This window comes from Amblyomma maculatum, chromosome 1, assembly GCF_055883805.1.
Source record: "Amblyomma maculatum isolate TAMU_Amacu chromosome 1, ASM5588380v1, whole genome shotgun sequence".
Lineage (NCBI taxonomy): Eukaryota > Metazoa > Arthropoda > Arachnida > Ixodida > Ixodidae > Amblyomma > Amblyomma maculatum.
Window position 1 is genome coordinate 397,686,853 of NC_139344.1, and position 144,179 is coordinate 397,831,031.

Here is a 144,179-nt window from a genome sequence, read left to right on the forward strand (position 1 = left end):
TTTTTCCTTTTTCTGTTGTTTAGTTCAGTTTTGTAAGCATTTATTTTCTTATTTTTAGCAATAGCATTTTATTAAATGCTCACTTCTTACTCCTGCTCAGACCTTTGAACCCAAAGCAAGAGCACAGGAAACTACGATTAAAAGGTTGGTTGGTTGGTTTGTGGAGTTTAACGTCCCAAAACGACTCGGGCTATGAGAGGCGCCGTAGTGGAAGACTCCGGAAATTTCGACCCCCTGGGGTTCTTTAACGTGCACTGACATTGCACAGCACACGGGCATTTTGCTTTTCGCCTCCATTGAAAAGCGGCCGCCGAGGCCGCTTTTCGATGGAGGCGAAAAGCAAGGTGCCCGTGAGCTGTGCGATGTCAGTGTCACAAACCACCACGGCTTGACTGGCTGTGGTGTGTAGATTCACGTAATGGCTTGCCCGGCTTTCACAGGTTGTCTGCTACTCTCTGCTTTGGCAATGGTCCAAAGCAGCCGCATTTCTCTACTTCGGCAGATGCTGGTTTTGCGGCGCAAGTGGGATGTCGGTAGTAAACTTGCACTATTGATGGCAGTCTAGACATACATATATTGACTGAGCAACTTGACACGCTGCCATGTTCGCTGAGGGAGCCAGCGGTGCTCCACATTCTAGCACCATGCCGATCAGTGCTGCGGGCGATGCCTATGCTGACGGAGCTTAATTGAGGAAAGGAACGAGCTAGAACAAGCTAACATCCTAAAATGTGTTTTAACGAAATAGGCACTGTGCCTGGTTCACATGCATAGTGAGAAATGGGACGGGGGTATTAGTGGGGAGGGGCATCAAGATGCAGCTCACGGAATGCCTGGGATCTGCAGAACGCAATTTGAAAACATCTGCTGTTGGCTAACGAGCCCACATTACATTTAAACAATGTTTCAGACTACCGTTAAGCATGGAAAATCCTTGTGCAACAGAAACACAAACGCAGAGAGCACTTTCTCCATGTAAGCATTGTGTGAGCTAGAGTAAGGTACGATAGTGGATACAGGACCTCTGGTTTAATTTTACAAGACATATTAGAAAGCCACCGATATGTATAGAAGCAATTTTTTCAGGTGCAGCCTCACCATATGTCACTGGCTTGCCTACCGCTCACAGCTCATCGATGGAGCCCCGAGCTTTTGTGCCCAAACCAATGTTTGGCGGGAGTTTCATGACCACTAGGAAGTATTGAACGACTCTGGCTCTGCTATGGAAAGTATTGACCCTCCCACATCTAGCTACATTCAATCATTACAGCCTTCATCACCGCTGCCATCGCACCTTTCGGTCTCATCAATGGCACATGCACTGTCATGGCCACTTAGGCCATCATAGTCGCGGCCAGCCAGAGAATAGCTGCAACTGGCACGACCACCACTTCCGTGGCTACTGCCTCCATAACAGCTGGGTTCTTCATCACTGCTACAGCGGCGAATGTCAGACAACTGCTCACCGGGAGGGTCGAATGTGCTGGAATCTGGGCTGTCACATTTGAGTTGACGAGTCTTTCTGTGCTTCCGAAACCTTGCGGCGAAACCATTCGCTTCCTTTGGGAGGAAGGTGGTGCAGCAGAAGTAGATAAAGAACAGCGCAGCGCCTATCCCGATAGCCAAATACATGATGGTATCTATAGTTGATACCATGGTGCCACTGTGCTCTGACCTAAAGGAAATGGGACAAGGGCAGGCAGTTAAATAAAAGTGCCCTTTACATGCATCATGACATATAGCTGAGTTTCTGCTTCTGAAAGAATAAATCATACGGGCCTTTAAAATTGTTGTGACAGATGATTGCACATGAAGAGCAACTGCCAGAAAAAGAGTACTTTAACCGTAAGCAAATGCTAAGACATTTTAATAAGCTAAAATCAAGCTTGAAACCACATAATCCACTGAACATAAAAATTGGGCTAAAGGCTTCAACAGAGCTTTTTACCCAAAAGACAAGTTGCTTACAATGTCAGGATTACGAAATGTATTGTTAACTAAAGTATAAAATCCAGGAAATGTCAGCTCGACGAAACAATACAGGCAAAAAAATAACTGAAAGGCGAGCAGGAACATTAAAAATAACAGTGCATCGGCCAGGCAATACAGACACAAGTGAATCAAATCAACAAAAAATATATCATGCTCAAAAAACAAACAGAAGAAGCAGTTTCTTGTTGCATATTTGCAGAACTACACACATGCATTTTAACGAGCATGCAATGCAAGTACAGAAAGAAAAAACAAAGCCTACCACCAAATCTTTCATCTCACAGCACCGTTCTTATGACTGCCTGAGTCACGGTATCTGTGATGGCAGCTACCGGCACAGTGGTACCCAGTCGTGAGCGCCGGCATGCGCACCAAAGAAGGCCAAATAGGGCCACAAGCAGCAGGAACACACAGGATGCAATCAACGCTGCTTGCTCGCCAATCTTCATGGAGAGTCTGATGCATGTCAGCCAATGGCGAGCCTTGAAGCAATGCAACAATGGCAGAATCAGGCTTTTGGCATGAATTTGCAGTTGGAAATTCAATATCTGGTACCTATGAACCCCTCATTCCCCTATATTAACATTACAGTGTTGAAAGCCCCACTTGGCAGAAAATGCTCTATTGTTGGCATTTTCAGCATAAAATCATGAGCATGACTCCGGCAGGTGGTAGTTGGCAGGTGGCATGACCAAGTACTGCTTGATTTTTTGGGCCGTACGTCACAGCACTACCTGACGTGGCGGGAACTGCCATCTCAAGATTCTCCCTTGAGTACGAGGGTGAGATGAGAATCAAACCCAAAGGAAACCTTGGGTTCTTAGTAAGACGCACTACTCTCAGGCTACGTAGGCATCTGCATACCTTTGTGGGGCTTTATCCATGTTGGGTGGCCTTTCACATAATGGGGAGATTACGGCCGTATGCTAGTGAGTGTGTGTGTGAGTTAATATAGGCACAAACCAAGGGATTACAGACCAAGCTCGAAGTATCAAAGTGGATGTGCATGAACGAGGTTCTGCAAGGGGAACTGCAAGTGGGTGCCATTAACACTATCGCGTCATAATCTTACGGGTGGGTTTTTCGTTTGCTGAATGTCTGGTACAGTTACCCAATACATCACCTCGAAATGTTGGCGACTGCACTTGAGTTCTGTGTTGTCAGCCCCAGCCACTAACAATTACGCTTGGAGATTAGCTTATATAGGTGTTGCTAAATCCCCATTCCTTTGATACAATATAGTTTAGCAAATGCAGTCTTACAACTAGAGCCAAGAGAGCAAACTATTACAAAAATTGGGACCATTAATTTATGAGGAAATGCAATCTGCATCACATGCATGTGGCCAAAAAGTATAACGCGCATTCTTTTTCCGCTACCACATTGTCGACAACCTTAGTTCTAGGCGCGGTTCTAGGTACTATGCAGGAAAAATACCTTTCGCGGCTGTTAAACAAAAGACCGAGGCTTTTCGGAAATTTCGCCCTTGAAACGAAAGTAAACGCTGTCGTATCAGTTAGCACAAACATGAAGGTATACATAATACACTTCCTCCATTCCTGAACAAAATGCAAAATGCAAGCAATAGGGTGCGCATGCGTGAACCTTGTGAACATAATCACTAAACTATGAACTGAGTACATACTTTCTTTTATGCATTCAAACAGCCAAATGAGGCATGCGCGCGGTGGAAACGATCCACAGCATGACAGAAAACCATTGGAAGTTTCTTGACAGACTCACCAAAGAAAGATGATGCTGAAAAACGGAGAAAGGATCCCGTGGACTTCTTCGGCGGCACGAAAGTTTGACACAAGCGCTTATCGAGTTTCAGCAGATCGGAACATAATGTTCATCGTCTGAAAAAGAGAGAAAAAAAAAAAAAAATTATCTATGGCAAACGACAGACAACAGCGTGGCTTGGGACGGTTTCCCCATATCAGACAGAGGGTAGTTGTTCGTACCTCCCTCCTTCCCTCTCATAAACTCGCAGCTCTACACTGGCTGCAGCAACAAGAACTTTTAAGCCCTTCGCAGTGCTAGCAGTGCTATCAAGGAGTGCTATTTCGCTACCGTACTCCCAACCTTCCTACGAATATCGAGACTTTTAAATGGAAGCGGTTTTCAACAGCCGGTTAAAGTACAACAATGGCAGCAGTAAAAATTCTACCAATTCGCTAAAAGTCACAGCTGTACACCAGCCAGACTGCAACATTCGTGACACCGTACACGTGAAACGCGAGAAAAGTTTGGCTGCGCTTGGTTTGTGATGAGTAGACAATCTCTGAGGCCATGAAGTCGCACGAATAAGTCAACGTTTGGGGCGGCAGATGGCAGCACGTTTTTAGACTCCGCGAAGCCGCAAAGTTGTACAGTTAATCACTAGGAGGCTACCAAAAGTAAAACAACCGGAAGTAACAAACCGAAAGTCAGCGCAAGATTTTTCAGTTCCAGTTTCTGGTTTACACTTAGCATGACATCTTTTCGTCGTTCTTCTGTTTTTCTACAAATATATCTACATGCTGCGCATCTCCATGTGCTGCGCCATAAGCTGCATGAGAGTACCACATATTTTCCAAGAAAAAAGTTTCAGGAAAAAACAAACAGTCATATGCATGGTCTTGTGCAGCGCAATGGGACGACGCCAGCAAAAGACAGAACCTGTTTTCCTTTCTTTTTTTTTTCTTTGTATAAACAAAAAAGCGCATGCCCCATATCTTGCTTGTCTGGTCTTTTTAGCGTTGTTTCTACGAGAAATGACCTTACAAATCGATAGGGCATGTCATCACACATGACATATCTGCTCTACTGTACGTCATCAAATTGCTATAGCGTCGCCGAGCTGGACTTCATGCCGATGAAAGTTCCCATGCTCTAAGCCCAGGTGATATCAATAGCGGGTAGGTGGAATCCTTCTCCAGGCAGCCGACCGCTGTATCGAGTTGCATTTCGACTGCGCCGGGCCAAGGACAAAGCTAAGTAGGTAATAATAAGTATATAACTTTATTGAAATGCCGGCAATTTCGACGGTAGATGATGATGATGATGATGATGATGATGATTTTTCACCGATTTAGGAGGCCCCGTACTCCCAGCCCCCGGCAAGCAGGCCTAGGAGACGTGGGCTGGGACCCCCGTTCTGGTGGAAAATAAAGTTGTCACTCACTCACTCACTCACTCACTCACTCACTCACTCACTCACTCACTCACTCACTCACTCACTCACTCACTCACTCACTCACTCACGCACGCACGCACGCACGCACGCACGCACGCACGCACAACCGCACCACACGGCATACAGAAGCAGACGCAGAACAGCAGGCATCAGCGGCGTTTCAAATTGGTTTACAGGAAAAAACAAGCGAAGTATCTGTCATAATTCTCCGCGTACACCTGAACCGAGCCGTAAGGAAAAGGAGGTAGATGGGAGCGAAAGAACAAAGAGGTGCCGTAATGGAGGGCAACGGACCATCGCGCTATAAAAACTTTCGCCTCATCGCCCTTTAGTGGTCCAAGTTAAAAGTTAAGTTAAATTGGTTCACAGGAAGGGAAAGGCGCAGTAACTGTCACACTTGCTCTGTGGACACCCGAACCGCGCCGTAAGGGAAGGGAGGAAGGCGGGAATGAAAGTGGAAAGAGAGAAAGAGGAGCCGTAGTGGAGGGCTACGGAGTAATTTCGACCACCTGGGGATCTTTAACGTGCGCTGACATCGCACAGCACACGGACGCCACTTCGTTTCGCCTCCATCGAAACGCAGCCGCCGCGGTCGGGTTCGAATCCGGGAACTCCGGCACAGTAGTCGGGCGTCTTACCACTGCACCACCCCGGCGGGGCTGGTCCAAAGTGCCCGTAGAATTTTTATTGATTCATTTAAGCAACTACAGTATTTTAACAAATGTTCAAATACCGTTCCGCACGTATCAAAAAAGTACTATAACTGAATGGGCTTTTATTCGTCAAGTCTGGTGCAGTGGAGTTAGACCATTGTTTTCTCTTTACTGCCTTCTTTAAAAAATAAATAAATAATCGGCCCATTAAATTTTCTCATTGAAATGAATTGATCAAAAATCAATTGTGTTCGTATACCTATTGAGCTGAACCATTTAAGTTGAAATGGTGCTTCCAACTGGAGATAACTGGCCACTTATCAAGACTAAAGAGCTAATCCACATTTGTACAAGAGGACTAAAATTACGAGTATTACAAGTTTTATCGGAATCAAGAGAGTCAAGCGTGCACCACATATATGAGCAACTCACATAGGTTCAATATATACCATTAGGCTTTTGCACCGGCTTAAATACTCCATTTGTGGGAACGCTCCTGCTAGGGCCAGTGACACTTCTTCATTATTCGAAGTTATTTAATATGTCCGCATCAACGACGGACACAAATAATGAATTAGGAACATTAGGCTCCAAACACCTTTTACAAAGATTTTGCCACTGTTACCTTTCATAGACATCTATATCTATGCAGATTCCCATCTGGGAATGTTTCATTTGGACATGTTGGAACCAGAGCATGGTTGTTTCCAACGGTTTTCCTGGTTCCAACTGAAAGGTGCAGCATGGTTCCAAATTGTCCAATTAGGCAATCTGTAACTGGCAGTGGTGAATCCTTTATGAACTTAAAAACCAGTTGGTTTTTCCCATTTGAATGGAATAACTAATTGGAATGCATAACTGGAATCGGGGACCAAATGGACTACCCAATTGAATTATGAGCCCAACTGGCTGACCTATTTAGTCAACTGGCTCCCATTGGATTCAGATGGAGTGTCCTCTTGGACCCATTGGTAATTTTGATGGGATTGGTTTCTTCAATTCCAATGGGGGAGGCCCGTTTGGTTTTTGCATACCTAACTGGGACCTTAAAAACCATTTAGTTTTCCCAATCGAGAAGTCTGAAACTAACTGGCCTTCCTAACTGGGAACGAATAAACCAACTGGACTTCCCCATTCGGAGTGAAGAAATCAGTTGGGTTGGCCGATACCCATTGGAAAAACCATTTTGGATCGGGAGAACTAATTCGGGAATGCAGTATGATCATAAAAGGACAAAGAAAAAAAAAACAGAACAGTGCATTTCCACCATTCCTCTTTTTAGCGCGAAATAATTATCGCGTGCAATGCTCTTGATGACCAGCCCGAGAATTTTGCGCGCTTCTGTAGTAACAGCTGTGCAAACGTGAATGTGCAGAGCAATAGGAATCGTCATCAACCATCGCCGCAACGAGGGGCCATGGAGGAAGGAAAGCTTAGGAGAGGCCCTGACGTCATTTTTTTGAAGCCGGCGCGGCCGCGCCGCGACCGGACGCTGCAACGTCTCTCCTCCTCCTTTACCCTTTCTCCGCGACGCTCACGTACCTAGGGCCCTTAGCAACGCTGTTGCTAGTGGCCCGAGTTTTCATAGCAACGCGTCGCCGTTGCTAATGGCCCGACTTGGCTAACCCTAAATGTTGACGTCACTTCCGCCACACTTTCTCCAATGCATTGGGAATGGCAAGGGCCTCTCCTAAGTTGTTTCCTTCCTCCATGCGAGGGGCTGTCTACAACTTGCACTGCTGGGGCCGTCCGAGGGGCGGCCATGTGTAGGCTTTTGCAAGTGCTCGCCTTTTCTTCGTCAGACGAAAATCCTGCCTAAGAACTCAGTCCTACTGTCATTTCATTGGTCTTCTTTTACCCTCGCAAGACTAGCATCAGACAAGAACGTACTATAGTTGGGGCATATGTTACGTACTCGTAGCAGTCGCCATTTGAAACCTGCCTGCCTGTTTTCTTCCGTTCCTGTGTAATTACAAGGTTCCCCAAACATTGCTCACGTTTCTATGGCACAGCTTGGTTATTCCTGTGATATAACAGCTGTGAGGGGAGAGTGCAGGCATAAGCGGACTAGTCCAACGAGAGTGAGCATAAGGGTGCGGATCTCGGAGGCCGTGTGGTGTGCGCGTGTAGTGGGGCGGATGTCGGAAACCGAGTGATGTGCGCGTGTGCTGATGCGGATCTCGGAGGAGTGCGGGAAGAAAGGTAGAGCGAGTAGCATGACGGAATTGTGCACATGTCGTTGAGCGTCACACAGCCGACGTTTTAGAAGAGCATGCATAGGACAACATATTAAACACTGATAACTAAAAGGACGAAATTCCTTACATTTGCATTGAATACACCGCAGAAACCCAACTTCAAGGATGGGCCGTTCACTTAAAGAGACCATGAAAAGCTATTTAGTGAAACTAGAAAATAGGCATAAGCAATAGGTATCCCATCAACCGTCTCCGCAGCGCAAACTTCTTAAGCTACCTAGCCAACTTTCATTAGCACCGAATACACGGGAGACCAAAAACGATACTCCTCCTCTCCCCCCTCAACTCAACCCACGCCGGCGCACAAGAAAAAAGAAAGAAAAGTCGCGACGATGCCCCACTAGGTCTCACCCCACCCGAATAACTTGGGAGCGTCCAATGAGCTGGTACGCATAGCAAACCACAGGAAAGGTTTGCGCACTGTACACGCGGGGATGTCACCCAAACCAGTTGCAAGTCGCCAGGGGTACATTAAAAAAATATTTGTAAATTGTAGCTCCACTCGAAGCTTTCAAATTTGACTCGAATACTCACAAAGACCATCCCTGCGGATTTCTTACATTAAAATATTACCGCGGGTAGCATTTCAGGGACCCTTTAAGGCCGTTTCACATACTGTGAATTTCGCCTTCCGACGCTGCATTTCAATCGGTCAGCGACGCTCGTCTCAGAAAGCGGGAAAGCGGCTTCCAGCCGCCTAGTGGAGATCAGTGGGCTGCAGCAGCTGAACCTTGTGGTATCTGAACTATGAATGATATATATGTAAACTTCTGTCGTTGCTCCCGCCCACTTCCCGCTCTGTTTAATCACAGCCGTCGTTCACAGCCGTCTCAGCATGACGCCTCTATAGTTGTTCATGACAGCTTAGCGGCGTATCATGAGTAAATGAGCTAACTTGTATAACAATGGTTCACATGCATGACATCGGTACTCAGACGATTGAAAGTTATTGTAGCTTTTTATGCTTTGCACAAATCGCAGAAAGAAACATTTTCATTCATGCAATACGCAAACCAGTGGGGTGAATTGGCTAAGAAACTTGGCATTGTGCAGCATGAAACCATAAAAGGAAAGGGTCATCACTTAAGTCCTTTACACTCTTTATGCATTTTTCAACAGATGTGCACTCAAAGTGCGGAAAACGAAACATCTGGATGGGGCAGTATAGATATTGCTCTCCTCACTGTCCATATTAACGCGACAAAAATACATGGGCCCCAATGGGTTCTGTGCATTTCCGCTTTCCATTCTCCAGACAGCGAGTAAGCTAATGAGGTGAAAATACATTGAAATAGTTAGAAAACTGAAAAAAGTGCCCACATTTCGAGTCATCAGTATCAAGTGTGTGTGTGGGGGGGGGGTTCGTATAGCAAGTAAGCAAGACACGACAGCAATTCTATCTTCGGAATTGTCCCTATAGAAGAGTCTGCTCGCCTATTCTAGCTCTATTTGGACCCTCCTACAATTCGTTTGCTTAATGTGGATGTGGTATCGCTCATCCCTTTGATTTCCTCTCTCTCTTCCTTACTATTCATTTACTTCCGCTGCCCAGTTCAGGTGCTTCTGATGATTAGATAGCAGATACCGGGGCTGGCAAACACCTCCTTTTTACTTCTGCTTTTTGTTTATTTTAATAAAACAACACTTGCTGCTACTACGGCTAATGTGGGGTGTTTGAAATTCATGAGCGAGGTCATGTGGCTGTGACGTAATAACTCTGTCGACCAATCAGGAGTGTTTCCCGACCGCCGTCTAAGGAGGCGGCGCCCTTTCGGAGGACCGCGCAAATACTCTGTGCAATGGCACTTATACCGGTTTCCATTGGGCGAACAGGAGCAGTAGCGTTGTGTTGTATTGGCAGAGGAGGCGCGCTTTTGGAGTCCCGAGAGCAGCTGAGAGCAGTCCTCGGTGCTCCGTCGCCAGCGGCGGAGTACAGGGAGAACGGAGGAGGTAACGTGACCGTTTTGACGTCGGCAACGCAAGCGCGGGAAAAGTTTTATCACATGACGCCTGACGTCATGCGCTCCCCCTCGCTACGCTGCTCTACGAGGCGACGCGAGCACGGGAAAAGCGCTCTCCCTCGCCAGGCTGCTCTCCGAGCAGCGTGATCCGTTGGGGAGACGAGAACGCGCGTCCCCAGTGCTCTCGTGCGCTGCTCTGGCTGCTCGTTGCTCTTGCTCCTGTTCGCCCAATGGAAACCGGTATTAGTGAAATTGGGCGCACAAGCGCAAAAATTCCCTGTCAAACTAGCAATACTTTAACGACAAAGCTGTCTACCATCTGAATCACTCGGCACCTATAGGGGTGCCATTGCGCTGCCCGCAGCGACAACTGAGCGCTGCTATATCGAGGCTGCCGGTCCGAAAAAAATCAGCAGTGAAAGCCTTTTGAAGTTCCTATTACAACTCTGCTTAATTTTTATTTTCTACCATCGTGACAAAGATCAGTGAGTGCTAGGCCGCAGCCACATCGTCATCGAACACGCGATGTGAATCAACTTTGTAAAACGTAACTCGAGAACCTTTTCAACGTGCGTCTGCGCATGCTCTGGCATTATGTCTCTCTGGCACGCGCCTTCATACGTATGCACTGCCATGCACTAATACCTCCATGTGAAACACGGGAATATGCAAAACTTTAAAAAATTAGACAGAAGTAGGCAACAAAAGTTTTCAAGTTTCTAAAGTCAGTGACTGTACACATGATAGTCATACTTCGCTGCCTCTTGGCGTTGCGCAGTGTCCTCCACATTTTAGCTTGCGCACATTGATGATACAGTCACCTCATTTTCTTTCTCCACAGTCCGACCCATACTTTTCGGAAAGTGGAAGTTCTTTGCTATTGGTCGAACACTCGCAATGTGGTTAGTATAAGCACTTTCCCCGAGGGGTTGCAGGGCTATGTAACGTTCCAGCTCATAGACGTCACTGTTCATAAATGGGAGCCAGCTTTTGCGTCACGATTCGGTCACTCAGGCAGGCTCGAGCTCCTCTGTTGCTCGATCTTGACAGTCTTCTTCTTGGCGTAAGTCTGATGGGTTTGCGTGCACACAGTGTGCTTCCGTGGTGGCTCTGCCGTAGGGGGAGGTGTGTAATCTATCGGGGGCTCGATGTAGTACGGGTAGTAAGAGTACCCGTTCCGTTGTTGCTGGTCGTTGAAAGACGGAAACGGTAAGGGCTGTGGCTGAGCCTTTGGCTGCGGCTGCGGGTGTGGCTGGGGGAACGGCTGCGGCTGTTCCTCCGGGCGCCATCGTGGGTGCTGCTCGCGAGGGTCCATGGTGGGTGACTGCGGCTGCTGCTGCTCGTCGGCGAAGAGCGGGTGCCTCATCTGGTTGCTGCTGTTGCTGTGGTTACCGAGGTAGGAGCGTACGTTGCAGAGTAGCCAGAGGCCGAATATACCACATGCAGCTATTATTGTGAGCATTATGAACCAAAGTAACAGGTTTTCCATTAACACCGCCGTGGTTGGGCGTGGGCAGGGTCGACCTGCGAGTTAAAAGAAGTTAGAGTTAGCGCGAGAAGAGGCACTTTGATTGACAATATATAGGATTAGTTTCGATATCTTCATAACAGGAAGACAAAGACACATTATCAGGCTTGCAAGATTAAAGTGTACAACTATTTCACACATAAAAAAAAGTCCAGCACTCCGCCTTTTCTCTCGCCATAACGGATAATTTTGCTTGAGCACCGTCAAGATGGCGTGTAACGTTAGCCACATGTCAAGTTGTTCTTCATGCGTAAAGTTGTTTATTACAGTCGTTTTGGTCTTCTTTTTTTACGAAGTATATTAGTTGTTGATGATCCTTCGTGCAGAGCCTTAAATAAAGGCTCGACGTTGTCTTCCATCTGCAAATGCAAATAACTGATTAGCCGCGCAGGTTGCTTGCAATGCACCCGCAGTGTTGCGAATCTCCAGAAGGTTCTGGTTCAATTAACATTCCCCAACGGACATTCACGAATGCAGCAGGAATTCCACTACAAGGCTCAGACGCTTAGCGAACCCAGATTTAAACTTTTGAAAAGTGTGTACATGTAATCAGGTTGCGCTAAACAGCCCGCACGAGCACGTACAAGATACACTGTCAGAGACGCAAACGGCTAGTATCAAGCTTTAGAACAGTGTGAGCGTATCTGTTAATGGATAGGGAAATAGTGGTGCATAAGCCAGTGCGCTTGAGAGAAACACTGACACCGAAAGAACAAAGGGTATGGTTAGGCGAGTTTAGCGTCCCCCTATCTTCTCCGACGCTATATTAAATCTGCCTAATAATTAATTGTCAAATCTAATGAATACTTTTTCATGATCTTTCATTTTCTGCGTCCCTCAGTGCCATATATTCTCTTAAGCCTATGCCACGTGTAAACTAGCTTTATGCCTTCGCTCAACGACTCTCTGTGCTTTGCTGTTAATATAGCAGAGATAAGAAAAATGAAGGGGTAGGCGGAAGGTGCAATGTAAGGCACACGAATGTAGCAAAGTTTCGCGACAAATCTAGCAGGGAGTAAAGAGGAACGTTTACCGTGTCCATGTTAATACTCTTGCCTGCTCAACTACGGAAGTAAATGTCCATTCTTTCTCGTGAACACAGATCGCACGGTCTAGTCGGACCCTTTACTGCGTCATTTTGCCAAGGAAGTACACCTTACATTCTAAGCAGCGAAATGGCCGATAGCTTAATCGCAACACTCTCGACGCACCGACCTACCTGGATAGAAGAATGGTCCACAGGGTGGCAACACTGGTGCCAGCGGTATTGCCTTTGCGCAGCGTAGGGGCGCCCAGAGACATAAAATGCGCGTTGTCCGCTCTTGACGTCTTTTCGGCGGCGGCGGTAGAGGTGCGGCTCGGCGTGACAGCGCAACAGTACGGTGGAATACGCTGTCGGTCTCAGCCGCGGCGTTCTCTTCCGTGCCCGAATAGTCCATGTGGAACGGATGTGAACAACGCTGGTGGCGGATCGAGAATGCGGAGGCGAGGGCGAAAAGGACGCCACCCCTGCAGTGTGGAAGCAGCCATGTCGGAAGGAGGGGGCCCTGCCTTCGTCGCCGCTCTCATTCGGGTTTCCTGACCCCTGATTGCTTGCTTGCTTGTTGGGTTACATGGTGAAGCGTAACGCCTTTTGCACAGTGTGTTTTCCAAAGCTGGGAATGAGGTTTCGTTACCTCTCAGAAGCCTACCGCCTGTCTTATATATATATATATATATATATATATATATATATATATATATATATATATATATATATATATATATATATATATATATATATATATATATATAAAATACACCAAAATGAAATCTTCGCCACGGTCAATTTTATTGACGTTTCGGCTGACGAAGGCTGTTCCACAGCCGAAACGTCAATAAATTGTTTCAGACGTTGGTCTTCATTTTTCACTCACTATATATATATATATATATATATATATATATATATATATATATATATATATATATATATATATATATATATATATATATATATATATATATATATATATATATACGTTTCGACCGGGGTCCGGTCTTTCTCAAGACTCTGTATATATATATATATATATATATATATATATATATATATATATATTGTGAAGGAGAACAAGCAGAGACGCGGCTGTTCTTTCAAACGCCCAGCTTTATTCTATCTTTATCATCGTCTTCTCCTGTTTCGCTCCTGCACACTTCACTTCGTCGTCGGCTAAGCACATCACACTCGGCCACGACTGCGGTCCTTAAATGCATCACCCCACACCGCTGCTGTCGCATCTGTTGCACATGACGGTTTTTCTTTTTCGGGCTGTCTTTTTGCGGAAACATTTGCACATGTCTGGTCCAGTTAGTGGCAAGTTGCTCTCTGGTAGAGATTCTTTTGGTCGTTGCCACTTGGGCGTTCCTCCAAGGCCTTGTTGAGAGTCAAGTACCTCAAAGTTTCTCCTGTGCCAGCTACTTGGTGCTGGCTTGCTCTCCTTTTGCGGTATTCGATGGTTTTTCCTGATCTGTAACTGCACTCGTGATGCATCCGTAGTGCTGACGGAAATGGAGAAAGCTGCACCGAAATGCTTGTTCCTGCTGCGACCGCTTCTTTGCTGCGTACACCAGTAGGCGCGGTCTCGCTCTTTTCCAATGAACTGGCGACGTTTCTGCTCAGACTTTACGTCTAGCACACTGACACTGGCAGCAGTAAGGCCTTTTTCTCCTGGAATCACCTCGTATTGAACCTCCTGACCTTTCCGGATGCGGCGAAGTTTGCGCGAGTGTTGGAACGCGGTGCGGTGGACAAAAATGTCCTCGTCAGGGTCAGCGCGGTTGATGAAGCCGTAGCCGCCGATCACATCAAACCCTTCACTGTCCCACTCATCCTCCATCGGGAAACAGAGGCTTCCTTCTCGTGCTGCACCTTTTCCTGCTGTTGTTGCATGCGATTAGCCTCACCTTCAGGATGCTTGTCCACAGATGGGCTAGAGGCGGTCCGGCATGAGCGGAGCTACACTTCGTCGTTTTGGATTGATAGAGCCATGCATGGACGGACAGCATGCTGAAGTGCTGCGGATGTCCCGGCAGCAGCAAGGACCCCGCGACGACTGGCGGTGTCATGCAAGGCGGCCGCCCGGTGGACAAACATAGAGAGGCTGTCTGTGTCCAGTGTGGACATAATCAATGCGTGGGTGTCATCGTGAAGCCCGTCGACGATGTACTGTTTGGCTGCAGACGTGGGCCACTCGATGTTGCAGGCCTGAAGAAGACGGACCTTTTCATAAATGTAAAGGGCAACGTCTTCACCTGGAGCCTGGCGCCGTGCTCTCATCATCGTGAGTTTGGCGTCGTGCGCACTGGCCAGAGGCGTAAACGCAGCTAGGAGGGCAGAGGTCCAGGCCGACCAAATGGTTTAGCGGCGGCCTTCGTACTGGTGCCAGGCGCGGGCGGCACCACGGAGATGGTCTTCCGCGACGGCGAGCGTGGTGGCTGGGGACCAAGCGAAACGCCGGGCCGCAGCGTCGACAAGTTCAACCCATGCTTCGGCGTCATCAGAGAAGCCACGGAACTCCGGAAGCGGTACCGGTGGTACTGGGCACCCAGAGGGCATCGAGACGCGGCCAAGCGCTGCGGCGAAAGTGGCGGTTACCTCCCGGAGGGTTGAGAGCACTTCGGGAAGGAGGGCCGCCAGAGCCGAATCCGCCGAGGAAGCATGGACGCCGTTCTCTGGTGGAATAGGGGTCCCAGGCGCCGAATGTACTGGCCGTGTGACTGCCCGGCCGCTTCGAAGGAGGAGCGGCGGGTCGTGGAGGTCCGGGTCGGGCCCGACTTTCGTCGACTGCGCCATTGTGAAGGAGAACAAGCAGAGACGCGGCCGTTCTTTCGAACGCCCAGCTTTATTCTATCTTTATCATCGTCTTCTCCTGTTTCGCTCCTGCACACTTCACTTCGTCGTCGGCTAAGCACATCACAATATATATATATATATATATATATATATATATATATATATATATATATATATATATATATATATATATATATATATATATCAGTTCAGTTCAGGCGTTCAGTCGTGTCCGACTCTTCGTGACCCTATGGACCATGTCACGCCACGCTTTCCGGTCTCTCACTATCTTCTTAACATCACATAGCTTCATCTGCAATGCCTCGAGAATGCCATCTAACCATCGCGTTCGCTGCCTACCCCTTCTCCGGCGACCCTCAACCTTTCCCAACATCAAATCTTTCTCCAGCGACTCCTCTCTTCTCATCAGATGACCAAAATAGCTGAGCTTTAACTTTAGAATTTGACCCTCCAATGAGCAGTCAGGGTTTATGGTCGACAATATCGACTGATTTGATCTTCTGGCAGTCCAAGGAACTCTCAAGAGTCTTCGCCAGCACCACAATTCAAACGCGTCAATTCTTCGGCGGTCAGCCTTTTTCACAGTCCAACTCTCGCATCCGTACATCACAACTGGAAAGACCATAGCACGGGTTATACGAATCTTGGTTGGCAGACTAATGTCTCTGCTCTTTACTAGGCGGTCAAGGCTAACCATTGCTCTCTTTCCCAGAAGCAGGCGTCTCCTAATTTCATGGCTGCAGTCTCCTTCAGAGGTAATCTTGGCGCCCAAGAACAGAAAATCTGTCACAGCTTCCACTTCTTGTCCATTAATGCTCCAGGACTTGATAGGGCAAGACGCCATGATCTTCGTCTTTTTAATGTTCAGTTTAAGCCCAAACTTCTCACTCTCTTCTTGTACGCGCATCAGAAGTCTCTTGAGTTCCACTTCACTTTCTGCTATTAACGTGGTATCATCCGCATATCTAAGGTTGTCGATACGTTTTCCAGTAATCTTCACTCCAGCTGAAGACTCGTCCAGACCGGCCTTCCTCATGATGCACTCTGCATATAGGTTAAATAGGCAGGGCGACAGTATGCAGCCTTGCCTCACCCCTTTCTTAATCGGAAACCAATCAGTAAGACCATGCCCAGTTCTGACTGTGGCCTCTTGCCCTTCATAAAGGTTCCTGAGGAGACAGATGAGGTGAATTGGAACTCCCATCTCTTGGAGAGCTTGCCACAATCTGCTGTGATCTACGCTGTCAAACGCTTTCGCATAATCAATAAAGCAGAAGTAAATGGGTTTCTGGAACTCTCTTGCTTTTTCCATGATCCAGCGAAGGTTGGCAATTTGGTCTCTAGTTCCTCTGCCCTTGCGAAACCCAGCTTGCACGTCCGGAAGCTCCCGATCCACATACTGCTGCAGCCTACCTTGCAGGATTTTTAACATCACCTTGCTAGCATGCGAAATAAGCGCGATCGTGCGGTAGTTGGAACAATCTTTGGCACTGCCTTTCTTTGGAATGGGGATGTAAACCGACCTCCTCCAATCCTGTGGCCACTGCAGGGTTGTCCAAATCTTCTGACATAATGTATGCAGAATGTTAACAGCGTCATGGTTGAGGTTTTGAAGCAACTCAGCTGGAATGCCATCAATTCCGCTAGCTTTGTTCTTAGCAAGGCTGGCTAAGGCCCATTCAACTTCACTCTTCAGGATGCCCGGCTCGAGATCAGTAATCACAACCGTCCTATGTTGGGTTTGCACATCCGGGTCCTTCTTGTACAGTTCTTCTGTGTATTCCTGCCACCTCTTCTTTATATCTGAGGCTTCAGTGAGGTCCTTGCCTCGTTTGTCCTTTATCACACCCAGCTTAGCACAGAAGCTTCCTTTGATATCTTTGATTGTCTTATACAGAGCTCTTGTGTTCTTTAATTGGCTGTTGTCCTCAACTGCTTGACACTGTATGTTCAGGAAGGCATTCTTATCTCTCCTTGCTATTTTCTGAAAATCCGCATTGAGAACCTTGTATCTTTCTCTTTCCCCCATACCTTTTGCCATCCTCCTTTCCTCAGCTATTTGCAAAGCCTCATCAGATAACCAGTTTGCTTTTTTGCATTTCTTTTGCTTTGGAACTACCTTAGTAGCAACTTCTTGCATTATGTCACGAACATCAGTCCACATCTCTTCGGGCTCTTTGTCTTCTAGATCTAATTCTTGAAATCGATTCCTCACTTCCACAGCATATTCTAATGGAATCTGATCCAGATCATACCTGAAAGGCCTTCTAGTTTTCTGCGTTTTCCTCAATCGAAGCTTAATTTTGGCAACAAGAAGCTGATGATCGGTGCCACAATCGGCCCCAGGCCTTGTTTTTACTGCTTGTATAGCGCTTCTCCATCTCTGCCGGCAAATAATATAATCGATCTGATTCCTGTACAGACCGTCCGGTGAAATCCATGTGTACAGGCGCCTCTTGTGCTGTTGAAAATGAGTATTCGCTATGGTCAGGTTGTTTTCTTGACAGAACTCTACTAGCCTCTGCCCAGCTTCATTTGGCTCACCAAGACCGAACTTGCCTGTAATTCCGGATATTTCTTCACTCCCGACCTTAGCATTCCAGTCTCCTATGAGAAAAACGACGTCTGATGATGGGGTGCGGTCTAAAAGGCATTGTAGGTCCGCATAAAATCTCTCAACGTCAGCTTCTTCAGCAGCAGCGGTCGGTGCATAGACTTGGATAACTGTTATGTTGAAAGGGTGACCTTGGATCCGAAGTGAAATCATTCGGTCGTTTTTGGGGTTGTACCCTAGCACTGCTTTGCCCATTCTTCTGTTTACTATGAGAGCGACCCCATTCCTTCTCTTGGATTCGTGCCCACAGTAAAAGACATAATGGTCGCCGGAGCTAAATTCTCCCATTCCGGTCCACTTGAGCTCGCTGATACCCAAGATATCAATGTTCAATCTGTCCATTTCTCGCTTGACGATATCCAGTTTACCTTGCGTCATAGATCTTACATTCCATGTTGCTATGTGATATATCTCCTTGCAACATCGGACTTTCCGGTCGCTTCCCGACACATCCACAACTGAGCGTCCTTTTGGCTTTAGCCCAGCCGCTTCATTCGTCCTGAAGCTACTAGGAATCGCCCTTTGTTCATCCCCAGTAACATGTGGGACGCCTTCCAACCTGGGGGGCTCATCTTCCGGCGCCATATCGATAATGGTATTGTGACTGGCCATAGGGTTTTCTTGGCAGGAAATACTGGAGTGGGTTGCCATTACCTTCTCCAGTGAATCACATTTTGTCAGAACTCTCTGCCGTGACCTGTCTATCTTGGGTGGCCCTACACAGCAGAGCTCACGACTTCATCGAGTTTCGCAAGCCCCTCCGCCACGACAAGGCAGTGATCCATGAAGGGGATATATATATATATATATATATATATATATATATATATATATATATATATATATATAATCTTCTTGTCATCACATCCCATCATTTTGCGCCATTTCAGTTACCAGCGTTGAAGGACGCACAGCAAAAAGATGTTAACTATACACATTTTCCGTCTCGGCGACCAATATAGTCTCCGCCCACAGGCCAAGGCCAACATATTGTGCAACTATATTTGAATTGGAGTCATTAACCCAAACCGCGGTGCAGAGTATGTACCATCCTCAGAAACGAATACTAAGTAACTATACAGCTCGATGTGGTTGTATATTCCTGTATATGTATACCTATATAGTATGCTTTTGTAGGTCGCTGCTCCACTGCGGGGGCTCAGCTACGACCCGGCTGCGATTTGGCAGCGTTTCCATGCATGGAGGCGAAACGCAGGGTGTCCGTGTACTGTGCTATGTCAGTATGGTCGTAACTATCCAGAGCCGTCCACTACGGCACCCCTCACACACCTTGAGTCCCTTTGAATAGCCAAACCAGTCATAAACGCATATAGGATTTTGTTCATGTATCTACTCTACAGAAACGCCACCCTACTATGTCACTATCTCATCGCTCCACCCCATCCGCTCACCCCATCCGCTCACTTCATCCACCCAAGGGCTACCCTGCAGACGCGTCACCCACCACCATCCTCCCCCGTCCGCAAGGCCTGAAGGCCATGCAGCAGAGGAGCGCAAAAGAAACGGGGAAAACGAATTCAAGGATACAGTGGGAAATCCAACTCTCCTTCAGAAGCACTTAACCCCCAGCCACCGCCCCACACCCTACCACTTTCCCAGCAAGGGGAGTGCCAACCTCTTGCCTCCACCTCCTGCACAGCTCCGTCCAACTTCAACTTGCAAATAAATTCTATCGCGGGAGGGAAGCGTCGGCTTACATTAAATTCATTAATTTAAAAAAAAGAACATCAAAGTAATCAATAAGGGCAACAATTACTTGCGCAGAATTGCCACATCAAGTGTCTGACCGCCAAGCATTTTTTTTTTTCATTTATTGACAAAAGTGCCCTTTCTCAGGTGTGGTACTCGAGAAAGCATTTGAGATACAAGAGTAGTATGCATTTACTGCAAGGGCTGATGTCGCGTGGCAAAATTTGTGTTGTGATCTGCTGATCTGTTTCTTTCTTTCTTTCTTTCTTTCTTTCTTTCTTTCTTTCTTTCTTTCTTTCTTTCTTTCTTTCTTTCTTTCTTTCTTTCTTTCTTTCTTTCTTTCTTTCTTTCTTTCTTTTCTTTTCTTTTTAAACATGGCGCACTTTATAACAAATGTTGATTTTGTGACCAGCCTGCACTTCATACAACATTTGCTCCTTTAAATGTGACCACTGAAGAGTGTTAGTGTTGTCCTCTTCGGTAACCTTCATAGATGATGAGGGGTGAGTCTCTCTATAGTGTGTCACTGGAGCGCCTCAGGTAGCGTTTAAAGAGGCATGATTCTCGACCCGCCTTACTTCCCTTTGAATTGGTGCGGATACTCCGGAGGAGCAATTTAGTGTGCGGTGCCTCCGTCATGAATTAGTCAGTCATTTACTGCATATCCTATCGTATGTGTTGGTGAAGCCAGCCTAATAACGGAACGTGTGTCTAGGTAAGCCCTTTTCTTCCTCCCATGCATTCCTACCGTAGTGCGTTCCTGTGAAAAAAAAAAAAAAAAAAAAAAAAAGACGTCATCGGTATGACAGCATGAAGAGGAGAAACGCTTAGATTGTGAAAGAAGTGGATAGGGAAATTTTGAAACGACTTGGTCTCTCTCTGTCAAGGAAGAAAAGGGAAGGAACACCAAGACATCCCCCTACGAGAGACTCTTGCAATATAGACATGGATCTACACTGCTCACGAGAAGATCGAAGCAGGGACTCGGAAGTTGATTTTATGCATCTTTAATTACTTCATCTGACTCGATGTCGCTTACGGTACTGCTGCTTGGCTAGTCGCTGGTCGGGTTGCATCGGCGTGGTGTGGCACGGGCTCAGTGAAGGGCTGGTTACCTGCTACGGCCAGGACGGGTGCCTCCTTAATTGCCACTGAGCAAAAATCGTATTTGGCTGGTCGTGCTATTGCTGGCACATCGGGTGTGGGGATGGGGTGGCGGAGGTCGGTCTGGAGTGACGGGGAGACCTCGGGTCGGGCTGTAGCGCGGCCCCGAACTTCTGCCTTGTTTTCGACCGTCTCGTCCACATCACTACCTCTTCGTCACCGCGAGTCCATTTGCATTGGAAATGCGCGCCCCTGGACCAGGGCTCCTGGCTCTGGTCCAGGCTGCGAAGTCCCGTTTCACAACTTGGCTATTCTTTGTTGCCACTTCGCAGAGGTGAGCAAGCTGAGCAGGGGCGCCAAGTGGGAACAGGAGGTAAAATTTCCCTATTGATCGTCAATAACTTAAGCGCTGGAATGTATAGTGTATTTATTGCTTTGAATTTACCTCGTAGACCGTAAATAAATTCATTTGTTCGCTGCGTCTGCTCCACAGCCTTGTTTGCCAGGCGCCGCCAGTGCATCATAACATGAGTGCACAATTTTTGCAGAATTTTTTTTCCTTGCCCGCAGGGGACACGAGAGTCAGCTTACTTCCGAATATTGTGCCAGAGAAACCACTGGGTTGTGATGCATGCACCATCTTTGCCAAAAGTAACCAGACAGCATGGTTCACCGCTTACTTTTACGTTTGAGCATTTACAGCTTCCCTAAACAAGTAAGCATGTTCAGTGGAGACAAGTTGTCTTCTTAGTCCTTACCACAGGAGCTGTAGAGTTTGAAGGGTGTCGGTCACAGAATAGGCGGCATCCATTAGTTTGCAGATGTTGCATTTATACACACCTTGAATTGTTGTTCTGTAAACTCCATATGTTCACGGGACCTGTATATGTGACCGTCGGTCGGGCGCACCTCCAACTTTCTCCATGCTCGAGCAGAAGAGTACGTGCTGCCTGTGTCGTACGTTCCCCACTCGAAGTCACCCCTACTACGCCCAGAGTATAGAGCTTCCTTTGTATATCCGTATATTCTTTTTTCCCTGTCAATGCGATCCCCAGAAGAACCGTACGTGACTGTTGTTTTTGTTGTGCGTTATTTTTTTCAAACCTAAGATGGCATCCATGCAGTGCTAAAGTGTGGTGCGTCTACGTGAGACTTCCTCTGTGAGTGAACTACTATGTGCGCTCTATGTGTCTGTTTTGTTTCGGACTTCGACCTTGCGCATAAGGCATCGTCGACAAGGGTTTAAAAAGGAGCCGCCGAGGCCCCAAAGCAGTCAGCCCAGTTCGCTCCCAAAGAAGGAAACCCGAGCTGCCGCGTGCTCCCGGGGGGTACCCGAGCGCCGCCGCGTTAGACGCCATTGGGGCTCCGGAATAGGAGCTCCACCTAGATTTGTTAGGGCCTGGGCCAATAGGGCCTCGGTACAAACACCTCCTAGTACAAATAAATGTTTGTCACCCCCCCCCCCCCCCCCCCCCCCCACCACCACCACCGCATCCTCAGACTGAAAGCTGCACCGGAAGGATCGTCGCCTTCGAGTGCCGCCCGTCTGCGTCGTCCCAGTGATGGACTGCCGCCGCGTTCCCCGGTAAATTGTATGCTCGAAATTGCTCTGAAAAACCCTTGCTGTTATTTGAACTGTTACTTCCATTCCGGAAAAGCATGACCCTATACACGTAATTAGGAGTATTTAATTCGATTGTTTCTTCACTCGTGTCGTTGCCTTTTAGAATGTTAATTGTCGCCCTCTAAATATTTTGTGTATTCCTCGTTCTGAGCCTATAAACGTCTTCTTATTGTTGTTTCAAGTCAACGCGTCTTCATCTCATTCTCCAAGTTTGCTTACCGGCTACGTCGGGCATCGAACGACCACCCCCCTTTTGTCATGTACCGGTGATGACCTCCGGTGATTACCGAGCGCGTGACAGTGTCGCATGTTCTTAAGCACACGGCTGAGAAGCAAGCCCTGCAGCCTGTTTAATTTTGACATTAATTGCAAGGACCTTGTGGGTAGTTTCACAATTGGTACATCAAGAGCTTGCTTATATTACGTTCTTACTTGCCAACACATGAAAGCTTCAGTTTAGCGGTACACAATGACGCCTACGCCGTTAGACGTCGGCGTCACTGGAAAAAAAAAAAGAAAATTCTAAGGAGGATTACGGTATACTGTCTAATGCGAAATTTGAGCGCAGTTATTTCAGCATTTCTGCGCTATATTGACAAAGGATTTGACAGATCCTTGTATGTATGTATGTATGTATGTATGTATGTATGTATGTATGTATGTATGTATGTATGTATGTATGTATGTATGTATGTATGTATGTATGTATGTATGTATGTATGTATGTATGTATGTATGTATGTATGTATGTATGTATGTATGTATGTATGTATGTGCGCAGTTAAAAAGCCTTCTATTTTTCTCACCAGGGAATTTCTCAGAAGAGGAAGAAGAGCCACAAGCGAGCGGCGCCGAGTTCTTCGTGGTTATTCTTCCTCACCTTTAGAGAAATTCTGTTCGGCTCGTGGCTCTCGCTCGGTTACATCGACAATGGCAACAAAGGCGACGTGACTTGACCGCCGAACGGACGCACAAGAGCTCACTCCTAAATATCAGCAGTTCGTATGTTAGCGGAACAGGCGAGCTAGAAAAAACCTGTCAGACAACATTCAGGTGAGCCATCATGTGATCGGGCTTCTTACCATCATCCTGGAACGCTTTTTAGATTGCGTGTCCCCAAAGTATTAAAAAGGCGGAAGCTTTTCTTGGTTCATGAGTGGCGGCCGAAGGAACGTGTCAAACGAGACAGATCCATATTAAATCCTACAGTAGCCACATCCCAAGCCAACATTGGTTAAACTATCTAAACACTAGGTAATCAATAGACAAAAGCCATAAGGAAAAATAGTAAATGAAAAGATTATAAAATGAAAAACAATAATAAAATGAAAAACAATAACACGAACTAAAGAAAAAAAGCCTAAAATAACAATTACCCATAAATAGGTACCGGTCAAAGGCCTCTTTTCAGAGATCAAAGCAGTTTGAGGGAGAATATGGCGCTCCATTACTTTTCGGTTGTATCTTTCCACGTAGAGCTCCTTCTATATTTGACATTTATTTCGAAAAACAAAAATATGAACTGCAACTACAATGTTGTGAATCAAGTCAGAAGTGTTCATGACTGAAATAATCCAATCGATTAGTCAAGCTTAATTAAGGTACGCGAGATGTTCCGAATATAATTAAGCAAAACATGAAAAGAAATAAGGTACAAAATAACAAGTGGACCACTTTCTCTAAAACTACAATAGGCATTCAATTTTGTTGCATATTTACTTCCCTGAAATGATACAGTTAAGACATTAGTGCTCATGGATAACCATGTGGTATCCTTCTAGGACTGGAAAAAAGTTTATAACCGAATTTATTCTTTTCTGTTGCTTCGGTCTCCCTCTCAGGAACCGAACGTCGCTGGACGTCAAAGATGGTTTTGCCACGAGTGGCAAACACGAATGTTCAGTATAATCGCAAATACGTCATTTGTATCATTCTTACCTTTGAGGCAGGCTGGCATTCACTATAGCGAATTAACACGCTGTCTTAGCGATTATATTGCAGTCTTTCGTCATGACTGACGTGCGTGACACATTGACGTTACAGCCACCGTTCAGTTGTAACTGAAATCCCATGGTTTAGCGGTGGTTTAGCGCAAAAGAAGAGTGGGTGGGGGAGCGGGGGGAGCGGGAGGTGATCGATGCATATTGATATCTAACCCACCATTGCATTCAAGATGACGCCCAAGGAAAAATTTGGTGTCTGTACTTCAATAAACGGTGACTCCAAACATCTGCTGTTGCACACGGGCCCCAAGACAGAAAGATCATTTTGGCTCCGTACGCTTCGTTTTGTGCTCGGAAAGTTTTCTGTGCTTAATATACCGCGTAGTAAAGAAGAAAAAAAAACTAAGAACAATTTTCTTCTATTTTTTGAAGGTTCGCCGCTGTCTGCGTAATTAAGAACTTTTTCTAGCTCCGAGGGATTGCCAACAGCGCTCTCCGCTTTCATATTCACCGTGTGTAGAGCAGAGTTCAGAGGCCAACGTAGCCGTAGCCGATGCCAAGCTGTATACTGCTCGAACAGCAACGTTCGAGCAGTAGATTTCACCTTTTTTATTCGGCACGTGTTCCTACAGGCACAGCTGGTGAAAGAGATGAGAAGTTTGGAGAACGAAAGGAGTGCAGGCAGTTATACTTAAAAAAAAAAAAAATGGAAATCTTTTTGATGAAGCGAAAGGGAGGGGGGGGGGGGGGGGGGGGGGCTTGTTTTCGCAACGAGTGCGGGTGCCCCTAGCGACGCCGCTGCCTGTACTTTCCAGTGATGTAAAGCGTTGTTCAAGTTACTTCGCGAACATCGAAGTCTCAGAGATGCTGCTCATGCCGGCGTCCGCAAAGGCGTATACTAAACATGGCTCTTCAGAGCGCTTAAGCCGAGCAACTGAACCAGTCTCGAGCTCTTCTTCGGAGCCAACTTGCTGCGGTAGAATTGGCATTCCTTTTAAACCGAGGCGGTGGCGAGTCTGACATGTTTAGCAACTTAAAGAGCTCAAAAGGCCTCTTCTATACATTTTATACCTCCCCCAGTTTTACCGTTACGCCAATTCCGTTTATTTTTTATTCCAAAGGAACCCAGGCTATGAGACGCCATATAGTGGAGTGCTCCGGAAATTTGGACAACCAGGGGCTCTCCAACTTGCACTAACATCACATAGCATACGGGTGCCTTGCTTTTCGTCTCAAGCTGCCGTTGCGGCCAGGATACGAACCCGCATTCTTGGAGGAAAAGAAAAGCTTTCTTCTATTTTCCTTGCATTCCTGAGTGCAACCCTCATTCCAAAGTAGCCAAAAAAAAACCACATGCCCTCAGCAGGAGCCGAACCTACGGTATTCGAATTTCACGTCCACAAGTACAATATTATTTCACATTGAACAGCATAAAAAGTTTTGTGTCGCGTCAGTGACTGTATAACAATGGCCTTTTTTTTTTATTTCCTGCATCTTTTTGCTGATAAGCTCAACGAGGGCTTCGAATCTGGTAGCCTTGACGTCATATATATATATATATATATATATATATATATATATATATATATATATATATAGCGTAATGGCGTTATTACACAGCTCCCAACACCACCGTTATGTCACATTCTACGTGACACTTGCGATATCACATGGCTTTCCACTCCTATGGAGGATGGCGTCGGCGAACCCTCAACAATATCTTACATGCAACATGCATACCAAAGAAAATAGAATACTCGAAAGCCGTAGCTGAGCTGATCGGGCACCAGACGCGAAACTCTTAGGTCGGCCTGTTGGACTCGGAGTGGCGACATGTGGTTGTTTTCTTCCACTTTCTAATTAATCGTGCGTACATTATTTCACATCGATCAACACGTGAAGTAACCCTATGCTCTCTTTTTTGTGTCAGATGCTACTTTTGTATATATCTCTACGATGGTCCTTATTTTCCTTACATTTGTTTGCATATTGCAAAAGTGGGCGAAAGAACTATGGATATTCACGAGTGCCTCACCCACAAGCCTCCCATTTGATCCTCGCTCCGCTTTCCCAATCTTTGTATCTGTTGTAAGGAAAAGTGCACGTGCCCTTATTCCCCCGAGGACTTAGGCCCTCCCTCATAACCTAACGAGAAAGGAGGACTCCCTTACAAGGATTAGGGCTGGGGCGGCCCTTACTCCGTCGATGACGTGCCGATGGGGCTCTGAAGAGGATGCAGAGCAGAGCACATGCCCTAAGTGTCCATGGCCATCTGTCGAGGTGGATCTTCGCCACCTTTAATGGAAATGTTCAGGAATGCAACCGTCAAGAATAAGACGACTACAAGAAGTTGGACTGTAGGCTACAAAGGAGGAACATTTGCACTTATGGCTAATAGACAATATTAATAGCCGGAGCTTGCTCCGGTTCCTGGAAGAAAATAGACTGCATTACTTTTTTTAAGTTAAAAGACAGCCTCATTGTATGTCGCATGACAAGCCTTCGAATAATAATAATAAAAAAAAAAACGATAGATGTTTGTATTTGTGAATTGGCAACAAAATTATATATATATATATATATATATATATATATATATATATATATATATATATATATATATATATATATATTTTTTTTTTTTTTTCTTTTTACATTTCGAGTCTAGCCTCCAGGGCTAACGTCTTCGTGATGTGCCTCCGAGGAGAACCCTTGCTCTTACCTTTCTGTCCGAAAAGAAAGCAAAACTTGTGCCAGGATAGAAAGCTGCGTTCCATAGCTGCAGTTTTCACCGCGAACAATGGCCCCCTTCCTCCCGCTTCTCGCTCGTTCTCCATTTCGAGCGCGCCCATCTGTAATGCATTCCTGGCTATTATTTGCACACAAAGGGAGCGGGCATTGTGTTGCAGCGCTCGTCTATCAAGCAATGCACAACCACCAATGCTGGTCGGTCGATGTCGGTGAAATGAATCGGCCTTTATTAGCACCCCAAACGCACACACAAAAACATTGCGCTTGACATGAGTGACAGGGCAAAACGCGTAACGACGCGAACAAGAGCGAACAAACAATAACAAATACAGAATGGCGGGTATTCGACTGACAACACAAGGAAACGTCATATATGCAGACGCACACGGAAGAAGCTCAAACGATGTGCACCAGCTGTAACAATGCAGAGTCAATGGGAACACCACTCATTGAGAGTTCATTCGCTCTTTCCTGCGAAGCTAGGAGCTTAGCTGCAATTTGTGCTCCGTGGAACGAGCATAGAGTTTGCATTTTTAAGCAATTTCGCAAAGATAGACCACTGCGCTGTATCGCAGTTTTTTTTTTTTTTTCGAAGAGATTCAACATTGTGGTCTGTTTTGCATAGCAGAGTGAAAATTTCGTTATAGCGAAATGGAGAAGGAAAATAACCAGAATTGCGAAACCACCTTGGTCACTGTTTCCGAAAATCCGCATTCAGCAAAGCGAGCTTTTCCGCACAGTTTAACTTGCCCAGCACAGCTGGTTGAAATTTGTCCTTCAACATGGTTGTCTTTTCCGTACGCGCTTGTATAACCCTACAAGTAATAATAACTGTACTGTTTAAAGTTCAGTTAAACTTACGAGCTCGCGTTCGAACAAGAACTCGTCCGTACTCGCAGTGCTAACTGCGCGTGCGCAGGAAAGGTCGCCCGCAGAATTTCCATCACTCCTTGATAGCCTACACTCGATACTTATTTTTACACTGGGAACGTAAGTGGCACATACACACACCGCAGACGATTCACCAAAGCCCATCTAGTAAACTCGTCACAGACACAATAGCCGAACTTCCCACGAAACCCCCAAACAAAACAAACAAAAACATTCAAATGTAACAAGTGACGACACACAATGTACACACGAATGTAAAGAAATATCTTTACCCAGATTAACGAGACGTTTTTATTAACGGGTCTGCGATTTCTTTTTCCTGAAAGAAATGCCGCAAACTGAGACCGGACGATGTCTGCACCTTCATTGTCGAGCACAGCTCCAGTTCGCTCCATGTAATAAATCTAGATGGCAGCGTGAAGCTGGCTACAGGCTATACAAAACTAAGCAGCAAAAAAAAAAAAAAAAAAAAAAAGGATAATACATGCCTAAATAGCAAAAATAAAGCAAAGGGTTACAAGATTCGCGAAATTAAAAAAAAAATCATAATAGTAAAATAAAGCGAATGGTTATAAGATTAGCGCGAGCTATGAAGCAAAGGCGATCTTCGCGTGCTTGCCAATAAAAGCTGGCAACGCCACTGCCAAGTATTCGAGACAGAAAAGTGAATTCAACACCACGATCCTTTTCCGTGATCACATGAACATGCCTGTCAAGGCATAAGCGGTGGCAATGAAAGCAGCCATGTTGGCTCGATCTTTAGTACAGCTTTAGCAGGTGTGTATATGCTCTTTCTCCAAAGTTAACGTGTAGCTGCCAGAGTTTCAGTTTATAGTAAGCAAGAACTCGTCCAACTTCGACTTCAGAGCCAGTGCTCATGTGAAATCTGCCATTTCATAGCCCTGAACGAATACGAAATAACTGAGTAATTTTTCATAGTGTAACAGTTGCACGACACTTGTAGTTGAGGGGTCCACGTGCAGAAATTTTGAGTGTGGTATCAAACATATTAAAGTAAACTGTGAAGTCTGTGCCCTGAACTGCGGAAGAAAAATGCAAATGCGCAGAAGCCAGCTTTTATGGTAAAGCAGCAGAGATCTATCACTACTTTCTACGCATGCATGCAACAAAACGTAAGCAACACTACGGCAAAATTTATAGGAATACAAGAAAAAAAAATACGCGTGCAGTGCGAAGCATCTTTGCTCTTTTTTATGGCTAAAACTGTTCAACGACTCGCTTAGACAACGCGTGCGTATATCACGACGTTAAGATAGCGCTAGTATTCAAATTTATAGCTCACGACGCAAAAGCCAAACGTCGTGAGTGCGGTGAGACTTATTGAAATCACGGTTTTATCGCTTATAACAGCCGATAATGAGCTAACTGCTCACGAAATTCGAAACAGAGCTAATTTCGCACTGTTTTCTTCCTTTTTTTTTTTTTTTTTTTCGTACATGACGCGACCGCAGATACGGTAAAGCAATATAAGTAAGTTTAGATATGCAATATTGTATTGTGGCCTTAAGAATGAATTGAACGATACCAGGATTAAGTTGACACTTTTGGGTTTAATAACGAACTAACTGATGAGACTAGCTACCTTTGCTTTGTGCCGTAGCCATAGCAAGGACAACATTACCTGTTAAAGTGGTAAGAAATGAGCTCGAAGTAGAAGCTTTTTTGAAGTCACTGCCATCATTAAGCTTAAAGCGTGCAAACAATAAAAATACTGCACGTTGCCTTTCGCCCCAATCCACAGAACAAACCCTACGGTGATCTCGTGTTTTGCGACCACAGCCTAGTTATATATTTATTTATAAGGAAACAATGCAGGGTTAACAAAGATGCTTCGCATAACTCAGATATGTGCACACATATTCTTGGTACAAATGTGCCTTGCGCGAGAAGCATCAAGGGCACGCGAAAAAAAAAAAAAAAAAAAAAACTACGGTGGTAATAAAACGAGGTTACCTATAGCCACCGTTTTTTAAGGAATTTCGTACACTTCCGACATCAGCTGTCGGCTTAACTACACTAAAAAACATAATCAGAAAATCTATATACATAATCAGAACATCGTATAACCAGCGTATGGAAAACGATTCTGACATTTATGGGATCCTTGCAGGATGAAATGATCTCAACGATCAAGCATTATATAGGGTAAAAAAATCTCACGCAATTCACTTAAGACATGACAATTAACGTTCTACATGCAAACAAGACCACACAAAAACACACCGGGAAACACGCGCCAAACACGTGGCCACGGGATATAAGTGAAATTTCTTCATTTACTAGCTTTCTTAGGGTGGCTCTTCATTAATAAAAAAAAAAAAAAAAACTAGCGCATATAACACAGACACAGATATAGGAGAAGAGGGGTCTTCTCTTATAACTTTGTCTGTGCTATATGCGCTAGTCTCTTTATCAATGGTGACACACCAACTGGCCCAGCTTTCTGCTTTGACAACGGTTGCTCCTTGGAAGCTTAACGGTGGGCAGACAACTCCTGTTGTCATTAAAATATCTCTCTCTCTCTCTTAACAGTCGGAAACAGTTATTGTGCATGATAAATATCGCATTGAGTTTAATCAGCTGCTGTGGTTGGCGCATGTATCGTACAAACAGACACTGCACAAGGACAGCGCACACACACATGTATTTTATATACATACATCTCCGTGTATTCTTGCCATCGTGCCGGGTAACCGGGCGCACGAAAAAAAAAAAAAGCAAAAGAAAGGTGAGCTAAAAAACAATTTTTACATACTGGGGACCTTTGCGAGATTGTAGATCACACAGTGATCTATCTCAACGATTAAAGTATACAAGGTAAAAACCTCACACGCAATTCACTTAGCACAGGACAATTAAGGCTCTACATGCAAAACAAAAACACACAAAAACGCACCAGGAAATAAAGTTGAGTGGCCTCCACGACAAGCACGTGGCAACGGGATTTAAGGGAAACTTCTGCATTCGCTAGCTTTCTTACGGTTACTCCTTGAAAGCTTAACAGTGGGAAACAGGTATGGCGCATGGTAAACGTCGCATTGAGTTTAATCAGTTGCTGTGGTTGACGCATGTATCGTACAAATAGACACTGCACAAAGACAGCACACACATGTATTTCATATATATACAGTCTCTCGTATGCTCTTCCCATCGTGCCGGGTAACCGGGCGCACGAAAAAAAAAAAAAGGAAAAAGAAAGATGAGCAAGTTAGACGATCATGGAAAACGATTCTGACATACTGTGGACCTTCGCGAGATTGCAGTTCGCATGATCTCAACGATTAAGTTACGAGGTAAGGCATCCCACACAAATTCATTTAGTATAGGACAACTAGCGTTCTACATGTGAAACAAGAACACACAACGCACCTAGAAGCAAAACTGAGTGGCCTCCACGCCAAGCACGTAGCAACGGGATTTAAGGGAAACTTCTCCATTTATTAGCTTCCTTATGGTTGCTTCCAGTGGGAAACAGGTATGGCGCATGATATATGTCGCAATGAGTTTAATCCGATGCTGTGGCTGGCGCATGTATCGTACAGACACTGCATAAGGACAGCACACACACAAACACATGTATTTCATATATATACACTCTCTCGTATGTTCTACCCATCATGTCGGGTTAACGGGCGCACGAGAAAAAAAGGAAAAAGAAAGATAGACAAGTTAGACGATCGTGTAACAGGCGTATGGAAAACGATCCTGACATATTGAAGACCTTTGCGAGATTGCAGATTACATGACCTCAACGATTAAAGTATACAGGGTAAAAAATCTAACACGCAATTCACTTAGCACAGGACAACTAACGACATGAAAAACAAGAACACACAACGCACCTGGAAGCAAAATTGAGTGGCCTCCACGCCAAGCAAGTGGCAACGGGATTTAAAGGAAACTTCTCCATTTACTAGCTTTCTTACCGCTGCTCATCAAAATATTAACAGTGGGAAATCGGTATGGCGCATGCATTGAGTTTAATCAGCTGCTGTGGTTGGCGCATGTATCGTACAAACAGACACTTCATAAGGACAGCACACACATGTATTTAATATATACATATTTTGCGTTTGATGTGTATCCCTGTGCCGGCTATCCGGACGCACGAAAAAAAAAAAGTAAAATAGAGATAAGCAAGCAAGTCGAAAGGCGTAGGCGGAAATAGTTGCAAAGAGTAAAGAGGAAACGAACATGCACAAATAATGGCGTAATGTGCTGCAAAAGTGACCGGAAGAGCCGCAAGGAAACGTAACGCGCTCTAGATTATAAATATCGGGGGTTGCTGGCGGGGCAGATCGCGTCATTGCGCTGAACAGTGTGACTACAATAGATGTGATAAACAATACTCTCGATGGGTTTTCACATCGCACTGTCGAGAACCCTGTCATGCTAGATTTGGAGCATTTTCTAACCATATCGATCGGCAAAAATACCAAGGTTGATTTACACTGATCTCTCTCAGGCACAATGCGGTTAATCAGGTTCGAAAGCTCGGGTGATATGGAGCACTAATTATGTTGGTGATACGCGTCTGGTGACAGCAACGTTATTATTACAGTTCCAATGAAAAGAAAATTAATGTAGTTTCATGGACGTCCGTCACTCTGGCAGTAGTTCGGCATCAAATGTTCGCGCACCTCAATCGGTAGTCAGGAGACACACGGCGATAGTACATGATTAACGAGTATAGCACCATATGTAAGATTCCTGTAGTACAGCATCACTATTTCAGGCGGACTCAGTGCTGGGATCAAGGGCTATTCTTGCCGATGAACAGCTGAGGGCAGCGGTTTTACAGGAAAAAGCAGCAAAGCTTTGAAGCTGCCAAGGATCCAACACGGCCGGGTGACATAACCGTCCGAGTACTTTTGCAGCAAACAGCGTCTTAGAAGGCTATATATCTTATGGTCAAAAAGTTGGGCATGTTGGTAAATATTCATAGTGGAAACTAAAGCGCAAAAAAGACGAGCACACTAAAGGAAGAAAGGACAAGAAAGGACCCCCACCCCCCTCTTCTATGATGGCCAAATCAGGCCTTCACTCCAGCTCCTACCTGGGCGAATCGGCATCTTCTCAAGGTCGTCGCGCACAAACCTGAACAGCCTCTTCATCCGCACCCGCTGTCATGTCCCCACTAGTCTTTTGTTCGATCAATTCACTCTTCCACATCAGCGTCCGCGTCGTGAACAGCAGCGCGGGCTCCGAAACCGGCACCTACGCTGCCACTGGAAGACTCCGGTGGACCTCCGTGGAAACCCTCGTTTACGTGGCTCACGGCGTCGTGCTCCTCAGGCGGCTTCCACGACGAAGACGTGGCCGCGGCGGTCTCAGAATGGTGGTCCTGCGAAGCTGTCGACGACGCCGGCGGAGCGCCATACGGCTTGGTCAGACTCACGGGTGTGGCGTAGTCCGGCTCCTTATCCGCCGTCAGCGGCATGCAGCTCAGATCTTCGTGGTGGTCGGCGCCGGGACTTCCGGGCACCTTGATTTCCGGCACATCCAGGTCGTGGTTGTCCAGACACTGCGTGGTCGAACCGGACCCACCAGGCCCATCATCGTCGCAGTCCTTGTAGTTGAGCACCGGGTAGAGGCGGCCGTGCTTAATGGTGGAGTTGGCGTTGATCATACCGTAGTCCTTGGGGTCGGAACAGAAGCGCTTGAACGCCACGTACAGCCCGATGAGCGTGATGCTGATGGCGACGAATAGTACAATGCCCAGGATTATCCCGAAAATCATGGCAGCTGCTGCGGATGTGGTCAACGGGAAGAATGCGAATCTGCACAGAAAAACAAAAAATGACGGCACAACCTGTTACAAAACTGCATTCGATGCGTTTATAACGGACCCTGAATAGCTTCTCTAGCTCGCCGAGTTGTCCCATAAAAACAAGCATTGCGCGGTTCTCAACTGAACAACGTTGAGAGCCTTTTTAAGCATAAACAAATGGTTGGAAAAATAAGGACTTCCTCATCTACGCATGTCGCATAGTCCTGCAGCCGGACTATGGAAGGGTGCAGCGCCGCCATGCAGGAAATATAGCAGGTGCTGATAATGGGAACCTGCGTAATTAGGTTGCAGCTGATTAGGAATCGAGATTCAGGTTGGCCTACTAGGCTAACGAGGCTCTAAGCACGCTTGTGTTTGAAGACCACAGATCGAGGGTTGTAGACCTACGACGGCGTGAGAAAGCTGTGAAGTGATGGCGCCTGAGTGGGGTTGTCACGTTAAGTGAGTCGTTGCGGTATTGAAACGAGCAATACTTCTGGAAGCACGAGATCCCAACATCATATATTACAGCGCACGGCTCACACAACGGGGCTAAAAACAAATTAGTACGACGATTAACCTTCGCCTTAAGAGAATTGACTCTGCATGCGTGCGATCGTTCTACTATTCTAGCTACGACTATGACTCATCACTTTTAGCCCGACGGACTACGGCACTGGACAACATTTTTGTGCCTATGCAACCAATGCTACAAGAGAGTTCATCACGGTGTTATTTTTTATTTATTTATTACATTACCCTCAGGGTCTGCGGGCATTACAAAAAAAAAAAAAAGGGGGGGGGGGATTATAATAAAAACAGATTGAAACAATGTGCACGAATGAAAAATACAATGAAAGAACACAAGTCAAGCGGTGAAATGCATGCCACAATCAGGAAAAAAAAATTACTACACAGCCACGTAATAAGGAAGAAAGGAACACTGGAAAAGAAACACTGGAAAATACGCTGCCACGTCTCCTGAATTCCCTTCATTTCAATAATATCCCACTAGAATATACCACATACAAAAAACTGCTTGAATATTTTCTACTGAACGACACTCCATTATGAAAGTAAAAATTCTACATGGTGATTTTATTTTGCATGTGAATAATTATGTACGTGGTTTTATTTTTGTTTTTGTGACGAATACTTGTCATTGCTTATGTATTTTTCTGTGAGACATGTATTGTCGTTTTCTAAATATGATGTACTACTTTTGCTGCCAAAGTAAACGGCTGGGTGCCTGTGGCCTTGTCAAGCTGCCCAAGAGGCAGCTTTTATTGTAGGCATCTTGCCACCATGTGCTTTGTGGTGGTGAAATAAAAGTTATTATTATTATAGTTATTATAATGGTTATAAATGGGGCAGACTTAAATGACAGTGTGCCTTCGATTGATGTGATGGAGTGCGGAAGGTGGTTCCGCTCTGCACTCGTCTTGGGCAGACAGGCATACCTGCCAGGCGTATCTGGCCTGAGTTACGGTTTCAGCTTCAGCTTCAGCTCCGCTTTGAAATTACAGTTTTAGAGCCGCCGACAAAACACAAATGTGCTTTACATCATTGAAGTCCCAAGTGAAAGCAAACTCGCGGTTAACGATTACCCTGCACTACGTGCATTGTAGGAACAAACGTCCTACAAGTCCAGTGGGGCCAGGACCTCGTCAGGAGACTAATTACCTCCTTTTGTCCTGCCCCACGGGCAGTACCATGTATTGCCCACACAATCACTAAATAAATAAATAAATAAATAAATAAATAAATAAATAAATAAATAAGTAAATAAATAAATAAATAAATAAATAAATAAATAAATAAATAAATAAATAAATAAATAAATAAATAAATAACCGGCGGATAGACGCAGCAAAAACAGCCGAAGTGCGCTTTGTGGTGTTCCAGACAGATTTTATTATGTACTGCCCTAACCCTCCACTGGGTTGTATTGTAGTTATATAATCTTGATGTAATAATAAGGGGAATATTTCCGTAGTGGTATTACATTCTGGAGCACAATCCGCGCTATATTTAATGGGACTAATTCTTTTGTGCAGTGATCTGATTCGTTTCGGTTCTGTAGTTTTAGCTGAACAACTACCAAAAGTTGTGCGAGAGTAGACTTTTCAACTTTTTGTTGTTGTTTAGTTATGGCGGTCTACTACGACGCGACGACTCACCACCAATTTTTCTTTTTTCTTTTTCTTTTCTTTTTAACTTTTACACCCATTACTCTTCCCATACATTATCGACCGACTACAAGCATCCATATTTCCTGCCACGTTCCGATGACTCCCGACAACTCTCGAAAACACCCGAGCCGAAATTGGGGCGCGGCGATGACTTTTTGTGCACAATTCGCATAAATTCAAGTGTGATTACCAAGCACGCTTATATATTATGTCGACAGCATATAAACAGCGCAACTGCAGAGAGCAAAGCCGCGTGCCGAAAATAAAAAGCAGCGCTAACTGAGAAAGAGGTAAAAGGAGAAAGAGTAAGCGGCATGCAAACACACCGCGCAAAGCAAACATTCCAGCGTGCACAAAGCCTCGTTAAGGTTAGCGACTTTTGTTTTATAAGGTTGGCAGATGTTCAAAAGGCAAGTGCGAGTTCTCATTGACCCATTACCATTTGGCGTCGATACGTCTACGGTCGGCACTTCATGGGATTTCCTTTAAGAAGGCATTGTTCACTCGTCCTCTGGTCGTCGCCTGCACCGACACGTCCGCCACAATGCCGGCGTCGTTACTTTCGTCTTCGGCCGTGACGTCACCGGCTCCCGGAAGCACCACCCCGTCGTCAACACTGTCTCCCCTCCAAAGCGGCTTGGTGTCCACGCGGGGCGCATTGTCCTTGAACAACCTGACCGGCATCTGCAGTAGCTTTGGCCTCGACACCAGCACGCCGTCCCTGTCGTCGTGGTTCCCGTCCACCGCGAAAGGATCCGGCGTCCTGGTGATCTGAGAGGAGACGCCGCTGTCTCCGCCAGCCGACCTCTCCGGTCGATCCCGACTGCGTACGAAGAATGGGTTGCCCACGTCTTCCTCTTCATCTTCTTCGCGGACGCTGGGCATCGGCGCTGGCAGCGTGGGAGGAGGCTGTCCTGGAGGGGGCACGGGTCCGTGGACGTCGCACATGTCTACGTGGTAGACGCCTGGGTCCTGCTTGCACGGCTCGTTGCACTGTGGGCAGGGCGGACACTGGCTACGGATCTTGTTCTGGAAGTGGGCGCGGCGCTTGGCCCGCTTGGAGGCCGTTATGCAGACGGACACGGACAGAACGATAATGACCCCCACGGAGATGACAGCCAATGCACCGAGAAAGATGGCCATGCCTGGACCGGCGTCACCCAGGAAGCCACTTCCGCCTTCGTCGGGACTCATGCTTTTCTCGGTCGCTGCCGACGCGCTGCTGTTGGCAGCCGATCCGGCGAGAGTCGTTGAGCTCGGCGTAGTCGTTACGTTGGCCTCGGTCCGGTCTGGTGGGACCGTGAGCGGTTCGGTGGTTGCGTTAGCAGCCATTATACACAATGCCTCGTGAGCGATCGAAGGTTAGTAGGTCAAGCTGGCATAAGCCAAGAGTTGAGCAACAGGAAGGCGTTGAGAGAACAACAGGAGAGATGCATGCTGAAAAGACAGAGGAAGAAAGAGAGAGAGAGAAACATTGCAAATGCAAAGGTGTTGAAAGCACTTAGCCAGGAAAGAATAGAACAGAGTGTGTGAATATTTAGCAGTCAATAGCTGATTTAATCTTATGATGACCAGCTGCCCTTCAGTTCACCGTGCTCAATTGCCCACAAGATCACATTACTTGCCGCTGATGCTACATATGACAAGCAATGCGAGCACAGCCAACCTTAATTAAAAGCAGCTCAGACATATATTACTGCCCTTGTATGGCGCTTGCAACTGCCTTTGACACTGTTTCAAAACGGGAAGGTACTACAACGCCACCGCACACTTGCAAAAGATGCCCCCAACGCACTACGCCTCTGAAAGCGCATGCCGAACCCGTCTCTGTTTGTGACACTTGTCTGGTAAGTTGGTAAGCTGCATCGTAATACGTGCTCCTCTCCACAACGTGCACATTCCGTAATAACTGAGGGCGGCATAATTGCGCGTATCTTGACCAGACGTCTGTTCCATATTTTCAAGTCCATGCCACCAGAGTTTTGTCGGCAGGATTACGTTCGAACAAAACGCGTGATAAGAAAACGAATGACTGCACTAGACAGAGGATGAAAAAATGTCGGTGAGGAAAAAATTTGGTGCATAAAAGTTATTTGTTTACTAATTGGAGCCAATTAAGGCAATCAGATTTCGGGTATGTCGTTTCACCTGAAGTTTGTCGGCAGGAGTACGTTCGCACGAAATGAGTGATAAGAAAACGAATGGTTGCGCTAGAGGATGAAAAAAATCTTGCTGGGGAGGAAATTTGCTGCATGCTGAGTAATTAGTTAATTAAAGCCAATCAAGTCAATCGGCGTCGGGTATGTTTTCAAAGTCGTATCACCAGAAGTTTGCAGCAGGGTTACGCTCGAATGAAACTCCACTACATTAATCAGATGTCGAAATAGACAAGGGGGTAATGTTGACGTCACGGCGAGTCACGTGGTACCCAAATTCCATGAGATGTTACGTCATAGTGTGACATCACAAACCAGAAGCCTCGTCCTCTTCCGTCTCTCTTCTTTCTTCCGCAAATAATGCTTACTCATTCTCCCAATGCGGGTGCCGCAGTGATCTCAAAAGTTTTTTTTTTTTTAACTAAATGAGCCGTCCGCTAACCACGCTTTAGCAAGCAACAGCGCATCACGTCGCGACATTACAATTGAACTCCACAGGAAAACCTTTAGAGTACATAACGCGACGATAATAACCAAGCACACGTAACATGCGCCGCTGTACAAGCTCAAGCGGAACACGTCGCTCAGCTACGTCATAGTTTGGTTTTCGAGGGGCCGACATTGCAACAGCGGCAGCTCGCTCTATGCTGCACTTCCATCGTATACGCGATTACACACGGCTGCTTTCGAACCGAACACATCGTTTCGCTGGAAACAGCACGCGCAGGCAGCAGCCAGAGCCCGCGGGTGCGACAGTCGACAATGGGGGCTTGCGGTCACGCACTCGCATCTCCATGAATAGCTACGCAGCGGCCCAGCCCACAAGAGGGCACCAAGGTCAGTCGTCACCGGGTTGAAGCCCCGCCTCACCCTCCTATCCAACTGCCACCTACATTACTTTCTTTTCGTTTACCTGCCAGCGGCAGTGCACAGACAGACTCACTCACCGAGAACAAGGGCGAAGCAGGGTCCAGCAATTAGCGATATTGGAACAAAAGAACAGAAGGGGGAGACAGCAGTCAGCGCGGCCACGCGTTTTTTTTTTTTTTTTTTTTCCATTCCGCAGCGGCGCACCACCGGCATGGCCTGTTCATCTACGCGCGTAATGATCGCGCCAACGATGGCTGCTCCTCTTGCAAGCGCACCAACTCGTGCGGGCTGTGACGCTTCGCCGCGCAAGACAGACCTCTACGCGCGTGCTACATGATTCTCCCCGATAGTCGACCCTTCTCTCCTCCGCACACATGATGGGCCGATAGGTTTACATCTCCGCGTCTCGCTTTTTAGGCCCTTCACCGCGCGAGTGCTGAAGCTGGACACGTTTGGCCTTCCTCCTCTCGGAAAGTGCTGATCAATGTAACGGGGTCATGGATGCGTGGCAGAGGCGGTCACACCGCACTGACCATCGCAGTCGCCGACGCAGCGAGCGGCCGCCCCGTCGACTCACCACTTTTCTCTGGCCTTCGCGAACTCGCCCCCAAACCCACGAACTAGAGCCTTAATTCGAGACTCTACCCGTGACCCGTCTTGCTGGTCCGCAGCCCTGCTTCCCCTCCTTATTCTGCCCCTGCATCAGTGTCGTCCCACACACAAAAAAGAAATAACCCATCCGTAATGAGAAACGGCGAACGCATCGACGCAACGCTTGAAAGCGCACACCGTAGCGGGTAGACAGAAAAGACAGTTTTAACGTTTCGCCGGTTTTTGCTCGTATTGCTCTTTTTTGACAACGTTAATCCACTTCGCACTTTGCCGCATCAGATGAGCGAGGTTGCGCGTCCACCAGTATGAGGTGCACAAACGTTAACTGCTCGTTCATTTGCGTTAATTTCCTGGTGAGGAAGTATAGGCTTGTATGCTGTGCTCGTAAGGTTCATGTGACCAGACAGAATTCGAGCACTGTGTGTAGTGAACTCAATCATTAAGATAGGCAAGCCTGGAGCCCAAGCCATTGAACTGTCAATCCGTCGAACTATTGGACGCTCTTAATACTAATAGAAAGAACTAGAGCTTCAGATCTGACATCAGATCACCAGGAACGAATTGGTGTCGCACACCATAGTTCAGCCCCCTCGCAGGCAGCGCAGGCTTTGAGCACACCTGCACTCGCGTTTCCTATCGAAAACACAAGTACATATAAAGCCTTTAACATGCAAAGCCATTTGTGGCCGAGCAGAAGGCGGTCCGACAGGAAGGTTATGACGGTAATATGACTGAAATCCGAGTGAAACGGTGTAACCTCGTTGCTATTTGGCGATACATATACTGGCTGCACGAGTTTGCGAGTCGCGTGCTTCGAATAAAAAAAAATATTATTGTAGTTCTGCCTTGAGATCCAATCGCGTGATACTATCAACAGATGGTATACGTATGCCCCCTCCTTCCATCCTTGACATGGGCTTGAAGCTATCAGTTTCTTCCGCTATGCTTGCGGCTAAGGTCTATGGGCGGTCCGGCCTGTCAATAGCGTCGTTGTCCGTGAACCCTGAACAGAACCAACACAGGCGACAGAGGAAGCAACAAGGAGCACGCAGTGGAAGAGGATGTGGTGTCTGCGGCGGCGCGCTGCGCCGTTTTCATCGGATCGAGTTTTTCATCGGATCGAGTTTTCATCGGATCGAGTTTTCATCGCATCGAGGTTTTCATTGGATCGAATTTTCATCGCATCGAGGTTTTCATCGGATCGAGTTTTCATCGCATCGAGGTTTTCATCGCATCGAGGTTTTCATCGGATCGAGTTTTCATCGCATCGAAGTTTTCATCTCATCGAGGTTTTCATCGCATCGAGCCAAACGAGCCTATCGCCTTGGTGCCAGCGCCGCGTCGACGACCACCTTTCGCCATGTGTTAACTGTTGCCTTTTTTAAGCGTGAGCGAGTCAGTCGACTTGCTCAAACCTCCCAGGCGCTGGGAGATACGAGCATATATCGACGACTTCAGCGCGATGCTGCTCTCTTGGCGGACACTCGCAAAAAGCGACGGTTTTCAATATGATGTTCGTTCGTGTTCTCCTCCATGTTGTGCTGTCTGTATGCGCAAACGTTTGATGACATAAGAAGACTAGCGTCTTGCAAGGTTTTGCAGTTGACAGTACACGCTTGTACGGCGTGCTTCAGCGACAGTTCCGACGTCACTAATACTCGATGCTCTGACGTTGCCTGAATAAGTGTTCCTCGATGGCGTTATTCTTAGGACAACATTCGCAAAGTATCACAGGTGTGAGTTGCACTACTAACGGGATACTTACGATATAATACGCGTTAGAAGACCATTTTAGTACCCTGTGGAGTGCGCCCCACAAGCCATGTGTGACCAAGGGACTGAGAACTCTACTAGATCGAATTCGCGCGGGCTCTGCTCGTACTCCTGCCTGGATGCATAATAAGACGGGCATGTCATCGTCTCCGCTATGTTCTGTATGTGGTGTGTGCGGGGATATAGAACATTATATTATGTTCTGTCCAAAGTACAACGCGGAAAGGTGTGTGATGCTCGCTTCCTTTTCATAGTGCATTTCAGGACATTGTCTACCCGAGCGGAAACCAGACATGCAGAAGGGAGGCTTCGCGCCTTCTTTTACAATTTCTGCAGAATGCTGATTTTGACTGCAGATGGTGATAAGTGGAATGGACTATGTTCTAATGTGAGTGAATGTGTGCGTAAATGGTGACTTCTCGAGTGGACTATGTTATAGTGGGAGTGAATTTGTGTATAGATGTGGCAGCTGGAATGGACTATGTATTATTGCAGGTGAATGTGTGCATAGATGGTGACTTCTGGAGTGGACTATGTTTTACTGTGAGTGAATGTATGCATAGATGGTGACTGCTGGGATAGAATATACTGTGCGCATATAGTGGGGCAGATTTCACGGATATTAGGACTTTTGTTCGGCAGCACGCCAGCGATGACCCGTGCTTACGTTCCGCACTTCTTCCTGGTGCAGTTTCTTGGACTCTGGAGCCTTCCAGCCATCATGTCCCGTACCCAGCACCTGTCGCTTGGCTAAACCCAGGCGCCGTCCCTTCGATTTCCTGGCATCTTTCGGTGGATCCCTTCTCATCGCCGATACACCCGTTCGACAGCGCATCCCGGACAACGCACCCCGCACCTGTTTTTCGACCATATCTGCAAGCACCGTGCCTTAATACAACGGATCGAGTCCCGGAACCGCCCCTGGACTTTCTGCGCATGCGTGGAATCGGGTTGAAAAGCCAGGCTTGAGCAGCGCGCCCTTTAGTGGGCTCGGCAGCACGCCAGCGATGACCCGTGCTTACGTTCCGCACTTCTTCCTGGTGCAGGTAATGAATTCTTATTGCATTTATGCTAAGCCAACTAGCCACCGTGCCCTCTTAGTGCTGCCGAGCCCACGCCGTTTTTGCTATATTGGATGTGACTGTGCTCATATGTTGTTAAAACTTCTCATGCTATCTGGGGATGTTGAATCCAATCCCGGCCCTGGCACTGAACAGATACTTAGTGTTCTGAAAGAGCTGCAATCCGGGCAGACCGTAATACAAGAGCAGCTAAAGTGTATAGAGCTGAAACCGGCTGATCATGATAAAACATTTGGCGAAATTAAAACAAGGCTGGAAAAAATTGAGACCGCCTGTGCTTGTATCGATGACATGCAGACCGAAATAAAAAGCCTGCATGAGACAACCAGTGAACACACTGCTCAGATAAAAGTACTGTCTGCCCAGATCATTGATGCAGAAAACCGATCCAGAAGAAACAACCTTGTTTTCTATGGCATTGAGGATAAAGAAAACGAAACATGGCTCGAATCAGAAAGTATCATTATTGCTCACTGTGATCAGTACTTAGGCTTTCACCTTGAACCGCGTGACATTGAGCGTGCGCATCGTATTGGGGCTTTCCAGGCTGAGAAATGCAGACCTATTATTGTGAAGTTTGCTCACTTTAAGGCCAAAGAGCAAGTACTATCTTCAGCCAGGAAATTTAAGGATACAGGTTATGCTGTTTCACAAGATGTCGCCCCAAGCACGCGCCTAGCTCAGAAACGCCTTATCGGGTTTGGAAAGGCCAGAAATCTCCGGTACAAACTGCGGCTTGACAAACTTGTTGCAAATGGAAAGACCTACCGCTTTGACCAAACTTCAAATCAAGTCGTTGAGGAATGCTCGTAGCCATCACAAACTCAACGTCAAAAACCGAATTCACATAAACGTCACCTTCTATCATTTTTGCTAGCTAACATTCGAAGTGCAATTCCAAAGCGCGATTCCTTGTGCAGTATGTTAGGCTCATCTTCATGTGATGTCTTGCTACTAACTGAAACCTGGCTTAACATATCTATTTATGATGCCGAGATTCTTCCTTTCCTTTCAGATTTTGACATATTCCGAAAAGATAGGCCTGATAATTCCCGGGGCGGGGGTGTACTTATCGCTACTAACAAGAGTCTGAATTGTTCACTTATCAACATCTCATCCCAACTGGAAATGATCTGGCTTCGCTGCATTTCTTCGCACCCGCACACACTCATAGGTATTTGCTATCGGCCCCCTAACGCTGACAGTTGTTTCACGCCTTTACCTCATGAAACCTTAACAACATTAACACAAACGTATCCAAATAGTCCTGTCCTTCTCTTTGGTGACTTTAATTTTCCTTCCATAAATTGGTCTAACCCTGCCTCCTCATTATCTAAAAGCAACGCTGCCAGCGATTTCTTGAACACGTGTATAACATTTGGCCTAACGCAACTTGTAACTGAACCCACACGCGTTACCGATAGCTCGTCCAACATTCTAGATCTTGTATTAACAACTCACCCGGATAACTTTTCTGCTATCACCCTGCTGCGTGGTCTGAGTGATCATTTAGCTGTACACACTTCCTTTCATTGCAACATACAAAAGAAACAAAAAGACACTTACTTTATATGATAGAGGGGACTATGCCAGCATGAACAGAGCATTATCTATTTCGTCACTTTCGCCGCTAACGTTCCTCTGAATTCTGTCGAGACAAACTGGCTACTTTTCAAAGCAGAGATGCATCGGGTTATGCATCTTTACATTTCCACAATTACAATAGCAGAAAAAGTAACATCACCATGGTTTACCGCATCCCTCAAACGTCTAAACAACAAGAAAAAACGCCTTTTCCGTTCAGCTAAACGATCTAACACCCCAAACGGATGGCAGAAATATTACGCAGTCCTAAAAGAATACGACAAGTCAACTGCTCAAGCTAAACGTCAGCTTTTTCTACCACTTTACCCTCTATGTTGCAAAATAACCCTAAACTAAACGCTTTTGGAAGACCATTAACCCTAATCAAATTACTCAGATTTCACTTGTTAACAGCTCTGAGCTTCCTATACCTGAGAACGAGGTCGCAGATATTTTGAATAAAACATTTCAGTCTTCACTAACGAACCGCATGACACTTTTCCAGATACGCCATACCTTACGCACCCACTGATGCAAAACGTCACATTTCATCCCATGGGCATTGTTAAAGTCATTGAATCCTTGAAGAACTCGTCATCTACTGGTATAGACGGTATTAACGCCAAAGTTTTAAAAAATACTAAACATCCATGTAGCCTGTTTTTGTCACTCATCTTTCAGGATTCACTCGAAACCGGTTCAATCCCACGTGACTGGCAGGTGGGCAAGGTCATCCCAGTCTTCAAGAAAGGAAGCCGTTCATCACCGAGTAACTACCGCCCGATTTCAATAACAAGCGTTTCTTGTAAAATAATGGAACATATTTTATATTCTGATTGCCAAATTTTTAACGTCAGTAAATTTCTTTAATCCTAATCAGCATGGTTTCCGCAAAAATCATTCTTGTGACACTCAGCTTGCTCTTTTCCTGCACGACCTACATTTAAACCTGGACAGCAACATCCCGACTGACGCGGTATTTTTAGATTTTGAAAAAGCGTTTGATAAGGTTCCCCATTGTCGTCTTTTGTTGAAATTATCACGTCTTAACATTCATCCGTGCGTTCTGAGCTGGATTCGAGGATTTTTGGCTAACCGTCAACAGTTCGTGTATGCTAACTCACATTCTTCCTCCTTAACCCCAGTGCTTTCAGGCGTACCGCAAGGTACGGTGCTTGGGCCTCTTCTTTTTTTGATATACATTAATGACCTGCCCAACAATATTTCTTCTCATATTCGCCTCTTCGCTGATGACTGCGTCGTTTACCGAGCAATAACAAGTTCCGCTGACTCTCTCGTTACAAAGGGATCTTTCTCGCATACAGGACTGGTGTAACAATTGGCTCATGTCTTTAAATGTATCTAAAACTGTCCACTTGCCCATTCACCGCCGTAGTAACTACATTGCTCCCGATTACTGCATCAATAACATCCAGATTGCAAAAACTGAATCAGTGAAATACCTCGGTGTACATATTTCATGTGACCTAACATGGATACAGCATACACCAGATAATAAATTCTGCTAACCGCGCTCTAGGTTATATACGACGTAACCTTTCTATCGCTTCTCCCCCTATTAAACAACTTGCTTTCCAAACGTTTGTGCGTCCTAAACTAGAGTATGCTAATGCTATTTTTGACCCATACCAAAATAACCTTACTAATGCCCTCGAATCAGTTCAGAACAGAGCAACAAGATTCATTTTGTCAAATTATTCCTACTATTCGAGTATTTCAGCACTAAAAGCACAATTAAACTTACCCTCCCTAGCCTCACGGCGTAGAATCGCGCGTCTTAACCTTTTTCATAAATTTTTTTTATTATTTGCCATCTGATAACACGTACATAAAGAGAGCCCACCGTATCTCCCGCTCCAGCCACATTAATGCAGTGTATCCCCCTCAAGCTCACTACTTTTCAGCAGTCTTTTTTCTTGCGCACCGCACAGGACTGGAATGGCCTGCCCACCGAAGTCGCTACAGTCATCGACCCCAAAATATTCAAACGGCTCATTGAAAACATCTCATATTGATCATCGACCCCAAAATTTTCAAGCGCATCATCGATAACATCTCATTAAGATTTTTGTTATACTTATATGCCCTGTAACGCCTACTCCCTCATGTAATGTCTTATCAGAGACCTTTGAGGAATAAATAAATAAATAAACACATAAGGGACGCTACGGTGGAGCAATTGCCGGCACAATAAGCAAGGCTAATCCCACCTAGAGCATACAACAACTCAACTTTACGAGATCTAACTGCACAAAACATTACAGGAGTTGGAAATTCGAAAAGTATGATTCGCAAGCCACATTTTTGTCGTCTAGGCATGGCTCTTCATGGAGGTCAAGCTCCTGTGGAACCGGCTTCAGCGCCCAGATGCCGCGAGTCACGCACAATTGTGAGGCACTTGATCATGGGCGCTTTGGTTCGATGATGCAATGAAGGACGTAAGACTAGTGGGCTAGTTGAGAATGCGTCGCTCCATCAGTGAATTAACCGCCGTGGTGGCGCAGTGGTTAGGACGCTGGACTGCTGTAACCAAGGGTGCGGGATCAAATCCCGGAAGCAGCGGCGGCTGCTTTGCGATGGAGGCTAAAAGCAAGGCGTCCGTAAGCTGTGCGATGTCAGTGCACGTTTAAGAACCCCAGGTGGTCGAAATTTCCGGAATCCTTCACCACGGCGCGTCTGTTACAGCCTGAGACATTTTGGGACGTTAAACCCCATAAACCAAACATCTATTGAATTCAGCGGAAAATTGCAAGCGCAGAACTAAAGTCAGCGCTCTGCGTCCACTAATCTCCCCTCGTTTGCTTATTTATTTGCAAATACTGCAGGCAGCATCGCTGCCCAAGAAGAAGAGAGAAAAAAAAATTGCATACTTTGCAATAAGAGCTTAGCAAACATATTTTCATCGCTCCATTCAACAATAAATGCAGGCAAACACTTCCAGTGATGTGTTGTGAGGGAAAAATAAGAATTCTTGAAAAGTTCGGTCCTGGCAAAATATGGCGTGAGGGGAAGCTAAAATATAGGTGTTGCGTGACAAACCAGATTTGCTGTACAGAATATGAAAGAACTTCGGTCTAGGGGACTGACGACTTACTTAAGTGGTTCCAGGTTCAGCTGATTTAGGCTGTTTTGTGACCGAATATGTTGCACGATAATCAGACGACATAAATCTAGCAGAAAGACGTTGATGCGCTCAACTTTAGCAATGTCCTTATTACAGTACGGGTTCCATACTATTTAGGCAGAGTAGAGAGTGGTATTCTTCATGCTTGACGCCGGGAGTTGCACCTTCTAACTTTAGACGAAGACAACAAACTTTTTTATAAATGCCTTCGTACCAATGTTAATATGGGTGTTCAATTCCTAAAGTCTGAACAGCCGAAACAAAAGTGATAAAATAGTTCTTTATGTGATAATTTTAACTCAGTGGCGTTTTCTTTGTTGTTATCGACGTAGATGAGGCATCTCGAAAAATAATCTTTATACGCTCTCCTCACACCAGTCCGCAAGTTTACAAACGTTTTCGTTCAACACGGTTTGTTGCGAAGCAATGCCTTTAACACTGCACAAGACACAATGGTCGGCAAACAATATCACGATCTCACACTTGCACCGACGTTTTCGGCAATGTTATCAATATAAATTAAAAATAATAAAGCACCTAGCACAGATCCCCGAGACACTCATGTCAACACATAAGTAAAAACAATTGGATGCTATTGGTTAAATATGCCTGTAACCAGCATGCCTAATTGTAATTCCCGCTTGTTTCATTTCTTAAAGCGAAATGCGTATCACGCAGTGCTGGTAGTTATCGAGCCAAAATACGGGTCTTATCAGCGGCGACATTTTTTTTTTTTTTTTTTTTTACTCACGAAAGATACATAGCAAATTGAAACCTCGAACTTGAAGCCACTGACAGGCCATCGACTTTACCATGACTAACGAAACCCACTGCCGGTGACGCCCGATACTTCCAAGAGCACCCGCAGTGTACTACCACGGCATTGACCACACCCGAAGACATTGTCACTAGACAGCGCGCCCTCAACTTTTTTCGAGCGAGTTTATTCGTCATCGACGACACTCTGGGTTGCACTACCAACGCGCTGTTTTGAAGACCGCGCCACAAAGGCATCGACGCTTTCCAAGAATACGCCAGAAAGACGCCGACGCTTTCCAGCATTCCGCCAGAAAGGAGGCGCCGCCTTCCATCATTCTGCCCGAAAGGCGTCGACGCCCCGCCGAGAACGCGTGCGCGGGCAGTCCGTGAACATTAGGAAGGACGCGAACGCCAGCGACAACTAACGACAACAGCTCCCTCCCGTCATGCTCCCGGCAGAGATATGTTGCTCTCCGAGATTGCGCGCGCCATCGGGTCAAGGCGAGCGCGCACCCTAGTCAACGAAGCCTACGGAGTGGCGGAGTGGCGGAGGGGAGTCCGCAACGCAGCCACGATTCTTCTCCCGCCGCCGGCAACCGTCGGGTTCGCCGCCACGGCCGCCACCGAGCTTCGCGGTCAACAACTGCGGTGCGAGCAGTGGCCGCGCGCACACAGGCGCGTACGCCGTTCATAGACACCCCTCTCTATGCATGGGGCAACGTCCGTTCTCGGCGGTCCAAACAAGTTCTGCCGGCCCGCTGGCCGAATGCACCGCCGTCGCCGACGCCGTGTGCGGCGCACCCCCTGGTCTTCCTTTTCTTTTCAAAAAGCTCCAGCTCGTGTCTCAGGGTTGCGTACTGCAACTGGTGCATACCCCTTTCGTGCTGCCTTCCGGCGTAGGCCCCTTCCCCGCCAGTTTTCATAATGATTACGCGCCGCGTCGGATGGCAATTATCAGTAGGCCCTGCTCGTGAATGCGGCCGGCCGCTTCTCTGGCGTGCTGTGGGCGATCGCACGACTGCGTTTTGCTGTTCCTGCCATTTCGCAAGAAACAAAGGCATGAGACGCGTGTCCCAGAATGGGGCTATATTTGTCCTATACAAACGATATGCACGACCACCTGAAAGAGGTTTTTGGATGTTCCCGCTGGCCATATACAAATGCGCTATTATAAGCAACATCAGGAAGTCGTGGCTGCTCTCGGTAAGCACGAAGATTCAAGCAGAGAAACTTGTGGAACGACGGGAATTTTCACGAAATGCATAGAGTAGCGGATACGCCCGAAAAGGAGGTGGCACAACTCCCTTTACACTGGCAGCATGATGAGCGCACCGATGCAGTGACTAATTCATTATTTCAATTCAATCCAATTTATGTGCCATCATGGTACAAATGCTGGAGATTTATATTGCTTGCGCTTGCAGTGTAAGAGCACAGAACGATAAACTCAGCAAAGCGTTAAAATCTTGCATAAAATCCACTCTAAGACTCACACATGCAATCGCATTCAGGTGCGCGGTATCGTCCAGGTTGCGTTCAGTGAGCTACTCTTCCTCATTCTCCTAACTTTAGCGTTACCGTGGGGCCCATTAAAGGACTATAGACGCCTAACTTTTGGGTTCGTATTTTATTTTATCATTTGCAATGATGCCTAGGACATTACTGTACACGGATCACCACGTCACATTCGCCTACGACTGCTGAACAATTTATAATCGAATTTCCTTTCTCGTATGTTTACGGTTTCGGTTTAAACAGCCCATCGATGACTGTGACGTCACAGTCAAGTCTAGGTCACGCGAGGGATGAAAATACAGCGATATAATCATTGCTGTGTCATATGAAATTTACTACAGTGATGAAGCCAGCCTGCCTCAAGAACAGGAAGCACTACGAGTAAAGAATGAGCGATTATATCACTGTTTTTTTTTTTTTTTTTTTTTTTTTTTTGTGCCGCGCATTAAGACATGATTGTAAAGTCACAGCCATCTCTCGGCTGTCGAAACCGAAATTGGTGAGAAAAGAAAATTTATTTATAAATTATTTGGCGGTCGTAGGCGAAAACTGCAAGCGGATCGATATACGCGGATGACTTACGCTTCATTAACAAGAAGAAAAACGCCACCAAAATTTGGTGTCTATACTCCTCTAAGAACGGTCATTACTGTCAGCGCTTCGGGGAAACTTGCAATTCCCACTCCAGCCAAAGCTGCAATTTCCGGATAGTGACTAAAACGTGATATCCCAACGGAATCCTTTGTGGGACTGCGGGACAGAACTACGCCACTAGCTTTGAGTGCCATGAAACGGACAACGGTGCAGTTACACATTCTTCCATACTGACTGAATACGATATAAAGAACTATCCAACAAACCGGTCAAAATATATTTATCTTTGGTTAATACTGATCCTTGGTGTTCTGCGTGTTCTTACACGAGCTGGTGTGCAGTTCGACAAAACTCATTTTGTTGGGGGAAAAAAGTTTTTTGAAAAACTGTAGCAGTATTGAGCCTTTCGCCCCAAGTTAACTGCCTGATAACATTCTTTGAATCAATTTTCAATTGGAATGCATGTTATATTACAGGTTGAAAAGTATTCAGCGTGGACACGCATCTTGTTTCAAATTTTACGAAGTTATTCGCACAAATGTGTTCCCACGAAGCCATGAAATCGCAGACTGCTTTTAAATGTGATGCCAATAAACTTCTGTAGTCACTCCCGGAGCAATTTTAAAAGATTGCTGCTTGCATCCCATGCACACCAGCCACACAGAGAGCCTGCAGGAAGCCGTCACGCGAAGCCTAGTCAGCAAGCAAAAGACATCAGGGGTCGCCCCCACCGCGGTGATGCAGTCAGTGGTTAGGGTGCTCGACTTCTTTGCTCAAGGATACGAGATCGAATCCTGGCCACGGTGGCCGCTTTCCGATAGAAGCAAAAAGTATGCTGTGCGATGTCAGAGCCCGTCAAAGAGCCCCAGGCGGTCGAAACTACGGCATCTCTCATAGCCTGAGTCGCTTAGGGACATTAAACCCCGCAAACCGAACCATCACTGTAGATCTATGTCGCAAACGGCGAGGCCACTATCTCTCTCTCTCTCTCTCGCACGCGGACACACACACACACACACACACACACACACACACACACACACACACACACACACACACACACACACACACACACACACACACACACACACACACACACACACACACACACACACACACACACACACACACACACACACACACACACACACACACACACACGCGCGCGCGCGCGCGCGAATTATGATAAGACGCCACCTAACAAAAACAATGCAGACAAACAGTACAACAAAGACCCAAATGATCGGAGCAATAAGCGACTTTCTTTTTGGTTAATTTGCTCTGATTTGCTGGATTTCCTACGTTGTGTCTGATTCGACTGAGGGATGACGCTGTAGAAATTCCGTAAAAGCACCGGTCTTATCTGGTGTATTTCCAGTCAGTCACCTTTTTAGAGCTGAGAAAAAGAAAAAGAGAGCACAATGATATTGTGTTATAGCAGTTTCTACAGCGATATCGTCTTGTCCCCATGGCATTCCTTTTAGGATCTCAGAACCGACCCAAACATTTCACCCCAGAAGAGTCAAGCACCAGGCTGTGGGAAATCATGTATCCATTGAAAGACCGGTTGGTACCCGGCGGCACCGGGGATCGAACCTGGTAGCTCCAGAATACGAGGCGGATGCTGCAGCACAAAGCCACCGCTTCGGTAAAAAGGGTTATATATGTAGTGTTGTTCGTTTTCGGGTAAAACTCGATTTCACTCGGTTTCTGCACCCCAAAAATGTTTTTCCCGGTTTCTGGAACAACTGTGCCCACGAAACTTTTTGAAAGCTCAGCCCCAAAGCAGAAGCCATTCGAACGATGCTTTCTGATAAAGAGGTTTTTTTAGCGAAGGCAGTCTTGATGAGAGATGCACTCGATCCACTTGTAGATGTCCAAAAAACGCTTGAAAGCGGAAAACTTCTGATGTCAAGCTTCGATCACCTCGTAAACGTCAAGCTATTGATAACTGTCAACGAGTTTTCCACAATGCATGATCGGTAAAAGCGATCGAGCAAAAGGCGTTCTGTATGTTACTTAAGAACAGTACCACATTAGTAAAACTTGTTGTGAAGAGTTTTGCGCGAAAATATCCACAAAATGGGGCTGCACTCTGAAACGGAATGTCTCAGACAACGAAAAAAACAGTTGACGATGTGCAAACTGGGTGCCTTTTACTCGATCCATTCCAGAAGCAGCTGCTGATTTAGACTGATGAATACCGACCTCTCTTTATTTCAGTGAAGGGTGACGTAGCTCGCTTCGAGGGGAGTTTAAACAGTACTTTTTGGATGCAAGCCCCACAAATGGAAGTGTTGAACTGATGGCCTATTACAAAGACGTGCTACTTTAGCAAATGCAGCGTTGACATTATTGTGTCGAGCTAATGGAAGCTGTGACGTGGAGCGAACGTTCTTTCAGCTAAAATACCTCCAGAGATCAGACAGGTCTCGGATGGAAACAGAAATGTTGCGCCTGCAGATGATTATGTATAATAAGGGCGTGTAAAACGTCGATGACTAGCTCACGTGATTAAAAAGTTTCTTGAACAAAAACTGACCGTTGCATCCCACGAAGAGTAATAATTACGACCGAGGCACCGAATTATGAAATACTTTCTTGACAGCAACCCGGAACATAACCCTAATCGTTAACCACCGGTTAGGAGAAATCGAATATGCTATTAGTTTGTTAATTTAACCCGACAAAACCCGAATTTCGGAGTGTTTCCACGAAAAACCCGATTTCTCCTCTATTCATCATCATCATCATCAGCCTGACTATACCCACTGCAGGGCGAAGGCCACTCCCATATTTCTCCAATTAACCCAGTTCGGTGCTAGCTGCATCCACTTGACCCCTGCGAACTTCTTAACCTCATCCGCCCACCTAACTTTCTGCCGCCCCCTGCTACGCTTTCCTTCCCTTGGAATCTAGTTTGTTACCCTAAGCGACCATCGGTTATCCTCTCTTCGCCCTACATGTCCTGCCCATGCCCATTTATTCTTCTTAATTTCCACTAGAATGTCGTAACCTGAGTTATTTCTCTGACCCACTCTGCACGCTTCCTATCTCTTAATGTTACCCCTACCATTTTTCGTTCCATAGCCCTCTGGGTTGTCCTCAACTTAAGTAGAACTTTCTTGGTTAGCCCCCACGTTTCAGCCCCATAGGTGAGTACAGGTAAGATGCAACTGTTGTATACTTTCCTCTTTAGCGATACCGGTCTCCTCTCCCGATCTCCTCTATTATCAAGTCGAAAAATAACGTCCGATATTTACCCCTCGAATTTGAAAAAAATATAAAACCCGAAAACAAATAACCCTATGTGGCCTCCTGCTGCACAAGGCGGGCTGCTTGTGGTTGTCCGACGGCGAAATGAATCGGACCAATCGCTGTACCGAAACAGAGGGGCTCGCTGAGACTTTTTCTACTCGCATTAGACCAGCTACGGATACAATGAACGACGGACATAAAATGTTTTTATGCAATTGCCATCAGAGGGTACACATGCGAATTCAGCTCTCCTCCTCGCTTTCTGCCCCGCTGGGGTGTCGCAGTGGTTACGGCGCTCGACTACTGTTCCCAAGGGTGAGGGATCGAATCCTGGCCTCGGCGGCCGCGTTTCGATGGAGGCGAAAAGCAAGGCGCCCGTGTGCTGTGCGAATTCAGTGCACGTTAAAGAACCCAGGGGGTCGAAATTTCCGCAGTCCTCCAATACGGCGTGTCTCATAGCCTGAGTCGCTTTGGGACGTTAAACCCCACAAACCAAACCAAACCAAACCTCCTCGCTTTGCTTGTTTGAGCACGCGCGCCCGAATGTGATGCCCGTATGACATGGCTGAAGCAACCAAATGGAGTACAGTACTTGAGACTAGACTGTACATAAAGTCGCAATAATTGCCCTTTGACCCCAGAGGTCAAAACTGCGCAAACACGCGATAGCAAGCACATAAAAGACAGTGAAAAAATGGGGACAAAGGAACACAAAACGATCGTACAGCGCACGTCATTTTGTTCTGTGTTCTTTTGTCCCCGTTTTTCGATCTGGTCTGTTTTTATGCCCTGGCTCAAACGCCTATTTTGAACGAGAGAGCAAGAGAGAAGAGAACAACAGAAGTAGGGTGCTTGGAAGGTTAGTCGCCTACCCGAAACCCGCCAGGCATTGTGCCGAGTTCTCGGGCTCGATCCCGACCTCGGCGGCTGCGGTCGATGGAGACGAAACGCAGAGGCGTCCGTGTGCTGTGCGATGTCAGCTCAGTTAAGATCCCCAGGTGGTCGAAATTACACCGTAGCTCTCCACTACGGCTCCCCTTTCTCTCTTTCCACTTTCACTCCCACCTTCCCCCTTCCCTTACGGCGCGGTTCAGGTGTCTACAGAGCAAGTGTGACAGATACTGCGCCTTTCCCTTCATGTGAACCAATTATTGTTATTATGCGTGCTCTGTCATATACGAAGCAAACGAAACTGCGCTGCTCACGGGAAAGCGGGAACAGCGTGAGACAGGTAGGCGCCCACAGCGCGCACGAAATATGTTATGAAAACAATTTTGGACAAATGTGGCAGATAGACAATTGGGGGGTCACTTAAGCTCGGCCTTTAACGGCATGATACGGAAGTGTTAAAAGACACCTTTAACATACCGTGTATACGTTATCTTTACCGGAGGATTCTGAGCCTGCCCATCGCCAGTGCGCACGGGCTGATGTGTGCGGACGTGACAGGCGCGCCCGGAGTTGATGGGCAGCTGGCGCCTTCGAGACGACCTGCCGTGCTTCAGGACCAATCAGCGCTTGCGTTATTGGTGGACTCGCGGTACTGCGGTAGCGTAGCGTAGGATCAAATACGTCATACGGTATCCTAAAGGTGCCTAACGGCTTCTGTACACGACTCGCTTTGAGGATTCTTTTTCGCATACTGCACTTGCAGTTTGCTATAAGCCTATACTCGATCACTAATCAGCTCGCCGCGGTGGCTCAGTAGTTAGGGCGCTCGATCCTCGACTGCACGACCCAAAGACGCCGATTCGAACCCGGCCTCGGCGGCCACTTTTCGACGGAGGCGAAAAGCAAGGCGCCCGTGTGCTGTGCGATGTCAGTGCACGTTAAAGAACCTCAGGTGGTCGAAATTTCCGGAGCCCCCCACTACGGCGTCTCTCATAGCCTGGGTCGCTTTGGGATGTTAACCCCACAAACTAAGCAAACCAAACCAATCTAATCCCTTAATGCGCACCTTTCTGATCTCACACCTACTCATTAGCATACAGTCATAAAACTACCACAAACACAACCTGAAATAAATAAAAAGCCCCGCTTACACAAAGCCGTACCAAAGGGCTTGCGTGGCCTGTAGATGTCGGGCGTATGAATCGAGATCCAATGCCCCGGAGCCGAAACTGGGCGCGAGGACATACCGTGGCGGCACCTCTCGGAAGAGCCCGCATAACGAAGTAAGTGGAATAACGCACGTTGAACTGCTGCTCTGGGATGCTTTCCTAGGCATTTCAGTTGCGCGTTAGCATCACGTTCATTAATTTATTTAATATACACCTCCCTCTGGGCCTCTATAAGCTTATTTTGAAGTATGAGACTCATTCATTCAGCAAAAAACCACTTCCCCAAATCAAGAGTTATCGTAGTCGGCGAGCTTTACTGCTACGACGACGCGAACCGGCTGCAGCATTTCTGCCGCTATGAAGAAAAAAAAAAAAAAAAAACAGCTGAAGCTACCACACAACCAGTCAGAGGTAATGGGATTCCTCTGCAGGAGCAGAGGACTGTCAGGAGCCTGACAGATGCTGAGCGTCTTCGCATAGGGCCGGCGGAAGCGGCACCTTTCCCCTGCTCCCTTGAACTTAGTAGAGCAAACAAGTTTGACTGTGTGACCCCACCGGGGTGGCGCAGTGGTTATGGAGCTAGACTACTGCGCCCAAGGACGCGGGATCGAATCCCGGCCTCGGCGGCCGCCTTTCGGTGCAAGCGAAAAGCAAGGCGCTCGTGTGCTGTGCGATGTCAGTGCACGTTAAATAACCCCAGGTGGTCGCAATTTGCAGAGTCATCCACTACGGCGTCTCTCATAGCCTGAGTCGCTTTGGGACTTTAAACCCCACAAACCACTAACCGCCACCAAGTTTGACTGTGGGGATGACATCGATTATTTTTTTAGCAAGTGTGAAGACGTGAGTTCCACGTAGCGAATTCTTGCTCACTGACTACTGCCATGTCACACAACTTTCCCGATTATATTTATATATAGGGGGCGACAGAAAGTTAGGTGGGCGGATGAGGTTAAGAAGTTCGCAGGAGTCAATATAGTCAGGCTGATGATGATATATATATATACACGCATATTTCGATCAGCTCACCACAACATGCATACAATGCTCTATCTTTCGTTTATTCACGGACTCTTGTCATTTGAAATTTTTACAGTACTGGAGAGGCTGCCTGAGACAACTCACCATGCATATACCGCTGCCGCAGAATCTTCTAGTTAGTTCATTTCACTGAAACTTCCGTGTCAACGCGTTCATTTAGAACAATATGAGACATTCTGTCCTCTACACGATCCCTCCTTTCTTTTCTTTGGGAGGGTACTGCTCCATGAAGAAGCCAGCATCTTTTCCACCCTTCCAGTAATAGTATTGTTAGTTTCACAAGTGATAAGCTCAAATTAAAACGCGCGCGCCGTCTCTTCTGCCGCTCACCGAACTCTAAGCGCCAACTCTATGGACGAAATCTCGCTCGTTGAAATGTCTGCCGCACACATCATGATAATGATCACTCGCTGATTTGCTCATTCAAATTTTGATTAAGGAACGTTCTGTGAGCTTATGTTTTGTGTAGGAATGGGAGCTTCCGCCGGGTTCCCTCGCTTACGTCCTGGTACAGAGCAGTAATGGACCGTAGCAATAGCTTAAATAAACTTTAGCAGCCTCAGTCACGATACAAGATCAATAAGTGTAAAGCTGGCACTCTAATATCAACCCAAACTACATAATTAAGCACGACTATTAGCTTTTAAAAAGCACAAATTCAATCAAGCGTCTGCTTCAGCAGCAGTAAGAGGAGTCAAGTGATCCCCCTTGCTTCCCTAGGTCGACCCTAGCGCCGTTCGCTCCAGTGGTGGCGCTCCAAGACGTATAGGCTACCCTCCTAGATGTCTCCTGTTCGTTTCAATTGTTCTTCCATGTATTGAGTAACTGCGCACAGCTAACAAGAGTGACAGACAAGCGCGGACTAGCAATAAGATTTACTTCACTGACTCCGTGTAGCTTAGATACAAAAAAAAAAAAAAAAAAAAAAAAAAAAAACAGTTTACTAGCCAGCCTGCGCCAGACTGCTCCTGATTCTTGCGTGCATGCTCCAGCGCTCAAGTTTCTCCCGTCGATCGCAGCCCCGAATCAACGGCCTGGCGCGAGAAACAAGCACTTTTTGGTGCACCAGCAGTGCTATTCCATGCCACCTGCTTCACCTTATAGACGTGAAAGTTGCGCTTTATGTCGGGCGCGCCCAGCTAATTGAACGACGCCGGCCCGCCTACGCTCGTTAAAGATGTAGCCTTGCGCTCACAACGTCTCAAGCGCTTGATGGCAGCGACTTCTAGCCCAGTATAACAATTTTTGCGCCGTATAGCTTGCGCAGGTTTCCAATGGTTGGTCGTAGTTTTACTTCATGGAGGCATGCGAAGTTGCCCGCCTTCTTTTACTATTGTCAGCGCTACCTCGAATGCTTACCTCATAAGACTCGATCATACTGATGATGAAACCAAGCTATCTGTTCGGTCATCTTTGCTGGTTTAGCATCCCCATAATTGCTATAGTTACCAAGAAATACGCGAGATGATGTGTCGGTCTCTGCTCACGCTTCTCGAAGCCAGCCGAAAAAACTTCCCGCAGCCTCGTCGCTGGATCCAAACCCAGATGGTTTTATACGCGTTTTCCCACATCGTCGAATCTTTCTTCCGCCCTCTGCCGCCAATTCAAGACGCGGATCTTCGCATCCAACAGCTGCTACGGCAGCAAACCGGAAGTAGACAGAGTAATCGACCATTCGACCCACGTCTGGCGGGCAGAAGGCTCCCCTCCCCAAGGTCGACGGGCCACTGGCAACTTTATGATTGCATGGCTTCTTTACGTTTACTTCTTCAGGGTTCAGTGTATACCTTGGCTTATGACCCCGGCAGGGCGGCGTACCGGACGGACTCGACAAAGGACCCTTGGGCGTACATATTCTTGTTGATGCTTGCTTCTTTGCACGCAGAACATGCTGCGCTGAAGGGCGGCCATTAATCTGGGAAAAGCGTTCTAGCGTGGCGACGTGCACTGCGACAACAGGTGGTCTGTACGTCAGACAGCAATTTGTTCGCAAACCCTTAGATGCTCTTCACTGTAGGAAAGAAACGCACTTTTCGTTCACGTTGTTCAGAGACAATTACAACAAGCGTACTGTGGCACAATTTTTGCACACAAATCTTCGTTTCCCCTAAAAAGCAGGCGAATAAGCCCAATGTCGGCTCAAGTACTCTGCAGGCATAGAACAGACAGCAACGCCTCCTCTTGCCTGAGGTAATCTCGATAAATAAAAGCGCCTGTGGCAAAACAGCAGCGAGATCTCACGTGCCTCGAACAAGAGGTAGACTTCCAAGAAAGACGCACAAAATACTCATAGTGCGCGTCGCGACGACCATTGCAAAGCCTGCCACAGGCCACGCGGCGTATCAGCATTCATACTTATGACTTCTAAACTTAAAATATCTTGCCCAGCCGATACTTCATCTGGCAAACCAATGACTACCTCGGTGACACTAATAACGACAAGTACAACGTGTCTGCGTCATCCCTTCCTTCTTCAGGGGTGGCCTCAGCAGACAGGCGCGACATACACACAAATTGGCCCACGTCGGGCCTAGGCGCAAGCTGAACTGCGCTCGCGTCCTTGTGACGCGTCAAGCAAGAACAGCAGCAAGCACAGAACCAGAGCGGCACAGGAGAGCCCTCTTGCGCAACTAAGCTTTCATACGGTGAGCCCGATCGGCCTATTTAAGTTGAGCGGCAAGTACTACGGTATACGCCCCATGTTAGCATGCAACACATCATGCTAACATCAAAATTAAATGTGAAAAGGAATTACAATAATAATTTCTTTGCTGAAAATCAAGGAAATGCAAATAAATTACATTATTAACTACATGTACCAAAAAGTAATGACAATAGATTACAATTATTTCTGCTGATTAATGCAATTATTTTAAATTACTTTTTTTTTCGATAGAGCTATGACCTAGCAAACAAAACAACTCTCTAGGCGCGACGCACACATTATTTTGCATTCCCGGCAAATTTCGTTTCAGACAATTAGTCCTTCCCCCTTTACTACAGCAGGCGCAATTGCAAGGACAAAAAGGCGGAAACAAAATAAAATCAGGAGAAAGATCGAACACTCATCACTACTATCACTGCGCATAAGACAAAGAAACGAGCTGCGCGAAGCCAGCGTCTTGCTGTCTTGGAGCTGTCTCCATCGTTTGAAGGTTCCGCTAGGATATTACTGCTTCTTTGGTCCCAAGAATCGACCTCGGCACCTTGCGCTCAGCAATGCTCTCGCCATGGACCCTTCCTTTCCGCCCGTCATGTCTGAATACGCACTTACTCCTCGCCCCGTGACTACGAGCGTAACCAGGCACCACTATATGCTCTAGCAGACACAACAGGGGAGCGCATCATCGGTGTGAACGTCTTGCTGTAATCTCTTGTGTATGTGCATTGTGTTTGTGTGTAACTATGCGGCGCCAGAGGTCTTCAGAGTCGTCTTACCAACTAGCCCGCACGCAAGTACTACTGAGTGCTCTCCTAACTGGTTTTGAACTGCGGCCGTTTTGCACCATAAGTCCCCTCTGCCACCTCGTGCCGCTTTACACCCTTTACACCCTAGCCCCCGTGCCCTTTACACCCCAGACTCGACTGAGTCGGGTCGAGTAATCATCTCAAGTAGAAAAAATATATATATTTTTTTCATGTTGCTCATGCAAGTCCGGTACAGCAAAAATTTGTAGGCGGTGGATGGTTGGTTGGTTTGTGGGGTTTAACGTCCCAAAGCAACTCAGGCTATGAGAGACGCCGTAGTGGAGGACTCCGGTTTGAGTTAAGTAGGAGGTAGGTTAACTCGCTTAACATGCTTGCCTAAAACCATGTAGACGCTGTTGACTATAGAATATATTCTAGAGCATCATAACGTTGTCGAGTCAGGTTAGTCGCGTTATGGGGAACTGTGGGATCAAAAAGTTTCCGCAGCGGCTACGAACGTCAGCGCAATTCAATGCATCCTAGCCCTCATTAACGACTGAAAATAATAAATGGAACTCTGGACAGTAAAAAGAGAAATCACTCGACCCGCTTGGTGTCTACATGAACTCGCTTCAAGCGGTGCATAGCGTCGAGATTCGAAATTAGAGTGCGAGCTTTCTGCTCGTGTTTGGTTCTACTGCCTTCTACTATCGAAAGCTTCGATTATTTTTATCGTTGATGAGGGCTAGAACGCATTCAACTTCGATGAAGCTCGTTACTGTTCCGGAAGCTTTTCGATAACAAGAGTTCCCTTTAACTAGACTCCCTGACTCGACAGCCTCTACATGCTTTTAGACAAGCGGGTCGAGCTAGGCAACCTACCCCCCGGCAAGCGTTAACTTGCCCGCTCCATCGCCTGCTTTACTCGACCTGACTACGTATACATGAACCTGACAACTGGTTTTTTTGTTGTTTTTTTATTGTTTTTTACTCGACAGGCTTACTCAACCAGTCTCTGACGAGTACATGTATACGAGGCTAGGGAAGGGCTGCAACGACCAATTGGAAAGCCGCAGTAAGTGAACTGGCTCCACAGGACACCGCAAGTCTCAGATGCAGAGTTCTACTCAATTCTGCTTCTTTTTGCCGATTCGTTATGCTGGCCCAGGCTCCGTTCCATCTTTCGCGCCACTCTGCCGCTTTGTCTATTGAAAGAGCAGCGGTGCAAATTAGCAAAAATAATTTCCGAAGGAATTAGTTACATTTGTGGCCAAGTTACTGCCATAATGTAATTCACTAGTTACTAAATTTTACCGGAAAAGTAATTAATCTATAGCCATATCCATATAATTACTGCTATGTCTGCCACACATGCAGGCAGGAGACCGTCGCATGACGTCTGAACGTACACGCTCGCCGGCCTGGCGTGAAGGAGTGCGCTCTATGTCGGCGAAGATTCATCAGAATAGCGAACACAACGATTAGGAGCCGGAAATGCGGCGACCTGTGCAAGTCATCACAACAGCCCTATAAGCTGCTTGACGCGAGGATACGTACGTACGTAGCACAAGCCTTTGTCCTCAAAGCCATATACGTCGAAGGTACGTGTAACAAATTCAGTATAGACAAGGGAACCAGGCTTTTATGTTACACCCCTGTGCGAATGTGTTAGAAGCAACCGGAGCCAGCTAGACCGGCCGGCGACGCCGTTTTCCTCGCTTCGCGTATTAAAAGGCACCTTTCCATGCACTAACGAAATGTCGAAAAGTAGAAAAAAACGCGCTGAACAATAAGCAGAATGACAATTGTATTCCGGCCTAAAACCGACAATTGAGGGCTCATATTCCGCGCATTCTTATTTCTCCAAAATTTCGCACACTACCCTTTAGGTTATTTTTACTTGTTGGTACAGCTCGGAGAACAATAACACATTACATTCAATTACACCTGAGAAGCGGCTCCTGGCTAAAACGCATACTCACTGCTCACAACTTTCCTTTTGCTGTAACACCCATATCTGTCCAGATATTGTTTGGTAAGGCCACGGCGTTTCAGTACTTGCCAGCGATTAGGAAACATCCATTCTCTGCTTCACGAAATTAATAACGACACTTTATAGTAGCTTGATGCAGTGCATAGGGTCAAGAAACGCTAGCTTTAGAACTCTTAGTTAAGAGTTCTATGGCTTAGCTTAAGTCACAGTTTCTTGGGGCTAAAAGAAAAAAATATCTTCATGTCCGTTCTTGCAGAAGCCGTAAAAGTTATATATATATATATATATATATATATATATATATATATAAAAAATCTGCTACGTCGCTAATATTGAAGATTGCGAATGACCTGACAGTGTAGCCCCGCCACGAAGGGGTTAAAAAGGGAGTATAGTAGCTCCTTGACAAAAACGTTTGACTCAAAGGCATGCGAACTGGCTCAATTTCCGCAACTGCACAGACTGTAGTCGGACCGAGAACTGTCGGAATGTTCTGAAGTGATTCGAGGAATTCAAACAGAGCTCCGAAGATGACCAGAGATTTGGTCATTCTAGGTTGAACACAGATGCACTACACAGACCAAATACACCATCCCTACCGGTACGAGAAAGGGCCCATAAGGTACTTTGGGAGCCATCAACATTTCGTGCTTCGAATAAATGTAGAGCCGTATAGTGCGTCGGTGGCCATTGAGCATGGCATCAGAAGCTGAGGTTTATACATGGCAAAAGCAATTTTGAAAATTAAATAAATTACCTTACTAATTGCTTTACTGAAAACCGTGAAAATGTATTCATCTACGTTACTAATTATTGCTCCAAAAAGTATTGACATTACGTCGCGGTTACTTCTGCAGAGCAATGCAGTTATCCTTTCTAGTTTTCATCAATAAAAAACTAAGAAAATCTAGTAACCGAAACAACCCCTCTCATGAAGTGACCCAGCGATGCTGTCTTCCCGCCAATTTCCATGTTAGATAACTATTTCCCCCGTCTTTCCTACAGCACGCAACGTTACAAAGATAAGGTAACGGCAGCAAAACAACAAAAACCAACATGGCTAATGGTCAGGCTTTCCTTGCGCTCAAGAAAGAAACTGGCGGCAAACCCCACTTCTTGACGATCCGGAGCGGTCTCCACTGGTTGAAGACCCAGCAGCTGTTATTTATTGCTTCCGTAATCTCAGGAATTCGACCTTCGGTCCTCGGCAAATTGCGCGCCGCAGCAATGTTAATTAAATGTGCATTTCCAACTTCCCCTTCCCTCGGAACGTGGCGACAGGTGTAACCAGACAGCACTGTGTCTTAGCTGACGCAACAGGGAGTGTTACTGCGCATTCTTTAACTGGATTCAAACTGCAGTACCTCTTCCTCCGGCGGCCCATTGACGCCTTTCATCCTGCCGCTCGGGGAGTGGTTGCGACTACCAATATGAATAGCCGCCGCAAGTGACAGACGCAGAATTCTACTCAATTCTGTGTTTTTTACCGATCCGTTACGCTGGCCCAAGCTTGCCGTGGGTCGTTACTCCTGTCGCGGCGCTCTATCGTGTTTACTGAAAGAGCAGTGGTTAAATTTATTAAAAGTAATTTGAAAATAATTTTGGCTGCGAAATTGCCGTAGTTAAAAAGAACGCATTCCTAAATTACCAGATCGGAGAAATAATTGCATAACAAATTACCCACAAAAGTAATTCAATTATTGGCACGTCTGCTGATGATGCTGTGGCGGTAGACCACCATCATGATGATCGTCATCAGCCCGCTCGCGTCAGCTGCCTGACGCTCTAGCACGAACCTCCAGGTAGCCCTCTCGACCCTCTGCCCCCCCCCCCCCCCCCCCCCCCCCCTCCCTCCCTCCCATATATGTACAGTGAGATGATGCGCTCGAGTTGTTTACTGGAGGTATTCAAGCAAGAACCTCCAGGTCGCCTTCTCGAACGTCTGCAGCCCCGGTTTCGTACTATCGTGGGCCCCAGTTGTTTGCCGGGGGATTTCCCCCTAGTAACCCGAGCTACCACAGGAAGCTGTATACCGTCGCTGCCGCCGCCTCGTGACGACGCCATGGCGCCAAGGCTGCATCCCCAACGCCATCCGAGACGGATACCCAAGGTCGGGGCCCCGCCTCGGCAGAAGCGGTAGACTGCATCCACCTACCTTCATCTGAGACATGCCAACATCCGATAGCTGCCCGGGCTGCGATTGCATACAGGCGTGCATTACTGGAAGCTCAAGACGGCTGTGAACGCCGGTATATTGCGGTGTGAAAACGAACTCGAAAACACGAGTCGCCTCAGCCTAAGCGGCGGTGGTGCATTCCACCCGGCTCGCAATCCCAGAGCAGCGGATCGATTCATTTTACTTAATTTATTTTCAGTGAAAGTGGTTCCTTTGACTCAGATGCATCTCGCGATGCTGTTTGGCTGAGGCTGCGACCCAGCGTCAACCCTGCATTACTCCCTCTTCCTCGCCGACAAACCAGGTGTTGTCACGGGAGAAAAAAAAAGCAGATCGCCATGGGGCTTTTTCTCAGAATGTCGCCATTAACTCCGCAAAAGCAGCTGCGTCGAATCGAACACAATAACAGCGCTGTGTTTGTCGTTATTGTGTTCTCTTGTCCCGTTTATCGCGCTGTAGATATGGAACTCTTTGCGCCACCATCAGAGAATATTACAATGCTTCTCGCTGAGACCGCAAGCTCTACTCCGACCCTCATCCTAATCTCTCCGATCGGGAGGCTCATATCCTTCGGCAGATACTGCTGAATACACTCAAAACCTCTGCACGGCTATATATCTACAAATTTCGTTGCGATCCGTCATGCCCCAACTGCCCTTCCCCTTATGCCAACCTTTCCCACTGCCTTATTTTCATGTCCGGTTGCATTGCAATCGGGATTCATTCCCACCCCCTCCCGTACTATCTGGACCTGGGTTGAGCCGCATCTGATCGTCCAGCAGACAATCGATATGTTAGGCGCCTAAGTGTTCCGCTTCAATAAAGTGTTTTACTACTACTACTGCAAATATTAGTAATCTTGAGTTGAGCAGCTGTTGTGCTCATCAACGCGACATACCACACCGCCGGCTTCTGGACTGGCGTCTGCTCGTCGAGAGCGCAGATGTGGTGCTTGCACTTGAGAGCCGGCGCGCGGTGCGTGACTTTTCGTTCATTTCCAGTGACCCTGGATCGCGGAATGCCTGGCTGGCGCAGATTTCAAGTCGCCGACGCATCGCCGCCCGCAAGACGACTCCGGATGTCCCGCGTCTGCAAGGCGAGCAGCAGTATTCCGAACCGCAGATCACCCACGGTGTGTGGAGGTGTGTGTGCGTGTGTGTGTGTGCGCGCTCGCGCGCTGGGCTCTTGTGTAAAGGAGCGGAGGCCAGGAAGCTCATTCCCACGGGACTCGGGCTGTCCGGCAAGGACGCACGTGACGACGGCTGCGGATTCGAACTCCATGGAATGTGCACGCGAGATGTTTTGCGTACAGGACTACGGGTGTGAGGAGGGACTATGCTGGAGCCTATTGGCACCGCCCAGAGAGTTTACTTCGTCCCTATTGGCTTAGCGATATGGTCTTTGTTTAGCGAGCCTATTTAACGAGGTGTCAGGGGTGATTTGGGGGGGAAGAGACCAGTTGCAATAAACATATGCTCTAGTGACCGTTTCCTGCTAGCGGTGTCGTGCCCCAAAGATGCCATTGACCTTTGCCAAAGATTGTTATGTATTGCCTCCTCCTTTTGCCTAAACGCCCATTTTGTTTCTCTTTTGCTCATTTTATCCGGAGATGTCGAGCTAAACCCAGGCCCTCCTGAAAACGACGCCCTTCCGTCACTTGAATCCAGCTCACAGGCCATATTACGCATAGAATCGAGCCAGAACACCATACTTTCAGAGCTCGCCTTGATCAGGTCTACCCAAACTAACATTGAAGACTCTGTGCGTCGACTTTCCTTACGCGTCGAAGTACTTGAAAAAATTGTTGAAAAAAAACCCCGAAAATGGTGCTGCATCTGTAAACACCTCCGAACTGACCAAACTTTCTTCTGATGTCAAACTGCTGACGTACAGGTACGATGACGCCGAAAATCGCTTGCGCCGCTCGAACTTATTATTCTTTGGAATTACAGACGAACTCGGTGAAACCTGGGCGCAATCTGAGGAACGCGTCATTTCTTTTTGCTCGGACAAGCTTGACATTGGAATTGAAAATAAACAAATCGAACGTGCACATCGCTTGGGTCGATTCGAAGTAGGCAAAAACCGCCCAATAATTGTGAAGCTAGCGCATTTCAAAGTCAAATCAGGGATATTGCTTGCTGGTTCGAAGCTGAAGGAGACATCGCTTTCTATCCGTGAAGATTATTCAGCCAAGGTTCGCGAAGCTAGAAAGAAACTTTTCACTTATGGTCAACAGAACAACGCCTCTTTCAAGATTCGTTTTGACAAGCTGCTCATCGGAAAAAGGGTTTTCACTTATAATGCAGATACGGATTCTGTTGTCGAACTTAAGCCATAGCGATTACTGAAATCACCGAGGTCTCCACAATCGCCTCATTCCAATCTTTCACAGCGCTCTCGCTCAATCGACGCCTGCAATAATATTTCTTTTTTGCTGACAAATATTCGAAGTTACCTGCCGAAAAAAGAATCTGTTGAGGCGCTTCTCGACGACCACGGCACTGACATCGCAGTATTCACCGAATCCTGGTTAACATCCGATATAGATGATATCAGTCATATCAGTCATGACATTCAGTCATTTCACTCCTACCGGCGAGACAGAATGGGTCGTCGGGGAGGAGGCATTCTTGTTCTGATGAAAACTAGCCTTTCTTCTACTCGAGTTGATATTAATTGCTACAGCGAAATATTGTGTACTAAATTTTGTTTGCCCTCTTGCACCAATTTTCTAATTGCATGCTATCGAGCCCCCGACATGGATGCTTCTTTCTTTAATGACCTTCACTCGGTTCTTGAGGACTTGCAGTCTCGTTTCTCTCATGCCAACTTCACACTCTGCGGCGACTTCAATTTTCCCGACATTGACTGGGACAACTTGACTGCACCATCTCGTCTATCAAAATACTTCTTAGAACTGGTCCTTACCTTTAACCTTACTCAAACAGTGTGTGGCCCAACTCGAGGCTCAAACATGCTAGACCTCGTCCTTGTATCCAATCCAGAATTAGTCCAATCGCTTTCGTGTACTAGTGGTCTAAGTGATCACTGTATCATAACTTTCAACCTGTCAATTGAAATTCCTATATGCCAACCGTCTGTTAAATACATCCGTAATTATTCCAAGGCCGATTTCACAAGCATTAACTCCCACCTTGAAGAATTTTTTCATAATTTTCGAAATTCTATACATGCCAGATCTGTGAATGACAACTGGTGTCTGTTTAAAGAGACAATTCTATCGCTTATAGAAGGTCACGTCCCGCTTATCTGCATTCGAGGGGATGCCAATAAACCTTGGTACACAAATGCACTGAGGAAGCTGTCGCGAAAAAAAAAAAAAACGCCTATTTCGTAATGCCAAGAAGTCAGGATGCGCTGCGAAGTGGGACAAATACGTTGCAAGCCTGCACGAATACACGCAGTTATTACGCTCTTCAAAACGAAAATTCTACTGTCACGATCTCATAGAGATAATGCGGGTAAACCCTAAAAAATTTTGGAACTTACTCACGCCCAATAAAAAAAGTTCGCACAATATTTCCCTGAAAACACAAGACGGCTCCGACGTTCCAAAATCCGAGCGCTCCGATGTAATGAACTCCTATTTCACCTCCGTGTTTACCCACGAAGCAACAGTAAGCACTTTTTCCGCGCCAAGTCTAAATTATGCACCTATGCCACCTATCACAATCTCAACAGAGGGAATTTCAAACCTCATTGACAATCTAAAGACATCCACTTCCCCTGGACCAGACAACATCCCTGCTAAGATTTTCAAAGCCACTAAATATTTCACGAGCCAAATCTTGCAACTCATCTTCACACAGTCTCTTAATACTAGTCAGATTCCAGACGACTGGAAATTAAGCAATGTTACACCAGTTTTCAAAGCTGGAGATCGCTCCGACACCTCAAATTATCGACCAATTTCACTTACCTGTATCTCTTGTAAACTTTTCGAACATATAATATACTCGCATATCGCATCTCACCTTGACTACAATTGTTTTTTCTTTCCCAATCAGCATGGTTTCAGGACAGGTTTTTCTTGCGAAACTCTACTATTCGAACTCACAACTGATCTTCACTTAAATCTAGACGCTTCTATCCAAACCGATATCATTTACTTAGACTTCGCGAAGGCATTCGATCGCGTTCCTCACCAGCGTCTCTTCTCCAAACTCTCAGGTCTGTCACTTAACCCTCTTGTCTTATCCTGGATCCACTGTTTCTTAACTAACCCTTTGCAATTCACCGTCATCTCCAATCACGCATCCGAAACTACTAGAGTAATCTCCCGGGTCCCTCAAGGATCGGTTCTTGCTCCGTTATTCTTCCTAATTTTCATTAACGATTTGCCATCTGGTATTTTATCATCTGTCCGTCTCTTTGCGGACGACTGCGTCATTTATCGCCGCATCATCAATAGCAGAGATCAGGAAATATTACAGGACGACCTAACCCGAATTCAGAAGTGGTGTTCCGACTGGCAAATGCCGCTCAATGTCTCGAAATGTAAATTCATGCACATTTCACGTAAACGTTCCATTCTTCATTTCTCGTACTCCCTGAGCTCCATAGCGCTCTCTCAAACATATTCATACAGGTACCTCAGCATCGAAATAACAACCAACCTAACTTGGGCTGACCACATCACCAAACTATGTGCTAGTGCTTCCAAATCACTCGTATTCATCAGGAGATCACATTCCATGTCCACCGCAGCCACCAGACAACTAGCACATGTGAAACGTACATTCGGACTAAACTAGAATACGCCTGGAATCCTCACCAGACCTACTTGATAGATTCACTCGAAGCCATTCAGAATCGGGCAGCACGCTTCATCACCTCACAGTACAAATCGCAGTCCAGCATCACAGTCTTGAAATCATCTCTCGGTCTCAAATCATTAGCTTTCCGCAGGAAAATTTCTATTCTTTGTCTTTTTCACAAACTGTACTTCAACTTTCCAGCACTTCGAGAAAATCTTCTACGAGCTCCGGTACGATCATCTCGCCGTTTATTTAACTCTTTAAGAGCGTTTGCACGGCTCCACCAATTCCTTCAATAAATCCTTCCTTCCCAGCGCGATTGAAAACTGGAATAACCTCCCCGAATACATTGTCATTGAGACTAATCCTTCTAGATTCAGACAGCTCCTAATAGACTATCTCAATGAAAATAAATAATCTTCCTGTACCTCATGTCAGCTACCAAGCCCTGCAGACTGACCAGCCGGTTTTACTTCCATAGCTGTTATTTGAAATTGTTTTATATTTTTGCCACTCTGCCATGACTTATCTGAATTTGTTACTCTTGTCTTTTTTTCACCTTTTTTTTAACTGCTGTTTCTATTGTGTGTCTTTGTTATTTTGTTATTTTTATATTTATGATCATGTATGACTGCTGAACTACCCTGTACTACACCCCCCCCCCCCCCCCCCGTAATGTCCCGAACGGGACCTTTAAGGGTTAATAAATGATGATGATGATGATGCTGTAAACCTGGTTCGACTCCGAGTAGTACTCCAAGGTGCCCAGCAGGTACAACTCAACAGACCGCCGGTCAGCGCAACCGTGCACGGCGGGTGAGAGGAGAACCCTTTCGAATGCCAGCAGCTGAACAGACCGTCGCCTTCTGGACGAGCACGACGGGTGACAGCTTGGAGAACGGCTTCGAAACTTAACTGCAACCTTCGACTTCGTCTTGGTGTTTCTGCAGGCTTACGCGATTTTTTGCTTCATCAACCATCTTAATATCATTCGTCGTTAACCTTTCATATGTCGGTTAGTTTTCCCAATAGTTTCAATGACAGTGAATGGCAGGAGTAAGGACACTATATTAGGTTCGGTGCTTTTTCTCTGTAGTGCTGGTAGCCCTTACCAGAGTGGCGACCGCGCGGCGGGACTTCGTCTGTAGATAGCTGTGGACAGGCTTTGCAGCAAAGTGTCTTCCTTGGGGTCATCGACGCAGCTCATTTCGGTAGGTTGCTGTTGGAGAACACATGCAATGAAGCTTACCTAACTCCGTCTTACAACACTGAGTGACAAGCAACATAAAGTGAGTCGTAATATATGTAACTACCTCTCCATATCGTCAAATAGGCAGGTTACGCTTAAGGCAGAGCTTAATGTGAGAACGGCGCAAACGTCAGGTATGTGGCTCATCGTAAGGTAAGAGTTATAAATGATAGTCCCAAACCCACGCAATTGAATTAAGTGAACTGTTCTATAGAAATACCATACTATGGCTGGAGAGGATTATTTGTATGGCCTCTACACGACAGGGTGCAAAACAGACTCAAGGAGGCGAAAGAAAAACCGCGCGATGATGGTGATCAGCGGCGCGGCCCATTTAGAATGCCGTGGAACGAAATAAAATTATTTCGCTGAACAGCAAATTTCGGAAGGAAATAACTGTTCCGTGCCCCGAACTAAAGGAAAAATAATTAACAAGAAAAACGCTATTCTACCGCCTTACATGCTATATATAACCACGAATTCAATTAAATTCAGTATGAGACAAATAAGGCACCTCACGCAGAGTTCATTTACATCATTTCTCAGCCTTTTCACTGACAAAATGCTTCCTCAAAGGAGTGGAACTGGATCATGATGTTTCACGGTGGTCCTATCGCGATGCTCTCACTATGGCCATGGAAATTGTTAACTGCGGGAAGACTTGTGTTTTCCGCAGATGCCAGTTAAAATAGCTCGATATAGTTCGAAATAGCTCGAAATAGCTCGAACTATATAGCTAGATATAGTTCATGGGTTGAAGGATGCAGATCGTACAAACGTCTGAATGAGCCCTGGCGGTTTTTACTCGTGTTTCGCTGGTTGTAGTGATCTTCCTCACTGACCTCTTTCACAGCCAGACGGTACGAGCGGGAGCGACCCGATAACTACGACCGTCCCATAGAAAATGAGGCTCTGAAGCTATTTGTCCCTTGTTCTCTCCGTATACCAGCACTGAAAGCAAGCTGTATTGGCCAAGGTCGCTATGTACTTCAAATTTACACAGGTTATCAGTGCAGCTGTTTCCTCGCCTCAGGAGAATCTCAAGCAGCTACTTAGCGGCCACTCAGTGAAGAGGCCATTTTGGAAGTGGCGGTGAGTAGAGAATCAGACGCTGATTCATCGGCCAGTAAGGAGTTCGTGCTCAAAAGTTCGACCAACACAAAGCCCAACATCACGGGTGTCATGGTAAGCGAGTCGCTTCAGACTGCACTACAATTTTTCGAAGACAACAATAACAAGGATAATGCACTGAAAATAGCCGGTGTTCTGTGAAATTTGATCCAGTGCACACCGTTATGTACAAAAGCAGTCGTTAATTACAATTTTCTTTTCTCAATAAAATCCTTTTTGTTTTTATTCATATGTCTCGTTATTATGGATGACTCGCTTTATGGACAGTTTTGGTCGGAAACCAAAGTGTCCATATTAACGAGGCACGACTGTATAGTAGCTCCTTAACAAAAACGTTTGACTCAAAAGCATGCGAACTGGCTCAATTTCCGCAACTGCACAGACTGTAGTCGGACCGAGTCGGAATGTTATGAAGTGATTCGAGGAATTCAAACAGAGCTCGGAAGATGACCACAGATTTGTTCATTCTAGGTTGAACACAGATGCACTACACAGACCAAATACACCATCCCTACCGGTACGAGAAAGGGCAAATAAGGTACTATGGGAGCCATCAACATTTCGTGGTTCGAATAAATGTAGAGCCGTATAGTGCGTCGGTGGCCATTGAACATGGCATCAGAAGCTTAGGTTCATACATGGCAAAAGTAATTTTGAAAATGAATTAAATTACATTACTAATTACTTTACTGAAAACCGTGAAAATGTATTCATCTACGTTACTAATTACTGCTCCAAAAAGTATTGACATTACGTCGCGGTTACTTCTGCAGAGCAATGCAGTTATCATTTCTAGTTTTCATCGATAAAAAACTAAGAAAACCTGGTAATCGAAACAACCCCTCTCTAGACGTGACCCAGCGATGCTGTCTTCCCGCCAATTTCCATGTCAGATAACTATTTCCTCCGTCTTTCCTACAGGACGCAACATTACAAAGATAAGACAACGGCAGCAAAACAACAAAAACCAACACGGCTAACGGCCAGGCTTTCCTTGCGCTCAAGAAAGAAACTGGCGGCAAACCCAACTTCTTGATGACCCAGAGCGGTCTCCACTGGTTGAAGCCCCTGAAGCAGCTGTTATTTATTGCTTCCGTAATCTCAGGAATTCGACCCCCGGTCCTCGGCAAATTGCGCGCCGCAGCAATGTTAATTAAATGTGCATTTCCAACTTCCCCTTCCCTCGGAACGTGGCGACAGGTGTAACCAGACAGCACTGTGTCTTAGCTGACGCAACAGGGAGTGTTACTGCGCATTCTTTAACTGGATTCAAACTGCAGTACCTCTTCCTCCGGCGGCCCATTGACGCCTTTCATCCTGCCGCTCGGGGAGTGGTTGCGACTACCAATATGAATAGCCGCCGCAAGTGACAGACGCAGAATTCTACTCAATTCTGTGTTTTTTACCGATCCGTTACGCTGGCCTAAGCTTGCCGTGGGTCGCTACTGCTGTCGCGGCGCTCTACTGTGTTTACTGAAAGAGCAGTGGTTCAATTTAGTAAAAGTAACTTGAAAATAATTACTATTGCTGCGAAATTGCCGTAGTTAAAAAGAACGCATTTCTAAATTACCAGATCGGAGAAATAATTACATTACAAATTACCCACAAAAGTAATTCAATTACTGGCACGTCTGCTGATGATGCTGTGGCGGTAAACCACCATCATGATTATCGTCATCAGCCCGCTCGCGTCAGCTGCCTGACGCTCTAGCACGAACCTCTGCAGGTATCCCTCTCGATCCTCTGCCGCCCCCATCTGTGTACAGTGAGATGATGGGCTCGAGTTGTTTACTGGAGGTATTCAACCTCCAGGTAGTCTTCTCGAACGTCTGCAGCCCCGGTTTCGTACTATCGTGGGGCCCCAGTTGTTTGCCGGGGGATTTCCCCCTAGTAACCCGAGCTACCACAGGAAGCTGTATACCGTCGCTGCCGCCGCCTCGTGACGACGCCGTGGCGCCAGGGCTGCATCCCCAACGCCATCCGAGACGGATACCCAAGGTCGGGGCCCCGCCTCGGCAGAAGCGGTAGACTGCATACACCTACCTTCTGCCCTCATCTGAGACATGCCAACATCCGATAGCTGCCCGGGCTGCGATTGCATACAGGCGTGCATTACTGGAAGCTCAAGATGGCTGTGAACGCCGGTCTATGGCGGGCGGTGTGTTAAAACGAACTCGAAAGCACGAGTCGCCTCAGCCTAAGCGGCGGTGGTGCATAGCACCAGGCTCGCGACCCAGAGCAGTGGATGGATTCATTTTGATTAATTTCTTTTCAGTGAAAGTGGTTCCTTTGATTCACATGCACCTCGCGATACTGTTTGGCTGAGGCTGCGACCCAGCGTCAGCCCTGCATTACTCCCTCTCCCTCGCCGACGAACCAGGTGTTGTCACGGGGAAAAAAAAAAAAAAAAGCAGATCGCCACGGGGCTTTTTCTCAGCATCTCGCCATTAACTCCGCAAAAGCAGCTGCGTCGAATTGCTGCCGACCAATTCGACGCAGCTGCTTTTCCCCAGCACTGGTTCCCTTCCCTCTTTAGCTAGACTAAATTTTTATTATTTCGACACCCTTATTCGTACTATTTGTTCGCTTAGAATAATGCTCCCGATACTTTAACTATCTAGTTAAACTTATTAGAAGCGCTGCAAATATTAAGTCCCGGGTCGAGACTGTCTCTTTGCGCCACCATCAGAGAATATTACAATGCTTCTCACCGAGACCGCAAGCTCTACCCCGACCCTCATCCTAATCTCTCCGTTAAGGAGGCTCATATCCTTCGGCAGATACAGCTGAATACACTCAAAACCCCTGCACGGCTATATCTCTACAAATTCCCTCGCGATCCATCATGCCCCAACTGCCCTTCCCCTTATGCCAACCTTTTCCACTGCCTTATTTTCATGTCCGGTTGCATTTCAATCTGGATTCTTTCCCACTCCCTCCCATACCATCTGGACCTGGGTTGAGCCGCATCTGATCGTCCAGCAGACAATCGATATGTTAGGCGCCTAAGTGTTCCGATTCAATAAAGTGTTCTACTACTACTACTACTACTGCAAATATTAGCAATCAGAGTTGAGCAACCTTCGACTTCGCCTTGGTGTTTCTGCAGGCTTACGCGATTTTTTACTTCATCAACCATCTCAATATCATTCGTCTTTAACCTTTCATACGTCAATTAGTTTTCCTAATAGTTTCAATGACAGTAAATGACAGGAGTAAGTACACTATATTAGGTTTGGTGCTTTTTCTCTGTAGTGCTGGTAGCCCTTACCAGAGTGGCGACCGCGCGGCGGGACTTCAAGTCTGTAGATAGCTGTCAACGGGCTTTGCAGCAAAGTGTCTTCCTTGAGGTCATCGACGCAGCTCGTTTCGGTAGGTTGCTGTTGGAGAACACATGCAATGAAGCTTACCTAACTCCGTCTTACTAAGCTGAGTGACAAGCAACATAAATTGAGTCGTAATATATGTAACTACCTGTCCACATCGTCAAATAGGCTAAGCTAAAGGCAGAGCTTTATGCGAGAACAGCGCAAACGTCAGGTATGTGGCTCATCGTAAGGTAAGAGTTATCGCAAGAGTTATAAAGGACAGTCCCAAACCCACGCAATTGAATTAAGTGAACTGTTCTCGAGAAACAGCAAATGATGATGAAACGAGACATACTGTGGCTGGAGAGGATTATTTGTATGGCCTCTGCACGATAGGGCGCAAAGCAGACTCAAGGAGGCGAAAGAAAAACCGCGCGATGGTGGTGATCAGCGGCGCAGCCCATTTAGAATGCCGTGGAACGAAATATAAATTATTTCGCTGAACAACAAATTTCGGAAGGAAATAACTGTTTCGTGCCATGAACTAAAGGAAGAATAAATAACAACTAAAACGCTATTCTACCGCCTTACATGCTATAAATAGCCACGAATTCAATTAAAATCAGTATGAGACAAATAAGGCACCTCACGAAGACTTCATTCACATCACTTTTCAGCCTCTTCAGACAAAATGCTTCCTCAAAGGAGTGGAATTGGATCATGATGTTGCACGGTGGTCCTTTCGCGATGCTCTCTCACTATGGACATGGAAATCGTTAGCTGCAGGAAGACTTGTGTTTTTCGTAGATGCCAGTTAAAATAGCTCTATATAGTGATTCATGGGTTGAAGGATGCAGATCGTACAAACTTCTGAATGAGCCCTGGCGGTTTTTACTCGTGTGTCGCTGATTTTAGTGATCTTCATCACTGACCTCTTTAACAGCCAGACGGTACGAGCGGGAGCGACACGATAACTACGACCGTCCCATAGAAAATGAGGCTCTGAAGCTATTTGTCCCCTGTTCTCTCCGTTTACCAGCACTGAAAGCAAGCTGTATTGGCCAAGGTCGCTATGCACTTCAACTTTACGCAGGTTATCAGTGCAACAAACTAAGAGGCCTGCTTCTAAAAGATAAGTTATAGCGCCTCACACCACCAGCTGCCGGCCATTTTCTTTGCTGGTTGTAGACTAATGAGCCCTACAGTATTGTTATGCGCTCCAGGCACTGGTCAATGAATTCTTCAGAAGGCTCAGGCATGCCTGGCAAAGATAAAAAGCCTACCTTGCAAATACTGAGAATAACGTCGCGATAACACGTATCAGCTAAGTTGTCTCCGCAGTAATGGGGAAAGTCAATAAAGGAGCCGGGGGCTTATGCTACCTTGGTCGATCACGTTCCTGCCCTGCGGTTGCACTGTCTTCGCTCGCTACTACCCTACTGAGCCCAATACGTCATGCATAGCAGGGATCTAAATTATCATCACTGAGTCTAACAAAATGAGCCAGTGCCACCGAACTACGAAGTTCAGCAAAGAAGCTCGTACGCATCTGAAGAGTTACAACTCACCTAAGCCTGGGCTTGACGGGCTCGCCTTGGGCGGAGTGCGGGCAAGGGCCCCCGCCAGGGATGGCGGGAGCCCTTTTTGAAGACCTCTTGCTCGAGCCGCTCCTCTGGAACTACTGAGCTGTCGCCTTTTTGCGCGAGCTTATATACGTAACCCCCTAGGTGGCGCCAAATGCGATTCGCCCTCGGGAGATCCAATGGGATTGCTGCCTCCTCCCACACCTACATTGCTAGGCGTGGCATCCCATCACGTGAACACGTGATGGAAAAATGTCAGCGCGAAGGAATCTTCTGCGCACGGCACTCAGGCAGGAAGACGAGAGCACGTGATGGAAAAATGTCAGCGCGAAGGAATCTTCTGCGCACGGCACTCAGGTAGGAAGACGTGAGCACGTGATGGAAAAATGGCAACGCGAAGGAATCTTCTGCGCACGGCACTCAGGCAGGAAGACGTGAGCACGTGATGGAAAAATGGCAGCCCGAAGGAATCTTCTGCGCACGGCACTCAGACAGGAAGGCGTTGCTCATATTCAGCCTATATGATGCCTTTGCCTCCGCACGCTCTCTGCGCTCAAGACACGCCCTGCTACCGATATATGCATACCGAAGACAAGGAACGCTATATAAAAAAAGAACGGAATAAAAGGTCTTGCCTATTGTTATGTGACAGGAAGTTTCAGGCTTTCCTGCAGGAGCCTTACCTAAGCAAGCTCTTTTAGCTGCCGGAAGATATGACATTCTCCAACGTGCGCAGGGTCCACCTTCAAACAGACAAAATTCCTCATTTTTTTGTTGTACCATACGCTTCATCACGAGAAACAATTACCACCACATTCTTTCGCCATGTCTTTACTATACCAGATAAAGGACTTCACTATACAGGCGAATCCCTAGTGCCAGCGGAACACGGTTCCCTCACGTGGACGGGTCGGCTTTGGTTCGACTAAGGCCCTCCATCGACGAAGCAAAGCGTCCCCCCCCCCCCCCCCGGTCAAAAAAAACAACAACAACAACAAAAGAACTCCCAAATCTTACATGCAAGTACGGCTTGTGGTATGCAGAAGCCAGTTGCATCGCTCATCCACAGAAGTTGCGAACTGTTCATGTGCGAGCGAGCTTTTGCTTCCAGTTGGCAAATGAGACTGATTTAAAACGTTTATTTTAGCAGCAAGGAGTTTGCCGTGTCCGGGAAGAAGTCCTCAGTCCAGGACTTACGTTGGAACAAATCCTCCTGTTGTGACAGCTCTGGCCTAACTCTTTCGAGGGCTTTGCTCACATGAACGGCTCATATGGCTGGTTCAAAACGAACACAAAGATGTACCAGCGGCAGCCAGCCACATGACTAGCATTGATAGCAAGCACATGGGAACACGTGCTGCTTCTGCTTCGGTAGTCGCAAGAGGCGGTTTCTCGTGTCATTCATACATGCGCCCCTTTAACTATAAGGTGTTTGTACAGTCCTTTGCGCCGGGCGAGGTGGTTGTCGAAATTCCTCCTCTCTGGACAGTCGGAAGCCGGTTTCACTGTAGCTTCCACAGTGCTTGCGCGGGGTGCACACGACTGTGCAGTGAGCAATATGGCAGCATCCAGAAAGCCCAAAATGCGAAGTTGTCATAGACCTTTGCACTTTGGGCAGAGATTTGCTTTTGATTGTGTAGTACTATCCAACTATGTCAGCCTCCGGAATTCTTTGGGGATATAATAGCTTCGGCATTGCTGTACGACCAGCTGATCGATCAGCTATAGAACGTGCATCTCGAAAATAGTACAAGTGCATCTGCCTTGAATCTTGGTCTAGCGAAAGCGCACAAAGTGAGCTCTGCAAGATGTTGAACACGTCAAATAGTCTGGCAGCTCGCAAAAAGCACGAGTGCGTAAAATGCCATTGCTACGCCTTCATTTCGCCGACCTCATTGAGGTATAATGCTCCAGAAAACAGAGTAATGGCACGTTATGAGTCCAGTGTTATCGCTAATGCAGCTCATACGCCGAGCGGGAAGCTTGGTACAAAACGTCAACGAGTGCTATCCCCGTTAGAAAGCGCTAGGTATGGACGGTCTTATAACTTAAGGGCCTTGCAAAACGGGCGCAGCTTTGCCGGCCTGGGGACATTACAACCCCGCCGGGAACGGCGGGACCGTGGGACCCTCCGTAGACTCGTCGTTGGTCGCCTCTTGGGAACTAAAGTGTGTCGCCACAGCATGTAGAAAAGTAACAACAGATCTTAATGCCAGATCTTAGTAAAATCAGCAGATTTTCATGTATGTCGCGGCCACTTGTTTAAACACGTTTTTTCCTACACGGTACTGATTATTTGTTTAGTACGGTACGATGGAGTGCTGAAAGAGAAGTCTCGATGATAACAACAAATGCCGCGGGTTGGAGGCAGTAGCGACTGTCGAAACATCTAGTGTACCTTCGTGGAACTCCCTACCGCCGCTGCCAACGGGCACCACGGTGCCGCAGTCAACCATTCAGTACAATTGTATCTTCAATGAAAGAAAAGCTTCGTTATTTGTCATGCAGAATAGCTGTTGTTAGCTTATACACTAACAATAAAATGCACGAACAAGTTAGTAGAAAATTACCAGTGACTTCTAGATTTCATAACCAGTTCACTAACGTCACTGACAAAAATACCACACAATATTGCTTGGGGAAATAAATATTAGAGAAAAGCAGCGTGGAGACTAGCTGTCGCCTTCACCTTAGATGTTTTTGCGCCATGTCTCCATTCTGTTGAGCAGTTGCTCCTCTAGACTGAACTGGTATACCCGATGAAGAGGAAATCAGGCGTTTGGCGCGGGGTAAACCACATAGCGACCATCCTTCTTTGCTTGGTTTTTAGCATGTTAACAGCAGAAAATTCTCCCAAATGCTGGCAAACAAAGCATGGTCGACACGAACACCTTTTATTTTATTTTATTTTCGATACCCTCAAGCGCCGAGGCATTACAGAGGGGAGTGGGCAAGCAAACAACGCAAGAAAAAAATTATGAGTGCAGGAAGGCGAGGGCTCCGTCATTGTGTGTCACTCTGAATACTAAGCCCTAGAACTGATGTCGATGTCTGCGTTCCTGAGGATCCGCCATTCAGTATCCAAGACCTGCAGTGCCCGCCCCCCCCCCCCCCCCCCCATTTTCAACCACGCGCGAGAATGCTCCTGCTAGGAGGGGGGGGGGGGGAATTGATGGAGATGATCCAGACCTGATAACAGCAGGGTCTAGAAGCTCCAGGTGAAGGCGGGGCCCACGTTTCAGAATTTGGTCCACGCTTTCAGTATAAACGTCGAGGCAGCTCAGTCGAAAGAACTTCATCTGCTCTGGTGTAGCCGTGCAGTCTTTAGAAGAAAGAAAACCTGTCGCCTGGCCTCGAACGTTCATGTCTTCTAGAGGCAAAAAGTTTCCTGTATTTTTATATTCAACTTTTATCACATCAATCCATCAACTTGGATACATCCATACCACTTGTACAAGATGCCATGATGCAACATTCCATTATTGTTTGTAGCACAGTTGTGACACTTTTCAGAGGCCTGTAAAACTGCAGTTCTTCACTCTGCATTTGCTTGTCCAAGACGTGAAACATAAGCAGCACAAAGGTAAGAAATTGTAGAAACGACTAGTTGATTGAATCAATCTTAAGTCTCGTGAGGATGGTTTCTGAAGCTAGGGAGTCTGTCTTCAGAAACAGTAGTAGCAAAATATGCTGTAAGAACATCATACCGCTCAAGCAAGCGATCTACTGACAGCCATCTAGTTTGGCTCGGATGAAGTAGCTTGTGTGACTTTTCAAGCACCTCAAGGAGATGCTGAAACTTTTTGGACAATGTCCATTCTCTTTTGGCTAGAGATGAAATAGCTGCAAACATCTCTCAGGGGATCCTCCACTATCAGATGTAGCCTAGCACAGGCGTAAGATGCGCAGAGGTGGAAAGAGCGGTGCGATTAAGCACTTTAGGATGAGCAAACATCTCTCATGAGCAACTTCATCACTGAGTGGTTGACGCCCATCATTGCACTGCACCATCTGCAGCAAAACCAACTAGGTTTTCTTTAAAGGGCTCTCCAGCTCTCCCAAACGCAGTTTTGAGAGCTTTATACAGCCGTCTGCTGCGTCATCCTCGACAGGAATGAGGTCAAAGAAGACGTCGGTGACTTCAGCACTTCCAAAGACTCTAGCCACAACACATAGGCGTTGGCGTTTAGAAAAGCTGTTATCTGTCGACTTGTCGGTCATCACCGAGAACTTCTTCCGGCAGAGAAGATCCCAAAGCTGACACTTGCTCTTTTCGGCTGTAATCATATTTGTTATCACCGTCGTTTGGGCTGCCGCGCTTTATTTCCGCCTTTGGTTCTACCGAATGTAATTTGTTTGGAAGTCTCAGAACCTGAGCAGAAGCTTTGGCAAGTGTTCCATGATGGTGAACGGCAGGTAGCACTCAGTAACAAACAAAGCCAGCTTAATCTCAGATTCTTTTACCTGAATACTTTGTGCAAATCCATGACTTAATGATGGCATGCTTGTTGATGCGAGCCGACATTTTTTTTTTCTTGTTCTCTTCATGCTTGACAGTTCTCATATGCCTTTCCAACAGCGTCTTCCCAGCAATCAAATGCATGTCGCATGTCTTGCAATATGAGTAGAAATTACTTTGTTTGCACGCTTGCAGCCATCCTTCAAAACTTTTCTCCCGTTCCCAAGCAGCTTTTGGTGGTATTGCTTCTTCGCCTTGGGACCAGCTGTGATTGGGCCTGGGCCGCTGTTGTCGCTGCTCATTATAACTCCTTCAGGGGGACTTTGCATGCAGATAAAGTTGCACCAGGGGCTGATTCTTTCGATCTTAATGCAGCATCTCGAAAGACAAATTTCCTTAATTCTGCAAAAATCAAACTGCGCGCACAAATACCACCACAGAGAGCGAAATGAACAAGGCTGCTGCCCCATTTGAATCTCACCGTATAACTGGCAGCAATGACCCCGCACCGGCAACCGAAAGTTCAAACGCCTCCCCTCCTGCTTCACCTTCACATTTTTCTTTTCGCACTTCGGTGCCACACATTGATCACGACCACCCCCGCCTTTAAGTCTCAGTTTACAATTAATTGCGCCGGGAGAAAACAAAACTTTACACGAAGTGAATTGAAAAGCTGCGCATATATACCTCTCTGAATGTTTTCTTTTCTTCTTATTTTGGTTGTCGAGAGCTCAAGGCAAGCTGCTGCGTTCTGAGGTGCATGCAGTACACCGGGTTACAAGGAAATAGACACCGCCATTCACACCTCCAAAACATGCTGATCTCTGCCAGTCATCCCCTGGGCCTCGCACGTACGTGCACTGGCGTACAGGCACAGTGAACCTTGTCCCACGCCAATAAATGCAACACCGCAAAAGCATTCCTTTGTCTTGCGATCACCGCTTAGTCATCTAGCACTGATAGAGACGGCAATACTCGACCCAGCTCAACTTCGAAGCAGTGGTTTTAGGATCATTTTAAGCCAGTGTTGGGAAGCGCAGCCCAAGTACGATGGATTGAGAAAAGTGAATCTCACTTTATTTTTTATCTGGTTTCGCGCGCATGAGGCCTCCTCGTTGGGATCCCTCTTCCCACACCAGCTCACACTCAGTTCAAGGCCTGCTGCCGCATTCCAGGCTGCAGTTATTGTACCCAAGGTTTCAAGAAAGCAGACACCTCCATCCGAAGCTTCAAACCACGCTGCTCGCAGCCGGTCGCACTGGCGCAGTGAACCGCCCCAGGTGTGCCGAAAAATACACCATTCCCTTCCCTTGCAGTCGACGCTTTATCAGGGATGCTGACATCCATCTTTAGCACTGACCCAGGCGGACAGACTCGACAGAGCCCTGCTTCCAAGAGAAGTGGTTTCAGGGTGATGTTAAGGCGATGTTGGGAGGCTAGCGCAGGCGGAGAACGATGAACCAATAACTCTGAATCAAAAACAAAGGTTGAACTTTACTTTCTGGTTTAGCGCGCATGGAGACGCGGTTTTTTCTTGCCGGGCGCCGCGGCGCAACATGTCCCTACTGCGGCCGGCGCGTGGATAGAGTGCTAGCGTCCATAAAGAATACGTGCGTACTTTAGAGTAATCTCTAACGCGCGCTCAAATTTGGTGGGACGTTCACGGGGTTTATGACAACGTTTTATTTTTCACTTAGGGTAGGAAATGTTCGGCCCGATTTCATCTACAAAGCAAATCATAATTTCAAACAAGTCGCTCTTTCTTGTCTTCTCCTGCAGAAAAAAAAAAAAAAAAAAAAGTAACTATTGAAATTTCGCCGGCTAGGCCACGCCTGATGTTACGGGAATGGTGCGCTTGTTTTAGACGTTGTGCTCGGTGACTGAATGAAGACTTATGTTCGCCGTGGACATCTACCGCAATTCAGTATACATTCAATGCTAACCATTGAGAAATAAAGAAATCACGCCTGACGAGTTTTGAGGAGCTGAAATAGGTGAACTGTTCTGGCCGCTCCGCTGTTCTTTTATGGCGATGCTGAAACGATGGCGTTCAGACCATGACAATGACCAAATACAGATAGTCTGATATTCCGCTTCGCGGTAAAATCTTTCTTTTACAGCTTGCCCTTGTCCATACCGAGTAGTTAGGACTTCTATAGAATATCAATTGGCCTCGAGATCAAGCACAGTCGCCACCTTGCGACTCAGCGGCGAACCCTTCAGTGTTCGCGCCGTGTACCAGCCCGCAGTTACACCGCAGTGATTTACGCGCGCGCGTGCGGCGTGTACTAGAATGTTTTTTTGTTCGTTTCACGGTTCCTGCGCGCTTTTGTTTGCCTATCTGCCTCTTGCAAAAGAAATGTGAACAGGCTATCATTCCACCCTTCATTAAAATGAAAAATACTTGTCTGTAACGAGTATGTCCTGCTGGATAAGGTAATCATCAGTCACGGTCTTCGGCGCTTGAGATTCTTTGACACGCGGCGTCTCAAACGAAGGGGTGCTGTCGTTAGCGTTGTGTCAAACCAAAAGAGGTCACTGCCGTCAATAAAACTTAATGCAAACGCTCAGAAATTTTATATTCCCGTTTCTGTTTGGAATACCGCAGCTACTGAAACATGCAACCGCAGATTGCTTCATATAGCAGAATGCAGTTTGAACAGGCCACTCTATCCCTTCTGCCCCGCCGGGGTGGCGCAGCGGTTAAGGCGCTCGACTATTGTGCCCAAGGACGCGGGATCGAATTCCGGCCTCGGCGGCTGCGTTTCGATGGAGGCGAAACGGAGTGACGTCCGTGTGCTGTGCGATGTCAGTGCATGTTAAAGAACCCCAGGTGGTCGAAATTTCCGGAGTCCTCCACTACGGCGTCTCTCATAGCTTTAGTCTCTTTGGTACGTTAAACCTCACAAACCAACCATCTATCCCTTCTGTATGCACGATAGAGTTGTTTGAGTACTTATTTTTTTTCTTTTGCTGTTAATCCTTCGTCGCGGTGTCTCAGTGGTAAGGGCGTTCGATTGCTGATTTTGAGAACGAATGGTTCAATGACGACCGTTTCGAAAGGCGCTCCTTTGCTGTGGGATTTGACCGCACGTTAAGCAATCCCACGTGGTCGATGTGGCAGGTACATAATGAAAAAAAAAAAAAAAAGAACGACACCGAAACCATCCTCTGCAATCATCCGTCATAGCCGATGTCGCTTTCGTGCTTTAAACTCCGGGCCAATATGCATTTATTTTTATTTTTATTTTGCTGTTGAAGGCTTCTGCGCATCCGTTACAGTGGTAGTGAGCCCATTTTGCTTTAGAGAAATGCTCGAACATTTGGGAAACGTATCTTCCGTCCACCAAATTGTTAAACTAAATATTACATAATACACTTAGATCAATGTATACTTCACTGGTAGCCAATTAAACTCATTATAATTCCTTTTTGTCTAAGTGCTGTCTTCCGAGCAAGCTCGTCGTTTCTGACAAGGGGAGTAAAACAGCTTCATAGGGGCTTAACTATCGATTTTCGGGAACAAATACATCCTTATAGTCGCATGATAAGATGAACTCCCTTTCCTTCGGAATAGTTTTGTATCCGGCACCTGTTTTGGAAGTAACCCTAACATTTTGCTTCGCATAAGATCGAGTCGCTGCTCAATAATTAGTGATAAAGAAATCTTCAGCCTTTAAAATTCCTTGCCAGAACATGACAGCGCCCATGCCCAGCTTTTGACGATAAGAGCGAGTTGGCGGGTTAGTTGGTTTTGCATATTTAAGGAACAGCGCAAGGGACGGGACACAGAGACACAAGAATGCACAAACACAAGGCACTTGTGTTTGTGCTTTCTTGTGTCTCTGTGTCTCGTCCCTTGCGCTGTTCCTTAAATATAGAAATTTTGACGATGTCTTCGCAGCGACTGATTCGTAGCTTGCACTTTAACGCTACTGAAAATTAATCGCTCATTATTGTAAATTTTGTCAAGTGTGTAAAAGTTCTCTCACACACTGAAATGTATTGGCATTGCAAAAAAAAAAAAAAAGATAATAATTACACTACTCATTCGCCATTGATCAACATCACACACATCAGAAATCCCATATACTTCCCTCGGCTTCAGGAAATCATTTAGTGTCATTGGCGTATTCTGTGACAGTGGCAAGAAGCATACACGTCGTTGTGAGCTCGGCGAATTCAGCACAGCGCTGTACACGTGAACAGTCGGCTTTCCTGTGCGGCGCGGTTTCCTATACAATGTCGACGTAATCTCATTTTTGGGGAATACTTTTGCGTGGTTGTCTAGCCAGGGTTGATGTCCACTCAGTCGACGGCAACCCGCCGGGAAGTACGCTGTCAGTGCTACAATAACCTGCTTAGTCCTCGAGTGAAGTACGATATAATGAACCAGGCTGCCTCGATTCATTCTAAAGTACTGCAGGCACTAAATTTGCCCGTCTCACTCGTATGCGCACACTGCTTAAAAGTCGATAAAAAAAAAAAAAACAAAGCTGTCATTAGGCAAGTATCAGGCGCGGTGCAAAGTAAAACTAAAAGACAGGTGGTTGCGTACCTTGTTTTCCTAAACTCCGCGCTTCTTTTGCTTCATTTGCGAAATCGATGGATTTTTTTCCTGCAGTATTGCAGAAATACTGCAGAAGGCATGTTTCCATCGCCAACAAGCCCGCCGTATACTCGCAAGCAGACCTACGCCGCGTGCGTTTCTGCGAGCGCCGCCGGCTGCCGATCCGCACTACCGGAGCGACGAGGGCGCCACCTCTAGGTCAATTTCGCGGCGAATAGGGCGCGTTTTGGCAATAAATAGTCAAGAATTACGAGCGTCCCAAGGTAAGATCTGTGGACGTAATGATTGTTGTAGTAGAATCTTGCGATGTCCGAAAAAAGAAAAAGTGAAGTGAGCTTGTCCAGAATGGCTGCAGGCATGAAGCCAGTGACGGTACTGCTTCAAGGTGAAGGAGGCTTTGTTAATTAGTATTAGCTAATCTCCAAACATCTGTTCCTCGGTTAAGGAGTGTGGGGAATGGGCAATACTGAAGTGACTCGGAAACCCAAGATAGCGTAGCTTGCACTATTTCTACGGAACTCCGTATCGGGCTTGACCCGGTTGGAACATTTTTAACGACAGGAAAAAGTAGCAGAGCAAGAACTGGACTAATAGCTAAGGTGGATAAGAAGCACACAGTACGTTCACTTTTGCTGCAGTTGCATTATCGGTGCTCTGCTAAGCTTTTCCGTCGCCAAAGGGTGGGCCGTACAAATGTATGTGCATGAAGAGAGCTTGTTATATATGGATATATACACAAAGGATGATGTATGGATGCGAGAGTTGGACTGTGAAAAAGGCTGACCGCCGAAGAATTGACGCGTTTGAATTGTGGTGCTGGCGAAGACTCTTGAGAGTTCCTTGGGCTGCCAGAAGATCAAACCAGTCGATATTGTCGACCATAAACCCTGACTGCTCATTGGAGGGTCAAATTCTAAAGTTAAAGCTCAGCTACTTTGGTCATCTGATGAGAAGAGAGGAGTCGCTGGAGAAAGATTTGATGTTGGGAAAGGTTGAGGGTCGCCGGAGAATGGGTAGGCAGAGAACGCGATGGTTAGATGGCATCCTCGAGGCACTGCAGATGAAGTTATGTGATGTTAGGAAGATAGTGAGAGACTGGAAAGCGTGGTGTGGCATGGTCCATAGGGTCACGAAGAGTCGGACACGACTGAACGACTGAACTGAACTGAACACAAAGGATAAATGGAACGAAATCTGTACCTTTTCACTAATATAGTTCCCCTGGCCTAGCGCCTCTGCAATGGAACTCCAAAGGTTTTGAACAGCTCATGAGGAGCCTTGATTCAGTTAATATCCATGAATCTGCACACGGCTATACTGACTATTATTCTATAGCCAAGAACAAAGAAGGCTGCATTAGGCAGTACCGGTTTCAAAGACTGTGCACATGTCTTCAAAGACTCCACGGGTGCAGGGACCGATACTCGGAAGCGAACGCTTTGGTCCCGTGGTATCTTTATGAACTGAAATAGAAACTATCAATAACACGATCATAGTGACCGTGCGGAGAGACACTGTCATCTTGATCCAGTCGACGAAATTAAAGTGATCTGGGTTATTACCGGACAGTGCTGCCTCCCACTCCTCCAACTTTCGACAGCCTGGGTTACCTTCTCGCATTTTTTTTTTTGCTTCCGTCTGTGTGTCTATGATAACCTAATCATTTCGACAAGGATGGGCGGAATCATCAACGTTCACAAAGTAGTGTTTCGCTAGCCGTTCCACAACTGGTCCCACTCTCATCGTAAGGGACGGGTGCGCGCAGTACTTACATCCTCCTTCTTTTAACACTAGGTCCTGACGTTTGTCACCCACCCCGATTGTTCCTCTCAAAGTGCTTCGATCAACGGACAAATAGCCATGGCCTGGCCTATGAATATTCCCAGTGGCGAAGGCATTCTGCTTGACGTCTTGCGTTCGGTCTCGACAGTTCCAGTCGCATTTAGCTGGATTTCGACGCAGGCGATACGCAGAAACGCCCTTGACGCCCTTGTATGCTAAGGTAGGTATATCCGTCAAAACATCACGTACAAGATCGCTGATGAACTAGTGATGTCATATCAAGGCAGCAGACGGTCAGCCTTCCGAAAGCACTTAAGAAACAGCGCTGTCGGCCATGTTGTGCGCGCATGGAGCTATCTGAGAGCACCTTCAAATCTCTCTTCGTGCCGTTAAGGAAAAGGAGCAGAAAAAGGCAGTAGATAGAACACTGGCCGGACGAAACCGAGCTCTGACTCATGTAGACGGTGTAGTTTTTTTTTTCTTTCTTTTTTTTTTTTTTTTTCAAGTTCGCACCTGGCGTGACAGTAGATAAGTTGCCACGAACGCGTGTCGTGTCATCGTGTGAGAGGATGTCCGTAAGCCACAGTAGTGATTCGATGCGTGGTTTCAGTGATGGGCGTTAGTACGGCTCGGTTAAATGGGGCAGGGCCGGATTAACAGTGATGAGAGCCCGGTTCAAGAAAGCTTAAGAGGGCCCCTATAACCCTCTATCATCCTACCCCGACACCTGTCGTCATGCTTGAGACTTGACGCATTTTAGAATTTCCTACAGAGAACGCAATATTTACTCGATGAATATGCGGACTGTTTATATGAACACTGCAGGCCTGAGCACACACTTTCCCGGAGAGCACATTAAAAAACTGGCATCTAGATTAAGCTATTGTAGGAAATGACAGGACACACAACATCCTCCCTCAAAAATAAGAACACGCACCCGCGAAAAACAAATTTCTCTATTGTTGTTGTTTTTTTCCGGCTATTTCGATTGCTGCGTGTGTGAACAGACGAAGTAGAGATGGGCCTTGCTCATAAGCTGTTCGCAAATTCCTGCCTAAATACGCTACCAATGACCTAATGTTTTTGTAAATTCATCCAGCGTGACGAATTGAAGCTCGTCTACGACAGTCGTTTTACAGGAACTGCGATGTTATGTTCTATATGTTGACCTAGAGTACAGCAGAAATGTTTATTACTTCAGAAGCTGTCATAATTTGGGGAGTTAAATCTCTGCGAAATCGAAAATGACATCGTTACTCAACTGGCACAAACTTAAAAATTTAACATGTTCAACTAATCTGTAATATAAATATTTACCTTTATGCAGATTGCCCGCATTTAGAAAAGCAGTATCTTTGCACTTTGGACATAAATACCAATTTCGAAACAGAAGGATGTATACTTTTGCATGTATCATAATCTTTCCTGCTTTCAAATTAGAGAATAAAATTACATTTTACGAGATAGCGCATGCAGCTAGTTCCACCGAGAAGCCGGTTCCGCCGTAGACGGCGATCGGAAAAAGTACAGTGGGCACTGAAAGTAGGTTGGACACTTAAGATCCACCTTTAAGTGTGTTATTGAACAACGTTAAAAGCTCCTATCTGCATGCTCTCCATGAGAACCTTCGTTCCCGTACATGCACCGATTTCTTTTTAATGAGATCTGCTATCGCGCCTCCTCCTGTTCTTTTTTTCTTTTTTTTTTTTTTTTTATCGAGACATTCTATGTTTACACAATTAAGGAAAGTTGAAATATTTCCCAGGAATGAAAAACTTAGATGGGGCTCATATCCAAATAACTTGTCTGCCATTTTCATTCCACTCTGAAGCAAGTGCATGAAGGTATTTCCGTTTCTATAAGCGTTTTCGGGCCTTTTTCTGGGAGAGTTTCTTAATGAGATCTTCAAAGTTGACCTGCCTGAGAACCTTGCGTCCCCGTTCACAGCAGCGACAATTTACTGAGGCTGCTGTCAGCTATGAGCAGTCATAATCATTAAATAATAGTCTATCGCTTTTGTCACTGCTTTCACTGCTTACGCACAGATCAACAAAACACACAACTGACTTCTAACAGCAGTAATGGTACAAGCTGACTCCCAGCGGCTGGCCAGCTACAACCCGTTGATTCGACTGTGCCACCAGCTGGGACGTGCTGACAGATAACACTAGCTGGTACCTGGAACCAGTTAATGCCAGTTGGGACCTGCTGAAACCAGTTAGAACCAGTTAAACACTTTTGGATTTTTTTCTCATCTGTCTGGGCAAGTACAAAACTTTTGTACATTGACTGGAAAAAATATGAGGCTGGCTTTGAAATTATGCTTAAGATGCGACCAACTTTGAAGTATACGACATTGCAGTACATAAGCTTTTTTTTTAAATTATGGGATTCAGGAAGAAGACAGTTTGACTAGTTTTCGAAACAAACTTCGAAATCCAACATTTTTTTTCTAGCTCGCGGGGCTGAGAGAGAAATTGAACCATTTGAACCCTAGATAATCCGGCCCTGCCCTGCTCGCGGTGGAATGTAATAAACTCAACAATTCCCCACATATTATTCGTACCCATCACAAGTGCCCTATTTCTGGAATTCATGATGCAACAGGTAATGTTTTAACTAATTACAAAATTTTATTTTAAACCCCTGAGAGCATAGCGTTGGTGTCTGGTCTGTGCAGGTGGATTGTACAGCATGGTGGACACAGTGCTCACGATAGTGCATTCATGACTTACGACTGACTAAAAGTAATCAACTCGCTATTTCTATTTTAAGAGGAACTGTAGGATTGAGAATTGACGGTCATCAACATCGAATGAGCTAAGTTTCAGTTTCTACTTCTTTTTTTTTAAATAGGCAATGTAGTTCGAAAAAATTACAGGGGTGCCCTTAAGTCTGCTTGCGTGGAGAAATGCGAAAACATGGTGAGTTAATACGTTCCTAGTTCCGTTATGAGTTCCGCGTTTCGTTGCTTAGTGGTCAAATTCGAATGAAGTCAAATTTCGGGGGCCAAGGGACCAACTTTTTGTGGCGGCCCACTCAATGTGGAAAGGGTCATTGAGTTGATCATGCTAAAATAAGGTTAGGCATCAATTTTGGTCAAATTTGGGCGAAGTCAAATTTTGGTGTAAGGACCGGTATATGGGGCGGGGTTTATCTTAAAGGGTGGCCCATCTAAATTTGGAAGTCACCAATGAGTTGGCCACAGATAAATTAGAAATCACATTTGGTCAAATTCTGACGAAGTCAAATTGCGGGGCCCGATGGGGGATATCGGGGATGGCTACATACGTTTTAGAGTTCACAAACTAAACAATTTCTCACCATTAAAGGTGTAACACTGTCCCCGGGTGAACACCATACCTGAAAAACGGCAAGGCAACGGTAAGGCAAGGCGTTTGACAATAAAGGGCTTCCGGTTGGCTACCCTGCGTTGTGTAAAGTGGAAGAGGGGAATCTAACAAAAAACGAAAGAGAGAAATGCGGTCTGAAAGCCAAAAACCACTACACTGTGGGGGTTGCCGCGCGCTGAGGCCTCAACAAAACTCGGAATTCCCTTTTCGACGCCAAAAAAATGACATTTGCACAACGAAGGCTGTTCCGCGGTGAAGCAGTAGACGCACTACTTGTAAGGTATTAGCCCGGGGACAGCGTTACTCTTTTGAAGGACTATAGACAGCAAATTTTGGTGGCATTTTTTTTCTTGTGTATGATGCGCAAGTCACTCTTGTATATCGATCCGCACACAGTTTTCGATTACGACCGCTAAATAATTCATAATTGAATTTTATTTTCTCATGAGTTTCAGTTTCAGTAGCCGAGAGATGGCTGTGACGTCACAATCAAGTCTTGATGCGCGGCATGAAAAAAACAGCGGTATAATCGCTGATTCTTCACTTGTAGTGATTGCTGTTCTTGAGGAAGGCTGGCTTTATCATTGTAGTTAAATCAAACGACACAGCAGTGATTATATCGCTGTATTTTCATCACTCGCGTGATCTAGACTTGACTGTGACGTCACAGCGATCGCTCGGCTGTTGAAACCGAAACAGGTGAGAAAGGAAATTCTATATTATTCAGCAGTTGTAAGCGAATATGACGCGGTGATCCGTGTACAGTAATAGCTTAGGCATTATTACAAAGGGAAAAACATGAACCCAAAAATTTTGTCTATATTCCTTTAATGGGGAGAAATTGTTTAGTGTGCACCATTGAATTGGCCGTACGCTAATTCGGTTAAGCCAAACTCTGAGGAGGCAAGAGTTTAGCTGTCTAGGGGACCAAATCTTGGGGGTGGCCCATTCAAATTTGGAGGTCTCCATCAAGTTGACCATACTCGAATTAGGTTGGATACAAAATTTGGTAAAATTAACTGGTTATTCGTGCGGACGCGCTCAGATAACAGTTCCTGCGGAGACGCTCTTTTCACAGCTCCCGTTCACAGCTTAATTTGTTTAATTATTTACCTAACCGATCAATTAAAAGTTTCATTAAAGATTACCACTATCTACATGTGTACTTATTGAATGCTTAATTAATTATCCATGCAATTGATGAATGACAGTTTATGCGGACACACGCTGTCTCCGGGCTCTGATTGATGACACGCTGCGTTCACAATAGGCAACAAATGCTTTCACATTTAATGTCGAACACCTAAAAATCTGATTTGAAAACTCGTTCAGTGGCACTCGCCAATATGGTGGCTCAGTGGTTGGGGTGCACGACTGCATGAACCTAAGGTTGTGGGTTTAAACCAGGCCACAGGGGCCGCTTTTGGATGGAGGCGAAAAGCGTGCGAAAGGAAGCGAAAACATTTGTGTGAAATGTATATGTACGTTAAAGAGCCCCAGGTGGCCGAAATTCCCAGAGCTTTCCACTACGTTGCGTCCCGCATAGCATGAGTGCTTTAAGACGTCAAACCCTGCAAACCAAGCCAAACTAAACCGTTTCTTTGCGCACAATTTTAGTAACCGCCTGCATGTAACTGGTGTCTCGTTTTCTATCGTGGCAGTTCTGTTCCCTCTTCATCTTCTAATAAACGACTGCATGGTATATCATATGCTTAATTCTGCAAGCACAGTTAAAACAGCATCTTTAAGCAACCCACCATTGCGGCCAGGATACAAGTCACTCTAACGAGCATTCGCACAGGCGCTGAAAACGACGCTGGAAATGTGCGGATGAGTTGTCATGAGATACAACAGAGAAAATAAACTTGTCCTTTGCTTATACCTAGCGCCAGTGTGGTTCACATAACGTGTAAGCGGACATCAGCAGCTCATAGCAGCCATCACAGAAAACACCGGTGCACAGGACCACACAACTCCGCAAAGCATTCAGTCGGGGTTATTTCTATCAGGCCACCAAAGCTACTTTCCCTCGCTCCTTTCGTCACCCTCTTCGCGTTAGTTTTTCCTGAGAGATGCAAAGATGTGGAATATTGCCACACTGCAGTTGCCTTGGCATCGCCAGCAGGTTTTCCCAGCTTGCCGACTACTTCGTGGTAAAAGGTGTCGACCCCTCGGCACGGCTGAGAGTTTAGTGCATGCGCATTTTGAGAATGCGGTCAACTCTGCGGGTGCCAGCGCGTGAGAAGGCCACGGAGCGCGTACGTGAGGACGCGTTGCTAGCGACTACGCCTTCCGGAGAGAAACTCTGAACGAGATATGCTATGTAATCCAGCGAGAACGCGTAATACTGACGAACCGAAAAGTTTGGTAATGCTTCTACGTTAACAAACAGCGTGAAGCGTAAGACGGTACACGAAGGCACTGCGTTCTACCCTTTTTTTCACGTTCTTCTTCGTGCGTTGTTTGCTAACGCGAAGGTTTGCCGAAGTTGTGAAAGACTTTGTGAACACTGACACGAAGGCAGCGATACACACATGCATTCAATCGCTGCCTAGCGGCCAACACAAGTTTACCAGTCGTGAGCGTAAAACGTGTGCCGTGACACACGTACGCAATCCACTACAAGAGGATGGACAAACAAACTAAAGGTTATCACGAGAACATGTAGGTGAGCGCTTTCGCCCTGCATGATGGTGAGGACCCACTGCAGCAGGCATTAGTGTCCTGCACACCGTACAGAAGGCGTGCACGGAGGCTACTTTGTTCACAGTTACATTCAGTGAACGTCCCGTTATATTTTTAAAATTTATATTGATTTAAGGTGTACGTAAATGTTGCGGTTTAAGCCAAAAAGCGCCGAGAAAAGTGCTCCGCACTATATTTTCGAAATTCGGTTTTAGTCGGAAAGAGTCGGTATTCTTGAGATGCGCATAGTTGCTGGTAACTAAGTAGGAGTTACACACAGTGAAAGGAGCTAGAAGATAACAAGGTATGCTTTATGCGATTCAACGCCCAAAAGTGATTTATATGCACACCTCCATCACCTCCATCGAAACACGGCCGCCGCTGTAAGGATAGAACCCGGGTTCCCCGGCTGAGCAGTCGAGCGCCCTAGCCATTTGGTCGCCGTGGCTGGGCGCAAGGTGGGGACGCCAGGGCTGTAGTGTTAGTGTTGGTATATCGTCGGATTGAATAGCGCAATTGTGCGTTTTCAGTCTCCACTTGTCGGCAAACGTCGTCCGCGCACGTGTAGTACCCTACTTCATCGCATCGTATAGGACACCCGCCATGCATGGGAGTGTCATGAATAAGTGTTACAGAAGTGTGTACTGGAACGGTTGAGCGGCATTTCCACCGCCACGTTGAGCACGCAGAGTGGTTAAACCATATGATGCAGGGACCTCTCGTTGACAACCCAGAGTTACATATTTTAACTTCAATTACTGAGCTGTATGTACGAGCACTGCTAGTGCTGAGAAAAGTGATTTGTGGCTGCACAGCAGAAGCAAATTATATATCCGAAAAAATCAAACAGTACTTCATCAGCAAAATATACCATTCGCCCCCCCCCCCCCCCCTAAGTGTGGAAAGAATTTTCGAAAAAACTAAATCCTCTAAATATAACCTTCAGGTATTGTATACGACAGTGGCTAGTGGTCAAATATATATGTGAATGTCAAGTTTTGTTCTGTTTCCAATTTACCTGTAGAACACGGCGGATAACCATATTTGACAAAGGAACTATCAGAAGCCAAACGATCCTCCGTTTTTAACGCTTCAATGCCAAAGAACTGTAATTCGGGATAAAAGTCTTGAAGTTCCGCCATTTCTTCGTTACTGGGCCTTACGTTGCTGACATCGCATGAATAAAAAAAGGAACTTGTAACTTGTCCAGACAATATTATCACTGTACGTATGCAATCAGCTAAAGAGACTGGATTCTGCACTTCTGGAGACGACAAAATGTGCAGATATGCACGCACGCACGCACGCACGCACGCACGCACGCACACACACACACACACACACACACACACACACACACACACACACACACACACACACACACACACACACACACACACACACACACACACACACACACACACACACACACACACACACACACACACACACACAGAATTCAAAACCATTTCACTAATTGCTGATTACTCTCGAGGTTTTATGTTGTTTCGTCTTTACCTTTTGAAGAGACTGACCTTGGAGCGCGGTTATGGTTCCTAGCCCGGCCTTCTGCATACTGGGAAACTGACTTTCAAAAAAACTTCGCGAAACACCGGCCTTCCGCCGCAATCTCTCTCCCATCTTCTGTTGCCGGACAGGAAAATGGGACGGCAAAATGGCGAGGGCCATTAGTGTTTTGGTGACGGGGCCGCGATTGAACAGCCAGCATCTGGGCCAACGCCCGGAAAAAAAGTTCTGCCGCATACGCAGGTTTGAGCGCGACTTTTATGCTTCGGGTTCTGCGTTGGGAATTATATCCTATGTTGCGAAATGCGACGTGGAGTGCAATGCAGAAGGGTTGGGTTGGGTTGTGGGGTTTAACGTCCCAAAGCAACTCGAGCTATGAGAAACGCCGTAGTGGAGGACTCCGGAAATTTCGATCACCTGGGGTTCTTTAACGTGCACTGACATCGCACAGCACACGGGCGCCTTGCTTTTCGCCTCCATCGAAAAGCGGCCGCCGAGGCCGGGATTCGATCTCGCGTCCTTGGGAACAGTAGTCGAGCGCCGTAACCACTGCGCCACCCCATGTACCATTATTCAGCCGTCCAGTGACGTTTCTGCGGTCAGAACCAAAATTGATCAATAAACGTTTCGTCTCTCTCTCTGATGCCCAGTCATCACATGGACGTCAACAATGCGCTACTTGGTATCAGTTCAAGCATTCTGAGGAAGGAAAAGGAAAAAAAGAAAGAAAACGGAACTCAGAACGCGTTAGAGCATCATATTTTGCTAGTGATTTTTTACTGCGCATACGGTGCTTACACACTACGCAAAACGCTGGGACGCACTTTGTGATGAGCTTTCAAGGGCGGAACGAACACCGCGCACAGACTTCATTAAAAAGGACATCCGCAATAAGAGAGACCAAAACGCATGACTATAGGTGGGTAAGAAAGTCGGCATCGCCAGAGAACGCAACCCATACCGAAGTTCAAGTGGAAGTGACTGCTATAAATATGAGCGTATAACTCATATCCGTATAACTCGTGCTATGGTCTTTCCAGTTGTGATGTGGATGCGAGAGTTGAACTGTAAAGAAGACTGACCGCCGAAGAATTGACGCGTTTGAATTGTGGTGGTGGCGGAGACTCTTGAGAGTTCCTTGGACTGCCAGAAGATCAAATCAGTCGACATTGTCGACCATAAACCCTGACTGCTCATTGGAGGGTCAAATTCTAAAGTTAAAGCTCAGCTACTTTGGTCATCTGATGAGAAGAGAGGAGTCGCTGGAGAAAGATTTGGTGTTGGGAAAGGTTGAGGGTCGCCGGAGAAGGGGTAGGCAGCGAACGCGATGGTTAGATGGCATCCTCGAGGCACTGCAGATGAAGTTATGTGATGTTAGGAAGATAGTGAGAAACCGGAAAGCGTGGCGTGATATGGTCCATAGGGTCACGAAGAGTCGGACACGACTAAACTGAACTGAAGTAAAATTAATTGAAACACGCATTTTACAGAATACGATTGATGTGATACGTGCCCTGGCCATCGGCTTGGCTTGGCTATATCGTTGTCACGCTGCAGCTTAGGCGGAGAACCAGTGTACGAAACTGTAGACCACCAGTCTGGTGCTATACTCGAATGCACCAGTTCTCGTGAAGAGAAAAATGAACATGGTGACATCAACCGCCAAGCGTATACGATTGATGTGATACGTGCCCTGGCCATCGGCTTGGCTTGGCTATATCGTTGTCACGCTGCAGCTTAGGCGGAGAACCAGTGTACGAAACTGTAGACCACCAGTCTGGTGCTATACTCGAATGCACCAGTTCTCGTGAAGAGAAAAATGAACATGGTGACATCAACCGCCAAGTGTATAGCTTGAGCCATGATCCGCAGCGCACTCGCCGAAAATAAACAAGCGAACGCTATACGGATGTCACTGGGGTGCACCTGCGCAAAAGACGGAGGCCGCTGCGTATTTTGACCAATTCAACGTGAGTCACGGCGTCGCATATATAACAGACTTCTACCGGTGTGGAGAAACTGTATACACACCGTAAACAACGGAACCAGGTGCGCTACACATAAAAGCACGCGCGCGACGCAGCAGCAACAAACGTTGGCAGCAACGGCGCAGCCATAGCAGAAGCAACAAACGCGTGCGGAGTTTTCTACTGCAAATGACGCATGTGAATCAAATCAGCAATGGCACGTCACGGTGAAAAATACTTGAATACTTCGACACTGCGTGACTGTCATTGAAAGTATACTGCAATTTCTGGCCTGCGCTGAGTGCGTAGTCCGACTCATTTCTCACAGAAACACCGTTTTTTTTTTCTTTTCTTGCTATCTCGCCCGAAGATGGCACACAGTAAGCGGAGATCTGCTGTAAAGTCTGTGAACTCATAAATGCGCTGCAATTTCCTTACTTTGTCTATTTTCTCTGGCAAGCATGGAATGCGCAAAATGACTTTGCCTACAACGACGGGCTGCGGTTGGAATTTCTGTCATGTCCTCCTTTTTTTGGGTTGCAGCAACAATGTTGTGGCTACAAATTACAATACAGCAACTTCACCGGTGACGCTTTGGGATTGCACGGTGCATGTTTTAACTTGCTCCAATTTTAACGCTAGCCCGTTCCAGGCGCTGGAAGGACAGAGACTTAACAGATTTTATACTGTGCAGTTCTGTTAATTCTCCAGCGATTTGAAACTTACTGGCGAAGACTCAAACGAAGCTAAGTTGCTGAAACGGGGGAGAACAAAGAATCGGTCACAAAGTGCCCACCCTCTTCCTTGCTATCTCTCATTTCCCGCGGCCCCAGTTTAGGTGCTTCAGTTATTGAGATAGCAGATACCGGAGTTGGCAAAATTCATTTTTACTTGCTTTAATTATTTTAAATAAAGAACCACATACAACAAAGGTGCTCAACTACCACAAGCCAATCCCATGTGGGGATCTATATTTACTACGCTTGGCACACCATCACCAACAACAACAGCAACAAAAATATTGTTGTCCCATTATTTTTGATCCCGTGTAACGGTCCCCTTCCACAAGACACGCATTGTCGTCGGGAATTCAGCGTGCAACAGACTCGACAGAGCGCTCGAAGCGATCGGGCCGAGCAAGCTGCCGAATAGCGTGTGCCACTGTGCTTTGGCTCGCTCCTCGGCGAACGGGGTGGCGGACGCGCGGCCGTCAAGTCGTCGACCTCCTTTTCGGCGAACGATGGTCCATGAGGCCCCCGCTTCTTCTCCTTCCTTCCCTCGGGACACAAAGCTACGGTCAACAAGACAAAAAGGCAACCGGCCCACGACGGCCATTTTTCTTCTTTTGCCCCGCCGCGCGCCAACAGCAGATTTGCCGCCGACGCCTCTCCTGACGATGGGGGCCGGTCATAACCGGGTGACGACGCGCTCCCAGGAGGCGTCCCAGCCACCTCTGAAAGTAACGCGCCCACTTCCGGATTCGCAGATTGTTACGCCAAGGCGCATGCCAGAATACCGCAGAAACAAAAGAAAATGATCGAACGCCACCGATTCTCCCCAGGTGAAAGGGCGCGCGTCATTCTGATCGCTCAGTGTTGATGCAGCTTGTACTAGTTGGTGCCATCATTGTATACAAGAGGTACAGCGCAAGAATAAACGCGAATACATAAAAAGGCACGCGCCAGAGACGCGCCAGTTGGTTTCAAGTCGTTCTTTCATGTGAATGCGTACTGAGCCTTTGAGGGTAATTCTCCACGGACTGTCCGTTTCAGAAAAACTCGCGCCATCGTGTTTAACTACTGGGTCACAGGTCTTAGCACCCTGAGCACTTTTAAGAATTTAGGCATGAAGGGGCAAAAAGCGGAGCTTCTGGGAAATTTCGGAAAGGTATGTTAGACCAATGACAGCGGACAGTGGCAACGTCCCTTGCTCATCCCTGCGAAGTGATGAGATAACGCCAAGACAGCGCCTGACCGCGTCGGGCGCCGTTCTGTCTCCGACTGCATATCGCGCTTTTAACTTCAAATAACGGTTTACCAACCCACCCAAGCATCCGTTTAAAAGCTTGCTAAACATGTTTCCTTGCTATTGAGTCACCGCCAGACTGCCGCTAACACCGTTCCAGTCTGGCCATGAGGAAAGCTACTGCGTGCATGAAATAAAAAGAGGCCAGTGCTATGCTGGCCTGGATTTTCGCAGCTCATTCTCACTATGTGTCAATCAGCTTCTTGCAATTCTTCCCAAAGCGTACCGCTTCTACGCTTGGTTGTCAAAGTGTCGTCCACAATAAATGCCTACTAAGCGGGGAACCGCCTACACTCTACCATGGTTCATGGGCGTTTCAAAAACACAGGATAAACACCACATCAACATCGGAGCAGTGGGAGGCTGCGCTGACCTGCTCGACGTCTGATGACCAGCTCAAACTGATCGACAGAGCGCGCAAGACGGCAAAGGCTACATGGGGCCCTGGCCTGAGGGCCCCACCCACGCCGGGAGAATTCCCTTTGTTTCATTCATTCACAGTTTTGTCTCAAGCCACCGTTCTGAACAGGGTCGGAAGTCGTGCCGCAGTACAGTATGTGGGATATAAATTACCATGCCGAAATTATGTCGCTGCTTCGTAGCACGTCACAGCCGAAAAACATCCCACGGGCAATCCCCTAGCGAATGCGACTATGATCAGGCAAGCCGATATGTTCCTCGCGAAAGGGTCGAGCGCCTTGCTTGCAACCCGACGCCTGGCAGCAAACGGACCCTGATTAGACCGCGCAGCATCTTATGCTATGATAATCTGGGTGCCCCGTCATAGCTTGCTTAAATGATGAAGCGAACCTCCTCCTTCTTATAACATTCATTTCGTGTCCTCGGCTTATATTACAGGTACTTACAAAAAAAAAAAAAAATAAGAAGTTCCCTATCGGCGATTCTGGCTTAGAGTAGTAGCATCATGATTTCCTGATTGAAAGCAATGAACGCAATGCACGCGTAAATATCTATGCACCATACTCATGTAGAGCCCACTAAAAGATGAGAAACTCGAGACTTATTGATAAGCACATGCAGCTTTTCATAGTGAGCACGTGCAGCTCAGAACTGGATAGAACTCCTTTCCAGGACGAACATCAAGGCCAACGAGAAAGCTTGTGCTACTCGCGCTTCCAGTCAGCTCTTTGCACCGAAATGCAGAAATACTTGACGAACATCTTTCGTGTATATCGCCGTCTGAGTCATACAAGGATGTAACGCGCGCCGTTAGTCGTCTACTATTCATAACGTGCACCTGCATGTATAGATAATAAGTGGACATAGCGAATACAGTGATTCGTGAGCGCATGCGTGCAATAGCATGGTCGGGAACGCTGTAAAGACGTATCCGCACTGCATGCAGTCCTACTATCGCTAAACGCGACTTCACACATGCAGCATTTCCGTACTCTCCGGAAATTGGTTGCTGCTTTTCGCCGACCCTGCAGCTACACTATCTTTCTATTTTATTTTCGCGTTCTGGATTAGCTGTCAAGGCAAAAGCTTGACATGTACAAGTTTCGAAGCGCATCATAAAGACTTGGAAGGGTTCTTCCTTCAAAATGCGACACCCGGAACGTGTTTGAAAGGTCAATAACGGTTTATTGAATACATCACACCGGCAACATAAGTATAGAATGATACTTCATTTTAGTGTGCCTTTAGAGGAGAAACAAACACGTTTTCACGTCCAGTCTTTCTCTAACGACACTATTTAAACTCTTCCCACAACTTCCACAAGGACAGAGGAGCCATTGTTGAATTTTCTTGCTTTTTATAAATGTTAAAATTCGCAGATGGCTGTTGACAGTCGATAGATAGCAAATCTGTTACACCCGGAACGTGTTTGAAAGGTCAATAACGGTTTATTGAATACATCACACCGGCAACATAAGTATAGAATGATACTTCATTTTAGTGTGCCTTTAGAGGAGAAACAAACACGTTTTCACGTCCAGTCTTTCTCTAACGACACTATTTAAACTCTTCCCACAACTTCCACAAGGACAGAGGAGCCATTGTTAAATTTTCTTGCTTTTTATAAATGTTAAAATTCGCAGATGGCTGTTGACAGTCGATAGATAGCAAATCTGTTCGGATAAGGCTACGTCTAATCCGACCTCGCATCTGTGACACGGAGACCATAATGCGGCATGCGGAACCTTTAGCGCAATAGTCGGCTTGTAGAATGAGCGGCTTTAAAGTGCCGATTCTTTGTTGCCAAATGTTATCGAAGACTTGCGTTAGCCACTCGACGCTGTTGGACTGATTCTACATAACTTCTCTCATCCGTCGCAGTCAATAGTATATAACCACAGAAGCCGCTTAAGTCGATCGACAAGGCGACACACTACTGGAAAAAGCATACTACAAGAGCATTTGTAATTCATCATTACTCTAAACACACAAAAATGGTTGTCATATCATAAAATGATTTAGTACAACCGGCACTCGGCGATGCGGAGTCAATTAAAAAAGCACCAGAGACGAACGGAATCGAGAGCGTCATCTACATTTCAAACACGTCAGTGCGCAGCAGTGCACTTACAGCACTAAAAGTGGCCAACTTGCATCATCCATGCAGCCGGTGCGATGCAATGAGGCATGCAACCGGACCGCATCGAGACCGGCGACAGCGGAACCAGTATCCCGAGGCTCCACTTCGCGGGAACACGCGCGGAGCAAGTTTTCAAACGCCAGCAACAGCAGCAACAAGCTCCCGCCGCTTGAAGTTGCGGCTTCTGTACGTCAAGGAAGCGTGTCTCGAGCGAAATGCGTATTAAGTACTACAGCGTAGTTACCTGACTGCGTCAAGACGTCGGCGAAACGAAGAAGACGTCTTCTAGCGACGATAGAACTTGAGCTGGGAGGGACAAAGAGTAGGTATTACACCGTGCTGCAGACGACACCGTCGCGTCTTTCCGGTCGGCGCTGTCTATTCCATGTTCGTCGCACGATGTCGGCGTGGCACAATTCTCACCACCAGCGTCGGGCTTCACGAACCAAGATCAAACAGCGGCGACGAGACAGCCTTTTGCGAACGCGCACAGCACCACCACAGCAACCCTGAAGACCCGAAAACGACTACGGCAACGGCGACACCCGATCGGCGGGCGGGCAAAACGCGGCTGCTCCGAGCTCCACGTAGAATGACGGTGCCCCCTGCCCTCCTCCTATCTGTTCCTCTCGCTTTCCCACAGCTCTCCGCTCACGGCTCACGTCGGGCGAGGAGAGGAGGCAAGTAAAATGAGAAAGAGAGAAAACCAGAACTGGCTGCGCCAGCTCGAGCTGGGCAGGGCGAAGTGTACCAGCTCCCGTCGGGTATCGTCGGTCTTGACGCTCTTTGGACGAGCTCCCCTTTCCTGCGGAGGTCGCGCTTTGGGAAAGCGGAAGCGGAGGCACGTGAAGCGCGGAAGTGACGTTCAAGGACTCCTGCTGCTCCTTTTCTTTTTCTTAATTGTTTTTATGTTGCATTAGCGGTCGTCTTTCCTGCCATTGCGGGCATCGTTTTATAATGGAAGAGCGAGGGGTCGGCTGTGCATTGTCGCTTTAGAAAGAGTTCGTTTTGTTTGCCCAGACACTATACGCCAGACACTGTATGCAGGGCAGCTGGAATACATCCGGCTGAAAGTTTCTGTTTAGGCAAGGTGTGAAGAAGGAGGAGCTTGTTCATCCTGAGAAAGAGCTTTCGTCAGCGCCTCTCTTTATGTCCTCGTGATCTCCGTATCTCCCGAAATTTTGGCGTAGTAGCTCTCACGCTTAGCAACTGAAGCTAAATCTTGCCTTGTATGTCGCTCCATATATGACAGCCTGCTGTTTCTTCCCGGCGTCCACTATTGTTGGGGTAACATGAGTGCATAGGGACCGCCCAGTACTTTAATGTGAGCGGCAGCGTTGCAGCAGCTTGTGCACTAAATCGTTTAATAACGACGATTTGCGCTCAGATATGACCATACCGAAACAAAGGGCGCGCGTCTAGCCTGCTCGCTGCCACGCAACTCGCTCTTTCGGACGATGCTTCTGTGTGTTTACTGCTTTTCAGGCCAGAGTGAAGAAGGAAGCCCTGTATAGGAGCCGAATTGCGGCCACTCATTTAACCCGTCCGTTGTACAGCGACGTTCTAGTAAGTTGTCCAGAGAGGACTCATATTGTATAAAAGGACTAGTTTTGCGACCGAGGTTTAGATCGTTACTTTTTCTCTGACATTACAAGACTTCCGATGGGGAGCTTGCCCCGCTCTCTACCATATACCGTGGGAATGCGCAAACAAAACAAAACACTTAACGGTACGAACCCAATATATGACCTGTTGGAGGTGGCCCTGATCAGCGAGACTCCGGATAAATTAAAATTTGCTTCAGCAAGCCCGTCATTCAGCGAAATCCAGTGGCGCCTTGGTCTAGAGGGGCCACTTAAGTTTCTCGATAAACCTTCTTGACTTTACAATAAGCGTTTTATGCATCCATCTATACTTTAGAGTGAAGGGGTGCGTGCTATAAACAGTAAGCAAAACTCTGACGGTTATTGATCATCTTAAGGCGTTGAAGGCAGTAAGCGTGGTCGTGATCTTCATCTTTCTTCCACCGTCAGAATATTAGCCACTGGACACTGTGCAGTGTAACCGCGTGACGTCACGGTGTTTAAAATGGGGCTCCACATTTTCTGGGCTCGCTATACCACCGAGCCATTGCTGATGTGGGTACACAGAGCCCTTCACGTTGACAAGCGCATATAATTTTATAACAGCGGCTGAAAGCCGTCTTGGTCCAGGCAGATACCTTGCTCGAGCATATTGTTAAATATTTGCACATTTACTTAACACTGAAAATTGGGTTCTTAATTGCTCGTTTGGTAATTATTAAAATAAACGACCTGTTTATATGCCTAGCTGTATGGATTTTTTGCAATATTTGGCATAGCCCGGCCGCGGGGGCTCAGCTGTTATGGTGCTGGACTACTGAGTTGGGACACCAGGGTGGGACACCGATAGAGGCGAAACGCTCATGTAGCGTTCGATGCTTACTGAAACCAGTATTACGACTTCAGGAGCAAAAATATGGAAACCAAGTTGATCAACATGAAATGAGATTTAGTTATTACCCTTATTGTATTATATCTAGGTACAAAATGAAACAGCAGACATATTCGCAAGTTCACAGGAAGCTAAAGCATCGACAGTTTGACGAGTTCGGCAACCAGTCTGCGCTTATTGGCCCCGTGAAAAGTCCACAAGGAGTGAGAAAGAGCCGAGAAGTCCCAGCATTTAAGAGTCATTACGAATGTTCTACTGAAAAAAAAAAAAATTATGGAGGCTAAACTCTTCTAAATCTATAGATGAAGAGCGAGATCTCTGTTTGCCTTGGGCACGGAATTGTTGTTAAGCTTTCATGTCAAATGTCAAGGTCAAAGGTCAAGGTCGCTGGGGTAAATGATCAACGCAATGTTAAGCGACCTACTTCACTTTAAACCAAACTGTTGTCTTTAAAATCAAATCGTCCCAACCCGATGACCTTGGCGAAACCTGGCGTAATAGGGCTACCGCTCTAACACGCAGAGAGCCCTTCATTTCATATTTCAAACAAGTTATGTAAGTGACTGCACAAAGAAGAGATGACACAGCGAAGAACACACACAGACAGAGAAAGAGAGAGAGCGAGAGACCTATTTAATGAAAAGTAAGCGAAAGAACACATAGGAGATGCACAGAGCTCGTGTATACAGTGCGTGTTTCCATCTTATGTCTTCTCGTCTTTGCGAAAGTATGCACCTCGCTAGAAATTAATCATGCATCTCGCCGAAACAAAGATATTAATTGCACATTGGGAGGCAATCTTTGAACTCGCTGCGCAAGCGAAATAGATGACCAGCCTCGCCCTGCCTTCACTCGACAGAAATAATATATGTTGCCTATACTTGCTTTCGATAGTTTTAAGGCGAAAGCCTTTAATGGCTCATGTTCGCGGCCACGTTCATGTCCGTCCGTAACCCTTTAGTTTGATGACATCATCAGAGGTGCAGTATGTCGTACCTTGAAATAAATGATGACGTTATCAGTGATGTATGTCGTCCATTGAAATAAAGAATGTCGTCATCAGTGGTGCAGCATGTCGTGCCTTGAAATTAATGTTGACGTCATCAGTGGTGCAGTATGTCGTACGTTGAAATAGATAATGACGTCATCAGTGGTGAAGTATGTCCTACCTTGAAATTAATGATGACGTCGTCAATGGTGCATTTGTTGTGCCTTGGAATAAATGATGTTGTCATCAGTGGTGCAGTGGTGGAGTGTGTAGTAATTTCGACCACCTGGGGATCTTTACCACGCACTGACATCGCACAGCACACGGACGCCTCTCTGTTTCGCCTCCATCGAAACGCAGTCGCCGGCGGTCGGGATCGAACCTGGGTACTCCGGCACAGTAGTCGAGAATTTTAATCACTGCACCACCGCGGCGGGGCATAAAAGCTTTCGCCTCAACGTTAGCTGGTGAAAATTAGGTATATAGTAAGCTTTGAGACATATTAAACGCGCGCACTGCGCATGGGCAGTGTTCTCGTGCGTAAACCTCAACCGACACCTAGTAGCCACCACAACCGCGCACGTGCAATGACCTCACAATTGCTCAATGGGCTTTCGCTTCTGTGTACTTTAGATCGTCAAAGTGCCCTTGAATTTTTAATTCTTTTGCATCTCTTTCTTCTTCATTTTTAATATACTTACCATCCCCAAGCATTGTCTTTCCATTCAGCGCTATGCAAGCTGACCCCGGCCGTTAAAGCGCCTTTTTAGAATTTTACGTTTTTCATTTATTTAGATTACGTAATGCACCAGTTACTATAGATTGTCTTAATTAACATCATAAAGTATTGGATATTCATTTTGAGCACTTTGAAACCTTCGAACCCCCTTTCCAATTGTTTCATTTCTATAATTCAGCAATTATTTGCATTAATTTTATTAACTCGATCATCATCACCTACCACGGACCAGTCAATCACTATGACCACAAATTACCATTATACGACTTTTTTATGCAGCTCCCGATTATTTCTGGCACTTGGTGCCGACAACTACAACTACTACTAGCTTTACGACACCAACGGCATTTCGACCGAACGAGCTGTGTAAGCTATCACTTGAAAATTAAAAGACACTAGATTAGAAGTGTTGTAATTACGTGTTGCGGGCATGTAAAGTACGTCCGGTCAGCCTACTTTTCAACTCCCCCCATTCCTGCTTGGTGCGTAGACTCAGCCTTGCAGCCGCAGTTGCTCTTCTTTACCGAGGTCCTTCCACGGGGGTGCACTGTCCTCTTGCAGGCATTTTCCACTATGGTGGACATTCTCGACGCTGATTCTGGCTCAATTCCAAGCTGATAAGCGGAGCTGTCTAGACATGTCACGTGGTGTCATGACGTCACACGTCTTCCACCAGATCTTTTTTTTTTTTTTTTTTTTTTTTTTTTGTCATGAGGTTTTTAACGCTACCACATTAAAGCATAGTTTTTCCGCCTGGGTGGCTCAGTGTTTAGGAGCTTGACTGCTGAACCTAAGGTAAAAGTAATTCGCCCGCGTATTGTGCGATGTCAGAATAAGTTGAAGAACCCTGGGGGGTCGAAATTACCCGAAACTCTTCCCTACGGCGTCCCTCATAGCCTGAGTCTGTGTGGGACGTTAATCCCTTTAAACCAAACCAATCTTCGTCTGAACCGGCACTTGCATCTCGCCGAGGGGTGAGGCATAAAGGGTGAGTCCTGCAGATGCACGATGCTTTGCGTCACCTGCCGCTTTGTTTCAAAATGCGTTTCCGCGCTTTACCTGTATATGCAGCGCAAATCCGGGGTTTGCGTCAACGGTCACGCATTATTAGCGAAAGAAGGAACTGAGTCACAGAGCTGCTTTCCTTTGCCTTGTGATTTAAAAGTGAGCGCTGTTTACGCACTTACCTTACTTTTCCATTACAAAAACTTTCAACTATAGTAGTTACGTCGCGCTATCGCTAATTGCGTGTCTGAATAAAACTGGATCACGCCGTCTGCAACGCAAATGTGGACCGTTCTTTAAAACAAGTGTGGACCGTTATTTAGAACAAATGTCCCGACTAAAACTTAGCACTACTTTCTACCGAGGTTTCTCTGTCAAGTCGTCGTAAAGAGGGCAGTCACAGCGGTGAAGAAAATCGTTTTCTAACGGCACGTTCGTCCATTTTCTGTAACGGCCCCGTGTGTCGCCTCTCTGTTCGTTCTATTTCGAGACGAAAACAGGGTTGCGTGAAAAAGGTGATCCTTAACGGTGAGTCTGATGTGCACTTTGGGACACGCAAGTTCTTTTCTTACTCACTTTGCTTCTCAAGAGCATCCATTAAGACAACGAAAGACTTGACCGGCGAAGGGTCCGACCTATGCAGTGCAAAGCTGTAGACAATGCATATTACGTTTCCCACACTGGCGCGTGAAGTGAACTAAGAAAAACAAAACAAAACAATGAAGTCAGGAGGGGAAAAACAGTCTGAAATACACTCACTGCGTCCAAAAATATTCATACACAGTTTTTACCTCCACAGTATTCATGTAAACAGTCAAGTTCGTTTCACACCAAGTTGAAGCTGTTGTGTCAGGTGACTTCAGATTGATATGCGAGTTTGCAGATGCACGTGACCGTACAGTGCATCGTATTGGCCGAGAATGTTGAAAGAAGGAAGAAAGCCTCACGCGTGGCATTCTCTAAAAAATATTAGCCCTTAGTGAATGGAGGTGAGGTAATTGCGGAGGTTAGAGTGTACGCGTTTAACCGCAAAGGCGTACCACACATGGTATTGAAATGAAGACGAGTCTCCAAAAATATCGGAAGTGGGACCAAGGGGTTTCACCCAAGGTGAAAACAGAAGACTTCTTGGTATCGACCCTATATCTCGACCACAAAGCTCATATGTTTTTTGGCACAAATTGAGACCATGGATTTTAGTCCTGATGCGATTATTTGATCGAGTTACACTCTTAACGATTTTGAATTAACTATATTTACCAGCGGCACCTGTATGCGAGACTGTGTCACCATCAGCATCATTATCATGATCCGCGGGCATAGAAGGATCTCTGTGTCATGATCCCAGCTACGTTTGATACGGGAAAGTCTTGGCTTTATACCGAGTCAGCTTTATACCGGCATTATACCGAAATTACTTAATTTCACTGGCTCATCTTATCTCAGCCATCCTTTAGGAAAACAATTTGCGATATGTCAGCGCACTAGCACTTACGGCCCCTCGAATGAGATCCTTGTGCGAGTCGCGGGCCTCGCGGCACACCGTATATGCAACTGCGGACTGTATACGAAATTTGTGAAATGCAAACAATTTTGTTCTTGATATAGCAAGGTGAGTTTCCCGTTCAGATAGAGATCAGAGGAAATACCTTATTGATGATTGAATGAGGACCCATAATGTATTTGTGGTTCTAACTAGAAAACGTTCAAATTACTCGAGGAAAGGTAAGGCTAATCATTTATTTAAAAAATAAACAGAACAAGATGAAGCAAGCAAATAGAAACCGTGAGAGTTCTTTCGCAACTAGCGTACGCGGCATTGTAGTGACTGCCGCAGGCGTGACTTCGTAGTTTTTGGGATGCGATTCGCAGCTGACTCAGTGCTTTAATTAAGACGCTAGTCACAGGAGACGAGCGTTTTAATTAACATTATTTACAACATGACTAAACCATTGATCTGACGGATTCAGCCCTCGTTCTACCTAGAGCGCTCACATTTAAGCCCCCTGTATCCGCCCTTAGTAGGGAAAGCAACAAGTAAGATAACAGGGGATGGAAAAATACTTAAGCTTCCACCAACTAACCATATGTTGGAGAAACGATATCGACTAATCAAAGGAGCGGGGAAAAGAGAACTAGTAAGCCTGCGATTCACTTGACCATAGCTGGGATATGAGAGGTCCCAACCAAACTTACAAACAGCACAAAAGTCACGTTTCTATGAAAAAAAAAAAGAAAAAAAAAAGCAGTTGTTATGGGAGAGAGCGCTTAACGGCCGCTCGAGCCTACTCAGGCGCCTCTTTCGACTGTCTGAAGTTCAGACAACCTTCTAATTCTTCTCAAACTACGGTATAGCAACGGCTTTTCGCTCGTGCGAGCCTTATACGAGCAAATTTTAACTAACGGGGCACTTTCTATCAGTTAGCGGCACGTGCGAAAATACTCCGTTGTTAATATTTTTACCCAATTGGTTTACGGCAGATGATCACAGTGTCGCCATCACTTGCCAGTCGTCTGCTGGTGAGGAAGAGGGTGATGTATGCCGCCCAAGTTGCCACGAATGACATAGACAAAAATCAGTGCTGCAACCATGCCGTACGAACGTGCTAGTCATTCACTGATTGATTGATTTATTGATTTATTGATGACGCAATCTGACTTTCTGCCGGCCTCAGCTATGTTTCTCCTTCTCTAGCTGAAATCCACTCCTTTAGCCTAAATGGCCATCGGTAATCTTTTTGCCACAGTACACAGCAAATATGAGGATAAAATACGTGGTTTGTGTCCTTTTAAGTCTAATTGGTGGTTAAAATTTTAGAAGTGCCGCTGTTTTAAGATTCGTTGGTCCCTGTAACTATACTGTTTAGGATTAAACGCATGACGGGACAGAAAATGTGCCGCGTAACGTTGTTGCCTCGCAGATTTTGTTCTGAGAAGCAAATATCCCAGTACATAGAATAGCGGATAAATTGGTCGATTCAAAATAAAAGAGTCCGCAAGCACTGGATTGTGGAAGCAGTTACCGGTGCAGCCCTGCAACGATCGATGAATCTGGCTTTTGAAAGACACCCCTTGAATGCAAGCTCCTCTCTCAGTAAAAGGCCTATATGTGCACGTGGAGTGCAGTCAGAGCTTTAATTGACATAACCCGAGCTATGCTTTCGTAATATTTCTTGAATAGCTGAGATAAGCGCATATGGATTGCGAGCAAGAAACAAGAATCTTTGAAGAAGGCCGACAACACCATAGAGTTTCCTAATTGACGGCACTGCATTTCATATGCCATGAGGAGGCGTAGGAAGGCCGAAAAGTTTTCATATTTGGTTCGGCTATATCTGGACATAATAGGTGATTTCGACCAAACATTCAACTTTTATCGAGGGAATGTCAAAGAAATGGCATGGAAATTCCCATACAAGCTTAACACTGTTCTTTCACTTGTCCGACATTAATTGGAGAAGGGAAAAACGCGCAGTTGTAATGATTTAATTTCACACGTAGAGGGGAGCATAGTGAAGTAGCTATCGGTTCCGAGGCCCAATCCACGTTTTCGGCCCAAGACAAGCTTAGATGAATACGAAACTTCGCCTTGCTGACATTCTCACATGCGTGTATAAAGCACTCGTTAAGTAACTCGCATGCATTGTTGGCAGCGCCTTCTTTTCATCTAGATAATACTGAGAAACTCTATGCTTATCCCATCTCCTGATTCCATTGTTGGTGGCGCCCCCTTTTCCTCTAGATAATACTCAGAAACTCTATTCTTATCCCATAGTCTGTCCAGGCTTCCCTCCTGGGAAGGTTAACATAGAACATCAAGGCGTTACAAAGACAATCACAAGAGAGCACAATAACACAGGACAACCTTGGCAGGTTGCTGTTCGAAACAGGATGAGTGCCCCAAAGGGCGAAGCGGAATTTCCGGAACCTCTCCCAGGGGTATCCACAATACGAACCGGTCACCAGGTCGAGGGACACCTGTACCCAACGTTTTATTCCGGTAGGTGTCCAGCGGTGGGTTTCGAACCAGCCACCTCCTGCAGCCGAGGCGGGCGGCCAAACCTCTGGGTCACGACACACTTGCAATGCAGACACACTTGTCGATAGTTTTGGCTTATACTGTTACAAAGTAGCGTGTTTGTTGGGTCCTATATTATCTAGACAGCTTTACTAAAAATGTCCAACATTACTTCAAATATCCACTTTATCAGTGGGGCCCATTGTAAATCAAAGTAAGAGCGATAAGGAAGGTGAGGTGGCAGGGAATAGCCTTTCGTAAGCTTTCGCCGTTGCCCCTAAATAGAGAGGGAGAGAAACAAGAGCGGTGTATATTTACACGACGGCTGCTGAATTATGAGCAGGGCCGTGACGTTTCATGACGTCGCCGAAGTCACACATATGATACGCAGCGCCGATGAAATCCCAGTTGACTCAAAAAGCGAGAGCGCGATTGGGCCGAAGCTCTTCCGGTGCACAAGATATGAGAGGGGCGGAGAGGGTAAGGGACAGTGGTTGCGCGACCACGTTAAACATACAGATCACGGAGGCGAAGTGAGCGCACCGCGTAGGGGGAAAGACGACTGGGTGAGACGTCTCTATCGTTAACGTCCACCGAGGTTCATCTCCGTGGCCCAGACCTCGTTCTCGCAACACGATATAAAAGGAAAAAAGTGTTAACGAAAGCAGCAATCGATCCGACGTGAACCCTTGGCCCGTGGCTGTAGCACACGCCCCGAACAGTGAGGCCCATTTGCTTTCAGAGAGGTGCGCGGTTGCTATTCGTAGGCCGTAAAGTCACGTGACGAGAATCTGTCCCCCGCGAAGCTCGGAAGACTAGTGAGCGCTAGAGTTCGCTGAACGGGTTATGTGACTTGGGTACCGATACAACTGTGCAAAAACGCACGGGGTGTACACAATAGATTCGATTTATCTATGTAGCTGAGACAAAAAGCAATAAAAGTAGTATGAGTTTTCTCAGTGCTCGTCCTTCAAAGTAAGCTTAAGCTAAGGTGAAACAACTTAAGTTTAATGACGTGTGCTGCTACAAGGAATATGAAAAGAAACAGTCAATACTAGCATGCGGTAAACGACTACCCTCTGTGATCCAGTGAGAAGCATTTACTTCCTTTATTTTTTTTATTGACTCGAAGTTGTCGTCGCGCAACTTTTGTGTATTTTGGCGTTCGAAGTAAATACGGGAAAAAAAAATTATACCACCAGAACGAATAAATTTTTTTTTTTCATTAGGATAAAGAGATTTCTACATCCATCTTTCCCTATCGCAGTCTTTCTAGTATCTTTCACAGATCAAATCGTAAATCACAAAATGAGAAACGCAGAAATAAATAAACTAGTGTCCTCGCTTTTTAGAGGAAAAAAGCGCCTATAAGGGCGGAGCTGACAGAGCTGCCGAAAACAGCTGTTCCGTAACTAAATACCTTTAAGAAAATCGAAAATACTTTTCTTTCCTATGAAAATTTTACACGCCGACGAGTGCTTCCAAAGAGTGAACGGTGTTTTTTTCTTTCTTTATTTAAACTAAATTTAATTTCGAGATAATGCACGTCCTTCGTCGCTCTTCTCTTGAAACTCGCACTTCACATTAGATTAAGTGACCGATTGGTCTAGTAACCTTGCTAACAGCTAATGTAGGGTTGATTTGCGCTTGGCACACAGAACGCACCACGGTGGATTTTAAATGGCGTGTCCGTGCAGACCCCACCCTTACAGTCTCCAAGCGAAGGAGTCCCACCGAACCCATTCGAGGCACGTTCTCGAGGGGCCAATCCGGGACGCCACGCCACGGGTCCGCCCAGTTTAGCCTTCGGTTACCATGGCGACAAGGGCACGCGTGCCTTTTTGTTGGCTCAGAGAGTTGGTGTTACCAGGCACGTACGCTCCGCACGTGGTTCGGGCAGTTTGCACTACATTTATGCTTCTTTTTTTTTTTTTTTTTACGTATCGGTAGAACAAAACGTAAAGAGAACAAGCAAAAAAAAAAAATCAAGCATGGTGGGCACGAGAGTGAGAATGAAAACAAAAAAAAAAAATGTGAAGAACGAAAGTAAGGTAACGAAGAAAAAGAACAGAGAATAATTTGTCGACTCAGAGGCGTGCATTCAATTTTCCTCATCCATTACCTGACTCTGTCATACCGAAGGCCGACCTGTGCCGCAAAGCATCAATTAAATGATTCCGAACAGGAACTTGGCCTAAATTGTGTTTGCTGTATTATTGTCACTGGCCTTGTTGAAAAAATCCCACGTCGGCATTTTGAGAGAAAAATCAAGAGATTTACTCCAGTACAGGTATAGTTCGCAAGTTACATATATACTCGGACACTGATTGGTCGGCTGGTCGTGCAGCGCCAAGAGACAATACATATTTGCAGGAGCTGCGGATTCGGGGAGCTCCTCTGAGATGGGAGGGCGAGGCGGGAATCGAACCCGAGACCCTCAGATCCCGAGTCAGACACGATTCTCCTAGGCAACGTAGGCACATTCGTATACAACTTGAACGCTTTACCTATCAACAGGGACTTTATATTTATACCGGGAGCCTTTCAAGTAACGTGGTACCTTATAATGTAATGTAACTGTATTTCCATCCGCCTATAGGCTGTGGCATTGTAGGATTTCTGAGTGCCTTGTTCAGTTCAGGCGTTCAGTCGTGTCCGACTCTTCGTGACCCTATGGACCATGTCACGCCACGCTTTCCGGTCTCTCACTATCTTCTTAACATCACATAGCTTCATCTGCAATGCCTCGAGAATGCCATCTAACCATCGTGTTCGCTGCCTACCCTTTCTCCGGCGACCCTCAACCTTTCCCAACATCAAATCTTTCTCCAGCGACTCCTCTCTTCTCATCAGATGACCAAAGTAGCTGAGCTTTAACTTTAGAATTTGACCCTCCAATGAGCAGTCAGGGTTTATGGTCGAAAATATCGACTGATTTGATCTTCTGGCAGTCCAAGGAACTCTTAAGAGTCTTCGCCAGCACCACAATTCAAACGCGTCAATTCTTCGGCGGTCAGCACTTTTTCACAGTCCAACTCTCGCATCCATACATCACAACTGGAAAGACCATAGCACGAGTTATACGGATCTTGGTTGGCAGACTAATGTCTCTGCTCTTTACTAGGCGGTCAAGGCTAACCATTGCTCTCTTTCCCAGAAGCAGGCGTCTCCTAATTTCATGGCTGCAGTCTCCTTCCGAGGCAATCTTGGCGCCCAAGAACAGAAAATCTGTCACAGCTTCCACTTCTTGTCCATTGATGCTCCAGGACTTGATAGGGCAAGACGCCATGATCTTCGTCTTTTTAATGTTCAGTTTAAGCCCAAACTTCTCACTCTCTTCTTGTACGCGCATCAGAAGTCTCTTGAGTTTCACTTCACTTTCTGCCATTAAAGTGGTATCATCCGCATATCTAAGGTTGTTGATACGTTTTCCAGCAATCTTCACTCCAGCTGAAGACTCGTCCAGACCGGCCTTCCTCATGATGCACTCTGCATATAGGTTAAATAGGCAGGGCGACAGTATGCAGCCTTGCCTCACCCCTTTCTCAATCGGAAACCAATCAGTAAGACCATGCCCAGTTCTGACTGTGGCCTCTTGCCCTTCATAAAGGTTCCTGAGGAGACAGATGAGGTGAATTGGAACTCCCATCTCTTGGAGAGCTTGCCACAATCTGCTGTGATCTACGCAGTCAAACGCTTTCGCATAATCAATAAAGCAGAAGTAAATGGGTTTCTGGAACTCTCTTGCTTTTTCCATGATCCAGCGAAGGTTGGCAATTTGGTCTCTAGTTCCTCTACCCTTGCGAAACCCAGCTTGCACGTCCGGAAGCTCCCGATCCACATACTGCTGCAGCCTACCTTGCAGGATTTTTAACATCACCTTGCTAGCATGCGAAATAAGCGCGATCGTGCGGTAGTTGGAACAATCTTTGACACTGCCTTTCTTTGGAATGGGGATGTAAACTGACCTCCTCCAATCCTGTGGCCACTGCAGGGTTGTCCAAATCTTTTGACATAATGTATGCAGTGTGTTAACAGCGTCGTGGTTGAGGTTTTGAAGCAACTCAGCTGGAATACCATCAATTCCGCTAGCTTTGTTCTTAGCAAGGCTGGCTAAGGCCCATTCAACTTCACTCTTCAGGATGCCCGGCTCGAGATCAGTAATCACAACCGTCTTATGTTGGGTTTGCACATCCGAGTCCTTCTTGTACAGTTCTTCTGTATATTCCTGCCACCTCTTCTTTATCTCTGAGGCTTCAGTGAGGTCCTTGCCTCGTTTGTCCTTTATCACGCCCAGCTTAGCACAGAAGCTTCCTTTGATATCTTTGATTGTCTTATACAGAGCTCTTGTGTTCCTTAATTGGCTGTTGTCCTCAACTGCTTGACACTGTATGTTCAGGAAGGCATTCTTATCTCTCCTTGCTATTTTCTGAAAATCCGCATTGAGAACCTTGTATCTTTCTCTTTCCCCCATACCTTTTGCCATCCTCCTTTCCTCAGCTATTTGCAAAGCCTCTTCAGATAACCAGTTTGCTTTTTTGCATTTCTTTTGCTTTGGAACTACCTTAGTAGCAACTTCTTGTATTATATCACGAACATCAGTCCACATCTCTTCGGGCTCTTTGTCTTCTAGATCTAATTCTTGAAATCGATTCCTCACTTCCACAGCATATTCTAATGGAATCTGATCCAGATCATACCTGAAAGGTATTCTAGTTTTCTGCGTTTTCCTCAATCGAAGCTTAATTTTGGCAACAAGAAGCTGATGATCGGTGCCACAATCGGCCCCAGGCCTTGTTTTTACTGCTTGTATAGCGCTTCTCCATCTCTGCCGGCAAATAATATAATCGATCTGATTCCTGTACAGACCGTCCGGTGAAATCCATGTGTACAGGCGCCTCTTGTGCTGTTGAAAATGAGTATTCGCTATGGTCAGGTTGTTTTCTTGACAGAACTCTACTAGCCTCTGCCCAGCTTCATTTGGCTCACCAAGACCAAACTTGCCTTGTAATGTAATGTAAATGTATTTCGACCCTCCTATAGGCTGTGACAATGTAGGATCCCTGAGTTAACATTTCTGTAGTTAACAGCAACAGGAAACTATTAAATGCTCTTCTGCTATCCCTAAGCAAATGCAGATCACCTCACAAAAAGAAACCTCCCAGAGTGGTGGGGAATTCCTGTTTTTGCAGCTCGAAATGTCACTCAACAGCTAAACAAAGTCAGGTTAGGCGGGGCACCGTCTCCTTGTTACGGTTTTGACTTTACATGCCTATTCCTCGAGGTTCCGTTGTCTGTGCTTTCTTATATGAAGCTGGTTAGAATAAATGGGCCTACTGTTACCTTCGGAGACGAGGCCCTGGACTGCAGCCTCCTTAGCCCTCACCTTTATCCACAGCTGGTTGAGGTGCCCGTGGAAAGTGTGATATCGCCGCAGCGTGTGCGCCTTCGTTTCGCGTTACATACTGATGTACTGGTACCAATATGATCTTTGCTGTCTTTCGGCTCTCTTCGTGTCCCTCGCGATCGCATTTACCTTTTCCCTTAACATTCCTTTGATGCAGCTTTTTCAAGCTCCTCGCGAGTCCATTATAATATTTATGTGCTTATGACAACCGCAATCGCAATGGTTGCCTCATTCGCACAGGTTGAGCCTCTGCACACGACTGATGCGCGCTGTCTCAGAGGTTTTACGAGCTGAGTCCATGGCCACTGTCGTCATGGTGCCATTGCAGAGAGCTGCGGCTGTCGTTCTTCAGTTGCTTTTTCATGGCTTAACTCTGCCTTCCCTTCTTCCTGCGTGTTGTACCGGGTGCAAGTTCCTTGGTAGGCGTTTTGTCTCTAAGAGGTTGTCAAGTTCTTCGAATGCCTCATATCTATCCATCTTGCATTGCGCTTACGTACGTTAGGCAGTTTTAGTCTGTTTAACACATCTCTGCCTGTACTGCTGTTCGCTAGGCGGCATTTCTGCCATCAATTAGTGGAGGCCCTCAATTATCGGATCACTGTTTTGTGGATTCCTAGCTTGAGTAACCTTTCCAGTGATGCGCTATTTCCTCCTGCTATGAGTTATTTTCTCAAAGTTTTACTGAACACAGTTGGGCTTGAGGAGGCTGAATGTTTTTGTTCATTTCCATTTTAGTGAGTCGAGCGTAGTTTATGCGTAACATTATGCATGAATGCGAGCTATGGCTAGCCCCCTTGCATAATTTTCCGCAGTACTGGTGAGTTCCACTATCTGCTTATTGAGCTTCTTGTTGGGTCGCTGTTCTCTTACTCCTCTTCGTAAGGCTCCTTAATGCAGGTCAATTGCTAGGGTTTCGCTAACTTTCTTTATGCCCTTTGTATGTAGTCTGATTTCTCTCCTGCCCACGCGTCGTGACCTGTCCGGCCGATGCTTTCCCTAATGTCATTCCAGCCTCCGGAGTAATTTCGACCACCTGGGGATCTTAAACGTGCACTCGCATCGCACAGCACTCGGACGACTCTTCGTTTCGTCTCCATCGAAACGCAGCCGCCGGTGATCGGAATCGAACCCGGCTACTTCGGCACTGTAGCCGGCCATCTTAACCACTGCACCAACGCGGCGGGGCTTTAACGGGAAGACACTGCCCTAGTTAATAGGCTGGCCAATTGTTTTCATTCTGTGGTTTCGTAGTTGCAGTCCTACATCTGGCTTGCTACGTTTTTGAAATCTCCTACTGCGATTAGCGGAGCCTTCCTTGCCTCATTCAGCACTTTCCTGAAGGTGCTGTTGAGTTTGTCACCCTTCCTGCCGGTTTAAAAATAAAGGCGTTGTTGCTGTTCTTATTTGAGGGGATAATTTACACAAAGGAGTAATCAACGTCGTCTTCCTCGAAATCCTGCTCCGTATTATTTGCAGATGAGTGAATATTTATTGGCTGACAAAGTCTGGTGGCATTTATTGGGGAAAATAAAGGTACAGTTTTGTCTCCAGAGAAAGTTGGAAAAGAGAAGAGGGACGAACTAAGGAGCCAAGTTTTTAAACATTCCGCTGTTTTCTGAACGCATTGCTGTTTTCTAAACTGTACTCGAGATCACAAAGCCATCTTTAGTCTATTTTGGCTAGAACTATTACCCGGGCGCATAGACAGCCGGACACGCGGCTCAGATCGGACACGTTACGTACCCAGCTAGCCTGCCTTGCCTGCACATACCTGTGCATACCTGTACTTGCATTGTCTATTGTCCGCCGCTGCCGCCTTGGACTCGTGGAAACCAATGCACTCGCCTCTCTGTGAGCTACCGAAGCCCCACATTCGCAGTAAGACGAGCCGACACCGACATTCAACGGACGTGACGTCATTGCACATGAGACGGCGTGCAAGGAGGCACCGGGGATGGGGAGGACGGAAACGGGGGTATATGTTGGATGCTGTTGCTATGGGGCATATTCTCTACTGCAGAAATAGAGGAATAGAGAGACATACTGAGTAGTTCTTGACAGTAGAGCTATATTCTAGGCACTATAGTAGAGCCATACGAGGCGTACATTCTGAACTGTACACAAATTATCAGCACAGGTTGTATATACAGGACACACTGCGCCGAAGTGCGTCCATAACCCCCGAATTTTTCTCGGGATCACAGCGCTCTCACGCTTGATGCTGAGTTGAAATTATCAGGGGAGGAGAAAGCGCTGCTACTCTACGGAAAAAAAGAGAAGAAAAAGAAAGTGACTCTGAGATAGAGCAGAGACATAAGCTAGGTTCTTATACCGATGTTCAACTCTAAAAGACGTCTTTGCCCGCTGGCTGTAAATTGCAGTTCAGTGCATTCCCAACTTGGACACAAGAGTCATTGATCAGAGCCGAACTCATCCCGTCATGTAAGCCCCGAGTCCTTGTGGAATTGGAGGCCGAATTGTTAGCCTCGGAACAAGTGTGATTTGGCTAACAGTGCTCAAGTTCTATTTTAACTAGGAGCGATGTTACAACCCGTGTCCAAAGCAATCATAAGCCCGCAAAGCGTATTAATTCTCGACTAAGAGCGCACAGTCAGGCTTCGATCCACACGGATGACGCTCTCGCAGGCCAGGGCATGCACACAATAGTTATGTGCAGCAATATAATAAAATGACTACGGCAAACGTCTCCTGCACTGTTAGCGGGTTAATAAAAATCGAAACTTTAGCGCTACATCATGCAGTTTACGAGGTGTACATGTACGCTCTACCATTTCTCGGGGGTTTTTAGGACTGCTGAGCCGTACGGTACGGTCGGTACTAAGATGATCTATACGCGTACTGTCTATTGTTTTCATGAGCGGCGCTGCTGCCTGGGATTCGTGGGAACCGTCCCCAATGCCGGTGTGCACGCTCGCCGCGCAACCAGAACCCCCCGCATCCGTGCTGTAAGACGAGGAACCACCGCCGCCGTCGTCGGCGGCGGCGACAGCGGGACATCCGTTCCAGCAACGTCGCACACCAACGCCGACATAGCACGTGACGTCTAGGGAACACCAGGGAGGAAGCCTGGTCGGTCGCTGTAGCCTGTTGGCATGGCATATTTACCGCAGGAAATGAAGATAAGGCAGAGAAAACGCGGTCGAACCCTACAGACTTAAGCTAAGCTTTGACCTAGTATCACTGTACAGGTATGCACACATCAATACTGTACACGTTACAGAAAATAAGTAGCCGATTCAATTGCAATTACTCCATCTGAAAACCGATTACAGTGGTCAGTCACTGTCAATCAGAAAGTCAATTACCAAACACATAATTTGAATTACCCGAAATATGGCTATATGAAAAAAAAATCAGTTGATTACAAGATTACATAAAAATGGTATTAGTGAGAAGTAATCAATTACACACAATTCTAGCATACACAGAAAAATGCGTCGACGGCCCAATTGGCATTTTGCTCAAAATTGTGCGACGCCGGCTACATATAGTTTTTATTGGAGCATACACGTTAGTTCTCCCTGATGAATTTTATACCTTCAAAACTCCGGCGCAACATGTCTGTAGCCCTATAGACATAGTAGCGCCGCCTCGTGCCGCAAGAAAAAAGCACAAAAAAAAAACCCCTAAAACGTAGTACAACGCCGGCTTTGTCACAGCGCGTATCTCGCAGGCTTTCTGTGTATTTTTTTTTTCTATTTTTGGTAGCGTCAGAGGACTCGTTATGTCTCACGGCATCGTTATGAACCTGCAGCAGGCGAAGTGAAAATTAAAAGAGAGAAAGAAACGCTGCGCTTGCCTTCCTGTGAAATGTTGAAGCACGCGACGTCCATCCCTCTGTCTCGAAACACCACGGTCGTTGCTGCGGCTTGCTCGAGGCTGTCACGGAATAGTTAACAATTAAAATGTTCGGCTCTATCGCTGTCTTTCACAATCGCATGAAACGGGGCTGTGGTGCGATTGATATGGGTAATCCGGCGCACTTGGTCGAGAGAAACACTCTTCACGCTATGCCGGCTTCACCAGTTAAAAACTGAAATAAAGCTGAAACCAGATAAGTGCTCATGTTCACTTATGATCGCGAGAAAAATTCTCTATTATGCTACTGTTTGTAACAGTTGCGAAATAAAAAAAAAACTCCGCTTCAAGGAACAAAAGGTGCACGTAGTAAATCGCGGTCACCTTAAATCTTTTGCTACCTCACTGAAAACGGAAATCCATTGTGAAGCCGAAGCAACAACAGAAATAATTTATAGCGTATTTATAATTAGTAATCAGCCCCACTATAGCACTTCGACCATGAAATATGCCGTCTGCTTGAACTGTCAGCGCACTCTGAAACGCACCTAATTCTGGGCCAATTTCGTGACAAGTTTCAACAGTGCTGCGCTAGATAGTTGTAAGTACGTAGCAATTTGCGTAGGTAGTCGAGCAACAGAACACCGAAGCTCCTGCTACGACGCGCTTCGAACGTTGCTACAATCTCAGACACGGTCTTCAGGGCCACGTTTCACTTCGTGGACTTTGTTTTCTAGAATTACGCTCGTGGATGATCAGTTCAGTGGTAGGGTAGAAAGCAAAAACTGACGCAGGACCAAGAGACAGGCCCGTGCACAACCGGCGGACAGGTTATGGAGCGGAAGGACTGGTTGTGCCCGAGAGGGGTTTTTTACGCTGCATTTCCGTGTCTTCATTCGCTTGAGCTAAGCCGTATCTAAAGCCTTCCCACAATTTCGCTTCGCACGACACTCTCCTGGATGTCGACTGGCAGTGCACTGAGACTTCTCAGTCTTCGGGTTGTACATATATCTAAGATTGGGTTATTTATTGCCCTTTTTAGAGCGTATCGCAAAGCAAAGCGAGAGTACATGTCGATTGCATAATTTCGGAAGCAGACGTCGGAGATCTGTAATACCTAGAAAAATAGCCAGTAATATCCAGCAAAGCAAAATAAAGCTATCCACCAATCACTGGGTGGCTGAAATCAGAGATGCTATTATTAAAGGTGGACCGATAAATTTTGAAACCATATCAGCTAGCTAAGTAAAAATAATCAAAGAAATCCGGAACGAGTTCAAGATGCCGAGGGAAAATGTTTAGAGGGAGACAACGCTTTCAACGAGATTACACAAACTATAGCTTAGACATTTATTAGTGACGATAGGGGAATATCCCCACATGAAGAAGCAATACATGGCATCAATATAGAAAGTACCTTGAAACTTACCAGTCTAAACTGGAAAAAGGCCGAAGCAATACATCCTCAGGAATAAACACCGATCACGCTGATTAACGAACTTGTCGAAGGAAGGAAACGTTAATTGTTCGAAGCTTTGGAAACCGTCATAACGAATAAGAAAATTCCGGGCAGCCGGCAACAATGGAACTGAATTATAAAGGGTTGCTAACTCCTGTGGTGTGCTGTACGTTAAACTTGTACTGCCGAATACGTAGAGCTAGGCGCTCAATGCAGGCGGATGGTGATGATCTCGGGTTTCCCAGTATTCCTACTAATGGCTTCTGCTCATCAGCAAAAGCAAGTGAACTCCACAAAATAAAGACGAAAGTGTTCTATAGCCCCCACAGCAGCGAGCATTTCTCGTTCTATTTGGGAGTAGCGGTTCTCAACTGGTGTAAGTGCTCTACTTGCATAAGCTACCATTGCAATGTGTTCACTGACACGCTGTGTGAGGATAGCACCCAGTCCATGTGGACTTGCATCTACCACCAGTTCTGTCGGTTTAGGTGGGTCAAAGTAAGCAAGGGTGGAGGCGTCGTACGTGGCTTTCTTCAAGCTCTCAAAAGCATTTTGCTGTCATTCTGTTCATTGTCATGCAGCATTCTTCAATGTTAGTTCACGTAAATGTTCCATGAGGTAAGCAATATTTTGCAGAAATCTGCCCGAGTATAGCTCATCACTTCCAGCAAGCTGTTCACTTCTTGTGAGGACTCCGGTGTTTTGATTTGTATGAAGGTCGCAATTTTTCTTGGGATCAGGACGAACGCCATCAGCTGAAAAAATGAATCCGGAGAAATTCAGGTCTGATTAAAATGACATTTCTTTTCATTCAGCGTCAATCCAGCTCCTTGAAGTCGCTGCAGAACTGCATCCAAAGATGCGTCGTGCTAATAATTTGTTTGACCAAAGACAATAGTATCATTCCTAACATTCAGGATATTGGGAACGCCATATTGAGCATATGGCGGATGGGGTTCTTAAATATTTCGGCTATACTTCTGATGGCAAAGTTTAGGCGCTGTAGTGAAACGAGCCAACATGTGTCGAGAACGTTGTGAGCTGTCTCGAAGTAGTGTCAAGTTCCATCTGATGATGTCCATTCTTCAGGTCGAGGTTGAAGAATACTGCAGAATACTGTTGCCCCATTTAAGGCAATAATGATGCCATCTACTGTTGGACACTAATGTCATTCGTGTTAAATGGCAGTGTTTACAACACGAATGTCGATGTACATTCGAATTTCATCAGGCTGATGTGGTTTAGGCACAATAACCTCAGGGGCACCCACGGTGTAGGTCCTATGGCTGGCTCAATGATGTCTTCCGACAGGAGGCGTTCAAGTTCTTTTTCTCTGGAAAGGAATTCTGGTGCCCGGACTTACTTTCGGAAATGCGGTTTTGTGCCTAAAATTAGAGGTACAGTCGACATTAGAAACAAATCAGAGATCCGTTGGACGATTAGCACTAGGTGCCCACGGCAAAACTACAAATGAGGCGGTACAGGGAGATATGGGCTGGGCATCTTTCGAAGTACGGGAAGCTCAGAGTAAAATATTATATGAGGAACGCCTGAGGAAATTGGACAGTAACAGATGGGCAGCTAAAGTATTTAAATACCTATACCTAAAAAGCGTTGACTCACAATGGAGGAAAAGAACTAAGAAACTAACTAGTAAGTATGCTAGTAACAAGGACGGAGAAATAAAGAGCATTAAGCAACAGGTGAAAAACATAGAAGGTGAAAATTGGATAAATTCGATGGAAAAGAAACAGAGTGTGGAATTATACCGAAAGTGGAAAATGCAGATGAGGAAGGAAGATTTCTTTGATAACTCAAGAGGCAGTGCCCTACTTTTTGAAGCTAGATCAGGGTGCCTTAGAACCCGCAGCTAGAAAAAGAAATTTAACAATGGAGATGACGCATTGTATGTGGAAATTCCAGGGAAACAATTGACCATATTATACTCGAATGTAATGGTATCCATCCGGAAGTTGGTGCAGGCGCAATCACTGTTCCTGAAGCTCTGGGCTTTAGAGATAACAGTGGCCGGGTGAATAAACCGGCGGTGGAAACTAGCAAAAAACGACTGGAAGATTGGTGGCTTAAAAGCAGAGAAGTGACATAATGTTAGTAATGTAGGAACAAAATTTAATAAATAGAATAGTGGTTTAGTTAACCATTCTAAATCAATAATTAAGATATAGGGAGAAAAATGAGCATGATAGCTACTGCTACCACCCCGTTTCAAAGGGGACGCTCCTATATTCCGTCCATCCATCCATCTGGCATCACGTCAGGCAAACTGGATACGCCTGTGTGATTGCGCAATAGGTAAGTTAGTGTTGTCCACAAGGAGGAGAATTTGCTGATATTTGAGTTTTCCGATTCCACAGAACAACTTGGAGAATTTTTCCACGATTGCCTTGTCAGCTGAATGCTCAAAAATTCGGCATGTGTTTTGGACAAGCGCCATATTTGATGCAGCTGTGAAGCTTAAGAGTGGGGCACAGTTTCTTGGACTGAAGAAGATGTCCTTTTTGGTGCACCTCTCTTTGTATTTCATTGTGACAGAGTACTTTGAAGCTAAATTGGAGATATTGCTTTGTATGGGAACACTCTGATGAATTATTTGGAGACAAATTTAGAGCTAGCTTGAGGGGAAGTCAAGACAACAAAAATGTGCTCTTCGTTGCTTGAAAGAGAGTCACATGTGGCTCCTTGCTGTCTAATACTTGAGCTTTTCTCACTGCAAACGGCCTGTGAGTGCCTTCTGGGATCATTGCTGCAATCCACTGCTCGGAAAATTCTCTTCGTTGAACAGCAGGATTGCACAAAGTGACCAACCTCGTTCCATGCCTTGCATGCCTTGCCCCACGCAGCACAACTTGATCGTTTACCTTTGTGAGACCACTTGGCGCCGCAGTTACGACAGTCTGCTAATGAGACACGAAATCGTTGCGGTTCGCAGATCTGTCGTGGCATCGGCCGTCCATTTCCCTGGTGTTGCCCATGGTGCTTGCTCTTTCTTGTGCACTGCGACCACTGTCGCGTCGTGTCGACTCCCTTTTCGATTTCGGACACATGACGTTCGACGTCCTCAAGCCTTTTTCCTTGCTTGAGGTAAGTCTGGTAAAGTAAGGGAATAAAGCATGGCATATTTTTGGAGGCGAGACGACGTTCTGCCGAGAGTGATTTGATTTTTTATTTCAAGGTCGACGTTTACAGAGTTGCATCGGCGAGATAGCTGCTGGAGGCGCGCGTAGAAGGCGTCCAGTGACTTGCCAACGTTTTGCTGAGCTTGACGAAATTTGTAGATTGCAAATGTTTAGTTCATTCGTGGCGCAAAATAAGCATCCATTTCGGTCGTGCGGTATACTGGCGTCGATGTGCTCTGCGCGGTCTGGGTTGTGCGTGTGGTCATTGGAAACGCAGTTTGCGTGGAGGTGTCAGGGAGTGAGCGAAAGATGTACCTACGTAGTGCAGAAGAGCTTTCTTCCATGCGTCTGCCGTAATATCACAGGCCAAAAGAATTTTATCGAACCTTTCTATCCACTTGGTCCACTTGTGACCAATTGTACTGTCGTTGGTAGATCGAAGGTCAAAACTTGGGAGTGGTGGGAGCACACGTGTCATGCTTGGAATTGCTGGTTGCCGCTTGGTGCCGAAGAACGGTACGACCGATTGACTACTTGCTTAGTACAGACAGGTAATGAAAATAATTTAATTCTGACACCATTGTGGTGTTGCTGTGGGTTCGGATGGGGTTGGATTGATTGATTGGCCGAGCCTGCAATGATACGAGTAAATGATGGTTCTTTCTCCGCTGTGAGTTGCGTTCTTCGGCACCAACACCTTGTCGTGGGTGCCGAAGGTGGTAGAGTAGACGATATCTGAGGTGGTAGAGTAGACAATATCGGGCAACAACTGGACTTGAGGGGGAAATGAACTGAGGTTTTATACAGGAATGCACGTGTTTGCAACAGGTGAAACAACGAGCCTGATAATATCGATCTGGCTAAACTCTTCGGCATGGCCGAAGAAGTGAGGGACCTAAATCTAGCCCAGAAAAATTTCTTCAGGCCGCGGGGCCCGGTTTTACCAACCTCGGAGCCCGGCCCACATTTTTCATCACCCAAAAACAACGATCTCAAACATGATTGGTTCACAAAAATTGTGGCACGTCTTCTTATTTCCGTAGGTTTTGTCACCCTTAAAAAAAAAAAAAAAACAGTGCCAAAATGGGCAACAAATTCGCTTCATAACAATCGGAATTTAGATAATGGACCTCGAAATGATTGGCCCACTATGCTACATGCCACGCCCCATGTTTTCACAGTGTTACATAAACTCTCTCCTCTAGGAAAGAAAATTAAAGCACAGTATCAAAACGCAGTCCCACGTGCGCAACCGCCGCCCAAAGCTTGCGCCCTTGGCGTCTGTTCTTTTTTTTCCACGTCGGACGGAGAGGATCACGTGACAACAAGGACGACGTAGAACCTACATCACGGCTACGAATTGCCATCCTGGTCCATTTCCCCTCAGCACGCTTGTTCCGCTTTAATCTTTTCCCTGCCTCTCTGATCACCGGGGGGAGTGAATGGGGGAGTGGCGTATCCTTTCCCCCTGCATGATTTTTTTTTCCAGTTTTTTTCTTTTTCGTCTCTGGCAACAGTCGTTTCGGCGCTGTGCTGCTTCTGCCTGCGCTTATGGCTTCCCTTTACTTTTTCCCCTCCTTTCCTAGCTGCCGCAGATGGGGCGCATAGGCAGCCTTGCTGGGTAGAGCCAGCACAGTTTCGTTTGAGAAACTCGGCTTGACGACCTGCCATTGTAAATGGAAAGCGGAAAATCTTGAAAAAAGTAGATAAGCACATAGGTGCGACTCCTCCTCGAGCTGCGCTCGCTGCTCCTACCGCTGCTCTCCGCGCGTAGTACTTTGTACATGGTCGCAGTATGGAAGGGAACGATCAGTTTGCTCAAAAAGACGAATCTTTTAATTGCGATAGCAATACTGCTCCAGCTTTCGAGCCATCGCGTAGTCCCGGCGGACGCCCAGCTTGACCTTGAACAGCCGAGGAGGAGGAGGAGAAGAAGAAGGCAAAGAAGAAGAAAATAAGAAGAAGCACAAGAAAAAGAAGGAGAAGAAGACTGGTAACTTACGTTCTCGCGTCATACTCTTAAAAGTGTCGCCAATAATGTAGCACCTTGCACTGATAGGGCGTGATAGCGGAATAATGTAGCAGGCAAAAGACGCTTCCGCCGTTGCTATCGCAATTCAACGAGGGTTAACCAGAGTTCAACCACAACTATTTTTTTCTCTACTGAAGTCGAAAATTACCTTTGGTCGTTACATATGTACCAAGAGGAATTCTAGGAAGCAGAACAGAAAAACAGTAATTAGACCAAGCCAAGCAGTTTTATCAGCGAAAAGAGTTGTTCCATGATTCTCGTTCTCACCGGCGCTGCAACACCTTTCGGAAAGAACGCCACATGTGCCCGCCTCAGTAAGGCATGTGCAAGGCTGTTTTAGAGCGTATTCCTATGTGACTCCATTGAAATTCAAAGTGGAGCAGCGAAAACAAAATGAACGACGAAGAAAAATATTTGTTGACGTTTCAGTCCGCGTATTAGAGCGAAAAGTCTGGGCCCACGCCCAGATAGTGAAGAGGAGGGGCAGGCTATCCGGTGGCTGTGACAAAACGAGCTTAACAATGAAAATAAGTAACAGCGGCTCAGTGAAGAGCAAGTCAAAGTTCCTTAGTGTTTTTTTTTTTTTTTGTTTAGCAAATTTGAGCGAAGAAATTATAATGGTTGGTTGGTTGGTTTGCGGAGGTTAACACCCCAAAGCGACTCAGGCTATGAGAGACGCCGTAGTGGAGGGCTCCAGAAATTTCGACCACCTGGGGATCTTTAATCGCGCATTGACATCGCACAGCACACGGGCGCCTTGCTTTTCGCCTCCATTGAAAAGCGGCCGCCGAAGCCGGGATTCGATACCGCATCCTTGGGAACAGTAGTCGAGCTCCGTAACTACTGTGCCACCCCGGCAGGGTGAAGAAACTGTAATGAGTAGTGAAATGCATAAAAGCCTGCAAGAAAATATGAATAATGGGTAACGTAATGCTAAACGCATTCACGGCTCCCGTTTTTTTTTTTTTTTCTTCGCCGTTAAGCTCTCATCTCGAGCGGAAGGAATAAAGTTTTCCTTAGTAAAGGCACCTGCCTCCTACTCGTCCAAGTCTTTGCGCCGTTTTATCTTGCGTAGTATGAACCAGTTTGAGTTATTCAACGTGTATGCACGTGCTGAGCCGCAAGCGCAAAGATGAACGGGAGCAAGAGAGAGCTGCTTGCTTATTCCGCGCATACAAATTAGTGAAACAAGGATGCGCTATCAACAACAGCAACGGAAAGTGAGCTTTTCAGCGCGCACGGTACCTCCGAAACTTCTTCTCCGGTAGCTACAATCACAATCGCACGCACACGCACGCACGCAAAAAGTAGAAATACATTGGAGAGATGAGTGCCCATTCATAAGAAAGACAAGAGGAAAAAGTAAAAACAAAAAACAAAAACAAAGCCTGCTGAGAGGGCAAGGAGAACCAGGGGGGTAATACGTAACCGTGACGTAGGTTCTATGTCGCCCTTGTTGTCACGTGACCCTCCCCGGCTGACGTGCAAAAATGAAGTTCCGATAAAAACGAACTTGTCGGTTAGACCGCCCTGTTTTATCAAGGTGAAAGCCTTTATTGCCTCATCGTTGTCGTCAGCAAAAGTGTCACGCTGTTGCGGCGGCTCTGATTGGTCGATAGGGGCTGACGTCATGGAGGTCTTGACCAATCACAGAGCACTACTACAGTATGCGCGAATACGTGCCTCATATGGCCATATGTCAATCAATGATAAATTACTAATGAATGACTAATGACTAAGTACTACTAATTACTATTTGGGTTCTAATTACCGATCGATGACTAATTAAATCGTATTCACTAATTAGCGACAAATCCCGTAATTTGTGAAGAGGAAGATTAGTTTAGGAGGCATGCGCACCGCGAGCGCATGGCGTGAGATCGTGTTGTTGAAGAATTAATTTACCACTAATCAAGGCCTACTACTTAGTGGCACTTGCGTAATTAATTAGTTACTAAATAATACCGCCCACTCTGTAAAATCAACTACACAACAGTAAGCTTAGAACAACTGCGAAGGTACAAGCAGCGCGATCTCGTCGCTGCCAAGCAGAATTCACTAAATAAATGCACTCGTAGAATGTGAAAGAGTAGTCGCTCGGTTTACTCGTAGCGGCATTCATCGCTACATGCGCAACAGTCGCGTAGCAGAATGCAGCACTCAGGTTTTCGCCTTTCATCACTTTAGTCGCCAAAGTGTCCTGGAAGATTGCTGTTCACAGTTGCCAAACGATTATGCATACGCTTGGTTACATGTCAGTTATAAACACTTCAGAGCCGTTGCTTACGTCCAGGAAAGCCGTAGGTGCCACTGACCGGCAAGGGCAAAGTGATGACAAATCTAGCACCCAGATTGAGACCAAAAGTTGAAGCACGAACATTTCTCATGTGCCATGCGTCTAGCATTCTGCATGTTTGCTGGAATTACGACACAGCGGTGGATGACAAAATGCTACGTTGAAATACTAATGCTATTTAAAATAAGAAAACTTGTAAAATTTTGCTGTTCCTAAAAAATAAAGAGCATACACACCAGCGCTGTTGACACTATTATTTGCACGAGCACGCAAATCACCAAACAAAACAACATTGCACGTCTATAAGAAGCGTCCTGCGTCAGGATTTCATGGAAGACAGGCTACCGCGGGCCTGTTCATGTCACGGCGTTGTCCCTTACAGCGGCCTCGATATCACAATCCTGTTCTTCTGACTGTTCTCGCACGCTGACATCCCTGGACGGCGGCATGGTCCATATCTTCACTATGACCCAGCAGCACCTTACACTGAGAAGAACCATCGCCAGGCCAATCACAACGAAAGCAATCAGCTCGCCCTCCATGCTCTTCAGTCATCTTCGAACGTGCGTACAGAATCACCTGCACAGAAAAGCATGGGAAGGGCTACATGTACAGCACGGTACAAAAGTCTCAGGGACGCACGATTGCCATCCAGGGATATAGGTGCAATGCATGCTAAAGGGCGCCTGAATAAGCCTGAATACGCGTCGTACACATAACAGAGATAGTGGGTTTTGCTTTTATCTCCACAGGTATAGTATCAAGCTGCCAGCTGATCATTACATGCGCCGAAGTTGTTGTTAGCGCATTCTAGAAACCTTTGATAGTACGTGGCTACTATACACCAGAAACAGTGCAAGCCTCACGGTCACTTAAACCACCTTTCAAGAAAAGCTATGAGGACCGTTTGAGCCGTCCGTGACGTCATGTGCAAGCCTCTAGTATCACCAATGTGTTTGAATTTGCATTACACCAAAGCGCATGAGGTAGATGGCTAGCTTTCACAGTACCGAGTTTCTTCTGGGTATTACTGATTATTTTTTAAAAAGTAAACGAGACAGTTTTTATGTTCTGCGTAACATGGCATACAAAATTTGCAAAAAGTACGTAAAGGGTTTGAATAAAAAAGTGCCTCCCAACTCCCGTAATTGCTATTTGATGACATTTGTTACTTCCTCAAAATTTTCCTGGTACGTATTTTCCTCGCCATCCCCAACGTTTCCGTGTTCATACTATCAGAGTCTTATACCGCCCATCTTGTCTTTTTCTAAATAAAACCCGTAGCCATGTCAGGGTAGATTGCACATCTTTGACGAACGGTTTCACTTCAATAATTCTTTCTCGCGGACTCAGTGCGAATAGTGGATTTTCTCCGGTCTATCGTGAGTAGCAAATAAAGAAAGCGTCAGCAACCATCGCGTAGTGGGAAAGATCCAGTGCACGTACCAGTCCTGGCTAAGGGCGTTTCGGCCTTGTACACCGAGACATTGTGCTCTACCTTAGATGATAAGGTTTTAACGTTGTAGCTGCCGATTGCAATTAACAACAACAACTCTGCAGGCAAATTAGTTATGGGCTCAAACAAGCAAAATTAAAAACGTTTCTCAACTATGAATATTTATTAAACCTGAAAATATTTCTTTTGCATGGCTTGCCTTAAATGCTAAACGTAATTACACGTACAGTCGTGAGCAAAAGTGGTATATAACATGTAGCCGGTGGCAGAGCTCAAGATAACTGCATTTCAATGTCATCTAGCAACAGCTATCTATGATCGAGGGACCTAGGCAATTCTGGTGGTCCTCCATTTTGTCGGCATGCATGTGTCACTGTTATTAAATGGCGTTTAGATGTTTTCCCAAGCTTCGTCACCGGCTACGTGTTTTATGCTTACTCGCTACTGTACATTTAAATTACGCCGTTTGCCTCCGAGGGTTTCCTTTAACATGGTGTAACATAGTTTAAGCTTCGATATGTTGATCCTTTTTAGAGATACTGGAAAATTTCAAACCCTTAGATTAAGTAAAAGTACTTTACTATCTGCTAAAACCCCACTGATTAACTGCCTTGTTGAACAAAGCAGCTGATTTGCTCCACAGACTGCCCTAATATGGTACCAAGACAAAATTTTTTCTTTCGAATAGGAAGAAATGTACAGCTTTCCTTTAGATGGCGGCACTCACCTAAACGCCATTTACAGTTATTATTCAGTTCACAAAAGTGCTTCTTAAAACGAGGTGGCGACGAAAGAAGTAAATAGGTGTTTCCTTGCCTCGCGCCCGACATCCTCAGTACGGGCTCAGTAAGATAGCCAATGTTTCGACAAGTGGGCATGTCTTTGTTTGGCCAGAAACAAGACAAAGACAAGTCCATTATGAAATGAATGGCGGCGCAACAAGGACACAAACAAGAAAGAAACACCACATGCGTGTTTTTCTTGTTTGTGTTTTTGATGCGCCGCCTTTCATTTTATCATGCACCAACTAGCCCCTCAGGCTGTTATTCACAAGTCTATTCGCTGAAACGTTGGATATCAGAGTAATCAGACTAGGAAGGTTGTCAGTAATGAAACCTTCATGCACTTGTTTATAAAGGTAAGCAGGTAAGCAGGTAAGCAGGCAGCGAAGATGAGGCGTCTATAGGACGCGTCTGCTTGGAGCCATGCTTGCTATCAGCGTCTCGTCGCAAGTATTAGTTTTAATCTCTGATAAACCCCTGTCATAGTTGTCATATAGTTTGTTAGGTTGGCTTTCCACATGGCATGTTGCCGCAATTGTGGCGTCACTGAAAATAATAAGGTGCTGAAACTTCATGTTATACTACCCTTCACGTGCATGCATATAGACGGAAACCTTGTTGATAAGTTTTGCTACAATATCCCACGAACTAAAATATACATTCAGTTTTCAAAATTTCCTTTTGCACAATTATTTACAGGGCATGAAGCATTGAGGTGAAGCATACCTAACCTCGATAAAAAGGGTGTCACGCGTTCCAGATGAGGTGAATTCTGGCGCATGCAAGGCAGGAAGAGGGACACTATAGCGTTGGCGCAATTATATCTATAGATATTTTAAGCAAGTGACGAGACACCTTGACAAAAATCTACTGTACTCGAAGAGAGAAACGCGTACACTATATACAAGCACGGTGCCTAAGAAGGCGACGAGCTTACGCTCGAAGCACATAGAAAACACATCATAAAGAAGAAAAACTCCGTTCTAAAAGCGCAAAACGCAGCTATGCTTTCCTCTCTTTCGTCATCTCGTGGGGGATATTGTGCATTCTTAAGTATACAAAATTTATCTCTGGTATGGCATTTTTATACGAGTCCTTGATTCCTATGCTTTGCAGTGTACGCGATTAGAGTCAATTTTCAGCTACGCTATGGTTGTTAATGTCGCACTGGCTGCAAGCGAACTGGTAAATGAGCAAGATTAATTTGCGTAAACTGCTAAGATCTGCATACCAGTAGAAATGGAGGGCATATTGAATGTTAGGAGAGAGAGAGAGAGAGAGAGAGAGAGAGAGAGAGAGAGAGAGAGAGAGAGAGAGAGAGAGAGAGAGAGAGAGAGACTATAATGGAAACTGGAGATGTCTGCCTGGTGGTGAGCCTATAGCATGCTCTGTAGGTGTAGCAGTTCCTTCGGTGTATGCAGTTGCTGCGAACAGCCTATTCTTTAAATCGCTTCTTTCTCATTTTGTTTTCCGCTCTCTTTCGTCTGCTGGCAGAAGTGATAGTAGCCTGTTTGGAAATAATCGTTCGGAATAGTCATTATTTTGTCGTCGAGTAGACGTGTGGACAGACAAAAATCTTCTAAGAAAGGAAGGTGAAAATATAAATGCATTGCTGCAGTACAAATGTCAGCAGACGCTTACAAAAAAAAAAAAAAAATGTTCAAAATCTGCTTATATCGCAAGGCATGCGATAATTTAACGACTTTCTTGAGGGGGTACGACGTATCAGGAACACGGGGAGAGATGCGGATGAACTCAATTTCACTTTCCTGAATCTGAAAGGTAAGCCGCATAAGCATATATACCATCAACGCAGACGAAATGCTGTTGGCAACTACGGCTGCAGGACACATACCAGATGCACAATTTGTCCTGCGACCAAAGTTCAGCTTTCAGGGACGCCGTTTAATGTCAGGAAACAAACAATGGAATATTGCACGATATTTAATGCTGTTGCGCACATATTGATGGAGATGGTCGGCGTTTCCAATGCGTTGCAAAATTTTGTTTCTGAAGTTTGGATGCGCTCATGAGTAGTTAAGACTGCCATAGAAAACCAATAGATTGTGTTTCTAAATAATCGTGAAGGGAACTATGGAGTAAGATATTTCACGAACATACATTGATAGAAATGGTCCAATATTCCGATACGCTGCGAAATTTTGTTTCTGAAGTTCGTCCTGCGTTCACAACGAGAAATCCGGAGTATGACATGAAACCAGTGGCATATTTTAAAATAAACAACAAAATAACTACAATCTTGTCCGAGCAGGATCTCCGGATATACCGATAGTTTTTTGCAGTTATACAACATCTAAATAACTCGATTCAAAGTATCTTTCTCAGAATTTGTCCACCATTTTTGATTATGCATTTTCAAATCGTTTCTCAGACGACGCGGAAAATTTCGGCTGGATTCACGAGTGGATTCACGATTGGAGCATACCATGGGCTGCAACATAGCTGGCTTGCTGCTCTTGCGATGAGTTTTCACAGTTGTATGCCAAACACGAAAACCACTGACAGAAGCGAGCTAAGGGTTATTGTGCCTCTAGATAAACACTCGCACCTTCTCCCGGTGTTCACAAAGTGACATACAACTTTGGCGTAATGATTGGCGTAATGAGCTAAGAAAGGGCAGTGAGGAGACAACGCTCACAAAGAGCTAGCATTAAAAGAGAACTTTATGAGTTGTGTATGAATTCTCTATTCGCTTAATAGCTCTGACATTGTGCGCGAATAGTGCAAGATGACTAGGAACTTTCAAAAAGGCAAAGGAGCATTTACTTATATCAGAGGCTTAGGCGGTTCTAAACGAGATTAATAATCAAACCGTGTCTCGCGGTCATTCACGATGGAAGCAACATTTGCGCTTTGTGGCAATTCCCCACGCGTGACATAACTCTGTCATAGTATAAAACTTACACAAGGATTGCTCCGAACAAATAACTGAATTAAAAACATGTTGTCTACCTCAGCAAAGGGTTACTTCTGTTGGTCAGAGTTCGCTTTTTATTCTGTGGAAGGCTTTGTTCCAGAGAAACGCACGTTGCGGAAAACCTTGCAAAGTGCAGCAGCCACATTCCTAGTAGGAGTGCAGCACAGGTCCGACAGACATGCAAAACATTCGCTGACAAAAGGAATGCTAGGCTCACGCAACCATTCACACGACGGTCAAAATCAATATATTCATGGTTGCACCCGTGATGCCATCCAATCGCTCCGCGTAATATGGTGTCAAGTGAGGATTTGGCAGCGAAAGGAACTTGATATGTGGTGTTTCAAATCCGTAGTAAATTCTAACCTTCCAGACGCGTCGTTCGCAGATCGGCACGGATCGACCTCCCTTGCCGGTAGCTATGTATTGAGAATGGCGGCATGCATTTTCCTGTCGATGGTGCCAGTCGCAGTTAGAGACTCACCTAGGAAGTGTCCGGCATATCGTCGGAACAACGGTGAACATTTGAGTGCTCGTGCAGAACCGCTGCGATATTGGCGTAAATAACGTTACTGCCGCGCACCTTTCTTTTACCAACGCCGATGCCCAGAGGCGCTCCAGTGAACGCTTGTCTTATTTATCCAAGTACTAGGCGGGAAGAACAGGTCGGATGTCGACAGTCCGCTTCCGCCTCAACGGCGTCGTCATCCGCTTTCACTTCGACGAGATAAAAAAAAAAAAAAAAAAGAAGTCCGTGGTTCGCTATGAGAGCACAGACGCGACAACCTTTCTGAAGGTGGCCGGAAATTTTCGGAAGGTGATCAATAAATGTGTCCTTTGCTGCAAGAGAAAAAAAAAATTATACCAAACCCGAAAAAAGCGTATGATTGATTTTACAAACAACGCAAATTTTATAGCGTTTGTTTCTCAGAGCGTCCCTTTAACAGGACTTATGGAACCACATATGCCGCAACAGCGAATGTTCCTGCTTAGACGCATTCTACGGGGCATTCCTGCGGCTGGACAAAGTTAGGCAAGCACCAGGCCAGACAGGAGCTCGTCACATGTTTGCTTTTTACGAACCCTGGCCCGTGATAGCTTTCGAAAGTTTTCGCCGAGAGAAACGACTGACCATAACTCGAAATCCAAAAACCATCCGCAGGGGCCGCCACGGTGCATTAGCAGATTGGCAGCGTGAAGCACCTACAGTCCGTGATCAATAAAAGGACGGGTCGCGCTACGTTAGTGTTAATTCGCATAACGGCCAAACCAGTTTCCTAGTTTTTGAAAGCAGGTGATACGTGGCTCATCGGCATCCAATGGAGCCATACATTTCATCGCTATCCTCTATGTCTTTTCCTTCCCGTCAACCTTAGCTCGGCTGCTTAAGATATTAGATAGTAGTTGCCGCGGCCGGCAACATTCTTTTCCTTCCTTTTTGATAATTATTTTTTTTAATAAGCCACTACCGCCACCACAGGCGTGACACTGCCACCTAACGGCGACTTCAAGTCACGTGACGATTCAGCTGTATAAGGACATTCCGCCTGGTCTGTAAACTTTAGCCATGCGCCATTTCCGCCGTCTATCGCAGAGACAGCAACATAGAGGCGGGGGTGTATTTGTTCTGGCTCACGAAAACATAACGAACACTTACATTAATGTTAGCATCTACTCGCGCGATTCAGTTTGGTGCACAGTTGCACTCCAGAAAAGCTCGCCGGTGGCTGTTGACTCGTTTTACAGACCGCCTGTACTGAGTGATGCAGAATCCTTATTTGAAATGAATAATATTTTACTCAGCTTAAACGCAACCTATCTCCTCTTCGGCGGGGATTTCATTCTCCCAATATAAGAGTGGAATGACAATTACAGCCGACGTTTAGCATCAGTGCTCTCTTGTAGATCGCCTTTCGTGAATACATTTACGCCCATTCAGTGCTGTGAATTTCCCAACAAGAATTGTATCTGGTGTGCATTTGGCAAGCACTCGCAGATTATGACTGGCAGCTTACCAGTATCGCTCAAGAGGAAAGTATACAACAGTTGCATCTTGCCTGTACTCACCTATGGGGCTGAAACGTGGAGGCTAACCAAGGGAGTTCTACTTAAGTTGAGGACAACGCAGAGGGCTATGGAACGAAAAATGGTAGGGGTAACATTAAGAGATAGAAAGCGTGCAGAGTGGGCCAGAGAAATAACTCAAGTTACGGACATTCTAGTGGAAATTAAGAAGAAGAAATGGACATGGGCAGGGCATGTAGTGCGAAGAGAGGATAACCGATGGTCACTGAGGGTAACAAACTGGATTCCAAGGGAAGGAAAGCGTAGCAGGGGCGGCAGAAAGTTAGGTGGGCGGATGAGATTAAGAAGTTCGCAGGGGTCAAGTGGATGCAGCTAGCACAGAACCGGGTTAAGTGGAGAAATATGGGAGAGACCTTCGCCCTGCAGTGGGTATAATCAGGCTGATTATGATGATGATGAATGCAACTCTGCTGGATCTCCAGAAATTTCCTCGTGATTTCGCCCTGTAATCTCACATTATGCCCTAGATTTGCGTCTGTTGCTCGCAACTCGCGAACGGTGCGGAGCTTAGAGGCGAAGAGCTCTTATAAATATGGTGCACTTGCTTTAGTCGGAACCAATGCGCAACATCCCACCGTTAAGTAACATTACCCGATATTTATCTCTGCTTGAACCCATTAAGGCGTGTGAAAGCACTGTTCTGCATGTTTTTCCTTGGCGGTTTGACAATGAGAAGTTGGCACAGCGACGTTGATACGCGTAAAAGCCCCTAGGTGGTAGAAAATATTACGCAGTTCTCCACTACGGCACCTCTTTCTCTCTTACTGTTCCGCCTTCTTCCCTTCCCTTATGTCACCGCTCAAGTGTGCAGTGAGAAGAGCGACATATACAGAGCCCTTCCTTTCTTATAAACCAATCTGCAATTAACGCAGAGTTTGCAAGGGCCCATGTCAATGTACGTTAAAGAAAGTGGTCGAAATTTCGGGGCATTATACGGCGTACCACATAGGCGGATTAGCTTTGAGACGTTAAACCATATACATTAAACTAACTAAACTAAACATCTCCAGGCTTCTTTCGGGGGAAAGAAAAGCGCAGTATCTGCTTAACTGCTAGGTGGACACCTACACGAAGCCAACGCACAAACGTTAGACGATTTGGCTACGCCGTGAACCTCCAGATTAGCGATCTCGCACTGTCATAATCTGCTGCGAGACGACTATGCGCTGCACTTTGAGCTGAGTCACCTTTTTGCATTGCATCATGTCATTCCTATATATGTTCTCAGATCACTCGCTGCACATCTGACTTGCTTTTTTTAGCGGATGCGTTTACAAAACCATGCATAAAACTAACATTCTCTATAGAAGTGTGATGCGCAAGAAGCTAAACGTGACATGTGATAACGAATTAACTTATGAATTATTGATTATTGACCAGGTACTACGACCTCTCATCCTGTCATGGCTTTGTATAAAAATTTGTATAAAAACCGTGTTTTTCGTTGACAGAAGAAAACGAAGCGAATTCCCGCCGTATCATGTGATGAAGCGCTAGAAGGGTACTGTGTTTCCCTCCACAAATAAGGTAAGGAGCGGGTGAGATGCTCAACAGGAAAGCTGTCATCAGCGGATCTGAAGATTCTGTCATCAGCGCCTTCTTTGTATTTATGGCATCGTCATCGGCGCCCATGACCGTGCAGCCCCTCGCCTCGCACTGATTATGCTGCCGTTATCTCCTATAGCGTACTCTAGGACTGGTTGCTGCACCTGTGTTTCCAGCATATTCATGTAAATGCGTTTTCCAGTGTACGCGTACGCCAAATGCTAGTGTAGCGATGCAAGTCAACCCAGATCCACACCTCTGCTTTGATCTCCAAGGCATAAGCAATTCACGCCAACTCAGCTGTTGCTGAAAGTCGCATCCACACGAGGTAAACGCGAAAATATCCGATGAAATGTTTCCATAGAGTCGACGGCAGGCGGTTGCTTGTTGCTTGGGTCTTCTTCGCGACTGTGGCGTGGTAGTCAGTTACACAGTATTGTATCAGTGGACATTATTGTTCCGCCTCGGATATGTGGAAGTTGAAGCATAAGATCAGCCCAGCGAGGACAGTTACGATGAAGCAGTTAAATCTAATGCGATGCATATCGTCACTTTCTAAACAAAACGGAGGAAGCGACGAATAGCCCCCGCGCTACCTCCTTGGTCGACTCAGCATTGGTGCTAGTGGTGCCATATATATATATATATATATATATATATATATATATATCTATATATATATATATATATATATATATATATATATATATATATATATATATATATATATATATATATATATTGTTATTTGTTATTTATGCTTTTGTTTTTTCAATTTTTACTTCTATAATCGCATAAATTGGTTATGTAATCTGTTCAGGGGAAAGATAGTTAAACGCAAAGTAGAAGAAAAAACAACGTGCCGATGGTGGGATCCGAATCCAGGACCTCCGAATATCGCGTCCGGTGCTCTTCCAAATGAGCTACATCGGCCGCTGTCCCCCCTGCTACTTTCTTGGGTATTAATGTTGTCTGTATACGAACCTTGATAGTGTTCACCAGCACCAACATATTGTAGCATGCGTTGACGACAAAGAAGAGCAGAAGTGTGAGAGGAAGAAGTGTGCTAACCTCGAGCCTGAACTCTGACGCTGTTCGTAGAACCTTTGCCACGCTTTGGACCTCGGACGCAACTGTAAAGGTCGCCGTTTACGCGACATCTGGTGGAGGTGCGGGGTACGATTTTCATGAGCCGGACGCCCCCTACAAGCCCAGGACGCACCCCTAAGGTGGAGACCCCAGTACACCAGAGCAGCCGCCGACTGCAAGGTCTGCCTCCCGAGTGTGGTCCTCTCCCTGACCACAGACCAACAAGGAGCGCTTCTCTCAGCGCGATGAATCCCCCGGTATTGACAACTCCTGTCCTGCTCAACCACCAGCGGGATCCACCACATTTCCACGGCCTGCCACATGAGGATGCTGAAGACTGGCTGGAGCAGTTCGACCGGGTGGCTGCCTTCAACGCCTGGAACGCTGACTCGAAGCTTCGCCATGTCTACTTCGCACTGGAGGATTCTGCGCGGACATGGTTCGAAAATCAAGAAGCCGGACTCCGAACGTGGGATACATTCAAGGCAGAATTCTTGCGTATGTTTACCAACACGCTTCGCAAGGAAAAAGCGCAATTGCTTTTAAATAGGCGTATACAACATCCGAATGAAACTGTTACGGCCTACGCCGAAGAGATGAAGCGACTCTTTCGACGCGCGGACCCAACCATGTCGGAAGAGAAAAAAGTGCGCTTTTTGATGCAAGGTGTTAAAGAGCAGTTATTTGCAGGCCTGGTGCGAAGTCCACCAACAACTGTCGCCGAATTCATAAGTGAGGCGTCTACCATCGAGAAGGCACTTGACATGCGCGCCCGGCAATACCAGCGCACTACAGTGTCTATGAACGCCGCGAGTGCAGGTGAAGCCGTACAGTTTTCGTCAGAATCGCTGCGTGATACGATCCGGGCGATAGTCCGGGAAGAGGTGGCCAAATACCTGCGGATTCCTCCACAGCCACAGGTTGCCACAGTTTCCGATATCATTCGTGAGGAAGTACAACAGGCGCTGGGTGTTCCCGCACCCGTCACCGTGCACGCACCCGTCACCGGGCCCGCACCCGTCGCCGCGCCTGAACCCGTCGTAGCTACACCGCTGCCCCAGACCCTGAGCTACGCCGCGGTCACCAGCCGCTACCTGCCGCCTTCGACAGCATCCTACGAGCCTCGCGCACCGGTCGCCCATGTGTCTTCACGGCCGAGCGTACGCCGCCGAAGGACCGATATCTGGCGAACGCCCGATCACCAACCGTTGTGCTACCATTGCGGCGAAGCTGGACACCTGTGTCGCCGCTGCCCCTACAGGGAACTCGGCCTCCGTGGGTTTTCTTTTGATGCCCGTCGTCCGTTGCCTGGTCAGCAGCCACGCGAAATCGCAGAATACATTTCGCGTTCCAACACAGGCCCAAGCCGCCTCCGATCGCCGTCGCCTCGCCGTTACAGCTCTCCTGGACGCCAGGAGCAACTCCAAAGTCCCCATAGGGGAAACTAGATGCAGCAGCCTCTGGAGGTGCGGCTGCTACAGTGCGAAAATTTCAAGATCCTCCACAGACCCACGACAGTTCTTCACTGCAAACTACAGTTCGTTACATACGGCCACCAACAGAATCGACGCCGCTACGAAATTCCGCTGATCCTCAACGTAACCACGACGCCGACAGTCGCCCCACCGCTCCTTCAGAGCATCGAAGTCGAGACCGAACCCCACGAAGCTGTCGCCGCCCGACACAACAAACTGCCGACCTGCAGATCTCCGTTGATGGCGTAGACGTCACTGCGCTAGTCGACACTGGCGCTGATTATTCAATTCTAAGTGCACACTTCGCCAAAGCTCTCAGAAAGGTCACAACATCATGGGGTGGCCCGCAAATACGCACAGCTGGCGGACATTTAATTATGCCCACGGGAGTGTGCACGTCGAGGATCACTGTACAAGGGCAAACTTTTCTGGCGACGTTCATCGTATTGGCTCAGTGTTCCCGTGACGTCATCCTCGGTATGGACTTTTTAACCGAAAATGGCGCCATTATCGATCTGCAGAATAAGTCCGTGAGATTTTCAGTTGAGAATGCTATCGAATCCAACAGCCTGCTCCCCGCTGCACTCCACATTATTGATGACCATGTTAGTGTGCCCCCACGTTCAAGCATTATGGTCTCCGTGGGTTCCCTCCCAATCCAAGATACAGAAGGTGTCGTCGAGACAAAACAGAAACTGCTTATTGAAAGAGGCATCGCCGTTGCCAGGGCAGTTGTTTTTATTGAAAATGGCAAAGTTGATGTTCTTCTCACGAACTTCAGCAATGAACATCAACATCTGAACAGAGGGACAACTGTCGCATATCTCGACGCCATAACTGACACTAGTTATGAATGCAATTTCACCAGCGCTTCAGCAACAGAACCCTCCGACAACACTGAACCTCTGTACGATATAAACCCGGCCTTACCTCGAAAGTATCGAGAGAAACTACGGCACCTCCTCCGTCGCTACTCTAATGCATTTGCCATATCATCACGCGTCGGTCGAACCCACCTTGCAAAGCACCGCGTCATTACAGACGAAACTGTTCGACCACTCCGCCAGTCGCCTTACCGAGTTTCCCCTAAAGAACGTACTGCCATCCGAGACCAAGTGAAGGAAATGCTCGATAACGATGTCATTCGCCCTTCCCGCAGCCCCTGGACCTGTAGCACCTGTAGTACTTGTGAAGCACCTGTAGTACTTGTGAAGAAAAAAGATGGCACACTTCGTTTCTGCGTAGACTATCGCCGACTGAACAACGTTACGAAAAAAGATGTTTACCCTTTGCCCAGAATAGATGACGCCTTAGATCGTCTGTGCAACACAAGATACTTCTCCTCCATGGATCTCAAGTCTGGATACTGGCAGATAGAGGTCGATGAAAGGGACCGCGAAAAGACTGCTTTCATTACACCTGACGGGCTATACGAATTCCAAGTCATGCCCTTCGGCCTTTGCTCCGCGCCCGCAACCTTTCAGAGACTCATGGACAGCGTTCTTGGAGATCTGAAGTGGACGACATGTCTTGTATACTTGGACGACGTAATTGTGTTTGCCCCGAATTTCGAGGAGCACCTCCGTCGCCTAGACGCAGTACTAGACGCCATCCAAACGTCGGGCCTCACTCTGAAAGCCGAAAAATGCCATTTTGCTTATGAAGAGCTGAAGTTTTTGGGCCATGTCGTGAACCAAGCGGGAGTTCTGCCGGATCCTGAAAAAACAGTTGCCATCGCCAATTTTCCGACGCCGCGGGACCAGAAAGAGGTGCGACGCTTTCTTGTACTATGTGCATATTATCGACGTTTCGTGAAAAACTTTTCTAAAATATCCGCCCCCCTTACACTTCTTACTAAGGCTGATATGCCGTTCACATGGGGCGACCAGCAAATGGACGCATTTCAGGAGCTTCAACGTCGCCTGCAGTCACCTCCAGTTCTAGCACATTTCGATGAAACCGCAGACACCGAACTCCACACGGATGCAAGCAATGTCGGTTTGGGCGCTGTCCTAGTACAGATACGGAACAGTGAACAACGTGTGATCGCCTACGCTAGTCGGGCTTTGTCTAGGGCTGAGACAAACTACTCTGCCACTGAAAAGGAATGCCTGGCCATCGTGTGGTCTATTTCAAAATTTCGACCATACCTGTACGGCAGACCCTTCAAAGTGGTGACCGACCATCACGCGCTTTGTTGGCTGACAAGCCTTAAAGATCCTTCTGCACGTCTCGCCAGGTGGAGCCTACAACTTCAAGAATACGACATCACTGTAACCTACAAGTCAGGTCGTAAGCATTTAGACGCTGACTGCCTGTCTCGTGCTCCTGTACAACCAGCTTCGGACGCCTCAGGTGACGACGACGCATTTCTGACTGCAATTAGTTCAGACAATTTTGCCGATGCCCAACGGAATGATCCCGAACTTCGCCAGGTAATCGACTTTCTTCAAGGTGCCGGCAGCATGGTCCCTAGCCCTTTCCGTCGTACTTTGTCTTCTCTGTGTCTCCGTGATGGCGTTCTCGTCAAGAAGAATTTTACAGCCAACAGTCGCCAATACCTCCTCGTTGTACCAGCAAGCTTAAGGGATGAGATTTTTCAAGCCTGCCACGACGAACCCACATCCGGCCACCTGGGAGTCACTCGGACGATATCCAGAATTAAAGAACGGTATTACTGGCCTCGTTTGCCAAGCGATGTAACGCATTATGTTCGAACTTGCCGTGACTGCCAACGTCGAAAGGTTCCGCCTCTGAGGCCAGCCGGTCTTTTAAAGCCCATTACGCCACCGTCCAGACCATTCCAGCTAATAGGGATGGACTTGCTCGGACCGTTCCCTACTTCCACCTGTGGGAACAGGTGTATTATAGTAGCTACTGACTACCTGACTCGCTACGCAGAAACCGCTGCTCTTCCTTGTGCTACCGCTTTTGAAATTGCGAAATTTTTCGTTCTTCAAATTGTCCTGAGACATGGCGCACCAGAAGTACTCATTACTGACAGAGGAGCTGCATTTTCTGCAGAGCTCATCCAGCATATCCTTGTTCTTAGTCGCACCAATCATCGTCGCACGACTGCATACCACCCGCAAACAAACGGCCTGACAGAACGTTTGAACAAGACCATTGCCGATATGTTGTCAATGTATGTGGACGTCCATCACAAGACATGGGACGAAGTATTGCCGTATGTAACATTTGCATACAATACCGCCGTTCAGGAAACTACCAACATGACTCCATTCAGCCTAGTTTACGGCCGACAAGTGACGACCACGCTCGACGCCATGCTGCCCCACATAGACGAAGGTCCAAATGATGATGTCGCCTCTTTTCTACAGCGTGCCGAAGAGGCCCGTCAACTTGCACGGGTCCGAATACAGCAGCAGCAAGGCCGAGATGCACAACGCTACAACCTGCGGCGGCGGACTGCAGACTATCTGCCAGGTGACCTTGTCTGGGTTTGGTACCCCATTCGACGACGCGGACTTAGCGAAAAACTCTTGCGCCGTTATTTCGGCCCCTACCGCGTTCTTCGACGCGTCAGTGAACTGGACTATGAAGTCGTTCCGCACGAGGAACCAGAGCCCCGGCGTCCCAAGCGTTCTGAAGTGGTCCACGTGGTCCGCTTGAAGCCTTTTCATGCCAGATAGCGGCCCCTTTTACTCTGTCCCTCTTGCAATATAGCATCGGGACGATGCTTTTCGCACGGGGGGGGGGGGGGGGGGGCTAATGTAGCATGCGTTGACGACAAAGAAGAGCAGAAGTGTGAGAGGAAGAAGTGTGCTAACCTCGAGCCTGAACTCTGACGCTGTTCGTAGAACCTTTGCCACGCTTTGGACCTCGGACGCAACTGTAAAGGTCGCCGTTTACGCGACAATATACATATTTAATATTGAAAAGGAAAAACAGACACAGCAGGTGTTAACTTTGGTATGGTACGCGGCGTGTGTATTACTCCGCTGAACAATGAAACATAATTAGGTTTTAAAATTAAGCTTCACCAAACAAGCCAACTGAACAAAAAAGCTTCAAAAAACTTTATTAAGATCATATCAATTAACAGGAAAGTGGCCTTGCCCTCCTGTTCTTGTCAGACGTCCGAGATCATTCGGGACCTGCCGGTTTAGAAGGCTTGTCTGATGGGGTTGTTCTGCTCTGCAAGGTTCTGGCTGCGTAGCAAAACCTCCCATGGCTCCTTACTGTCCACTAAAGCGGTGGAATGGGCACACACCCACATCATATGGGCTAGCGTCGCCCGTCCTCCACAGGCCCAACATTTGCCATCGTTTGAGCCAGTCAGGAACCTACTCAGTGCGGCTGGGTTCGGAAAGGTGTCCACCTGCCTACAGATGGGAGGGCTCGGAAGAAAACATGAAATG

The 144,179-nt window shown here is 46.5% G+C and overlaps 3 protein-coding genes, 2 long non-coding RNA genes and 1 pseudogene across 8 annotated transcripts; 1 reads left to right on the forward strand and 5 right to left on the reverse strand.

The window, feature by feature from the left end:
• Window positions 1-778: 778 nt before the first annotated feature.
• LOC146208661 (uncharacterized) lies at window positions 779-4,264 on the reverse strand. Its single transcript, XR_014705342.1, has 4 exons — window positions 3,957-4,264; window positions 3,736-3,851; window positions 2,255-2,474; window positions 779-1,675 (listed from the first exon to the last, which is right to left on the reverse strand). It is a non-coding gene; the product is annotated as an uncharacterized LOC146208661 (long non-coding RNA).
• A 6,784-nt stretch (window positions 4,265-11,048) lies between these two features.
• On the reverse strand, window positions 11,049-11,534 carry LOC146208662 (uncharacterized). Its single transcript, XM_084579029.1, has one exon. The coding sequence runs from the start codon at window positions 11,529-11,531 to the stop codon at window positions 11,049-11,051; it is 483 nt and encodes a 160-aa protein (XP_084435155.1). The 5' UTR covers window positions 11,532-11,534.
• A 17,953-nt stretch (window positions 11,535-29,487) lies between these two features.
• LOC146208663 (uncharacterized) lies at window positions 29,488-101,822 on the reverse strand. Of its 4 annotated transcripts, none has more exons than XM_084595849.1 (3): window positions 76,110-76,242; window positions 74,505-74,613; window positions 29,488-33,864 (listed from the first exon to the last, which is right to left on the reverse strand). In XM_084595849.1, the coding sequence occupies exon 3, from the start codon at window positions 33,822-33,824 to the stop codon at window positions 33,243-33,245; it is 582 nt and encodes a 193-aa protein (XP_084451975.1). In that variant the 5' UTR covers window positions 33,825-33,864; window positions 74,505-74,613; window positions 76,110-76,242; the 3' UTR covers window positions 29,488-33,242. The 4 variants fall into 4 exon arrangements, with proteins under 4 accessions (XP_084451975.1, XP_084451960.1, XP_084451968.1 ...); XM_084595834.1 differs by lacking the exon at window positions 74,505-74,613 and adding an exon at window positions 69,966-70,072 and having other exon boundaries at window positions 76,110-76,235; XM_084595842.1 differs by lacking the exons at window positions 74,505-74,613; window positions 76,110-76,242 and adding an exon at window positions 101,297-101,822.
• On the reverse strand, window positions 36,410-37,470 carry LOC146208664 (uncharacterized). The gene has a single exon (XM_084587307.1). It carries the CDS (start codon window positions 37,376-37,378, stop codon window positions 36,518-36,520), a length of 861 nt encoding a protein of 286 aa, XP_084443433.1. The 5' UTR covers window positions 37,379-37,470; the 3' UTR covers window positions 36,410-36,517.
• Window positions 41,829-46,178, forward strand: LOC146208665 (uncharacterized; annotated as a pseudogene).
• Window positions 101,823-128,666: 26,844 nt separating the features above from the next.
• On the reverse strand, window positions 128,667-134,245 carry LOC146208666 (uncharacterized). The gene is made up of 2 exons (XR_014705364.1): window positions 134,088-134,245; window positions 128,667-129,006 (listed from the first exon to the last, which is right to left on the reverse strand). It is a non-coding gene; the product is annotated as an uncharacterized LOC146208666 (long non-coding RNA).
• Window positions 134,246-144,179: the final 9,934 nt, after the last annotated feature.

Bases quoted from the DNA above. Each gene is read 5' to 3' on its own strand.
- LOC146208662 (XM_084579029.1), bottom strand. From the start codon at position 11,531: ATGGAAAACCTGTTACTTTGGTTCATAATGCTCACAATAATAGCTGCA.
- LOC146208663 (XM_084595842.1), bottom strand. From the start codon at position 33,824: ATGATTTTCGGGATAATCCTGGGCATTGTACTATTCGTCGCCATCAGC.
- LOC146208664 (XM_084587307.1), bottom strand. From the start codon at position 37,378: ATGGCTGCTAACGCAACCACCGAACCGCTCACGGTCCCACCAGACCGG.